Genomic DNA, 144,179 nt, shown 5'->3' on the forward strand with positions numbered 1-144,179 from the left:
ACTAAAGACTTAATGTATAACGTACCTTTATACCATCTGGATGTTGATGTCTACAATTTCTGAACCAATAAGATCTAAATAAACTTAAACTTTCTATTCCACACAGAGTTCAAGAAAGTGCCATACTGAAAATCAAAGGTTTACTGTATTTCACAGAAAAGTCACACATTCTTGCACCAAATCTGTCATGACACCAACAGTATAACTGTTTAGCTGTGATCATTGACAATATGTGCAGAATAGCTGTAGGGAGAGATAATATCTCCTATTAGACTAAAACATATAGCTAGAGAAAACAGAAACAAATAAGACATGTGAACCTTTCTGCTGAATGAAGTGTAGGCAAAATAAAAATGCATGTTGGAACATACTGAGAAACTTCTGCTGCTGGCACCCCAGAGTGTGGGGAATGGGCTGGGGCCGGTGAAAGTCTGCTGGCACAAAGTCAGAACACAGCAGAGGTGTTTGCTCTCATCTACGGACAGGAAAATGCTTCCAGTCTCTGTGTTTATGTGCAGATACTATGCAACTGTGAGACTACAACCTGATACTACTTTTTCTGTTTTCTATTTACATTAAAAGTCGATAGGAGAAAATTATTCCCTATATATTAACACTGATAATTCTATCAGTAGTAGTAGTACTGATGATACAATAATCTCTTTTCTTCTGTGGATGTAATAGATAAATCACAGTCATTCAACACGCATCTCACATGTCTCTGCTCCACTACCTTTCCTAGTTTTATAGATCCTCTGGACAGAAGGTCACTGCTATCAGCAGCCAAGCGCATGACGGTCAGTCATGGAGAATATAGAAATACCTGTATGTGAAATGCTAAAAAATAGCTGAAACACCAGGTCAAACTGGAGCTGTCTTTCAGAATCCTGTTTCTGTCATAAGGAATTAAAGTACTATCTAAAACCTTAGGTACAAAACACAGTTCACTGTCTTTATGCCATGATGATAAGGAAACCCCGTGGAGGCACTGAGCTGCCAGAGTGTCTCTCCTTTGCTATGCCGACGGACACGTTACAGAAGTGTAGCTTCTGACAGAAACCTCTGTTGATGGGAGCCCCTCCTATCACTGCTCTATCTCATCTAGCTGGTAAACTAGGCTTTCAAGTACATTTCAAAGAACGTCCATGGCTTTGGGTAGAGGCCTATTTGGCAAAGGATTTATGCAGATCTAACTTAAAGTGAAAAAATGTCAGCTCTTTGAGACCATTGCCAGCTGGCTCAACTGGTAACAGCCTCAAGGTCACACCAGGAAACAACCCGGAGCCAGGTGGATTGAGATCAGAAGGGCACAAAGGTCATCTTACACATCCCTTCCTAAGCTGCAGTTTGTGGACCTTGGCAAAATGTAGCTGACAGCTAAGAAACGCATGGATTTCTTACCAGCTTAGCCAAAGTGAGGCCACTTTTTGGGAGGGCTATGAGAATCCCATTGCAACATTTTATTAACATAATTTACAAGGTGCTTGCATGGCAAGTGCAGCCAAAGGATGATGATTCAGCTTGTGACAGATGTGAGCGTCCTGGAAACACAGAGATGTTCTAGCTAAAAGGGCACGTGGAATATTCCTAGCATATGTTTCTTGAACTGCAATGACTCTGTGCTCTGCTTCAGTGGCGGGTAAATGTGAAAAAGAAGGTGGGGAGGCTGGGAAAGAAAATTGGAACTCTGTGAAGTTGCTAAAACGATGTCTTAGGCAAAGAAGCCTGTGCACCCTGTTGCCATTCTTGCTGTTTTCCCCACATACTTACATACCACCTTTCCCCAGGAAAATTGTTTGTCCCAATTTCAACAAGTTGATGAAAATCCTGACCAAAGAGCTGGTACTGGAGAAGGAAAGCAGACTGTCAGAGTATCAGTGGGGATTCCAGGATATTACTAACCTGTTTTCTTCTTGGCTAAGCAGGTGTTAACACTGTCATTCTTCCTGAGAGATTGAATTTAAATCTCTGCTAATTGCTCTGCTAAAGCAGCCTTATTGAATTATAAATGTCCAACAACCCTAAATTCTGCCCTGGAGGAAGACTAGTTAATTTACTCAACTAATTGCTAACAACTGTTCCAGAGTCTGTCCACCTTTCAAAGGCATAGGTAAGTAAGCATAGGGATAAAGCCCAGGCAAGACCATTTGTGAGATTTATAGTAAGATTAACAGGGGTATTAGCTATTCTGGAAAAACAATAACAACAACAACAACAAAACTGGACAAAACTGTAGAGTATTTGAATCTCCATAACATATTACTGGTATGGTACTACTACCTCCCACTCTGCTTCCTGTGGTAACTGGTGAAGTTATCAATCATGTAGCTGATGTGTTAATTCTCTCCTATCTCCACTCCTTTCTTGGCAACAGTGTCCTTAAACACTTCATTTTCCTCCACACAATAATACTTCAGCAACTTTTCAGAAAACATCGACTGTGGAGGAATTATAGAGGACTGTATGAAAAGTTTATTTGTAAAAAGGTTGTGATGATTGTTAAAAATATAAGGTATGGAATGTTAAGAAAAAGAAAAAAAGAAAAGACAAAAAAAGGGGGGAATTGTAGAGGAATGAAGCTGGGTTAATTAACAATATACAGCTGTGGGCTGGCTTCAGGGGCTGTGGGTTGGCTGAGGTGGATAATGTGCAGCTGTGGCTGGTTCCTGCTAAGTAGTTAAATAGCTCTAAGGGGTATGAAAGAGGAGCAGCTAATGAAGGGAGACCTGGAAGAAACAGAAGGAGGAGAGTGAGTGCCCTGGAGGTAGGAGAGGCAGGGAGAACTGTGCAGCAGAGGGACTGGCCTGAAGAGTATGATGAAACTGCACGAACAGTAGATGAACCTTAGAAACTTCTTGGGGGATTGGTGGTTGTGCCAGGGCAAGGCGTGACAGCTACTTACTGAAGTTAACCTGGTATAGCGTGGTAAAAGCCTTGTTACAGCTTGATAGTTTTGACAGTGCTGTGACAATCAGCCATGCAAATGTGTTATCTCTTCAAAAATCCACTGTTCTATACAAACTAAAAAATTGAGGTGGAATCCAAATCAAGTGCACTTAGTATTAAAATAAATAATGCTGTGATACCATATCAGTCTGTGCAATACAATTCACCATTAAGTCCAGAAAATCATTCCAATTTTATTGTATATTAAAATTTTTTGAAAATTCTACTAAAGCCCCTTCAGACATGGAAACCTTGCCATTGCAGAATGTGGGCTGACTTATTAAGCAGTGCCAGGCTGTGTTATCCTTAAGGCTCACAGCAGTGCTGAATTTTAAGCACTGATTAGGATAAAATATTTTAATTTTTAATTTTTTATACAATAAAAAAGAAAAATAATTTCAAACTTATATGGTATGCTAAGTAAGAAGGCTTTATGCACCACTGGCAGGACACTTCATACAATTATTTTGCAGCAAAAAAAAAAAGTATCAGAAAATGTACAGCTTTAAATGTAATTTATTTATTAATTGCTAACAAGTGGAATATTTGTCAAAAGGATGATAAAGCATCTGTCAAACAGATCTTTCTGATATGCAAATGAATATGACTTAGAAATAAGTGCACATTATGGTAAGAAAAATAATACGCAGCATTTTTAGCTGATTAAAACTTGAAAGAACAATGAGCTGAATGAAATTTAACTTGGTGATTTGAACTTCAAAGAGCTTATGGTGAGTAAGAACTGTTTTATGGCCTACTAATTAACGAGAACTGAGAGTGAAAATATATCGTTGTTCTCAAACTAATCCTGCTGGACAACTTTCAGTTAACTAAGCCTTGCAGACATGCTTTTCTAATTGATAGTGGGTAAGCTGAATCTTGTATGAGACATTACTTTTAGCTGATATTGGCTAGGAGTAAAGCAAATTATGGAGCGTTCAACAGAAATGATAAAGTATGTCTTTTGCATGAGGGAACAACAGATCCAAAGACAAAGATATCTAATTTGACTGGACTTTTTAGAGCATAACCTGATAAAATATTTAAAACACTTGTAATTTAGATAGCATTGGAATTACCCAGAAATTTTTGAAGGAACAAATTTTATGAGGTCCAGTGATCCTGGAGGGGGGGGGGGGGGGGAGCAGCATTTGAGAGCTATCAGCAAGGCAAGGCAGGACGTCAACAGTATTTACAGCTGACTTGACTGAGAGCAGTAGTCTGTAAGGATAGATAAGCATCACACCAGGAAAGAGGAAGGACAGCAGATCATGTTGCTCATTGTTTACCATTGGGGATTGACCGGAATAGTCTGAATGTTACACCCCATCAGCTGTGTGGTTACACAGAACGCAGCATAAAGATTTTGTTTGTGTGTATTTATGAAATTGACAACTGTTCTTTACAGACATTCCCCAAAACCCCCACCCTGCCCCCCAAGGATAGAAACAAACATCTTGCAGACTTTCCAGCACCCTAAACCACACCATGTTTATAGTCCTCTTTTAATAAAGATATCTGGGAATTTGAGTAATAGTCAGCTGGAAAACATTCAAAGCTCTATCTACAAGTGAGAGTGAGCATCCAAGCTGGTATCCTAGATCATACGAAGGAATGTCTGCCGTTGCCAAGGTCTAGTTTCAAGTCCTTTTGAGCTGGGCTCTCTCATATTTTAGATCTTTATTGACTTGTGTGAGGTCAGTTTTCAAAAACACTTTTGACAATCAACATCAGGACACTATCCAAATGACACTCACAACACTTTAAATCTGTTGTTCTAGCTTTGAAAACTTTTTCTTTACTTTGAGTTCATTTTAGCTGCATTTGGCATATGGAATCGACAGGACATCTATCAGGTGACCAATGAGTGATTAAGGAATCATTTTTAGATACCATTATAAAAGAAGTAGTATTAAAAATAGCTCATCTGAGACTCACATAATAATGACAGTTTACTGATAACTATGGATATTACTTAAACACTTCACATCTATGCAGTACTATACAGGAACTGATAATGTTATGGATATTTGAATAAAAAGACAAAAATAATAGAAATATTTCTTTGAAGGGAAAGGGTTTCTGTCAACGAAATTGTTTTTGTATTTTTTGTGAGAGGAGTATAATATAAGAAGGAACACACTACTTAAATTTTTTAAACTAGAATCTGTTTTTCCTTAGTTCCTTAAAGTAAAACAATATCAGACTTCTTCCTAGAATATCCATTTTCCACCACATGCAAATCAGCCCTGGCATTACTTCCTTTTGCTAGGTATTTACACCGAATTATTTAAGGAATGGGCCTATGTTTCATGAATTGGAAATTTTCCCCAGACTCATTTGTCTCCTTTCCCTTCCTTTTTGATCCACGCTTACTCTAAAACTTCAAATGGCAGACAGAAACAGATCTGATGTATATTTTTTCATGTTTATATCCATGCAAATGTAACCTATATAGTGGAATTTGATTTGGAATGTGTTTTTCACAATGGTAGCTAGCACTGATTTCTGCAGAAGCAGGCCGTCAGATCAGCAGAGTTTCTATTGTCCATCTGCTTTATGAAGCCTGTTCAGAAGTGAGAGGATCTGCATGTTTGTTTCTTATCATGCCTGCTGTTGTTAAGTACTTGTCGCAAGTATAATCTGCAGTAGAAATTCTTCATTTCTTGTAAAAAAGAACATAAAAAACTTAAATTTTACTCTCAGTAACTAGCTAAGAAATCGGCAGAAGGTATTTACTGAGACGTTACCATGCACAAGGCAGCTGAGAGGGCCCTCTGCACTTCCAGAATGTTCCTCCTCTCCCTCCTTGCTCTGGCTTTTGTCTGATCTTTTACTGAAATCAGCAACTCAGCATGCCATAAAAGTAAAATGATGGGTGGATTGATTTTCTATTCAGGGAGGTGAATCAGCTCACTGAAGGTCCAACAAACAGTCGGTTCAGCACAAGGGAGGTGGTAGGTATATTTATCTGGAGGCAAGCAGGGGAATCAGCAAATAAGGATCTGGTTGGGCAAGACTTCCTTTGGCAGCAGTGAACTGCCAAAGACTGCTGCAGCTGTGGTATGTAATCTGGCCTTTACACAGAAAGACAGCTTTCTGGCTTTAAGCAGTAGAACAGCAGTTACAATTATGAATGTTGTTACTGGTTCAAAGTCTTAAGTAGGCTGGGATGTAGGAGATGGCCCAAGGTGCAAAGCATCAGTGATCCTCCACCTCTCCTCTGGTTGATTCAATGAAAGGATTTAGTGATGTCTTGCTTCCTTCCTTTTTTAGTCACCCTGCACTTGTGCATTTCCATTTACTTGAGAAACTGCCAGATGCAATGTCTTTCTTCATTTTTATAGTCCTCAGATAAACGTGATTCATGCTTGCTCTTTTCCTTTCCCATCATATATCTTTTAACAGACCCTTGCTCTATTCAAGGTCTCCTATGACCTTCTATTTCTCCTATTTTTTACCTGTTTCTCTCAGTCACTAAGATTTGCATTGTTAGAAATTTGATCACCAGAAATCTTCTTCCCTGTTTCTGAACCACTGCCTTTCACGTTCCTAAACTATAATTAATGGGAAGACAACTTCTTGATTTTGGGCCACGTTTTCTCATTCTTTGACTTTGTCCATATTTTTGCTTTCACAATGGTAGTCTTGAAAGCTTGTTTTCACCTGTTTTTCTCTTTCTAACGTAAAAGTCAAAACAGTAAATATTTTCTCAAATAGAATAAACTGTGAGAATCCATGCTTTTTCAAGTTCTTTTATTATTTAACAAAACACTAAATCTTGAACAAAGTCATTGTGCTTCTCTTAGTCCTCACCTGTCAGGGAAGGTCCATACTACAGGATGTGGTAAAATAATTTTTTTCTTTCCCATTTCTTTGGTCTATATGTACAATGTATAGATTGCACAAATATAGTAACTTGTATCTGAGATGATTAGAACTGTGACAAGCGTATGAAATATTCCTTAGCTGTCCATAAAGTCTTAACACATTATTCACAGGTTACCCAGTTCTAGACATTTGCACCATAGATTGAGGATCACACAGATTTTATTCTTCTGTTCAACAGCTACAGTAACTGACAGAGACATTAGATATGTTTGAAAACCATTTAAAAAAAAAATCCTCTTAATCTAAGTCTTTTTTTCCTAAAATTCTGTCTTTGTGGATGGGAGGATATAATACATACAGATATAAAGCATAAATAAAAATATTCTATTTAAGATGCCAGATATATAAGTTACTGCAAACAGATGTGCTAGCTAGGACTGCTATTTGTACTCTCGAAGCTGAACCTTATATACTAAAGATCATCCGATTCTTCTGGACAATATTGTCCAAAAATTATCTGTTCCAAAGGCTACACTTCAGTGAGTTTGTCTGTGCAATGAAATAGATATGCTAAATAGGGTGGCCAAATCAGTAGCAACAAAAACTGACTTAAGTGAGTTTGAATGTATCTACACAACAGCAGCCTTGATCAGCACCTCGGCGCTGGGAGAGTGGGGCTAGCTTGGTGGTTCGGTGTATTTCATAGCTTTACATAATTTGTTGTTCTGGCGTATTTATTAACTATTTCTTTGTACAACAACCTTCTGCTCTGTATGGAGTTTTTATCCAAATGAGATCCTATATAAGAATGTGTCAAACCTCCCTACTAATGCTCTCAGAAAACGCAGTGTATATGGAAATAATGTCCTCCTACACTATTCAGCCAGCCTTCTGTGACTGAAAGGGATTTCAAGTATATATTCATGCATTAGTTCCTTAGTGGTGCTAGTTGTTGGTTTAAAAACAATCTGGTTTTCTGCAGCATTTGGGATCCAGTAGGAGCAGGTACATCAAAATTCCCTCCATGAATACCAGCTGTGGGCATTCTCACTCTTTCTGGACTGGAAAGAGATGAAGAGAGGAGAGAAGGATGGGTGATAAAAAGGGAGGCATTCTAAACCTTCAGACAGATATTATTAAAAAAACCACAAAACCTGGTTAACTTTCGAGAGAGACAATCTAAATTATTTTTGGAACACAATCTGTGGCAGAATGTTTGCTGGTAAATGGTGATAATTGCAATTTAAAAGAAATTCTAGTGACCCTGAAAATTCCAAATAAATAATATTGCCAAACATTGACAAGGTGTCTGGCAAATTTGCAGGAATAGAGCAACAACTGTGATTTATAATAGAAATTTTGTTCATAAAACAATTATATCTATTGTTTGTGTATATCATATTTGTAGATATGATTTTTCCCACTTAGTCAACAGAATCTTCATCACACTAAACAGAAAAAATAGCAATGAATTAATGCTGAAAAGACATATAATTTAATTATGCACACTTCTTTCTCTATATATATTTTATTATGCACAAAAAATATTAAAGGATCACATAAATGATATTATTAAACTGTGACTCTTTGCTAGTCACTGGAATAAATCCCTGGTAAGGCCACTGTTAATTAACAATTTCTCTATATGGAAAGGGCCAATTCTGAAGAGCCTAAGGAAGAGGAGTGAACACCTCCTTTAGCACCATGTCATCAAAGTTAGATCCATCTGTGTAGCAATGATTCTGCACATTGCATTCTCTTAGGCCCAGTATGAAGATACCTCTTCTCTTTTTGTCATTTACAGAATGAATATGAAGGATGTTGGTTTCATTATGTGGGACTATGTACTATAGTATAGTTTCTTAATGTGCTGGCTTCAGCAATGGAGAAAAGTAGAGAAATTCTGGACCTTTCCCCTCATTTTGGTCACTGATTTCCACATCTGCTTTACATCCCATCAAAACTGTTTGCATAGCTGTTTAAAGTAGATTGCTGAAATGATCTGGATTAAAAGCAGTCCTAAGGGATAGTTAGTTTATAGTGGAAATACTATAACATCCAGATAGTTTGTAATTTAAGAGTTTACAATTTATACATAGTTTTCCTAAATCACTACATCAATCTCCCACTCCACTCTTTCTGATTTTTCGAAGTATTCAGTTGGCCACTTCCTAATTGTGTATTAGAATATGGTGTTCTGGCTTCAGTGGAAGAGCATCATAGTGTAGAAGTCTTTCCCCAGAAGCAGCAGTAGGTTAGCCCAAAATTAGTAGGTTAGCTCAAAAACTTCTTGCAATTAAACTTTCAAGCATTTTGTTAGTCTTTTTCCACAACTCCGAATCTTCCTTCTCTCTGCAGGAAAAAGACAATGAGATGGGTAGGTTTCATGGGGTTAAGGTGTAAGAATTTACATACTCTGTTTTTTTTCAGTTTCCACTACCATACCACCTATGAATTTTTATTACTTCACTGTCTTACACACAGATGTTCTACTGACTTGTGTGTAGCAGGAGAAAAGGAGTATGCAAACCTTTTCGTGCAGATAGTTGGGCCAACCCATTTCTCAAGTCTAGCACTGAGGATAATGCTGGTGTTCTGGCTGCTGTAGAATGTGTTCCTCAGCATTGTCAATAGTGGGGCAGCACAGTGAGGCAGTGCAGTGCATCTGTCAGTGCCCCATAGCTCACAGGCTCAGTTCTGTTGAAATTCTTGAAAACTCTGCCTTATAGCCTTGTCTACTTGGGTGGTTCATGGCTTTAACAATTTTCACAAATATTTTGTTTTGTTCATTCAGCCTACTTAAAGAAACTTATTATTACCCCCTTTTAAACTGAGAAATGTTATCTTGTTTATGCAGCTGCCAAAGCTAATTCTCTATGGACCTTATTCTCCATTCTGTTGCAATGTACTTTGTTACAGTGTAACTTCAGGATAAACCAAGTCTTAATGTTCCTGTTTAGGACTTCAGATTACATTTCTTCTTTTCTTTTAAAAACAAAGATGAAAACAGCATCTAAAAAGCATAGAAAAAAATTAACTGGTAAGAAGCTTTGGCTTTGTGTGTATTTGTGTGTGTGTATTCACCCTTTTTAAATGTTTGAAAGGATGTTCATTAATTTCTCATTATATCAACATGAACTGGAAATACAGAACAAATGGAGTTTCACATGAGAAGCACTGAAATCGAAGTAAAATTCTAGATATTTCAGATTTCAGCAAATACTGGTACTGTTCATATTATAGCTAAATGAGTTTACCTATTTAATGAAAGAATATTGATGAGATTAGTATGGAAAACATCCACTTTGATTTTTCATACTTTCTAATCTGCTGTCTGATATCAAATAAACATGACACAGATGGCTAACCTAAGTTCAACTATGTCAAAGGAAGAATTTATATTCAAAATGAATGAACGTGATAGGAATTTAAGTCCTTCATGGTGATTAACTATTTTGACTTATTTTGATTTTAGGAAGTCTACTATAATTAAACTCATTTTCTAATCTTAAATGAGTTGTGAAGCTCCATGGGAATTAAATGGATTTTGCCTTTTACTTTAAGCTATATCACTTATTTCAGCTCGTAACATCACTTTTGTCAGCATTAATTGCATCTGGCACATGAATACTGGCATATACTATTATTCTACCTGTGTGCAGAAAATACATAAAACATTCAAGCAGTAATCACATATTTTACACATTAATTGTGTTGATACTTCAATAGCTTTGAACTGATTGTACTGGGTCTGGCTGGGGTAGTTAACATTCTTCACGGTAGCCCATGTGGTGCTGTGCTTTGCATTTGTGACTAAAAGTGCCAGTGGCACACCAGCATTTTGGCTATTAGTGAGCAGTGCTTGCACTGACTCTAGGCTTTCTTTAACTCTGCATGCATGTACCCCTACCCCTGCCCAGCGAGGCAGGGGCGAGACACAGCCGGGAAAGCTGACTCAAGCTGGCCAAAAGGATACTCCATGGCATATAATGTCATGCTCAGCAACAAAACTGGGATAGAAGAGAAGGGCGAGTGTGTGTGTGTGTGTGTGCTCGTGCCTTCCAAAGTGGCTGTTGCTTGGAGACTGGCTGGGCATCAGCCTGTTTGTGGGAGGTCGTGAGTGACTGCCTTTGCATCACTTCTTCTTCCTCTTTCCTTTGCTTAGTAAGTGGTGTTCACCTCAATCAGTGCATTTTCTCACTTTTGCTCTTCCTATTCTTTCCCTCATCCCATGGGGGGTAGGGTGAGGTTGGGATGTGAGTAAGAAGCTTTGTGGATGTTTAGCTGTTGGGCCAGGTAAACCCACCACACTAATCTATATTTGATTCTGTGTTATTTTTGTCATTCTAATCATTCATATTAAAATTAAATTAATATACAAAATACTTAGGCAATGGAAGTGACACGATACAATCTTAAAGATCTATTCAAGTAAATGTTCTAATGCTCACTTTGAAATAAAGCTTTGATCATTATAATACTCAGAACCATTGTGATTTTAGCAAGAAAAAAGAAAGAGAAAAATCAGTCTCATCTCTCAAAAATAGCTCCTCTTTTAACAAGATCTTTATAACCTATAATCTCATTTGTATACATTAAGTATCTATGTCAATACAAGATGTATTCCATTGCAATACAGTGCAATGGAATAGGCATTTTCACATTACTTGAGTCCTAATGTCAGGCATCTGCTTTGCAAGTATCATGAAGTACTGGTGTCAGCCTACTGTGATCCCACTTATGTCTTAGCAGAGTACCTAATTCTAAACACCGTGTTACCTTCTCTATACACATTTGGCATCCTTGGGAATGGCATCAGTGTAATATTAAGCAATAGAAAAAAGTATTTAAAGTACATCACAAATTAGTTTCAACAATTTTAATTTCTACCATTACTCCAGTAACAGAAATCGTATCCCTTCATTTACAGACTAACCCAGAAAACACCCAGGTTCTATACTTATTCATGCTATAATAAATGTTAGAAAAACTAAGAAAAATAGAACTTTTTGCTAGATCTTTCTGTTGTCTTTTATTTAAATGGAAGCTTTAATATAAATAGCAAACCACCAATAACACTTCAGAGGTATTTCCTTCACTGAATTAAATTCAAAACCTCCTACATTAACGCTCACTAGTAACGTTGAGCTGATTAGCCCAACCCAGTTTTCACAAAGCATTTCAATAGCATGTTCACTAACATGTTAACACTTTTCTATGCTGAACAGAATTATCAGAAATAAACTACCTTTTGGAATATGTGTAGCCCGTCTTTGAAAAAACTAGGAAATATTGATTGCTTTATAATTTATTTTTAAATCCAAATAAATCATGATATTTCTAGATAAGTCTGGAAATATGAGTCATGTATTTAAAAGGGTCACTATTATATTCATAGCAGGGCAAGAAACTAGGCAGGACTAATAAGGATTTCCATTCCTCCAATCATTTGGCAGCTTACAGATTAGATTCCAGATTTTTCTTGCTGACCTCTTATTCTGTCTTGAGACCCAGTTATGATTTCTTCAAACACCTATTTAACGCAGGAAAGAAAGGGAAGGGTATTTATAGATTGGCAAGATCATGAATCTTATGTGAATCAGTTGCACAAAAGTACCTCTGAACTATCACTTTTGCCAGCCTCTCAGGCTGACAAAGGCAGGGGTGATTTGTAACCCATTTATAAGGTTTCTTCTAAAAACAATAAAGACAAGACAGGCACTCAGAGCTCCTCAGTAACTCTAGGACAGTTAAAACAGAAACTATATAGAAATTGCCTGTTGTGTCTGTGCAGGACCCAGAATGATTTCACATGCTTTTCAGAGTTATGAGAAGTATAAAGCCCGGTTGCTGTGAAGGTATGCGACCTGCATTACATGTAGATTAATTAACATACATTTAACTAGAATTACTTCAAAAACAACTAGATACTGTTGCATGTAAACCTGATGTATTGCTCAGACTAGTTGGAAAGAAGTAATACATCACCTTTCACAGTCAATATCACATCCTGAATCACTGAGGGCTCATACATCTGTAATCAATGTTGGCAAGTCCCTTAATTTTTGAGAGATCATCTCTCTGGGACTTCTTTCAGTTCTAACCCAAAAACTAAGACATTGACCTCCACGCTAATATCTCGACACATTTGTATGTCTTCCACGGTCATTCTATTCAACTCTCGGCTAATCATGAAGGCCAAGACCCATCTCACTGAAGCTTTTCAAGAAAGCCTGAAGATCTTCCTGCATTACAGTAAATCGTTTACTAAACTCATGAATTAATCCTGTTCTACTCAGTACTGGTGAAAATGTCCAACAAAATACTCTGGTTTAGGACACATATCAGAAAGCTGTGCATCAACTGTGGACATCTTTGGAGAATAATGTAGAAAATAGGATCAATTAGGGAAGACTGAAGAATGTGCATAGTCCATAGAAAATGAAAGGACATTCAACAACTGTATTCATGTATTTGTACTGACCACCTCCCAGAGAAAAGAATAACCATTCCCCTTGTTTACTGAGCAGACAGAACCTTGCTAAGCAGAAATAATGAACTAGGTAGGAGATTTACAAAGCCATTTCAAACATTAGGAATTTTTCTAAGGTTAAAAGTATCTAATTCTTAGTATAGCTTGAACAACAAATTCTGCCTCCACTGCTGTTGGTTCATAAGCATTAATTAGGCAAGTATTTGCATGCATAGGTAAACTTGATCTTGCCTTTGAAGTTAAATGACCCCTTGGCGTTTTTTTAACTTTATTTTCTAACTGTTATAGTAATGAAAACAGATTAAGGCTTTCTTTTAGGAGCTTCTTAAGGTGTAGTTTCATGATAGAAAAAAAACAATTTAAATATTACACTTTTTCCTGAAGTCTGCTACAGCCTAATGATACCAGTAACAGCTATAACTTCTATAGCTCAACAAGAACCTAGATAGGAGAAAACAGTTACTCATTTAAGTATTTGTTCAGATTTCTACTTCTTCTTTTTTGACAGAACTCTTGTTTTCTGTAGCACTTAATATGTAATCCGGCAGTGTTATCCTTTGTCACAGTGACTGAAGATACTGTTTAGGAAAACTAACAAATCAATCTCCATCATGTAATGTTTGTAAGAACAGGTCATACTCAGCAGAAAGAAAGGGAAAAAGCAGGTAAACATGACTAAAACGCTGAAAGAAGTTACTGGGATTGACAGCAATTTATTTGTCTTACTTTCAAGAAAATACTTTGAAAGTGTTTTAAAAGTAAGTAGCTTTTACCCTTAGGCTGAAGAAGAGAGAGTACACGTAGCCTAAAATAGTACTTCCATTTGGGTCAGAAGTGCACCCCCAAATGCATCCCTGTAGCATATTTTTGTTCTTATTGAATAGCCTTGAAAGATGCAAACTGGGTTCCCGTCAGGTGTAACTGAACTGTATCTGTACTTCTGTAAGTATCCTTTACTCTCTGATCTGCGCTCATGTGCCTAGAGGTGGTTCAGCCAATGGGCCTAAATTAGAGCTAATCAAAGTTAAAATTCATTACAAGTATATAACACAGATTTGGGATTCTCAGGAGCAAGTGTTTTACTCCACAAGTTGTCTTTTATTCCTCCATACTGCTTCCAAGTATGGACACACATTCAGAATCCTTCGTTAGGCACTATGGTTTGACTTGATTGGCTCCAGCATGGTTACAGCTTTATATTCTTCTGTTGATCTTTCTTCTTGCCTTTAGCTCACCTCCTGATAAATGACAGAGTCCAGCATGTCCCTGATCAAACAGCATTACGGTCTTCAGTCTTGGACAGGGCAAAAAAATGTGGAAGAAGCAGGAGAGAAATGGAGGGAAATCTTAGCTTCTCCTTTTTTTGTTTCAGCTAAATAAATATAGACCTGTTTAAAACTTCTGAAAAACTAAAACAGGGAAGCAGAACTGAGCCTGCCACTTCTTCCAGTGGTTGTGATCCTGTATCATTACATGTAATAGACTCTGGGACCTGGAAGCACCGTATTACAACAGTAGTAGTGTCAACAGTGTTTGAATGCTCATGCTTCACAGGGCTACAGTCCTCCTTTGTGTTGCTTTGGGGAAGGAAAACACTATTAGCATGGGTATCGGGACAGGGGTCTTGTAAATTCTTGATTAAAAGCAGGAATGTACCAGCTTTGATATAGATATAGAGGGAGGGAAGTAGACAGACAGATAGATAGATAGATAGATAAAAAAATAATCTAGGTTTTATCCTAGCATAGTAACTTTATTAATAATTGGCATAATTTTATTTGACATAGAATCTCAGAAATAATAATTTCAACAGAATTTCCTCCCTCCCTTCTTCCCTCATTCTTCCTTGTTTCCTGCCTTCTTTAACTCCTTGTTTCTCACAGCAGTAAGATCAAAATAAACCTTTTAATTGTTTTGATTTCTGCAATGGTCTATCAAGCAAACATTGAACTGCAACTCTCTGGATGTTCTCGTGTTCTTGTGTTCACTAGTTGGTTCAGAACTGCTGAACATTCCAGAGAAGCCTTGATCAAATATAGTTGTTGAGTACAAATCTGAATAATTTCTGCCTGTAAGCCATTAGATCTCAAATATACAAAGCCCAGATAATATTTCATACTTTTTTTCTTCTTTTTTTTTTCTCCCTCCAAAATATAGAATAGAAGCAAATAAAATAACCTGACTGCACTGTCCTGGGGAGAAGAAGTGGGGTGGAGATGGAGAAAAAAAGTCCAGGAAAGTTGTTACTACTTACAAATTTGTCTCTCATACTTGCAGACTCATATTGTATGAGACACATGGTACCATTTCCCATTAGACAGCTGAAAGCATCCTAAATGATGCTAAATATTTACTTTTATTAAACCCATCATGGATTTTTTGGCCTTTGATACTACACATTTTTTTACCAGCCTGAAACTGCCAAACGAAGCAATTTACTCCCTCTATTTTTTATTGTTCTTATTGTAATGTCTTAAAAAGAGTTGTAGCTGAATTTATATTATGAACTCTTTGTTCCTGAGAAGTTATTTGTAGCTTGAGTTGTATAGATGGTTTGAAAAGTGGTGTACATTTTATGTCAGTGTCGTGGTTTAACCCTAGATGGCAACTAAGTACCATGCAGCTGCTAACTCACACCCCTGCACCCATTTCGGTGGGATGGGGAAAAGAGGTGGGAAAAAAATGTTAAAAACTGTGTAAAATCTGAGATAAGAACAGTTTAATAATTGAAATAAAGTAGAATATAATACTAAGAGTAATAATTTTAATGAAAAGGGAAATAACAAAAAAAAAAAGAAAGAGAAATTAAACCCAAGGGGAAAAAAAAAACCAAACCAAATGATGCACAACACAATTGCTCACCACTCCCTGACCAAAGCCCAGCCAGTATCTGAGCAGCAATTGCTGACCCCTGCAGGCAACTCCCCCCAGTTTATATACTGAGCTTGATGTCCTGTGGTATGGAATATCTGTTTGGCCAGTTTGGGTCAGCTGGCTTGGCTGTGTCCCCTCCCAACTTGTTATGCCCCTCCAGCCCTCACTGGCAGGGCCTGAAAAACTGAAAAGTCCTTGACTTAGTACAAACACTACTTGGCAACAACAAAAACATCAGTGTGTTATCAACATTATCCTCATACTAAATCCAAAACATGGAACTGTACCAGCTACTAGGAAGACAATTAAATCTATGCCAGCCAAAACCAGGACACTTCAGAGGTAATTATTTTTTCTGATTTTTTATATATATATATATATAACTGCAAAAGTCAATCAAAAAAATTCATTAGGTCAACAAATTCATAATACATGCATCATTAAAACAGTTGTTGAAGGTGATAAGCACTGAGGCTTGTGAGCAATGTTCATTCTACTAATGTATTTAATAGACTGGGATTTCTAATTGTTCCTTGGAGCAAGGGCCAGGCTTCTATTTATGTAGATTTAGTGCTTAGCAGAACTAGGTCCTAACTCCCAAAAGTTTAGTCCAAAGTCTAGAATATCTGGTTAAGAAGATTTAAAATATAGATGAAAAATAGAAGATTAAGTGTAAAATGTACACCTCTGTCCATAATTTTTAACTAGTGTATTTGGTTTATGTGGCAAGGGTTTAGTAGCAGAGGTGGGCTACAGGGGTGGCTTCTGTGAGAAAACACCAGAAGCTGCCCCATGTCAGACACAGCCAGTTCCAGCCAGCTCCAGGACGAACCTGCTGCTGACCAAACCTAAGCCTAATCAGTGATATCGACAGACCATGTGTGGTAGCATACATAAAAAGTGTGAAAGATGCTGCACAACAGTGTTTGGGAAAAAGAAGTGAGAAAACAGAAGACAGTCAAACCCGAGGACACCAAGCTCAGACAAGTAGGAGAGGGAGGAGGTGCTCCAGCTGTGAGAGCAGAGATTCCCCTGCAGCTCATGGAGGAGACCATGGGGATGCACGTTGTCCCCCTGCAGCCCATGGAGGTCCACAGTAGATCAGATACCCACCTGCAGCCCTTGGAAGACCCCACACCAAAGCAAGGGATATATATGCCTTGATAGGGGGGGAGAAGGTGTTTTTGGTTTTATTTCCCATTTATATATGTTAACATTTCCTGTTAAAATTAATTGGTAATAAATTAAATTAATTTCCCCCAGTCAAATTTATTTTGCCCATGACAGTAACAGATAAGTTATCTCCTTGTCCTTATCTCAACCCACAACCTTTCCATTGGATTTTCTCCTCATGTCCTGCAGAGGAGTAGTAGCGAAAAAGCATCTGGGTGGGTACCTGGCAGCCAGCCGTGTTTAACACCCCACAACCAGAAAAGTTGTCAATTCTCTATTTGCTATATTTTTTTGTCAGTTATACAATAAACTTCTTCAGAAGCTTTATCAGAACATTCCAGAGTATGGGATAGATTGCCATTAAGGGGTCCCTAAGTCCTTTACTGAGATAAAACAAAACAAACCAAAAACTTTAACATGGTAGTAGAAAAGCAAGAAGAAAAATAAATTGTTAAATTACTATTTTCCAACTGGGAATACTTTGGAGTTCAGTCAAGGGAATAGCAGGCAGTGAGGAGGGGGAGAAAAGCTGAGAATGAAGGACATGCTAAAGAAGGAAATAAAAGCACTTGGAGATTGTGTCATTCTAGACAAAGGAAAAAATTGAAATACTTAAAGTTTGATTTGAAAAAGCATTAAGACCCTGGTTAGAGAAACGGGAATAGAACTGATGAGAAATAAGATGAACAAGTGTGAAAGGAACACACATAAACTTGCAGAAGCATAGGAAAACATCATTAAGAATTACATCTCTAAGACTGATGAGAGACTAAGCAGATGGGAGAACGGTGAATATAAATAGAGCCAGGGCAGCCAATTATTTTAGCGTCAGCATTTATTATGCTTTTACATTACATACTGTGGTCATGTTTATTAATTTAAAAATTGGCAACTATTATAGTTTTTTAAAACAGCGGTATCATAATACAATGATAAATAGCAGGAATGACTGCAGGATATTTAAAAGAAATAGTTTAAATATTATTGACATTTGATTTATTGGCACTAAATATCTGAACAGTGCATAATCTTGCAGAAAAGGAAACTGTGCTACACAACTATTGTTTAAACTTGCAGAGAAGGAAATGTGAAAACTATCCTTACTGAAAATATACCCAAATCAAGCAGTTTTCACATATATACAGGGATTTGGAATAAGAAACTGAATTCAGTGTCTTTTAGATTGCATTGCAGAGAAAAGTTGCAAGAAGGTGAATAAATAATTAATTAAATTATTTTGTTGCCAAAGATCAGCAAGCTCAAGCATGGTCACATTTTTATAAAGTGTTTCCATTTGCTCCATATTAACATGTTCCTTACAAGTGTTCTATGTTTGATGCTTTCATAAAGGACATTATGGAATCAGCTTTCTGGTTTCCAAAGTTTTGCCACTGAAGTCAAAATGAATTGCAGAACAAAGAAACTACAGGTAGAGACAAAAGATGATCCATCTCAAGATAATTTTGTAACAAAATTTACCTGGAAGAGTTAACTTTGTTACCTTTTCGGGAAATTCTTTTATCTCCACCATGGTTACAGCATCCCTCCTAGGTTGTCTGTCTGTCTCTTCATGCCTGCCTAGCTGCACAGGGACTAATTTGCTCAAGGAAGCAGCAATCACCCTTCCCTCCAGGGCCCTGTCCTTGGTGGTTAAAGCTGCCAGGACATGGCAAGCATCTGGCCATCCTTCATGCTGATCCTATCCTAAATGTGATGTATATGAAACTGATTGACAAACCAGATGCAATCTGTCCCCAAGATTTTCACATAGATTATACTGGCTACACTGGAGCAGTAGTAACAGAAAAAAAAAATGTCCCTAATAAAAATCTGAGCCGAAAATAGCACTGTTACCTGGTTAAAAGTTTGTCATTGCAAATTTGAAAGAAAGATCATGGGGTTTTGGAAGGGCGGGGGGAAACAATTTTTTTTAGAGAAAAACACTTTTCATCAATGAGCTGAAAATTGAAATATTCTAACTAAAACACAAATGCTTTCCAAATTTTTTAAAGCTGTAGGTCTTCTCCTATTTCCTTTGCTCCCATAGCTTTAGCTGTATTATTTTTCCTATGATACAGAATGGCCAAGGACTCCACTTGCATTTGCTCTTCAGAATTTTAAGTAGATCTATTACTGACAAAAATATGGTTATTTTAAAAAATTTATGAAACATGATAAGAAATTTATTTCTGAGGCAGGAAAAGGGCAAGAATTGAGAACTTGCCTCTCCTTCAATGGAGAAATAGCACTGTACATAACAAAAGTTGGGAACTTCTTTGCCTTTTTTGGATAGATGTTTGTCAGGAGTTAAAAATGTTTAGTGTTTAGTAACAATTTCAAATTTCATGGAAGGTTTTTAGTAAGTTTTAGCCATTTAAAAAAAATATTTCATAGTTTATGATTTTTATGGAAGACTACAATTACTGCAGAGCACACTGGCTTCTGATATTGCTTGTTCTGTTAACAAGAAATTATACAAACACTATAATCTTAACCATTTAGCTGCGATACTGCTCCAGCTAATGAAATCTCTGAGCTTGCTTTAGCATCTCGGCTAATGGTGAAAGATGTAGTTCCCTCCAATCCCACCTGTCAACCTATTCAGTCACAGTTAGTGAGTAGCTAAATTTGTCACTATGCAGCAGCTTCTTTGCCTCAAAACTTCATCTCAGAAGATAGGTTATATTTCTTTCAGCTATTTTCTACTTAATGGCTGTCATTAAGTGCTTTAGTAGTTTCCTTAGGCTCTGTCTGTAATCAGTGAAGAAAGGCTCCTCCAGAGGGGGAGTGGGAGCATCCAAATCAGGTGCTCTCCAGAGCTCTCTGGGTGAACCCTTTTCACTTTACAGTGGAAAACAAGTGGGATGAATACCCTGGAGAATAAAGTGTTGTTATCAGTCTATTATTAACCAATTTGCTTCCAGTTCGTTGGTGCCACTGTTTCTTCCATCATCACATCATGAAATTGAATTTGGAGATTTGGTTTGTCTCTTGTTTTCCTTTTTGTCTCCAGGCTAGCTTTTCTCTCCTTCCAATATCTTCTGCTTCCTTGCAAGATGGTTTGTCTGATTACATTTTCCTTTAGTTCAGATTCTATGCTAGTAAATCCTTTTGAGGCCATCTTTGTTGCAATAGTTCAAAAACTGATAAGGGAGGCATCCACGTGCAGCTGTGCTAGAAAGCAAGCAGCATCATGCCCCTGATCCTAGTCACAGTCTAAGTCAAAAATACTTGCTGGTAAAGCCTGAAGATCTTAGGTACCAAACACAGAAGCACTGGCAAGAAGACATAATGTTTACCTTTTTTTTTAGGCTGGGACACTGGAAAGAACTATTCCAATTTCATCTGATTCCTATAACGCTGAATATTATTATTTAGATCCTTAATAACAACTTGTCACACTTCTGATTGTCCATGCTGAGTGTAAATGATTCTTGAAAGATGTCTTGGCTGCAAAACATATCAGGTTGCCAGAATGGAAGGAAATACTGCCTGCTGAAGGACTTCAGCTTTCCTTTCTAAAAGTAGTACAAATTGAGACAAAACCCCCATCTCTCCTGCCTTATCTTACTCTATTTTCCTTGAGCTACAAACACAAAGTCCTATTGCCATGAATAATATTTCCTTGAATAAATAGTACTAGATCTCACCAAGCCCTCATATTGAACTGTACCTGTAGAAAATTATTAACACTCTTATCACTGTTATTATTTCACATACCATAACATTAGATATAAAACAAAATGTAATTAAGAGTTATTAAATATTCCATTATAAGACTGGCAAGTGTTTCTCCATCATTCCAGTATTTATGGACATTGATCACATTTTGAACTGCCTTTTATGCAGACTGCACACATTCAGCTCTTTTGATCTTCCTTTAAGTGTTACTTCCTTCGGTACTGTGATCATTTTTATTCCTCATGTCTCATCTCTTACCCTTCAATTATTCAGTCTTTCTCCAGCAATCATATACCCAAGACTGAATGCCATTTTCTGGACAACAGTATATGAAAGAAATGCAGTTCATAACTCAAAAAATATTGAAGTATGTAAGTCATCTTAGGCATATGATAAGTATCATTAATGTCACAAAAGGATCCAAAACTACATGTGTGTTGACTTCATACTATGCTTTGGAATTAATTAGAAGAAATATTTATTTTCTATTCAGTGAAATATTAACAATTCTGTACCAATGAGTTTTGTTGTTGGGTTTTTCTTTTTCTTTAAGTAACCTCTTATTTGGGTGCTATGGGATTCTGGTCATAATTGGGTTTCTTCTGCATTACTACTTTCCCTATATTCAGACCTGTTTCTTCTATATTTTCTAGAAAAAAAATAATTTACTGTTTGTTATTATGGTTCAGTTTTCCATATTTTTCCTTTATAATATTGGGGTTTATCATATTTTTACCTATTTATAATTGACAATTCATAAATATCATTAGAATCTTGATGTTGTCTCTTAAAATATCCACATCAGTCATAATGTGTCTTGACAAGTGTCGTAGCCTGAAGTGTCATAGCATATTCCCTTACAAACTAATTGCTTTACTTCTTCTTACAAATCTTTGCTGATTGTTTTCCAATGGATTTTCAGTCCAGATGATAGTCTTTGTATCATGCACAAATCAAATCTAACAGGAGAGGGAGATTTTACCAAGTATGTCATATCAAATATCAACAGTAAAACAAATTTTTCTACTATTTTCTCCTCCGCTGTCTTTCTTCTGCCTTTTTTTTTTCCTTGGTTTTTTTTTTTTTTTTTTTTTTTTTTTCCACTTCTTGTATCTTGGCATTTAAAAAGGTCTTAAATAGTTTTCAAGTAGCCACTACTATGGATTAGGTTAATCACTTGTGAATCTTCATATAAACAGGAAAGAGAGAAATATTTTTGGTTTTTATCGGTGATATCCACTCTTAGACCTTTTCTCTAGACTGTTTAAATATAGAAAAATCTGTAGAAGGTTTTATAATACAGTTGTAAATTTCTAATACAGCAAAATTTTGCCCAAGATTATCTCAGAGGTTTTAGTGCCCTCTAGTGTGCTACCATTCTCAGTTGCTGTGTGTCATCGTCGTCCCGTCCCCCCGCCCCGTTCCGTCCCGCCCCCCCCCCCCCACCCCCCGGATTCACTAGTTCCAAGTATGTACAAGATAAACAAACTGAATTAATACCCAGGGATCTGAACAATGTCCAGTGAGGACAGGGGGTACAGTAGTAATCATGTGGTGTAGTTATTCAAACCACATAAGTGCTTACAAATTTAAGAGGCACTTTCCCACGTAGGATTTTTGGATGACAGAGGCCTTGGCACATTTAATCTTACACAACAGTATGCAATGTCTAGAAAGCGGTAGTGTCTGTGGGAGGAGTCGGGAGGTATCTGAGAAACCTGAGCAAATGATTTGGCATATGTGTGCTGGCACCCCAGTATCTGACTGGGAAATATTGCACCATTCTCAGTACCACAAGCACTGCTTTGTATTGTAGCAGCTTGCTTTCATGCTGTTCACATGATGTCTGACGGATGAGAGCAATAAGTATTTTAGAATTTTTTGGGTTAGGATCAGAGACTGAGCGTAAGCAAAGAAGGACTACTGCAGATTAGAACAATATGGGAAGGAAGTGGACTCACTGCGAAACAAAAAGGAAAAACAGAAAAATAAAATGTCTTTAAAAGGAAGATTGTTAAATTATTGGGATAGACAAGGAGGAGAGGAATGCTTACTTTCTGTCATGGCCATAATCAGTCAAAATGTATGAGAGATGTTGCAGTTTCAGATCCAAATTCAAGGATGTTCACAGTTTTTTTCCCCTTCAGCCTTTTCCTTCCCCATGTCCATCCTTTCTGCAGCTCCTAATTCTATTATCTAACACCTGAGGTTTAACAGATTGTATACAGTGAAGGAAAGAGAAAAAAAGAAAAAAAAAGGCCAATTTAACTGTATATTCTGGTTTTGCACTGAGTTAGTGCAGCAAATTATTCTTGTTACATATTGACTTTGTAAATTTTGTCAAATTGTGCTCCATTGAACACTACTTATATGCCTTTCTTTGGAATTTATAACACCATCAGTTAGCAAACTGCCTTTGCATTGTGATGATTCTAACACTTATCCATTTGGGGTTAAAAAACTGTGCTTGCAAACAAAGTTTTGAAGTCTTTTTCTCCTTTTTTAATTGTCTTTCTTAGTTTTGATTTATTTGAGGATATTCTTGTTAGAATTTTCCTCCTAATTTTTTTTTCCCAAACTCTGCTATTAATTTTCCTAAAATTATTCACAGCTACTCAATTGATTCTCTCTTTTGTTTAGTTAGACTTTCTTTCTGAATAGAAACATTCTGGTGACGTGTATACAATTTAGAGCATAAAATTATATTTCTCTCAGCCTGGAGGTTAGAACTTTCCTTTGTTCACCAGCCCAAGTATAAAAGTTTTACATTCACTCTTTTAGCAATGATATTTTTGATGAATGACACAGTTCAAAGGTCTGAAACTTCTGGATGTAGATTCTCAGTTTTCAAAAATTAGTAGAGTTCCTTGGTTTAGGTAGATAGCTTGATCTTTAAATTAGAGGGTTTTTTTCATTTGAGGTTATTTCAGGCTGGGGTTTATGAAGGAATTGGTGAGGACATCTACCTAATACAAGATGTATTTTGTGTCCTGTGTATATCTGTGATACTACAAGGAAATTCTTCAGCATGACACTGAGTCAGCTATGAAAAGGTTATTACAGAACAGAAGAAAAAGTAAACAACCAACAACACCATCAACACAGCACACTAAACCCCCCTCCTTTTATGCCAGTCTACTTCACTTTATCCTGTTTTATATTTAGAGACTACAAGCGGCCAGCGGCTTATCTGGGGCAAACCGCTTCAGGTTCACTAGCGCAGATGCCAAGCAGAACCAATGCAAAGTTCATCTTCTATAGAAATTTCTAGCTGTATAACAATTACATTTTCAAACCAATGCATGTAGTTTTATACTGTCCTCTCCCTGGAAGCAACGAATATAATTGTTTTGTGTAACAACACCTAGATCTGTGTAAGCTAGTGTACATAGCATCAGCACCTATTTTTAAAGCATACAACAGCTCTCCATCCAGCTGCCAAAGTTATATTAAAGACCTTCTTTGAACTCAGAACATCTAGTAGATGGAAATCTACTAGATTGAGGAAAATCTCTCTTGCTTATCTGGGTTCTTTTTTAAGATTTATTTTCAGTTCTTCATTGTTCCTACTTATTTGTGGCATCTAACTTCACTTGCTAAAGCTTTCCTGAGAACCATCCGATGGATACCATTGTTGCTTTGCAAGACAGTGTGCCAGCAAAAACATCTGGTTTTAAATGACAGTGAATTAGGCCAACTCTCTGATCTGAATCCTGGGAGGCTAGAACGTAGAGCAGGCAAGCCCTTTTCTTTTATGTATATAGTGTAAAAGACATCTCTGTTTATTATTTGCTTTAGAAAAGCTATCAAAGTGTAAACAGAAAGTGTAATAAAATAAATTTTAAAAAAGAACAAAAAACCAACAATAAAATATCTAAATAGCACAAAAGCTCTTAATAACCCAGTGGTGACAGGAACCATTTGTGGTATTACCAAGAAATACTGTACCACGTACTAAAGCAACAACACAGTCTCCATGTGGCAACTATGGTAACAGCACACAGTAATTTGCTTAACCGATGTTGCATTTACGTGCTGCTAAAGTAGCAAAATACTTGAGCCCAGAATGTGTACAGAAACTGGAAGGTGCCTGCAATGCCAGAGGAGCTTTATCCTGTAGTTTAAAAGCATGTCTTAAATCAAGTCCTTTATTAGTCAATATATAAAAGGCTTTATGAGCATGGATCTGCGGCTCTGCACTTTTTGCCTTCCCGTATGGCTGCTTGCAGGCACTCCACAAAGGGAATCTGACACTGGTTTTGCTCTAAACGTTTCAGACCCTTCTTAGAAAGCCTTGGAGGAATCAGCACAGCAGGGTAACATTATCCTGGGACCAAATACCAGTTAAGGACCTTTTTCTTTTCTTTTTTTTTTTTCTTTCCCCTCCCTCCTCCGCAGTGGAAAACTAGAGAGAAGGAGTTGGATTTTTGATGGAAAATCAGTTTTGGAGGTTGCAACCATTACTTTGAGAACCACTGCATTAAAAGGAATATGACAAGTGAAGCAAGAGAAACCATTCTAGATAGTAATTCCTGGGAAATATAATCTGGTACTGTGGCATGTCCTGCCTCTTTCTGCAGCTTTTCACAAAGCATTACAAAGAGTGTTTCCAGCTTTGAGAATCAGCTGGAAATAAGGATATATTTTCTTATGGTACTATGACATGCTATGTCAGTCCTGGCCAGATATACCAACAAGAGATATTTTCATGTAGTGATCTAGAATAAGTGTTCTAAAATGGACAGTAAAAAAAATAAATAAATAAATAAATAAATAAATAAGATTACAAATGCAACAGCCTTTGCTTGAATTTGCCACTACCACTGGGACAAAACAGAAACAAACAGATGGACTTTTAAAAAGGTTTGCTCCCCTACAACTCTGATTTATACAGGCATTCGAGTCTATTATGTTTTGAACAACTTCACAGCCTTATGCAATTGGGTAGGTAGGGTAGGTACATTATTTTGAAAGAGATCATGAAGCTTGTAAGAAAACTTCCACAATATCCACTATCATAAAGAAAATTTTCCATTGCTAAATGTGAATTATAGGGCAGAAGAGGTTTCCCAACAGGCTGCCAAATATAAAAAATATTCTACTCATTAAGAAAAAAAAAAGAAAAGAAAAGAAAAAGAAAACAAACAAAATCCCCACTACTACAAGAACTCCACAATTTTTTAGGTAAACATGTCCCAGATATCTACCTGAAATATAAATTAACTCAGAATTTTTTAAGATTAGTCACTACATCATGCTTTTTTTCCCTCCCACTGTCTTTATGCACATGGAGAGATTGCCCATATCGCAGAACTAACTTTTTAAAGAAAATCTGTTTATTTTGAGAATATATATACAGTCCTGCTGATCAGTACAGTTGTTCAGAATTTTATTCCAGATTTCTGCCTTCCACAGAATGGTAGGTTCATGGACTTATATGATCCTTCCAGTTTTTAAATCTGTGAGTCAAAACTCTGTGGGAGACAACCACTAGCTCTGCGTTGAATGCTGTGGGTTTAGTGACGTCCAACAATGTACTTATGGATTAAATCCACTAAAGTCAGTATATAAAACCCATTTGAGATAGGTCTGGATATATTTAAGCTTCATGTTTTATTTTTCTATTAATTTTATAATTTTATGCAGACTACTTTTTTTACAAGCAAATCGATACAGCCTTTTTTAAGTACTTTGCCTCATACTTTGAAACAGAGAAAATGTTAACAAGTAGAATTAACAGACTGGCATTTATGCCCATTCAATGTGGCTAAGATACTAACATATACAATCAATACCTTGCTGACTAGGATACAGAGAAACCAATTCATCTAAAATCCTGAGTTTCCAGCTTAACTGGAATATGCTCCTTCCCTTGCACTGTGCAGATTCACTGGTACTTTGTGTTATTTTTGCATGCAACCCTGTGAAGAAAATTTTCCACCTAGTCAGACTAATGGACCACTAAATATTGCTGATGGCTGTTCTCCATTCCCCATAGTAGTGCAAAGCAACTGGAACATACTAGTTAATATGAACCATAAAGATTAAAACCATGGACCTTAAATCATTTGTCTGACCCTTTTGCCCATCCATATGTGTTTTCTCCATCCTGATTTAAAAAGAATTCTAAGGCAAAAAGCTTTTCTGGTCAGTGTGCATGTCACCCTTGTATTGTCCAATTTTTTACTTTGACTATAGAGTATTTTTCTAGGCTTAATTTCTGCAAATATTTACTAAATCATTGACTGAGGGAGTTCATGAAATGCATAATTTAGAGTCAGATGTGTGAATTTTCACAGGAATGTATGCATGTGGCCACAAAGCCACAATAAAGCATAAACAATCTCTCTGATGACTGCTATCAATACTTGAATATCAAGTTCTCGATGTAAACTCTGCAAGACCGTGTTTGCTGTGTCCCTGTTCCCTACATTCTGAGAAATGCTGAAGGCACAGTGGGGCCAGCTGGATGTACATGCAGTCTTGTAATGCACATTATGATTTGCAGGGCAATACAAGAAGGTCATTTCCCTTGGGTATAATGGTTCTGCACTCCTTCAAAGTATTTGCATCATCCCAGAGGGTATAGCAGCCCTCTGAGTGTGAAAGGAACAAAGGAGCATTGTTTCCTGATGAAATTAAATATAACAGTAATCTGAGATTCTGGAGACAAAAAATGTTTACAGCATAATTTGACTATAATGTATATCTATATGCTGTTGCCTCTGTAATCTTGTGGTGAGCAAGTCTATGTGATACTTGTGCAAAACAACAATCTGAAGAAAAAGTAGTTGTTTCCTAAATTTGTCTGGGCACAGAAACTGCCAAATCAAACAAACTTTTCTTTTCAGTTCAGCTATTTCTACCATTCTCCTGTGTTAAGCTTTCAAAAACATGATTTTTATTTCATTGTCTGTATCATTTGAACTATGTAAATAGAATGATATTTTGTCTCTGCATTTTGGTTTTGCAGTGCTACATAATAGTACTTAGTGGGGATGTAAGTCAGTCACAGTGCAAGAGGTCAGCAATGGAAGCCTCAGAGAGGCAAGAAACTTATTTTGTGCTGACTTGCTCTGCTCCCTGCTAATGTACAGGCAAAGACGAAAAAGAGGAAAAGCAAAGCCGAAAATTATATTACATAGAGGGTCTAAGTTATTCTCTTTGGCTTTGGTATGAGGGACAATACAGTTAAACTTTTCTTTTATTCTTTTTTAATTATCCTAAAAGATAAAGGACACTAGATTTTGTTCCATATTCATTGGTCTAAAATCAAAGCAGGAGTCTTTAAGTGACTTGTGACACGCGCTTGTAAAATTAAGAACTTGCAGTAGGTTGAACTTGGCTGGCTGCCAGGTACCCACCAAGCCGCTCTATTACTCTCCTTCCTCAACAGGACCTGGGGAGAACTGACCATGAAAAGCTCATGAGTTGAGGTAAGAATGAGGACATCATTTACCTGTTAACATCGTGGGCAAAACAGATTTGACCTGGGGAAGATTAATTTAATTTATTGCCAAGTAATTGTAACAGAGTACGATAATGGGAAATAAGAACAAATCTAAAAAAAAAAAAAATACCTTACCCCCACCCCTCCTTCTTCTCAGGCTCAACTTCACTACCAACTCTTCTACCTCCCCCCCCCCCCCCCCCCCCAGAGCAATGAAGAGGGATGGGGAAAGAAGGTTGCAGTCAGTTCATAATGTTTTCTCTCTGCCACTTTTTCCTTCTCATGTTCTTCCCCTGCTCCATCATGGGTTCCCTCCCTTGGGATGCATTCCTACAGCAGCTTCTCCAATGTGGGTCCTTCCCACAGGCTGTAGTTCTTCAAGCACTGCTTCAGCATGGGTCCTTTCCGTGCGGTGCAGTCCTTCAGGAAAAGACTGTTCCAGCATGGTTTCCCAAAAGGGTCACAAGTCCTGTCAGCAAACCTGCTCCCGCATGAGCTCTCCACAGGCTGCAGCTTCCTATCAAGGCATATCCCTTGCTGTGGTGTGGCGTCTTCCTTGGGCTGCAGCATGTCTATCTGCTCTGCTGTGGACCTCCATTGACTGCAGGGCAACAACCACAGTCTTGTCCACAGGCCACAGGGAAATTTCTGCTTCAGAATCTGGAGTACCTCTTCTTTCCCTTTTTACTGACCTTGGTGTCTGTGTAGGTGTACCTCTTATATTTTCACACTCCTCTTTCCCAGATGCTATTTTGCAGTGTTTTTTGTTTGAGGTACTACCAACGTAGCTGATTACCTCAGGCAATCAGCTGGAACTGGCTCTGTCTGCCACAGGGCAGCTCCCAGTGTTTTCTCACAGAGGCCACCCCTGCAGCCTACCACCCCCCAAAAAACTTTGCCATGTAAACCCAATACAGAAATACAGCAGACAGAATATTGTGCTTGCTTTACTTCTTTCTGGCTTCTGTTCCCCTCTACAACTGCTTTTTGACAAGAGTTGATGTCAGGATATGGGAAATGCATCCTAAGCTAGCACTGCATGTCCAAACAGTCCTTGCCGATTCCCACACAGCCCACTCAAGTTACATATGTTTAAAAGAACCCTGAATTTGGGATAAAAAGTTCTAAAAATAAACCAAGAATACTGATAACTGGAGAAAGTGCTATTGTTTCTTAATAGGAAGTTCCATTTTCTTCCATACTTGCACAGAAAAGTCTTGAAGTTTCTAATTAGCTACAAAAACAGTGAAAGACAACCCACATAACCTCTAATAGGACTTTTAAAAGAATGAGGTTTTAAAATATTAACTTACACTGAAATTATAAACAGATATAATATATGAAAATACCAAAAATTGAAAATCAGACTCCCCAAATGAATTATATTTTTTGCATAAACTAGCATTAAACTCAGTTTCCATCATTCACAGCTTTTCTGATGTGTTTTCTCATACTACAGTTCGGTGCAACTTTGAATTCCCAATACCTCTTCCCCCACAATACTAATCTTAAGTCAGAGTCCAGTCTAGACTCTAATATTTACAGACTAGGAGTGAAGAATCCTTCTCCGAGAAATGTCATGTAAAATAAAACCTCCAAAAGAACAGCAGGTTATTCCTGGTAAGGGAGATAAAGCATCCCTTGAATCAAAGTGTGCAAGGTTTCTTGAGCACTTCATAGACACAATTTCAAAAAATACTCTGACTGCTCATTCCTTCGGGGAACATGGGTCTAGTAGATGCCCTTGAAAACATGGAATAACAAGTGGACCAAATTACTTTGACATTTGGTAATGAGTCTGCAGAGCTGTTAATAAAAATTTCACACAAGCCTCTATAATCACATTGTGGAGGTCCAAAGAGTCACTTGTTTGTCTGATATTTCTGCCTGATGGTTCAAGGACTCATTGATATGAGGTGACTTTAAGACTATCAGAACTAAGAATCAGTCCTGACAATGTATCCATTCCTTTAATAGTCCAATTTCTATTTTTATAAATTAAGCAGTTTCATTTTCCTTGCATTTAATATTGAAATGAAGCATGTAATATATTGGTAAGAATTATTTATTGAATTACTATGATTATTGTAAAACATAGAATACATTTACTATAAATTATATTTTAAAAAAAGAGGCATCAGAGGAAAATAGTTACATACTTAGATGAAAATTTACAGGAAAATGGAAACAGATAACTGACTAGTTCAGTGGAGATAATTATGACTTAAATCAGGAAACTTATGTCAGAGATTTAAGTCACAGAGACTCAGATTAACAAATAAGCAAACAAATAATAATTTAAGAAACCCCAAACCCAACTATATGTGTGGCTTAGAAGACTGTATGACAAACAAAGGTAGATTTCCAAGTTCTCTGGGAGACTCAGTTACTATTTCAAAGTTTCATCCAATCAGAAAGCATTTATATTTTTCATATTTAAAACATGAGGAATTAAATCCCAGTATTTAAAATCTTCATTCAAAAATGCAAAATTTTATACTTTAATCTATTTAGCAAAACACAGAAAGTACCAGCTAAGTTTGTGTCTTGAGTTAATCACATTCTTAAGTGCCTTGGAGAACAGGGATAGACAGATCCTGGCCTCGGGTCACCACCTTCTTCAGATTCACATTCAGGGTCCTCTCCTGCTATCAAGTCTCAGAGTAACCCAGTTCCCAAAGGACTGCTGATTTGGCATGTGGGAAGGACGGAGATGGTTTCTCTACATGATCTGAAATCATTGCATTGTACTTATACAGGGTTCTTCCCTTTTTCTTATATGACATTCAGCTTTTTCACCTTGTTCTAAGAGTACTGGCTGGCACAGGTCAGCTGTGTACAGCACACATACAACGGTATCGTGAACCTGGAGGTGCTACCTCTGCTGAAGTATGAATAAGAATCAGAAAGCATGTCACTGCATTGGGACCTTATTTAATTTAGAAAGTCCAGGAAGGGTTCTCATTTGTGGTTTTGTTTTTACTTTATATACGTACACATATATGTATACGTACATATATTTATATATTTACACACATATACGTGTAAATATATACACATACATCCAGATGCACCAACACATACACACCTACTAAAACAAATTTTTTGTAGGGCAAGTTATATCTAGTAGATTCCTTCTGTTTGTTCAACACAGTGAAGTGGGTATTTTAAACTCAAACCCACTTTCTCAGCACAGTGAAATGGATTTTTTTAAATTGGCCAGAATTCTCTAAATAAAATTTGCTTCTTCATTTGCACTCTGTAAAGATTAAATGTTATCCAATATGTTGATATTTCAACCCAGTCAGAACTCCCAGTGCTATCCATGTAGTCTCACATTTAAAATCTACATGCTGGTAAAATCCTGTTCCTCTTTATTGCCACTAACATTTACCCTAAATTAAATATTTATTCTAAATTAAACCAGGTCAAAGAAGTTTATAGGAAATCTGTTACTTTTTAATATAAAAATGTTGAATGATTGAAAAATATATTCAATAAAAATAGCTTGTAGAAGCCTGGTAAGAGTCAATTTTGAACAGTTTACTCATATTTATTTTATTTTTGAAAGTCTTTTACCTGTATTGAAGATAACCTTCCTGATCTATCCTGACATTCTGAGTCTACAGAACTGAAAAAGCAATGATGATACAAATATGAATAGGAAGGAAAAAAAAATGGAATGGGTAAACAATTTTTTTTTTTACATAACTATTAGGCTTTCCTGAAACCCAGCCAGCTAGAAGAGGTCTTCAAAAGTCACCATTACCTAACATTTGTGGGTCTGTACCCCCACAACAGAGCATTCAGGGATTAGGAGGCAAGTCACCAGGTTGCTGAATTTGGTAATGCAGGGCAGGGGCAAGGAAGAAGGTGTCTGAAGCCCCAGGGGTGAATTTATACTCAACAGAAGTTCTGTCAGGAAGGAAGATATATGTCCCAAATCTACATCCATTTCAGGGAAAAATGAGCCCAAGGATAAAGATTGTCAAAAGAATATATTCCAGCCCCTAAGGAGGTGTGTGAAACGTCTTGAGTTAGCTTAATTTGACAATCTTCTAAACTGAGGAGAGCACAGGAAAAGTGGAAAGCCAAGAAACACATTACTAGATATATGAGCATGTAGTGGCTATTTTCCTATACTATCTTTTAATTATAGCAGCTGTTTTGTCATATTTTGTGATAAAATTAGGTTTTCTTTTTAAACATTTACTTTGGCATTTATCTAATGATGAGCAATTTAGGGGGTCATTAGTAAAGTTCAATCTTTCACATTCTTTAGGCATCAGGAATCCTAACCTGGAGCAGAGACACAAAATTAACACTTGATGCCAAAACGGCACAGAGTAACTGCTCAGAGACCAATTCTGTCTTTAAGCAGCAAAGGTATTAATTTCGTGCAACACTGGGAGCTAGCCGATTCGCACCGCACAAACTAGCTCCGAAGTTTTCAGTGAAAAGTTAGGTATTTTATACCGTTTTCATGAGAGGTTACACAACATCTTTACATACATACTCATTTGATTTTGACACCTAATCATTCCATTCACAATAGGTGGGATCTAGGTGGAGTAGACCTTTCAATTTTCTTTGTTCAACGATTTCCTGACTTGATGGTCTCTTTATCTCCTTAAAGTGCCCACCTTATCTTTTCTAATTATTCAGAGTACATTCCTTTCTCAACACAAACAGAGCATCACTCAGAGTTTGTACCAAACTCATCCTGACTAATCTTTTTATTTTAAGACCTTGTTCTGTTTCACACTCCATAGAAGTTACCAGTATTCTTTCTATAAACTCCTGGGCAAGAGTATCTGGAAGTCTGAGTGTGGTGGTATAGAGACATGAATGGGAAAATACTATTCAAAATGTCACGAGGAATTAGTGTCTCAGTTGTTGCAATATATGTATTTTTTTTTTTTTTTTAATTAAAGTACAATGTAACTCCAATAACTGAATAAGAAGCAAAAGATTGTGGAACAAATACATCCTCATTTTGTCAACACCAGTAAAATTACAGTTGTCTCAGTACTGTTGTCAGAAAGTATTTAATAAGAATGAGATTTATTCATGCAAGAACACAGACAGGCACCAGGAAACAGAAAAGATGTGGAAAAAATAGCTTCCATCCATACCCTGATTTCTTTTCCTCTAAGAATTTACTATATATAGTCTGAAAGAAAGCTCTGCTGTTTTGGTTTTTTTTTTTTTTCAGACTTCTTAATTGGTTGCAAATTCTCTTACCTGCAGATCTGTTCCTTCTTACAGTGTTTGCCTTGAGGAAACTTCACTGATGTCTAGACAGCAGATTCTGGGGAGGAAAAAAATATTATTATTGTGTTTCTGCCCTAGAATTTTACTGCTTTTGCATATTTTGTTCCAGCTCTTCTTCACAAGTGAAGCTGGTTATTCTTCTCTTGGATTGTGTTAAGAGAGCTTTTATTGAAATTTGCTTTATTTCCAGTCATTTTCACAGATTATTTCAGAAATCCCTTAAAGCAGAATCTAATATAGTTACACTTCTTTATTTGAAAGACTAATATATTAAGAAATTAAATATATTTTGGAAGGTTATTTTTCAACAAAATTATATCATTGCTTTCAAACCAGTGAACAAAAATCTTTGTGAGATTAAAATTATCAGTATTGAAACATAATAAGATCCTGAGCTGAAAAAATCACAACAAAAATTAAGCCAAGCATAAGCAAGGCTTTTAAAAATGTGCTAATTATGTTAATATTTGTCTTTATCTTTTGATGCTTGAGCTTTAGAGTTTTAAAAATGTGTCTGCCACATGTCATTTTTAAAAAGAATTCAAAAATAATTTGAAAGCAGAAATTCCCACTCTATAACATGTCTCCTGATGCTGATGCACTAATAAAAAACACTAAAAGAATCTTGTTACGAACAATGACATAACATGTTGTATACTTTTTTAGCTGTTTTAAAACTATCCTTAATCAGTAACAATACTTGGTACAAAATTGTAATGCCCTGTTTCACAGTAATATATAACACAGTGAAAATTGTGCTGGAAATTGCAGCGTGGCATCCTGCTGAGAGAGTGAAGTAGTGAAACTGTCTTGAAAGACTCATAACAGAGACAGATGATCTGAGATAGATTTTTATGCTATGAAGGGAATGTGAATAAATGCTTATTGCCTGTTGTAGCAAGGACTGAACAGTCTGATCCAAGATATCCTTGCTAGTCCCATGTCCTTTAAATCATTCCAAGTTGGGTATCCTACATAAAAAGTAATGACTGATAAGCAATGGCTAAAAGTTGCCTTTTAGATTTGCATCCCAGTTCCTGTACTGAGGTATTCAGAAAGCTCTGAGAAGCTTCTAATTATCTGGGTACTACTATACAGTGGGTCTTCAGAAATTCATCCATCACATCTGCCAGATCCTGTCGGCTGTGACAGTGTTTTCTAAGATCTGGGTAGGCCCATGGGAAGACCCACTTACCCCATGCAGGTCAGAGAACATGTCTCGGGCTAATTTTCTTCTTCTAATGACTTATCAAATTTAACTGACTTACCTAAACCCAAATTTTAATATTCTACCCAAATTGCCATGTTCCACATCTCATGTAAATTAGGAAATACTTGATGACAAAATGTTCATAACTGCACTAGCAGCCTTTCATATTATTGTATTCATAAATGTAATCACCTGAAGGATAACGTTATAAATAAAATGACAATGTAAATTTCAAGAAAGATCACTAAATTAAATTTTTATGTCAATTTCTGATTTGCCTTTTAGCTTTTGCAGGGCACTGGTGGGAGGGAAGGGAGCTGGCATCCAGGGAACTAATTTTACTTATCCTGAATGATAGCTGTATCTTAGAGCATCCTGCTAACTCATAGACACCTTATCTGCGGTATAGCAAGTATTTGGGAGGAAAAAACTTATTTCATAAGAGATTAGTCACAGCTATAATTCAGAAGTATACGGGTTATATGTTTTCAATTACTGGAGGGTTTAGGTATCAAATCATTCTCCTTGGCTTTGCTGAGAAATGTTTTATGATGATGCTTTGTTTCCAGTTGATAAGCTAGCAGCTTCTTGTGGCTGCAGGAAAGATTCCAATGACTACATCTGTATTAAACCATTTATCATGGGGAGCTAATGGATTAAATAGACTTTTTTTGTGCTTGTGTGTGAATTCAACACAGATCATACTGTTAAGAAATGCACTAAAATCAAAAGTCTCAATGCAAAATAATAACAAATCACTTTAAAAGTAAGGATTATTTTAGGAAAAAGGTAGCTGTAAGGGTATCAATTGTAGCTTGTAATTCACTAAAAATATTTTGGATATGGATGGAGGAAGTATTTTCATTTATTTGTTTCCCTTTTTGGAAAATACTACTTGCATGCCTGTTTCTTCATTTTTATTAGACATGCAGAATTCAAAAACAATTTATATGAAGAGGGCTTTTTGTTTCTTTTTTGTTTGGGTTGGGGTTTTGCCAAGGTTAATATCAATACATTTAAGAATATCAAGATACATATGCAAATCTTTGATTTCCAAATTTCTGTAGAGAGTTTTCTAAACTAAAGTTTCACAGCATGGTTCAGGTTGATCACAGGTGTATACTCCTAGAGGTTGCATCAGGGACCTGTGATGAACTGAGGCTTGACCCAATTCCTTCTGAATATAAGCTATCATAAGTATAGCCTTTCTGTTTCTAAAAGTAGGAATTTTTAAACACACTTAATATTTAAGGGTTGTGTTTACCTTATTTCTTCATATAAGAAAATAATATTTAGCTCATGAAAAAAAGGAAAGCAGTCACTTAAACATAATTAAACTACAGTTAAATGTTTAATTGATTGAAAATAGTAGACTGAAATGAATAATGTATCTACCCCATGGAGCTGATAACGCAAAAAAACCTTCTCTATTGAACAGTGGGGAATTTTTTTTTTTTCTGCATGGCAAAAATATTCCTTGTCTCCCTTCAGTTCTACAGAAAAATGGTGGATGCAGTGAATGGCCACTTTAGGTACCTATTTTATTTAAAATGTTAATTTACTTTATCTCAAAAATGCTTTACAATAGTTATGCAGTACAAAAATATAATTAATGAAGCACATGCTCATGTGAGTTCAGCAAGATCTGCAGAACTGCCTTTGAGCTATCCTAAGAACTTGACAAATATCACCAAATGAAAACATTCCAATTAACCTGAAATTTTAGTACTATTATCTCATCCTTCTCCACACTACCAGGAGAAATACAGCCACAGTTATTAAAAAAAATAATGAGAAATACATCTATCATTCAACAAGACTGCTTTTTCAATCTGTAGTTGTAGTTACCAATGGGGCTAATATACTAGTAGCCATGCTGGAGTTTCTATACATTAAAAAGGACATATATCACTATCTTTTCTTTCTAGGTCCCAAAGTTACCTAGTCAACATTCAAACGCAGCAGCCGTTACAATTTGAGTAAAGCAGTTAACAACTTTACTTCAAATACTGAAATGACACCATCATACTTGCATCCAACTATATGCACCATGTGCAATATATAGTGCATAAACTATATGTAATACATATAGTACATACAATACATAGTGTAGGCAAAAAAACCCACCTTGTTCTGCTCTACTTATCCTTGAGATTATTTCTCTATACAAAGTTACAAAATTTGCCCCTTTTGCCCCTGCCCCAAGGCAAATAGATCTATATTTAGATATAGATTACAAAACACCAGATTAAGTGCTGCTATAAACTGATTTAGGTCAACAAAGAACACCACCTGTCAGAATCTGTGTTCCCTTGCTCTGCACCAAGTAGATAATTAGATACCCTAATGAGGCAAGTACATAAGTCTTGGTGGAAACATCCTTTTAAAAACTAATGAGTGTTTAATTAGTTTTCTAGAGCCATATCAGAACCTCCTTATGGAGGCAGAAGTACCCCATTACCAAAGATACATATTGTAGTAATATTATGTGAATTTTGGTTTCATGCTACTGGTTGTTATAGAATTAGCAACAAATCTGTTTGTTGTACCTTGACATATGTCCGGGCTGCACTCTGCAGCATCACCCTGTGATTGCTGAACAGACACCCTCCCCACCAGCACTGATGGCCATCGTTTAAACCTATACAAGAGCTGCATAACAGGCCAGATGTTGAAACTGGTTTATACAGCTGAACCGATCTGGCTGTTATCCTTCCTTCTCCAACAGAGAAACCACTTTTGTCTCTCCTGTAAGGAACCAACATGGAATACATCATTAAATATTTACTTTCCTGCTTGTGGTTTGGCCATAACAGTATATGAACAGATGTATCACCTCTGTCCTGGTCTGTATCGTGAGCTATTAGTATGCTCTACAGATCACTGTTAAGGACCTGTTTAACACATGGTAGCACTCCAAATAAATATACACAACCCTTGAAGTTTTGCTTAGAGTACGTTCAATCACATTCAGATGGCAAACTTTGAGGTTCAGTTACGAAACATCAGCATAAAAAGCTCATGATTCTAAGTTACAGTATTATATAAAACATGTATAAGCGGCAAAGAAAACTTGTGCTATTTAAGCTGAGAGTGTAAATGAAAGAATTTGTGCCATGCAACCCCTGTTGGGGGAGCTCCATTAAAACATCCATCTATGAATCAATAAATAAAAAGAGCTTATTTGAAACATTTGTTTAAGCAGTATAAAAGCATTAACAAAATAAATCAGCCCAATATCAAAATGTAATAAGCAGTTTGACCCCTTTTAAGATCAATTATTTTCACAAAGAAGGTTTCTACCTTCAGTATGTTGGCAGAATGTCAGCATCTAAACAAAATCCATCACAGTGATCTCTGTTTCATATTTTGAAACATTTCATTACAATGAATACAGAAGCACTCAACTGGATCAAATTAATATTTGTATCGTTGAGAGCCAGTTAGACATTGACCAAACTCTTTCCCTAAATAAGGCAAGAAGAAGAAAAAGTTCTAGAAACTACAGTTATGTCAGAAGAACTATCTGCTGGCTACTGAATAGCTGTGTCACTAAAAGCACTGGTTCAACATTTTGGATGCATACTTTATATCACAGAGAAGGGATATAAGCCAGGTGCTACACATTCATCAAATCCTGTGCCAAGAAAAGAACACATACTATGCCATTGAATAAAATAATAATAATAATAAAAAAAAAAGATGGCAAGGCTTTTGGATAATGGTCAATTAACCTTTGCCACAGCAGTCAGAACAGGCAGAGGAAAAATATTGATCCTGTCATAATCAGTAACTTCTGTATGACAAATGCAACACATATTTCACACTCACTTTTGTTATTCTCCTATACAGTCAAAATGTTGGGTTGTTTTAACAAAAGTAAATGGTCATTTTACAATTTAGCAGAAGCAGAATGTTTTGGTATGATGTGTTTCAGTATTTTGTAAATTCTCCCTCTCTGTTAAAAGTTAAAATGTTTGCAAACCAAAAAGTGACTGACTGTAAAAAACCCGATGGTATTAACCACTGTATTAGGTTTTCTAATCAGACTGAAATTCAGAAAATAAGCCATTGGGAAGAGGATGAGGCAGAGATTGTTGGTACAATGAGCTGCATGTTAAAACCAGGGCTCTGGTCTCCTGACAATATCTGAAGAATGACAATTGTATTGGTGGCCCTTTTTTTTTTAATGGCTCTAACTTTCAGATTTTAGCTCTAAACAAAAGCACTGCTCCTAACGTGTTGCAAAATACTCATGTAGATTTACAGAGATCTTTACGAGTAACCAAATACTCTGTGCATGAGACTATGAACAGTTATACGAAGCAGAGTTTGTGATTCCCCCTACCCTATCCACAGACACAATAAAACTTCCAGCCACAGCAAGAGGCTGATGAAAAAACTTTTAGTGACTAAATTATCTAATAAGAACTGAGTTTTGTGTTCATAAATTGCTTTCAAGCCAATTCTGATTAAAAATGCTTATTGTGTTCTGTACAGATGCCTGTACAGAATTGCCTAATGTGATTTCAATTAGCTTTGATTGTTTACTTCATCCAATAAGTATTAAATATTTAAGGTTTCTGATATATCATTGAAACATCAGGTATTGTTTCCTTTCCCTCACTGGGTCCCTGCTTTTACATATAATCATTATTTATATGTGTTTAGTTTTTCTATCTGCACAGAAATAGTGCAGTTTCTGAGGATCATTTGAAGTATAAAACCAGTTACATCAAACAGCTGTTAGCAATGCAACTAATGCTCATAACACTAATTGACAGTATTTCACTTACTTCAAAAAAAACAAGTACATTTTTTTTTTTTTTAATGTATAAAGATGAATGTGTTGGTTTGGTGGTTTTTTTTTCTTTAACATGGAAGAGTCCAATCCTTTTGGTTAAAGAGAATATAAAAAAAGTAAAGCAGATCTGCCCCTAATCTTATTTTGTGTGCTCAAAATGTTCTGTCTGAAAACAGAACCCAAACCAAGAATGGCAAAAATCTGTGTGTTCTAGCTATGAGGAAAGAGTCTGAGAGACCAAAGTAAAGCTTCATGCTCTTTTGTTAGCATGCAGCCAAAATCAAGTTGTCCAGTCAGGTCCCAGAACACTGAATGTCCACACAGTCCAGCGAGGTGTCAAGCTGAAATACCAAGTTAAGTGCCCAGAAGCGAGATAGTGCTATCAGAGCAATTCTGGTACAGTTGTGCAGGGCTGGCTGCATTGCCTCCAGCCCTCCAGCTATCTCATTCCAAATTTTATCTGACCATGGTGTGACAATATGTTAAACTGTTTGCCTGGCTTCTGGTGACAGATCAAAAATAGTGTGTCTAAATGATGCAAAGTGCTAGTCCAGATCATTTGTATTCTGCCATTTCAGACATGTTTCAAACACCCTGATGGATTAAGTTTTTATCATCAGCTTCATGCCAGATCAAGTCTGTCTGTTCTACTGCATGGCACATAAAAAACATAAAAGTTGGCATAAATTTGATATCATGTGTTCTGGCTAATTGGAGAAAATAAAAGTGTTTGCCCAAGCCTATCTAGATCAAATTTGTTCTTCATTTCTTCCAATAGCACACAGGTCTGATGGGGAACACATAACCTAAGGATGTCTGAACAGATGTTTCATGTGTAAAATAAACACAGAGAATACAACAACAATAAATCAAAACCATAGAGATGCGCACTTCCTTTCTTACTTGGAATCCAGTGGGTTACCCACAACTGCCCCCTGTTGTTATTAGACATATCTGGAAAGAGAAACTGTGATCACAAGCTGATCAATGAGTAATATGAATGATAAGAGAACAATAAACATAATTGTTTGTGATGGGCTCTAAATTGCCAACATCTTTTTTTTCCCCCAGCACTTAGTATTTAATGTTTTAAATTCCCTACCTTGAAAATAAGTAAAGATGAAACAATCTCATATTTCATTACATCTTTTACCATTAAATACATACATATATTGATATAAAATAGCATATATCTCGTATCCATACATAACTAAGTTTATGTAGAAAAAAAATAACTTCTTACTCTAATCTTTATGGTTTTGGAGAAAGTTTACAAATCATTTCAATCAACCCTGAAAAGTCAAAACTAAAAGAAAAAACAGAACAAAAATGTTTTGTGCTTCCCTCTCATCACCGTCAAGCCTCATGGTTGAAAAGATCATTGAACATTTGGTCTTGGCAGCTGTCATAATCCACAGTTTTGCATTTACTCCTATAAAAAGTTTAATCAATTGTGAGTAGTGAACAAACAATTTTAAAAGGCATAGTCTTTTCATGAATGATACACAAGAGCTAAATTTGTCAGATAAATTGTTCCTAAAAATATTTGGCTTGGCTCTACAGAAAAAACAGATATAATGAAAAGTAGACTGTAGTTTTGCTTTTTTCTTTGTTTTACTGAAATATTGTTATAAATATAGTTAAAGAGTTTTAAAGCTTTTTTTAGCCAATATCCCTTGACATCTTGAGGATTTCATTTATCGTGTGTGGGGTTAGTAGGTTGGAAAGGAGAGGTAAGTATGTGTAGTCAGACCATGGCGGTTACAATCCTTAAAGGGGGGTTTTGCCCTGTTAATTGGCTGCAGTAAAACAATTCTTTTTTTTTTTTTTTTAAAAAAAAAGGATTGGGGATTTCTTGTTTATTGTCTTTCAATCGTTTCCATATCACATCTGCTCAGTTCTCAGTTTAAATGTAAAAAAGCTGTGGTATTTCCCTCTAACTGTTCAGTTCTCAAACTCATCCTAGGCTGAAAGTGAAGCTGGGTTTTCTCTGGCTCACACATCTCCTACAAAGACCCTGCAATCTGACTGTTGTTAGGAATTTGGTTGAAGATGTGCCAGCTGGAATCAAGCCTGGTTCATTCCCTGGGAGCTGCATTGGTTCTGCAGTGAAACAAAAGGCACAAGTAACAGCAATTTGCTCTAGAGAAGAGGCTGAGCACATCAACAGATAAAGTAGCACGTCTCTCAGAAGACCTTTGTTACCTTCATGACTCTGCTGTTCTGTATTGCTTAGTCACCTGGGACAAATCACTCCATTTGCCCTTGTTGTCATTCCTACATCCACAAAAAGAAACAGTCTGTCAAGTAAATGATCTAAAATAGGGCAAAGACTGTATAATACTTGATGTAAAGGTTGTCAGGAAAGGGCTAACTATATGCAGCCTAGTCTTCTTTTAATTTAAAAAACATGACTACAAACATTTAGGAACACAATAAAGCTGCATGTATTTTCTTACAAATTACACACTAATTCTCACTGGGACAAAAGAAATACCTAAATAGCTAATCATCCTGACATGAAGCTAATTAACATAAACAACAAAGCTGAGGACAAATAATGCAAAAAACCATTAACAATTACCTACCATTTTCAAAGACACTATTGTAACAGTCACTAGCGGAAACCACAATCATTGAAATGTTACATACATTGGTATCGTAAAGGATTGTAAAATATCCTAGTTAGAACAGATTTAAAATCAGACAAAAGATTAAACTGGGGAGAAAAATGAAAAAAATGAAAAAGAAAAGAGAGAGAAGATGGAACTGAAACAAAGAACAATGACAAGTGCCTCTTGATATGCATTCACACTGGGCCAGCAATGCTTATATACTTGGTGCATGCACTATGTCAACCCATAAAAAAACTTTCTTCCTACCTCATCAAGTAAAAACAGACAAAAAATTTCAGTTTCTTTGTACTTAGATGTCTTATGCCTTTCTTCATCATGTGGCTAAAAGAAATTCATTTAAACTCTGTCCTACAATCTTTAGACCAACAAATTTGTAATTCTACTTATGACTTGGAATATTTTTGTGTTTCCCATTGTGGTTTCTGCAAGACTTAAGAGCTAGAAACCAAGATAAGAAGAGGGGAAATAGAAGTAGCTCTTTGGTGCCCTTCACATTGTTGATGTTCTTGCCAAAGACATGCATCAGCACAACATACACTTCCCAGGTGACAGAAGTCATGATGAGATCAAAAACTATAATAAGCAACTGGCTATTTTCTAATGTTATTTGGTATAGAAATTAAACCAATGGCTACAATGGACATTTTACAAAATTTCAGATTTCTTGAAAAGAGAAAGTTAAAATTCCAATTGGGAACATCTGTTCATGAATGACTGTTGAAGGACAAAGCATACATTTAAGGTCTAACCTTCCAAGGGGGTTAATGCAGGACAGTATCTTTCTTGAGGCTTCACTTACAGTGCTCGGGAAGGAAGCTCATGAAGATGGTCCTTCATTAAAAAGCTGATCCTAGAACACCTAAAAGAGATAATTTTGCCTCCTACTACTCTGGCATACAATTTGGCTCACAGAGAAGAATATTCTTCCACATTTCATGTCTATGCCATTTCATCAAAGGTGACAGAGCAGGGAGCAAGTACCATGAAGTCTGGAGGAGTAAACATACACATTTCGGGACACAACAGCCTGAGTGTTTTCCTTGTTCCTTGGCTGGTCCAGCCTCATGACTGTCATTTACTCACCAGTGAATTTCATTTACAAAGGACAAAAAATTTCTGCTGCCTGAAAAAGGCTCAATAAGAATTAAAAAGATTATGAAAAACAAGAGGGCTGGTTTCTTCCAATTTTTTTTTTTTTTTTTTTTTTTTTTTTTTTTAATGAAGAAAGTCCAGACAGCTTCATGATGATTTTTTGTTTGGTTTTATTTTTACAACCCTTAATTCTTCTCCTCTTCTCCTCAGCTCCTGGTTGTTTTGAAGTACTAGTTTTCTGTTTACTTTTGTTTTCACCATTCTGCTGAGCTTCTGTAAGTTTCCAATACTTCTGTAAAGGATTACACTTAAACCCTACTTGCCAATTTGTTGTGCTGTTGAAGGCTTTATTGTGCAAAAAGGAACCTGAATGAAGATTTTACTGACTTTTAAAAGAAGAAGCTATCGAAAGTGACTTGATAGAGAATAAAATCAAATCCTGTTTCTCTGTGAGAGGAATGTACTCTCAGGTATAAAAAACTTTACAAACAGCTGCTTTTGCTAGTAATAATTTAACTCTTCCTTTCCTATCTTAATCTTACTCCTTCACTTCTAATTTTTTACCGGCTCATCAGAAGTGATTTCTTCAGAGACACTATAAAATTATAATCCATTTTAATAATCTGTTGTAAATAAATTGCAAGGAAGTTTAATCATACTCCCCATTAATGTCTGGATAAAAAAAGAGTAAAAAAAGATAGCTATGAATTCTTTATATGTTACTCGGTGACGTGTGGTTGCAGAGTCATTATGTAATAGTAAATAGCCCCTATTATTGTGAGAGCAACATAGATATTGTTACAAGGGTCACTCTATACCATTCTTGCTCTTCTGTGCTTGTCATGATCTCAGTAACTCTCATGTATGACACACAGAGGAAACAAACTGGGGTGATGAAATACGAAAGGGAGTGTCTGCTAGTGTTCAAAATTAAATCAAACATGTCTTTACTCCAAATAGGCAGATGTGTAAGTGTCTGTCATGCCAGTGCATTGAAAACATCAGCATTTCGAAAGTAACAAGTGTGTTTGACGGAAGTTTAAGCTAGGCTTGTGAGTGAGAAAAGCAGAGAATACTCATGATTCCTTGTAAAGTATATCTACGTTGAAAAAAGAATAATAAAGATCAGCAGTCCCTGAGCTAAAAGAGATGTGGCTGACAAGCCTGTATGGCACAGAGCCTGTGGGACTAAATTCAGATCTAGAAACAATACATCTTCATTTGAATAAAATACATCTGAGCTAAAACATCCTGCCTTTGCAGGGCAGCCATACTACTCATTTAGCTAACTTGTTCAGTTGCAGCTGACTCATTCCAGCCACAGAGGAGGTACACACACACACAGTTCTGCATTTTCATGAATGGTCCAGGCAGAACCATCTCAGGTCACCCTGCACCTGATGGCATAGGCACAATCTTAGAAAAAAGTGGCCAGGTCCCATGTAATCCACGGAGCTGTGTGAAATAGTTGGAAGCTTGCACTGGAAGGGTTTCACCTTCTGATTAAGCCTATTTTTCTGTTATATTGCTGTGGTGTACCATATAACAGGAATGCCTCCCCTGCAGGAGGAAGCAGGGTGTAGCAGAATGCAAATCGGTCTCTCAGGCCAAGGGCAGGAGCAGCAAGCAGGAACCGCTCCAAGGCCTTTTACTTCACTTCCAAAGGACTCAATTCTAAAAATGAAAATCAGCAGACGCAAAAGTGTTTGTAATAATGAAACATAAGGAAAATAATTTATTAAAAAGCATATCTGAAGACTTAGAATGAAGTATTTCAGTTGGCCCTCAATATAAGTTTTAAAGAGTAATTAAATTGTACTTGTTCAGTCAAGCTGAATTTACAGGACGACTAATAGCAGATACTTGCTATTAGCATACCAGTTTAAATAACTGAAGCTGTAGTACATTTTCTGTTGTCCTTTTTTAGTGTAAGCAATATGGTTTACAAAAGAGTTACACTGAGAAATTAGTACTGTTATTGCAAAACTAAACATTACAATATTAAGTATTTTAAACAAAGTAGATTCCTTATAATGACTTTCAGACTTTTAACATTATTTCCAGTATGACAGAGGCTCAGAAGCAGAAATACACTCTAGGGACAATCAGGCACAAACATGGCATTTGTTCTCTAGCTAAATACAATCTCTGTTTGGCTGCCTTCTTGTTACCTTTGAGATATAAATTGTCATGAGGTCTCAGTCAGATGCAATAATGCTCCAATAAGTCAATCTAGTGGGATGCCAGTTCTGATTATCCTGATTCATCTTCAGTGCAAGCTGCTGATATATGCATGTAATAATATACCAGTGGGGAGTATTGAAGAAAATCTGGCTTTTATATAATTAGACATTTGCTATAAAGAACTACAGAGTTATATAATCACCCTAGTAGACACAAACCAAGCTTTCCTTTCTGTGCTATGGAAGCATGAATAATTTGTTATCCATTGTGTTCAACTGATTTATTCCTTTGCTTTGCTGACTATATATGAAGATATCAGTAATCAAAGCCTATAAAACTCAAACAACTGTGACAAGATTTCAGGGTATTTGAGTATATCCTTCTAGTGTAGGTGTAATTTATACTGTGAGAAGATCAAATTTGCTGGTATTATTTATTCTAGTTCCTTAGATGATGAAAGCTATGGTAGCAGAAGTCATTTATGTGATATAAATATCCTAATTATATGCAGTTGCTTCCAGGAAAACATTTCGTAAGAGTCAGGTCCCTAACCAGTATTGCCACGCTGGCAAGTGTTTCTAGTTTAAACATGGTCACAGTCGTAGTCACTACACTTATTCCAGATAAATGCAGTTTTCAGGGGAAAATGAGCACCCACCCTGTGGGTTCCCAATAGTAAGAGTATCACAACTCCTGAATAATCAAAGGAAATGACTGAAAATAAACTTTTATGGTTAGAAGAGGACCGCTCCCCTGCTAAGTAGGTCTGAGAAACTGAAAACCTCCAAGAAATAAAGAATAAAAGATGTTTCCCTGAGTAACTGAGATTTTTTTTCAAGAGAGATGTTCATCCCTGTAGATGGTAAGCAATAGGTGCCAAACTATATTACTTTGTAAGAGAAAATCCCCATTTAGGGCCTTTGTATCTGCAGAGAGATGCATTAAAACAGCTGCCAGAATTTTGAATCACAAAAGAAATGTATCCCAACAGGAGAAATGTTATATTCCTACCTCCCATTGATTCCAATATCATGAAACGCAGTTTCCACATTCAATAAATATTTTCACTGTTATAAAGACCATCACAGCATTATTAAAATTATTCTGATTTAAGCTAATCACCAGCTGGTTTGCCTGTATGGCAACATCTAATGGAGTGCAAATATGGCCAGGATTTAATGGCACAATAAATAACCACAGCTAGGAGAATAGTCCTCTCCACAACTAACCTGCAGTGCCCAGTGTAGACACCATAGCTCATCTGTATTTACTTGGAGGATAAATTTGCTATAAGTCAATCACAGTACTGTAGACACTGAAAATAATAATAAAAAAAAACAATTACCTTTTGCTTTTCCTTTTTTTTTTTTTTTTTTTTTGGTCTATATCAGCTTCTTCAGCAGCAGTCTACCTTGATGTGTTCTTTGGTAGCACATCTCATAAGATATTCCTACTGAGCTGCTACCATCCAGCTACAGGCTGCCAAGAGGGCATTAGTGATCATTTAGGGTAATGCAAAAAACGATATATAGTCACATTTGGCCACAGAGAATGCAGTGAGCTATAAAAATAGAGTGATTTAAAAATATGGAACTTCTATTCCCTACCCCAGCCATTGCATTTTATATTTCGTAGTTAAAGTATCTATGCTGCTGTGCATCAGCTGGATTTTTCTTTGGACTTGGGTAACTGATTGTCTTTTGGCTTTTTAGGACCTACAGTCTTACTGCATTCTTTTCCTCCACTTCTATGCAAAAAGCATAACCACTTACATGTCTTGATGATAGAACACTAAAATGACTGCAGGTGATGAGAGAGCGCGTATTGGATTTCACAGGAATGACTGATCAACACTGCTTTTTAATTGGCTGTAGTAGCTATTTATCATCACTTACAGAAGATCTAAAATCGATAGAGATTTTTATGAAATGTACAGATGTGTCAAATGAACACATGCATGCAGTACAGTAACAGCTATGATAACACTAAGTCTCTTGCAAAAGGCTGTGCAGCAAACCCCCTTTAGAAATTATCAGATATATCATAAGACCTGATGGAAAATCCACAGTTTTACTAATTTAGTCAGTTTTACTAATTATTTTTTCTTTTTTTTTTCTTTGTAGATACACGTCAGACTCCAACTGCCAAATACTTTAAGTCACAAAAAGGATGCAAAGACAATACGGAAAGAAAATCTGCTTTGCAATATCCTTTAAACAAATAACGGAAAGCTATTTAAAAAAAACCCAACAACTATTTTGGTGGTTTCTGCCTGATCACATGGAACAGCCCAAAACAGAAATAGGGAAAAGATTAAAGACATGGGAATTAAGGATTTCCACTTAGGGATTTGCAGTTTAGTCACATCTGTGCCAAAAACGTATCTGTGTACCCATATAAGCAAGTCCAATGGACATGTATACCTACTTGCTTGTGTGCTGATGGAGTTTGCAAACCCGAAGCCGTAAATACTTGGTTGTGTAAAAACTCTTTGTGAAAATGAGATGTAAGCTCTTCCTGTTCAATGTAATTCCATGTTTTTGTAACACAACTCAGAATGGTAACTTTTCCAACTCTATACAAAATCAAAACTTGTCAATGACATCAGCAAGAGACTTCAGGAGGAGCAAGGACTTTTCCCATTATCAAAAAATACATGTCAAATTACTGTCATTTATGAATGTGTAAATGTGCAAACAATCAACAAAAAAATATGGCAAACATTCAGGAAATGTTGTTAATTTATTCTGACAACTGTAGTTTAGATTTCTTTCTATTGGCCCTTAGAATGTACGCCCTTACTATAAAAACAGTGCAGGATACTTTATAAAAGAATCTAAAGATGTGTCTATGCTGTAATGCTTCCCTTTAATTTACCTTTCTTTTAAGATATCTGGGGAAATCTTCACTTACAAAGGAGGAGAATACACTGTTCGTTATGCCAACTGTAGGAAAAATAATTCTTCAAAGCAATTGTGTTACATATTTTTAACGTAAGATAGCAAAATTGCACACAGTTGCAAGGCTTCATTTCAAGACACGTGAACCCCTCATTGATCTTTAGTTCATGCCATAGTATATGTAAAAGGTAGGCATTCTTGCAGACAATTTAATGCTGGCTGAATCACATAGGCGTGAAATGATATGTGACTAGCACTATTAAACAATAAAGATGTTATAAAGGTATCAGTTTTCATATGTCTATAGATCATTGTGTACACACAAGGAATGCAAAATATTTTCTCAGCTAAGCTAAGCACACAAAGTTGATGGGCTTACACATTTGCTGGTGGAAAACATCCACACTATGACCCACACACTTAGCCTCAAATCATCAGAACCTCCAAAAATCTTGCAAAGTTCAGCAATATTTGGACAGGAGAACTTGAAGATGTACCCACACCCATTAAATGTTTATGTCATCATTCATATCTGTTTTGTTCACACTCAATTTTTTTTATTTTTTATTCTGAAATTAAATTAGTAATTAAACCTTAGGGCCAAGTTCATTATACTGAAACAAAAAGATATGATGGCTTGGTTTTTTAGCAATGAAACAGAAAACAGCAAGTAGAATCGGAATATTGTTTTTCATATAGTACACTTGCTTTATGAAATAACTTTTTATGCAAATAATATCCTTTATATTTATCAAGTAAAGAGGGGGAGCCTCCAGAAGGGGAGGGGAGCTGAGAGTGAAGCAAGTCCTCCCTGACAAGGTACACAATCCCACCATACCCCAAACAAGCAGAGCAGAACAGGTCTGGTGAAGACGATGAGGGCTGGCTGCAGCCCAGCTGGCCAGGCAGGTCTGTAGCAGGGGTGCAGGTCCCAGGGCAAGCCGTGGAGCCAGTTCAGCCAGAACAGGTCAGAGCCAGGGAAGTGCAAGGCACAAGCACAGCTGTGACATAGCTTGGGCAGGGACCAGGGGTATAAATCATTGTCCAAGCAAGGGGAGGCTCATCTGATCTCTTCTCACTACTTTGTTTTCCCAGTGGTCTGATCCAAGGTTACGTGGCTGCACCACATCAGAGGAGGCTTTGAACACAGTCAGCTGAATCCCTGAGAGGGTTGTTATGAGATTGCGAACGACAAGTACAAAGAAAAAGAGTTCAGGACAGTTAGATCCTGCCGCACTCAGGGCCCTGAGAAAGAGCATGGCCTAAGGAGAAAAAGCAAGACATTTTTTTCAGGTTTCACTGAGATATCCTAGCAACAGTCCAAACTGGAGACTGTAAGAAACTTGTTCAGATGAAGGCTATTTATTAAAAACAGTGTGTGAACTCCTCTTTGAGTCCAGGACATTTTCAATCATAGCATTTGTCTTCTGGGGAAAAAATCCCAGCAGATTTCTAGCTAAATATTCTCCATGGGCAGTCTCCACGATGTGCTACTGTTGTCCTGTATGAGAAGTATACTTCTGTCATCTTCTACCACTTCCATCTATAGATTATATCTCCTGACTGAACTATAACTCACATCACACAGTTGCTGTGTTTGCTGAACTGCTGCAGACTGCCACAGATATCTCCAGCCATGATGCTTTAGCAGAAATGTTAGTTATCAGTAAAAGCCAGCATACAGAGGAGGCAATATATGAACAACCGTAGCTCTCATGAGAAATGAGAGTAAAACTTCCTAGTCAAGTTGTTGTCTGACAAGTAGGCTTTGCTTGCTGTAGTTTTCAATAAATGAGGCATTTTTGTTACACACATTTCTTTAAACAGGTCTTAATTTCCCTCATAAAACTTTTTAAATCTCCCTTAGTTACATAAACATGACATACACATGCCTCATCTAGTTAAAAGACCACTTTCCATCGGAAGACATTTTAAAAGCCAATTTATCAGGTGATTCTTAAGATAAATAATAACTTATTTGATTTCTGCCTATTATTATAGCCAAAATTTTTACCTCTGTCCAGAACATTACAGAACAGCATTAGCATCAGTACACATGAGACTGGGCAGCTCTCTGGCTATTCCTATGCCAGGGAAGAACATCACAGTAGATGGCCATAGTGCGAAGAGATACAACCTCCACAGCCAATCTGGTAAATATTTGAGGGACGTGTCAAGCTTTGCCCTTGCAACAGTACTGTCTGCTTATGAAAACTGTGAAGAATAGAAAGAATAATGGATCAAGCAGCAGTTTGGAAAGCATAGAAGAGTGAGAAAAAGATCATAGCTGTGCTGCATCCTCCAGTGTGGCTTTTGTGGGTATGTAAATGCAATCAGACCCAGATCATGCGCTGGGTGAAACCAAGCCTCTGAATTAGCAAGTATTTTCATCTCTCTACTCTACAGAATTATATTCTGATTGGGCTTGTCATTATAGAACAGCTAAATCATAGATTTAACTTTGATTTAGTCTCTCATACAGGGGTTAATTTCCTAGCAGTTCAAGTTCCTTGTGACACTGTTTCTTCTCTTTTTAGTTGTTTTAATTTTGCGTTGAACATTTTCAGAAATCAGATAATAAAGAGGAATAAATGAAGCTGTCACCTTGCTGAATGAGACTGACAAGACTCATCAAGATAATGACTGAGTACTGCAGGCAATATACAACTTAATTTTTGATTTCTTTAAGTCTGTCTGAAATTAATAATAATCACTTAGCTATTATCAAAATTTGGGGTTAAGCAAAAGAGAAAGAGAATATTACCTTGGTAGTGCACATACACTATTAGGTAAGCTGCATTCAGTTTCAAGATAACTCTAAACCATCCTTTGGAAGAGAAGGTAAACACTGAAGGAATTAAAATATTAGAATTACCTTTTTTTTTCATATTGAGTCAGAGTCGTAACTAACATCATCTATGGATAGCATTAACCAACCCTTCCCCTAAAACACTGTTTTAATTTGCTTTGCTGGACTTGAACGATGCAAGTTGATAATTCCATGCAGAATGACTGTGCCTCAGGCTGCAATGTCTTTGAAAACATCACTTAAAATAGTTCAGATGTTTCTAAGAACCAGATCAGAGGAGAAAAATGTATTGTTTTGCCCTTACTGAAAATGTCAATACAACTATTTTGTGAAGATATTGTACCATATCTGTGTTTCAGAGCATGAACTGGAACTCCATACATAATAAGCCCTCTCCTAGTGAAAATGAACTAACATTTGGATCAATTGCATATCTCTGAAAATGGTATTTTTCTCACATTTTCAAGAGAAATGGGTGGAATTTGACAGTTGAATTCCCAAAGACAGCATTTACTTTTTTCTTAGAGTCCATTCCAGGGCAGAAGGTACCAACAGAAATACATATAAAATTCTTCCTTTTAATTTCAAGAGGCCATTATGGCTTATGAAACACAACATGTGAGCTCTGAATGTAAGATTAGTACTATAATCCAAAGAAATATGACTTAAATTAAGAGATTCACGTTAGGATACCACAGGTAAGTGTAACTATGGAGTTAACTGTCTTAAGGGTTAGTGATTACTGAATGACAATGTTTATTTTAATACAGTAATATAACACCAGCATGCTATACACACACACACACATATGTGTATTAAATTTGTTATTATGGGTGGCAAAATATAAACCAACAGCGCCTTACATCTTTATGGCAGTGAGAAAACCTACAACAGCTGTCTAATCTGCACAAACAAAAGAACGAGATGAAAAGAAGCTGTGAGGAAGAAAGAAAATTTAATTTGATTCTGCAATCTTTTATCTTGGATAATTCTTTTGGAAATGAACAGCAGTTTGCAGTTTTTTTTGCACTGCAATGATATCAATCACATAGTTTTGACCACAGTTCCATTGTTTTGCCAGCTATAATACAGCAAGAGGACATAGTAATGAATTGAGTTTTAGTCTCCTGCTTCAAAAGAGACATTCAAATAGCCTGAAAATTAGTGTCACCAATAGAAAAAGCAGCTGATTCCATTTAATTTTTACTGTTTCCCCAAAACTTTGTTTAGATTTAAAAAGACTTTTTTTTTTTTCAACTGTTTACCACCCCTACTTACCTCTCTTTTCACTCTAGCCAAGGTTTCACACAAAGGCAATTTTATAAAAGTCTTGGGTTTATTTTTTCTGTTTGACTCAGTCAGCATGAGTTTATGAAAGGCAGGTCCTGCTTGGCTAACTGGATGTCCTTCTATGACAAGATGATGCACTTATGGATGAAGGAAGGGCTGTGAATTAGACTTTAGTAAAGCATTTGGCACTGTTTCCCACAGCCTTGTCCTGGAGAAACTGGCTACTCATGGCTCGGACGAGTGTATTCACTGGGTAAAAAACTGGCTGGATCGCCAAGCCCAAAGAGTGGTAGTAAATGGAGTTTACATCCAGTTGGCAGCCAGTTACAAGTGGTTTCCCAGGGCTCAGTGTTGGGGCCAGTTCTGTATATTGTCGTTATCAACGATCTGGACAAAGCGATCCAGTGCACCCTCAGTAAGTTTGCAGGTGACAACACCAATTTGGGTGGGAGTGTTTATCTGCTTGAGGGTAGGAAGGCTTTACAGAGGCAGCTGGACAGGCTGGATTGATGGGCTGAGGCTAATTGTACGAGGTTCAACAAGGAGAAGTGACAGATCCTGTGCTTGGGTCACAACAACCCCACACAGTGCTACAGGCTTGGGGAAGAGCAGCTGGAAAGCTGACTGATGGAAAAGGACCTGGGGGTGCTGGCTGACAGCTGGGTGAACGTGAGCCAGCAGTGTGCCCAGGTGGCCAAGAAGGGCAACAGCATCCTGGCTTGTATCAGAAATAGTGTGGCCAGCAGGACTTGGGAAGTGATTGCCCCCCTGCACTGGGCACTGGTGAGGCTGCACCTTGAATACTGTGTTCAGTTTTGGGCCCTCACTGCAAGAAAGACACAGGTGCTGGAGAGTGTCCAGAGAGCAAAGAAGCTAGTGAAGGGTCTGGAGCACAAGTCTTAGGAGAGGCAGCTGGGGGAGCTGGGGTTATTTAATCTGGAGAAAAGGAGGCTGAGGAAGACCTTATCACTCTCTACAACTCTCTGAAAGGAGGTTGTAGTGAGGTGGGAGTCAGACTCTTTCCCAAGCAGCAAGTGATGATGAGAGGAAATGGCCTCAAGTTGCACCTGGGGAGGTTTATATTGGATATAAGGAAAAAATCCTTCACTGAAAATGTCAAGCATTGGAAGCAGCTGCCTAGGGAAGCGACTGTGTCACCATCTGTGGAGGTATTTAAAAGACAAGCAGGTGTAGCGCTTATGGAGATGGTTTAGTATGGACTTGGCAGTGTTAGGTTTAGTGTTGGACTCTATGATCTCAAAGGTCTTTTCCAACCCAAATGATTCTGTGATTCTATGAATTTTTTTTAAGGTTTTGGTATTTTGCTAACTTGCTATTCTTTTTCACTTAGGATTGTTATACAATCAATTAATAAATTTGTTCTTTTACTCTCACTCTATAGTTATTCTACTAGATGTAATTATACTTCTTTAAAATATTTTCTTGCTCTTTTCATTTCTTAAAAGATCCACAATAGAGTCAATGCATGAGGGATATTTGAAATTCCATTAAAATAGCAATATCCCACAGTCTATTTACCAGAAAAAAAACCCCACTGATTAATGCTGTTTAATTTATTTTGTATTTTATAGTCTTTTCTTTCTTTTACTTTATTTTTGGAACATAAATCTTAAATATCTGCACAGAATGCACAATTAAAGGACTTTTGTCACAGGAGGACCTATGACTCTTCAGGATTTTTAACATATGTCTGAACAGTGAGATATTAATTCAAAAAGCTTATTTTATGTGGTCTAATTTTCCATATGTCTTCCTCAAAGCATTTCAGAGGTTTGACATTCAAGTGTGTGGTTACTGATGAAATGGTCTTCCCTTGAACTTTTATCAGAAGGTTTTATAAGAATAAGCTAAAGGGGTATTGTCCATCATTTTTTAATGTTTCTTCATTTTTTGTTGTCCAGTAAATGTGCAAGAATGCAAGGACTGTGAGCTGAATGATGGGACAATTTGAATATAAGGTTTGGTAGAAGCTACAGAAGTATCTGCTCTTTCACATTCATCTTTAGGTGACCCTCATAAGAACAAAATGGTTCTTATCACATGTGAGACATAACTTGGCCCTTGCAAGACTGACTAATGGCTAGGTAATCTTTGTGTTGTATTTGCAGACTTGTAAGGTACATAAGAAATTACTGCAGGCAAAATTATGTGGCCATGTATTTTTCTGAAAAAAAAAAAAGGTCTGCCATCACTATGCCAATGATGTTAATGATGTGCACCCATTTATGCCAACAGAATAAAAGGTTTTTTAGAATAACTTCTGTTATTGATGGTGACAATGAAGAGAAGATGAAAGGAAAATCCTTTTCCCATCTGATGCTTTGTCTGTGTTGGTGGTGAACTCCACTGCAACAGCAGTTTCTGCAATGTAGATAATCCCTAGAGATTTTCATAGGCTCATGCATAGACACATTAATTTTATTCATTAAACCATTGATTTTAAGCTTATGTACTAAGTACCACATGCCTTAATCCACAGTTCTGAATTTGAAGAATATGACCTTAAGACAGTCAGGCAGTCTCAGGTGAATATAATTTCATGGTAACTTTACTTACAAGAAAAATCGAGTTGGATGTCAGCTGACAAAACACAGAGAAGAACAGACAGCCACTATTTGTATTATCTGTACTACCTGGGGGGAGTCACCTAAGCAAGTGCAATAGGATGAAAATTGAGGGCTGTCTTGGGATTTCACCAAAATGCCACCTCGCACACCTGTTTATATATCATTCATTTAATCCATAAAATTTATATAAATTCCTTATTTAAATTACACCATTAAATTTAAACATTATTTACTATATATAAATTAATTGCTTATTATAGGTACATCAGGCATAGGAATAATTTTATCAAATATAAGGATCTAGAGTGTAAAATCTATGGCACAAGTCATCTGATGTTCTTTGGATGTCAGGTTTCAGAGATCACTAGATGACTCAAAGTGCCTTTATCACTTCATTGAATGTAGCGCAAGTCTTGAGTATTCAGCCTTGAAATATATCACACCACAGGCAAGCACTGGGATTTATCTGACTTACTGTGGGTTTCTCACATAAATATTTCTACATCTGAAGTTGTCCTAAGACATTTTTTACAGTATACGGAGATGTTGTCAGTGCACTCAACAAACTACTGTGCAATGAATCTCAAGTTAAAGTAGACGCCTACATTTAATCAAATCTGGCCTTAAACTAAAATGTAGCCATCTAAAACTAGGTGAGATAAATCCCACCAGGGTACAAATGCTTCCCCAACCATACAGAACTTTACATAGGACATGGGGCAGTCAGTCTCCTTATATTTGAAAGATCTGAAAGAAATGTTTCCTCATATCAATGACTAGCAGTTGTGCTCTGAGAGGGAACAGATGCTCAGTTAATACAAAAAGTCTTCCAAAACTTTTCAGATTACATGAGAATTTCATTTTGTCTTAAACTAACAGGCATTCCTACTCCTAACTCTGATATCACTAAAATCCTTTGCTAAGTTTGCATGTACTCCAAAGAAGAGTGAGAGCCTGGAGGATGGGGGTGGGGGGATCTTGGTTAAAAGTATTTTCTTAGGACTGTAACCAAAGTAAGATCATTTGATAAATACTTTTCTACTAAGTTACAATGATATAAATATTTATATACTATTTTAGCAACTTTTAACAATAGAAGCAAATATCATTTAAAGGAAGCTAAAGCATAAAATCAACTGAGATTTGTTGAATACACTTTAATCCAGTGAGTGTCATTACAAAGTTGAAAGCATTGGGAGAACATTTATGAGACAGGTGGTTTGGTTTTTTTTACAGCCATGACTGGGCTGACCCAAAAATAGGTGAACTATTTTAAAAATTATTCCAGTTTGAGCTGCCTGATAATTTTAATCAGTGAATATTTATTCAAAGTCTGATGTATTTTTTTTTTCCATCAGAACATCTATTTTTCAGTTAATATTAATGGAAAATAAGAGATTCACTGTTAACATATGTAGTGTAATTTGTATTCTGAATGACAGCTTTGTTTTTGTTTCGTAACCTAGGAAACCTACAGCATTTAACTCAGGCTGGCCTACCACATATATGAATAGCCAAATCATTTATCTGCTTGATTGTACCATTATTTTATATTCCTCATTGAAAAGTCATTCTTCATTATTGATTATATCAGTGAAAGTTATCTTATTACCAAATTATTAAGGCCTTCACGGTAGGCATTTCAGGATCTACTACAAATTTATTGTAGACAATTAGGATAAACCTAGAGTAATTACAGAGCTGAAACGTATAAAAGTACTCATCTTCAAACTAAAAAAATTCTCTGTATCCCTTGCAGTGTCAGTAATTGACTAGAAGTCTGTTCTCACATCTAGCTCATGCTTTTTTTTCAATTTCAGCAAGTTTTCTAAGGAAGGAAAACCACTTTCCATCTCACTGTAGTCAAAACTTCAATGTTTTAATTTGGTGGAAAGAGTACTACACAAAACCACAGGAGAGTTAACTCAAGCACATACGAGCCCTAGGCTATATTCCTCCTACTTCTGTGAATGCCTAGAAAATGAAGTATTTAATAATTTTACTGCTTTTTATTTCAGTTTCTGAGCCTCACAGTATTATCACTTGCAAATACAGTGAGGATGCTCCTATGAGAACAATCAGAAATTTCTTGTAGGAATCCACAACCCTTGGAGCAAAGATGATTTTGCATCAAAATTAACTCATGGAAAATTGCATGGTTTTGCCTGTTTTGAACAGAAAAATGAATGCCTTACAGAAAAAGAAAATCCCAATTACCTGAAGTAACTCTGGAATATGTCCATTTACACCTCACTCCATTTATATATTTCAATTGGAAAGCTAACAAACAGCAACTCTACAGAGAGAACAGGTCTGTTCTCATAGAAATACAATAAAGAAACCACTAGCATTAACAACAAAAACATTGACTGAAAATTTCATTATTTTAAGACTTGGCTATGCAACATAGCACTGCTTGCAGCTGCAACAATGGCCCAGCCCAGCCTTATGGATGGGAATGCAAAATCACATTTTTTGAGACAGAATTTTCCTGGAGGATAGAAAGTAGGGAACTAGTACATGCTACTGGCCTTTGATAACCAGCCTGAAGCAGGCAGAAGCCTAGTGCTAAAGCCAAAGATAAACATCAGTGAGAAAACTTGACAGTTTTAACTTGAGAAACACAACCTTTTTTCACATGTAGTGAGTACATAAGCTTGTCTGCTTTTTTAATTTGTCATATTGCCATCATTGAGACCTTTATAGCCCTTGACGTATCTTGTTCGTCATAACCCTGTGGAAGTTGTTACAGTGCAGTGTTTATCCTCTCATGCATTTAGTAACAGCAGCCTGCCTTGTCTTTTTGCAGCTTCTGTACGATACAGGAAAACTCATTATTTCTTCTCTTTTACACCTCTTCCCAAAGTCTATTAGCCATGAAACAGAAAAATAGATCTTAGCTTTTACCAGACAACACAAATATTTGTCAGTATAATTATGCTGAGATCATATTCAATTATATTGATTGCAATGGTGTGGCAAGCACAAGAAGCTATATTGGCCAAAGCATAAAATTATGTGATAGTTATATCTATTTCATGGCTTTCCCAGGAAAAGACCGATAAAGTTGCATGGCATTGACAGATCAGAAAAAGCTTCGAGGTTAGCTCTGCATAAGGCACAGTGAGGAAAGAGCTGCTTTTCAAAGTAAAAAGGCCATGTTTCAAAGCGGGCACTATTCCTTTCAGTGGGTTAGAATTTAGGGCCAACTGTGCAATCCAGTATGCATCTCCATAAGGCACCCACAGAACAGGTAGGATACTTGTTTAGAAAGACACTTGGGAACTGCTGAGGACTTAAAACTATTCAACCATGGAAAGAAGGAAACAAGGGAGGGAGGGAAGACTGAAGGAAGAGAAGCAGGCTTTATCACACACAGAGTATTTTTATGTTTAGTAAGACACTTTTTCATATATCTCAGAGAAAACAAGGTACCCAAAACTATTTGTTTAATTTTTTTTTCTTTTGTTTTTTTCAAGAAAAAAATCCCACAGAAGGTTCTTTTAGCATCCTACTATTCATCTTAACCTTTAGAGATGTTTACACTCCCTTAGTGACCCCATTTAACCAGTTTTTTAACTCATGTCTCCTCCTGCAACCTCCTGCAAAAACCAGCTGGCAGGTTCATTTGCACAGTAATAAATGCTGTCTCCCAGCCTGCAAGGGACTGATTGAAAGAGATTACCTCCCAACAGTGCTCATTAACTATGACTGACATATCAATATGATACACACTTATATTTGCAACCCTGTCCACCCCCAATTTCAGACACAAAGACATTCTAGAGGCACTGAAAATTGCTAATAAAAATTCTTTCTGTAAAGATTGCTATGAGCCTTTATGCATCTCAGCATTATAATTTTCCTCTCCCTTTCACTTTTTTGCTAGAAATCAGTATGTAACAGAGAAACATTCCCTTCTATTCCCAAGCTCCCGCTATCTCAAAGGGTGTTTTAACTGCTCTTTTAAAATGAGCAAAGCTAGGTTTTGTCATTGCCAGTTGTTTTAAACACACCACATTTAAAATCCAAGTATTGATCAGTCAATAAATGAAATACATGAGACAGGACGGTTACCCAATTCACTTTAGCATTGCTTGACAGGTGACATCAATAAATAAGTCAAACAGAACAAAGGTGCAGGTTAACTATTAGGTCCAAAGGCTGTCTAATAAGATGACCGTATTTTATTTGAGAAATTTACCTAACACCATCACTGACACAGCCTTCCTGGGCAGGCTGGCTTTTAGGAGCTGAGGGAGGCTGAATAGAAGGAAAAAACCATGAAGTATCTGGAGTCTCTCTAGGATTAGGTGGTAACAGAGTGAGAACTTTGGATCTTACCATTTGTATAGAAGCCTAAGAGGAGTGAAGGGGGAATTCCCCAGCTCCTCCTGCATGTGTATCCTGGCTGGTTTAAATGTTAACTCTGACTCACATGACTACACCTGTAACATTTTACAAGGCATGTGGTTTGTTTTTTTTTTTTTCCCTGCTGCTGGGAGTTAATAGCGTTTCAGGATCCCAAATTGGTAATGAGCAAAAAGGTCTCTTTGCTTGCAAAAACATGTCACAGAAGTGCAGCCTTCTCAGCTTCAGCCTTTCAGATGAAATTGCCAATAAATTTCAGCTGGAAGTGCTGGCTGTGGGGATGGTAGTTTATATAATACAGATTCATCATCAAGACCACTAATACTACTTCCCAAATGCAATGCATAGTTGCCAGTTGATAAACAAGCTGTGCTATTTTAAGAGCAATTTGAAAGATAGCCATTACATGTGCCTTGTAAAATGTTACAGGTGTAGTCATGTGAGTCAGAGTTAACATTTAAACCAGCCAGGATACACATGCAGGAGGAGCTGGGGAATTCCCCCTTCACTCCTCTTAGGCTTCTATGCAAATGGTAAGAGTCAAAGTTCTCACTCAGTTGCCACTTAATTGTAGAGAGACTCCAGGTACTTCAGTTTTTTTTTCCTTCTACTCAGCCCCTGAAAGCCAGCCTGCCCAGGATGGCTGACACTTTTGAAGCAATTACTAGTTTTCACAAGACCTCTGAAGGAGACGCTACTGGTGCCACCAGTGCTTTGTTCCACCCAGTGGCATGCTGCACAGCAAATGCTTACCCCAGCCTAAAGGAGCATGAGGTCGTACCTGTTTCCCAGGAGGTTTTTCCTCAGCTCTGTGCTAGAGGCTGTGCAGGGCTGGAAGCAGAGCAAGGTTTGAGCCCTATGCTGTAACTATTTCTTTCTACTTAGAATACCTGGATATCTGATAGGCCCTTCTTTGGGACAGTCAGCTACTTCACTACAAGCCATGGGTCCTGTTCAAAGGGGTATTTATGTGTTTTTTTCCAGTCACCACTTAATGGTGATTGGAAAGGCACAGTCCCTGAATCATGGCCTGAAATGCTCCCCTGTTGCTGGAAGGCCAACCCCCGACCACTCATTTCTGTCCCTTCTTTCTGGTCTAGTGATTTTTGACACCTAGTAGAAGATGATTCAACAAAAAGAGAAGCAGACCCCTTTTATCCACAGTCTGGTGTCCATGTGACTCTCCCAGGGGGCTGGAGTTTTGAGTCCCCTCAGGCAGAAAATGCACTGGGCCCAAGTGTGTCAAATGGTAGGAAGTATTCAATGCAGTATCCAAACAAGCTGCATTAAAGAAAACAACAGAGCTTCCTTTTCTATCTATACTTTGGGGAAGGGGGAGAGGAAACATTTTTAAAAGTAATGAAAAAAGAATGCCTTTCTTTCTACTTGCTTTGGCTCAGGTAGAATTTTCAGAACTTGAATCATGGTTACGGAATGGAAGAAGGCAGACAGATAATCTCAAGGGAGTAACAACCACCTCCATGTATTGGATCTGGCTGAGATGGAGTTAATTTCGCCTATAGCAGCACTCATAGTTCTGTGTTTTGTATCGGTAGCTAGGAAGGTGTTGATAACACACCAGCGTTTTGGCTGCTGCTGAGCAGCGCTCGCACAGCATCAGGGCTGTCTCTCCAGCATTCCCCTCTCACCACTAGGCTGGGGGTGGGCAAGGTCTTGGGCAGGGACATAGCCAGGACAGCTGACCCAAACTGACCAAAGGGATACTCCATACTGTATTACATCTGATCAGCAATAAAACCTAAGAGAAAGTGTGTGTGTGTGTGTGTGTGTGTGTGTGTGCATTCATTGTTTACAACATTTGTCTTCCAGAACAACCACTACGCATACTGAAGCCCCCTTCCTGGGAAGTGGTCAGACATCACCTGCTGATGGGAAGTAGAGAATAACATCTTTTGGTTTTCTTTGCTTCCTCATGTGGCCTTTGTTTTTGCTTTATTAAATTGCCTTTATTTTGACCCATTAATTTATTTTCATCTTATTTTCTATCCCCCTGTTCTGCTGAGGGGCGGAATGATAGAGCAGCTGGGGACAGCCCACCACAATCTCCTCAGGTAAAAAAAAGAAAAAAGAAAAAAAAGGGAAAGGAAAAAGAAAAGGAGGCAGTGTGTGACAATTTGAATTTAATCTGCTACTCTTTTTCTTTAGAGTAAAAAATCTCAGAAAGAAATAATCATTACTCAGAATGTAGGAAAACCTGAGTTAAGGAAACATTTTATTCAGTGGGAGACCATTTCATCAACAGGCCAGAGGAAATCAAGTAGATGTTGACCCAGCTGCTACTAAGGCCTGAAAGCTCCTTGAATATTTCTTGCAATTATACAAATCTCACCTAAGGAGCTACAGATTTGAAAGTAAGAGCTAAATCCTCTAAAGAATATTTTCCCAGATGTGCTTCTTTCTAATAGAAGTTATTCCTTCAGATGTTTGGGTTGGGGGTGGGAGTGTTGATTTTTTTTCCATGTGGGTTTACTCCAAAGAAGTTTGAGTTTTTGCACAGAAGAAATGCTGCAGATAAATATGTTGCTAACTAGAGGTGATAGCTAATATTATGCTATAGCTTTTCCACATTTTTCAAGACATTCACTTCCATGATGCTAAGATCTGATAAATTGTGTTCCATTTCTTAAGAAGCAGCAAAACTTTCAAGAAAACAGCCGCCCAGGGACTGAAATTGTTCAGATACAGATGAAATAAAATCTCCTTGCAAAAATAATTGAAATTGGTCTGCACACAGCTGTATGTGAGTGATTCTGTTTAGAGAGAACAGGTTTGTCTCAAGGGGAAAATAAGTCTCACAGGTTTGCTGCTTCTCATTCAGACACTCTGTTCGACATCTGTAGCTCTTCTATACTCTGTTGTATGACTTACATATATTCCCTGATAATTTTCCTTAAGTAATTTAAAACATAACCATAGAAGTATGTTTGCCAAAAAGGGCGTTACAGTATAATAAGGAAGACTGGATTACATTTTCTGAAAAATGGGTTAAGTCATATTGCTTATTGATACTTCAGTGAACCCGTAGAGTATGGTAACCAACATGAAGAGTGAACAGAGATGTCTGCATGCAGAGGCATCAGAAGGGATGGGATAGGGCTCAGGGCTCATTAGCAGGGACAAGGTTCTCAAAATGGCCTCTGTTAGCAGCTACCAGGTCAGCCATCCACATCCATGATCAGGATCCCAGCAGAAAAAGGCATACCTGTAACCTGCATGCAGTCACTTACCTAGGAGAAACCCAGGAGACATGAGGACTTGACAGTCCATGTCCTTTTCCACCATGTCATCACAATGGATCCTGGACTTCATACCTGTACCAGCCTCAAGGTGCCTGAGTCCAGGACAGGCTTCTCAGGCTGCTCACATCCTGGTGTCTGTGAGTGTCAGACTGCGAGAAAGCCAGGGTAATTAAGTGAAAGATGGTTTATTGCAGTTTTTAAATAAAATCACTTTACTCTCTTATAACAGCTGGCAGGTATATTTCCTACATTGCTGACATTGTGGCAATAGTGTTTCCTACAAACCCTGTGGTACATAACTACACTATAATGTATATCAGAATCGTGGAGAGGCTTCACAAAACTGGGCTGGGCAGAGCACTTGACATCAGTTTCTGAACTGTATAGGAGCAACCCTAGCTCTGCAGAAAGGTATGCGGGCTTCCTCCACTAAAGAGAGAAAAGTGTTCCTCCCTGATAAAAGAAAAACTAAAGGACTGTGAAATGCTTAATAAAATACATTGGGGAAATATGAATACTAAACTAAAATAATCATAATAGTAGTTACAGTATAAATAATTTTCCTGTTCAACATTCATACACTTCCAACCAGTATTTTGAACAATTTTGTAAGTAAGGATTTTTTTAAAAAATTCATCCAGCAAGTGAGAATCTCAAGATGGAGAGGTTAAATGAGAGAACACCACCTGTTAGGAAACCTGTGTCAGAGAGAATTAGATCTTATTCCTCTATTTTCAAATCTTAATGCAGCCCACAAAGACTTTGCCTGTCCCTAAACAGAAAAATAACAGTAGAAACAGAAGTAAAAACAGTAAAACAAAATACCTCAGAAGCATGAGAATTTCTTTCACCAGGCTCCTTACCTACTTTATGTGAAGTCATTTGTACCAAAGATGTGCTGTTATTTCTTTGGGTATGCGATGGCTGCAGCGTTTGGAGTTTTCCAAACCTAACTGGTCAAATAAGTAGCACATTATTGACAAATGCTGATCTTCTTTAGCGAAAATGCTTCTTTGCAGTCTTTGAAGCATTTTTTTTTAAATTGAGTAAGATAAGTTAATGTCAGATTTGACACTCTGTAACAGGGAAGGGGTTTTTTTTCAGTATAAAATAGAACCTTTTTATTGAAAAAACCTTGCAAGAACACATATTCCTTCAATGCCTGAAACAAATCAAAATATTACTCATTTACCCAATAGGATTACTGTTTTTTTTCTTGTTCGGACATCTTTTTTTAAGCTTTGATGAATATGAAATATTTAGAAATTCTGTTAGGCTGCTACTAGGGTCTGAACCTTTTTCTCAGACTTCAGCCACATTGCCAGCAAAGCATTAATCCTCAATTCAAATAATCCTTCTACTTCTAACACAGAAATCTTAATTTTTTTAAAAAATATTAAAGATATTTAACATTATAATTTTTAAAATCACTTAGCATACAGACTAGGCACTAAAAAAGAAAAATCAGAATATACTCAGGAGACATGTTTCTTCCAGGCCACCTGCAAAGCGTAATCCATACTAAATCCTTCTCTCTCACAATATAGCAAGGAGGGAAAGGAGGATCAACTGTGATTTGACAGAATCAAAATTAAATTCATGCTGCCATTTTATTTCCCAGTCAATGTCTTCTTCACTATAGTTCAGGCTATAGTATATTATAAAATATCTAACAGAGATTCGAGAAGAATCTTATTTCCTAAACATTATTAGTATCAGCACTATCCAAAGAAATGGGAGGAAGCCCTTGTGAATAGAGAAGGGAAATGATTTAATCATCTAGGAGCAGCTTCGTGGTGTTCTCAAGATTAACAACTCTGGGCACAGAACCACCCCTATCACATTAATATACACATGTCTTAACACACAGCAGTACAAGTTAATAAGTCTCTGCAAGATATCAAGAATCCTTAACCATCCTACCTACTGAAAGTAGGTGAGACTCAAAATCAAAATCAGATTCATGTCATAACCAGGCTGAAAAAATCATTGGGCTATTTGGTTGTTATGTTGGTTGGGTTTTATTGCTGTTGTTTCTTACTTTTTTTTTTCCCTTTTTTTTTTTAATTCATATTTTCTCACTTGCTATTTCAATTACACTTATGTTTGTTTTCTATAACGCAATAAGTCACCTTGGCAGAGCATGACACAGCCTTGTCCACATGTAAACTCTCTGAAACTCTGCATATATTAATGATAACTGGGTTAGAAAAACATACTCCATTAAATATGAACAACCACGGATAGTCCTACAACATTATACATTACAGATGATGACTAAATATTTCCCTTTTTATATATATATATATATATATAAAATGAAATTTCAACTATAGTCTTAATAGTCTTTCAATTCTTTCATGTTACACATTTAATAAAACACACTTGTTGACATCAGAAAACGGTAAGTCAGTATTTCTTGTCCTTTTTAGAAAGAATGCTTCAAGCATTTAAAGTATTCATTGGTAGCTTTTTAAGAGTGAGAAAACCTACAATTACCCTCTACACTCATATTCCACATAATGCAGAATTTCTCCCAGGAAGAGTTATTATTGTTTTTATAGTACTTAAATGAACTTTATGGAGCCTAATAACACACATTTTTGTTATGTTTAACTTAATAACCTTGTCTAAAGCCACCAAGGATTTTTGAGAGTATTTTGACTAGTTTGGTCACACCTGTTCCCAGAATGAGAAGAATCCTGTGCTCTCCTTTGGACTTCTGACATAGGAGGATATTTGAAAAGGCTTTTCTGGGAATGCTTTGTAACCTAATAAATAGGGCAGCAAAATGAATAGCAGAAACAAAAGTTTGCACAGTCATTGAAAAAGCCTGAAGAAGGATATGCTGCTCACATGATGCCAAATAGAAATTCTTATGGCAGAGTAAAGAACTGAAAATAACTAATTTTCATATATTTTCTTTAGCTGGAAGAAGGGCTTATTCAACTAATGGAATAAAATTGTAAATTGTAAAGAAAATCTACCAATATTTTTTTTTTTTTTTAGATCACTGAAATTTAATTTCAGGATGTGTTTCCAGTAATAGCTATATTATGGAGCCTCAGGTCTGCAATAACTCTCCAAGGCTGTCTGCAATAATTAAATCTTGCATACTGTGGAACTTCTCAAATCAGAACTTATATAAATATATAAAAATAATATACAGAAGAGGCAAAAGAGATCACAGTGAAATAGATGCCACATTTGATTTTCTTATATGAGGGAATGAAGAAAAGATATTAATTCTGTGTGATCTGAATGTTCAGAAAAGTTTTACTTTTAATTTAATTGTGATAAAATTAAGTCTTCTGTATCAGCTATTTCATTACTGGTTTCCCCCTTCATTTTCCAATACATTTCCTTCTTATTCAATGAAAAATCGGTCTACCAAGGAAGAAATTGAATGATTGTAGAAATCTATTCTTTCAAGAATAGTTTGGTATCTAAGGAAGGGGCCAAAATATTTGCATTCTGTTAATTGACCAGCTGTCTGCCTAAGTGGTTGGTTTGGTAAGCACTAGTCTAGTTTACTCAAAGTTGTTTGGTACATGTAACTTAAGAATCTCATTCCCAGTTCTTAGGTGAGGTGACATGAAGTTCTCTCCACAAACATTACTACCCTATAATGCAGGGGTCCTCAAACTACGGCCCACGGGCCAGATACAGCCCCCCAGGGTCCTCGATCGGGCCCCCAGTATTTACAGACACACACACCCCCCCCCGCCGGGGGTTGGGGGGGAAACCAAGCAGCCGCAGGTGACTGCCTGCCACTGCATCCGCGCGCTGGCCCCCTGTTTAAAAAGTTTGAGGACCCCTGGTATAATGGAACAAATTTATACTGTTTTACCTGGTGAAAGTTTGGGGTGGGAGGAGGTTTTTTGCATTTTTTTTTTAAGATTTAAGATGCTTGTTGTGAAGCATTACATTCTCTTTCCCTCTCCCTGTTTTTCTTTCTCTTTTTTTCTCTTTCAATCATGTATCAAAAAGAAAGCAGAAGAGTTTTCTTTATGGCCTCAACTTAAGATAAATTTATCTGGAAACCTTATAACATTAGTGAAAAGTAGAAAAAGACTGACTTGACTGACATTTCAGACTAGGATAGTTAAATCCATCCCAATAAGTAGAAGATAAAATTTTCTTTTTTTTTTCTCTTTTTTTCTTTTTCTTTGTCTCCCTTGTGCAAATATCTGATATACCTCATTTCAGCAAAACTTCTTGATCTTGGATGTCTGCCTTTCCCAGAACATCCAATGCAAATGAGCTGAGAAGAGGAGCTGAGACAATTCCCTGGTGTGATGTGTATTTTATGAAGGTATTCAGGTTTTTTTCTTTGCATTTAAAAACTGCTTTGCTTAGCTTGAATAGCTTCTTCTTGGGTGAGGGGAGAAAGAAGGGGAGCAGGACACACCGTATACTAGTACACTGATCCTTTTTAGATGAAGAAATTTCAGTACCAATTAGACCATTATTTTATTATTTGTGCTGTAGTAAAGCCCAGAGGTCCAGTCAAGAATCAGAGGCCCATTTTTGTAATGAATAAAAAGACAGCCAAAATTGCTTCCAAAAGCAAGTAAAGACTTTTCCAGTTGTTATTGGCAAAAGCCAACCTGTGTGTTTCCAGAATAATAAAATTCAAAGTTACTTCAGTGCATGTTCCTAGATCCAAGAGGTCAGTAAGACTTGGGTTACTGGGAAAAGCCCTCTTTTGGCTTACAACTAAATAGTTTCCTACTATCTAAATTCCCACTGATGCTGCCTTTAACTTACTACCTTTTTCTGATATTTGCTATTTGTATTTGTGACAGTAGTTAGCAAGATATCAAGTGTAATTCAACACAGCATTTAGGGATGGGTTCTTCTCTTGCTTGACTTCTTGCAGCAAGTCCAGATCATTAGGTGGTGCCTCTGTGAAAATATTCCAAACATTAAATGATCATATTGCAGTTTATATCCATTTGTCACTAGAATTACTCTGTATGTGGTGCCTTAATCCCATTGAAATTGATAACAGGCTCTTTTCTGACCGAAATAGAAAAATACTAGTTAAAATAATTAATTCTCAAAGCCAACCGTAAATTACTTCAGAGTGCATTGTAAGAAACTGGATAAATTCATCCATGATCGATTATTCTGTGTTTTCTTTGGTGTTACAACATCAGAAGGAAAAATATCTTCTTGGATGCCAACGGATTAAAACCTAGCATAACTGAGAAAAGACATCACAGGATGCCTCTAGCCGTGGTCTGGCTTTCCACTAATTCACTTTGCCTCGGGCAGTCTGCCTGGATGGATTTCTCTTCTCAGTCTTGAACTTGACACTGACAGCCCTTAATTTGAGTTAGAAGTATTTTTTGTTAAGAAAATTTGACTCCCAGATTTGTAGAAAGATTTTTTCTACACACAATTGTTTTTCAGAATTCATTGCTACCCAGGGGAAAGAAATAAGAAATCCACATTCATTATATATATCCCTCTAAGTTCACCTAATATTTCTCTAAGGCATTTGTCTATAAAATATGTTAAATAAACAGTATTCTGCTTCTGAAGTGCTGTCTTTTAGATGGTACCTCACTGCTGATTTCTGTATTGTACAGTGAGGAGTGGAAATGCTTCAATTTAATCTTAAAGACCAAATGAACTTTTAAATATATGTCAAGCGCTCTCCTATTTCTTTGCAACTTACATCACTTCTTTATACTGTACCCATGGTTTAATTGATTGGGAGTTCGTGGCACGCTAACAGAGTATCATGATACAGAACCCTTTGAAACATAATTGGTGAAGAGATTGGAATGGCCCCACATTTTTGCTTATAAAGTCAATTAAATTGCAATTATAAACTTACATTGTAATATTTTGAAAATCACCATAAAAGTGAAAAGGCCATAAAAACTTTTACTTATAATGCAGTTATATCTGCTACTTGCTAGTTTATTATCATTTCATAGAGACCGCAGAAGACATGTAACTTGCACTATTAGTTTTAGAGGTCACTGCGTCACCACTTGATTTCCATGGAGTTGAAAACAGAGCCACAAAAAAGCTCCTGTGCTCATACATTCATAAATTAATATAATACAGTAGAGTTAACAAACAAATGAAATATCAAATTGAGGAACAGAAGGCTACACTTCTGATGCAGTTCTTTATGGCATTTTCCATTATTTATGGCAGTTCAGGCAATAGGTATTTCTGAAAATGTTCATGAACTTTCAGATGTTCACCAAAACTTGTGCTACCATAAATGCATGCCATCATCTTCCAGTTTGTGCATTTTTTCAAGTTAGTGGTGATGTAACTCAGGCAGGCAGGCAGCAAAATGACTACTGCATGACTTAGGAAACCTGCCCTACCACAGAGCCAGCTAACAGCAGGTGAAGAATAACTAAAATAAGCATTCAATAATTAGTTTGCATCCATTTTGAACCCTGAAAATTATGAGTTCATACTGTTCTATGAATAACAAGTATGATGTAAGGAATTGAACTTCAGTTTTGAGCTCTTGCAAATATAAAAAAAAATGCTGTATGTAATACTTTCAGTAACTGATTCAAAGAGATTTTTCCTAACAATTTTCTATGTCTTTTCAATGTAGCAAGCCCAAAGGACTCCATTGAATATAGCATCTCCGTGGAACAAATTAATGTTGGCATGCATATGCTTGAAATGAAACGTGTCAGGAAATTAACCCATGTCATTTTCACTAGAAAATCATGCTAACTTTATGAAGCTCCCATATAAGTCTTGCAAATAAACAAAACAAAATAAAAAGTCTCTTTTGATGGTCAGTTGTGTCTGACAGTTTCCTTGTTTGTTGTTATGGCAGTGATTAATGACCTAGCAAGTTGCACAAGGATCCTGTGAATGCAACATTATAGAATCCTAACCCTTTACGGTTTAACTGAAAATCAGGCATGAGGAAGACTGCATTAGAAAATAGAGTCAGAGAAACAACAGAAATAGTGGCTTATATAGAATTATTTATTTCTGTGATTTGGAAAAGACAGATTTGATGTTTAAAAACTATCAGTCAAAGTATGTCAGGGGAAAAAATGTGCTAAATGGAAAGATGAAGAAACAGGGGAAAAGATCAAGGAAATACAGAACATAAAGAACATGCTCTAATCAGAATTATTGAAAGCAGAGAGATGGACATCATGGAAGAGAGTACACAGAACAAATAATGCAGAAACTGCTCAGATTCATATGAACCTTAGTTCCTTTTTGAATGATTTTCTGTAAATTCAGTCTGTAAATGACATTTGGTCTTGCTAAATCATCCTTGCAGCTTCATCCTAAAGGCCAAAAGGCAAGGAGGAAAGGGAAATGCTCACAATATTTTTTTTTATTTATTTATTTGTTTCAATCAGACACTGAAAACATTTCCAAAGACATAAAACCTGTAGAGGTCTGTTTCATGCACTTAGGAAATCTACTTCGGAGTACAGTGACAGTGGTGATCAGAATGATGCAAGCACTAAGAAGCAGCATTACAGAAAGTTCTATTTAGCAGCTTAGCAATATAACATCACACAGAAGGGGTCACCTTGTAGAATTGTATTTTGACAAAGTGACCAAGCAGTCAAGTTTAAGTCGATACTGTTGCGGAAAGAAGTAAATATGTAACATACATATTCTACCTACGTTCTTCAGAGCACATTTAAAGGTACTCAAAGCTTTACAGAGAGCTAGTTCTTTAAAAGTTAAACAAATCTCAAAAAGTAAACACATCACTGACACACTCCCAGTAGGTTACAAGATATAGTTTATTTGATTTCTTTTGTTTTCTGTTTATATTTAGTCCTTTATACAAGTGATTAGACTTTCCTTTCATCTCATTTCTGTTGTTAAATTGAGTTACAGTGATAATGACCTGACCAAGGCTTTTTTTTTTTTTTTTCTTCAGACTTTGAATGTGTTTTGGAGCAAGCCCTGTACCTAGGAAAATTAAGAAATAAGTTACTTTTTCACAAGACATCCTATCATTCTGAGATTTTAAAAGCTATTTTCCAGCCAAATGAATTTAAACCAGTTATTATTTAAATTAGAGGACACATTTTTTCAAGTTTTGGAACTGGAGGTCTGTGAATCACGGGGAACACAACACAGATGTGCTGTAAATTAGTTCCTCTCCTTTGCTTTGCTTCCTCACTTTCAGACACTGTATCACCAGGAGGAAGTCTGAGAATTACATTTCCCTCAGCTAAAGAGAAGAGAGTGGAGGTCTGATTATAGGCATCAACAAAACTGTGATGAGTATTATTTGAAAACTGAGAGGCCTTAGGTAAGAGCTACAAACCAAACATAAATATTGACATGCATAAGCCCAGTTTTGAAAAAATAATTTTACTGACATTTTTCAGGCTTCCAGGAAAATGGAAGAAATCAGTTTTACCAAGCACAGATCATTGGCAGTGCTAGCTGAAAGAGGACATGCAGGTCATCCCATTTATGTGATCAAGTAGACAGGGCTCAGAAATGACCTGAGGAGCATGAAGAAACCATGTTATTCATGAAGATGTTGAAAGACTGTTTTTGTTTGTATTGGCACTGGCACAGCCCATGTTCAGCTCAAACTTACCATTTGAAAGAAATACATTTAAAAAAAAGGATTGCAGAGGGACTCTAGGCCTAAACCTGCCATTAATGCTGTAAAAGGTGTCTTCTGTGCCCCGAGAATGCAGCTGGATACGATGGTTAATGGATGCCTCAGTCCAATACTTTTATATATTGTCAAAATTCCCTGCTCTTGAATCCTGATGTGTAATGTTAAATAATTCCTCATTGATTTCAAGGTTTTCAAACAGCAAGTAACTATTACAGATTTCAGCCAACTCCAAACTTCCCAAGCATCTGGAACAGGAGCTAAATGTTTGTTTGCAATATACAAACATTTGCTAAACCTTATTGAATTAGAATCCCAAAAGAAAGGAGAGGAAAAAAAAAAAAAAAAAAAAAAAAAAAAGCAGAAAGAAAGAAAAAGGGGGGTGTGTGTGGGGAATTGATTTTAAACCTGACTGTCAGCATGGCTTGTTTATATGCCGTTAACAGGAAATTGCAACATGAGGAACACAGCTGATTTGGTTAACAATTATCCTCGAACAAACTTACCAACTTTCTGTGCTCAAAACATGAATGTCTGAGCTCATTAAATGGACTCTCAATTAACAATTATTCACCCTGCCAGTTTATGGTATTAAACTGTGGCAAGCAAGACTGAATAATTAGCTCATTTTAAAGGACAAAAAGGAGAATGAATTCTTAGTCTGTACACGTGTATTATTCATAGCAAAGCAAGTGACAGAAGAGAAACAGAACCAAGTGAATTCCTGAGATATGATGGCTCAGTGTACAGGACCACAGTATCAATTGGCAAAGAACTTTCCAGGCAGGAGGAAGAAAGAGGTTAATTTACATATACTGGCCTTGAAGTTTTACAAGTGGATTCAGTTCTTAAACATACGTGCTAGCGAACCAGTTCATCAGATCCAGTGGGATTTTGCAACCAAACTGAAGAGTTCCTTGGATCAGTCCCCAGCTGCACAATTTTTTCTATATTTGCTGTATATTTGGCACCTATGTTACTGCTTACTTATCTCAATCAGCCCTTTTATCTGTCAGTTTTGAAATACTTGGTAATAGATGTTGGGTTTTTTAAACATTAAATCTTGACTTTATGAAAAATTCATTCCTCCTCTTCTTTGGCATCAGTAATAACTTGTCTGCTGAAGATTCACCTTAGCCACCTATTACTCATTCAAACTTCACCTCATTTTCGTAGTAAGGAGGGAAGATATAAAAATCATGAATCATTCAGTAAATGTCAGGCATATATAGTATGTTCAGTGCTTCATGTGTATATTATTTGAACCCTGCCTTTTGATTTTCTGACTGACAATATCACTTTCAGGGTGAATGAATTTGTTTTCTCCAGTTCTTAAGACTGATTTGTACTCAGAAGAACAAGTTCATTGATATCTTCTATTGCTTTCCTTGATGAAAGTGAGAATCAAAACATATATGGAAACTCTTCAAATTACCCTGAGGGAAAAATCCAATTATTCTTAGGTTGACAATTCAAAATAAATTTTTAAGTATCCTCTTAATGATATAACTGAGATGTTTTAGAAACTTCCATTCCTCAATATCAGGAAAATAGAGAATTTCAACAACCTGTTTTTTCCTCTTAAAAACTGTTGGGAAAATAATAATAATAATAAAATAAATAATTAGATAAATAAATAAATAAATAAATACAAGAAATAAAAAGGCAAGGGTTTCAAAATAATCTCTGGAAAAAGTATGTTTTATAACATTTATTGTGAGCTACTGAAACCAGGTTCAACAAAAAATAATTGAATCAGATTAATTTTATACTGCTGATGACAAAATTAACTGCATAATTTTATTATACAAAAAAGTTATTCCAGGGATAACTTTCAGCAGTATGAAAGATATGAAATCCATATTTTTGTATTGACACAATGAACTGCTGCAGCATCTTGCAGGATTTTAACTTACAAATGACAAAATTATTTTCTATTGTTTTCCTGAAGAAGGTATTATTATGATTCTGTGATTCTTGAATGAGGAAAACATTTGCTTAACACACTACTATTCCATTTTCCTCATATTTGAAATCTAAATATGACACTACATTTTATGGTAGAATAAAATAAGAGCATGTATGATACTTATTAAAGAGTTCTATTGTTTTCACATAAAGCTGAATTTTTTAAAGGATAAAAATAAAATTTGAGGTTTAATTTAATAATTCATAATGTGATTCAGAGTCAGACCTTTCATATTGTTGTTCTCAGTTTTTCTGTGTCCTATATTTCCACACTAGGGGATGGCTTCTGTTCTTAATGTTGTATTTTTCTCTTCTTCCTTGCTACATGTATATGTATTTCTCCATTTGCTCCTACAGGCTGTCATGATAACAGCAAACTGTTGATATTTCCAGATATGGTAGAGAAAATTGGTAAAGTTATGCCAGAAACTTTTTTTTTTTAAAGTTCTTGAGTGCACACTTCTGAGATGGGCATCTGAAGATGTCCCTGTTTGCTGCAGGGGGGTTGGGCTAGATGACCTTTAAAGATCCTTTCCAACACAAACTATCCTATGACTCTACAATCTTATGTGTACACACCTCAAAGACAAATTCTGCTGTTCTGGCTTTGCTTGTAGTTGCATCATTATCAAAACCATTAATTATCTGGTTTCTGACATCATTTAGCACTTCAAAATTCTTTTCTTCTAGGGGCTTGAAACAACAGTCGATATCAGGGATCTGTTATCTCTTTCACATATAAGAAATTCATTTAAGCAGGTTGGTAATTTCTATTCAAAGAATTCAGTGACAGAGGGCAGATAGTCTACTACAGCCATGTTCCATTAGAAAACCTGAGCAGAGAAGCCCGCTTTCTTAAACACGGTGAAAATCAAACAAAAACAAATGTCTCAGCCTCAGTTTCGAAGTTTCAGGCCTCTCACTTACTAGTAGTTGATCCCAGCCTCTGTTTCACAGTTTCTTTTTCAGGAGAAGTCTAAAGATTTCTTCTCTGGATGTTCTTGAGTTTCTGGGTTTCCTTGAGTTTCTGATTTTTCTGAATTTCTTTTCATACACATTTTCTTTCACATAGGTCTGTAAGAACACTCCAAAACAATCACTGTGCCTACATTTTGCTTGCTATGGGAACTTTTAAAAAGCCTTTGTACGATTTTACTTCTCCAGTTATGGCTATATTGGGTAGCAGTTCTTGATATTTAAGCTATTCTTTAAAGAGTTCAATCATTTTTATGCTTATCATGAGTGAAGAGCAGCTGTTGTATCCACTAGATTAATTGCAGTTAATCCAAGTCACCATGATTGCAAAAATGATTCCAGAATAAAAACATTATTTTATTTATTTGATGTTATATAGCAGAGAGGAGTCAGAGCCACAAGTGCAAGCTCATCCGCCCAGCCCAGGTGCCTGGCTGCCTGCGCCAGCTATATTATGGTGCAGTCATTTAACCTTGGATCAAACTGCCGAAAGAGCTCTGTGATGAGAAAGAACAGTGAGGAGCATCACTGGAGGCTTTCCCCTTTGTGTTCAGAGGCTGCACTTAAGCTCAAGCAGTTTGCCTTTGGCTCTTGCCTCAGCAGTGTTTTAGGAGTTTTTGTGTGTGGCTATTTATTTCGCTGACCTTGACCTACTGATGTGACTTCCTGGCTTGACCTGGGACCTCCCTTGTCATGCAGACCTGTCTGGCCAGCTGACCTGTGGTGGCTGACCATGGTTATCTTCACCAGACCTGGTCTGCTTTTTGCACATGGGTACTGTGGGACTGTTTGCTCTTCCAGGGGTCCTCAAACTACGGCCCATGGGCCAGATACGGCCCCCCAGGGTCCTCAATCTGGCCCCTGGTATTTACAGAACCCCCCTGCCCCCCTCCCCGCCCCCCGCCAGGGGTTGGGGGGGAAACCAAGCAGCCGCAGATGACTGCCTGCCACTTCATCCACGCCGGCCCCCTGTTTAAAAGGTTTGAGGACCTCTGTCTGCTCTTGTCAGTGTGGACACTGTCCTGTCTGCCTTGCTTTTACCTTTGGCTCCTGACTTGCTTTTCTTTGCAGAGCACCCCTTGCCCTGACAGCAAGGGTTAAAGCACAAGTACACGCAACATGTATATTTTGCATTTTTATAGATATCTACATTTTTTTATTCTATTTCATTGAAATGTTTCTTAATTGCACTTAATGTGCCCCCAGAAGTCCTTAAAGGACATGTAGAGTGTGCTTCCCTGGTGTAAGATGGCACCTCAGTGTGTTATGGCCTTGCACTTTGATGTAAATAGTTACAATAGAAAACTTTTTTACTGGGGCAGCAACTTCAGATACTTAAGCATAGTTATCTACTGGTGTGTTTGGAGTCTGCTGCCTCTACAATTACTCTGATTATCAAAGTTCAGGTGCCTGATTGCCTTCTAAGTGCCAGAATAAGCAATAACAGACTGGCTGACTCAGCTGAGTAAGGTTAAATAGTTGATAGTGGAGGCCAAGTCAAAATCAACAGTTTATGTCTTAATCTTATCTTTAAGCCTGTACATGTTTATATGGGACCAGGCTGAAAAAGAAATTCACTAAAATAAATCCAGTATCATCCTGTACCCACTTTCAGGAGTCAGCATCTTTCCTCTACCATGCATAAGTATTAGTGAACAAAGAAAATATTTTAAACTGTAGGCTGAATTTGATAGGTCTTCTTAAGGGAATATGGGAACTCTCACAAAACTTAGGGGAGGGGGGGGGAAAGCACCACATGGAAGACTCTTGTGCAAACTGCGGGTTGTGATAAATATGGAGAAGGGTAGCTTACATGTCAAAAACCTGCTGAGGAAAAACTTTAATTCAATCATAGGGTAATTGAAAATATAGCAATAGTGGTTATGATTTACATGGTTTCATTCAAGTCTCAATTTGCCAAGTCCTGTTTCTAAATAGATGAGAGTAATTTAGCTGTACTATGAAAAAAATACTTTTGCCAGACAGTATTCTGGCAAATCTAGGGGCTTTGTATAGGATACCTCAGTATGATACTTCTGTGATAGATCCAGGTCTACACTGAAGTCTCAAAGTTGCCGCCTTCATAATTTTCTAACAGAAGTTCTTACTCATATGAGAGTTTTTCCAGGCTTTGGTATGCACCAGGAAGAATAATTAGGCCTCTGTTATTCCTTAATGCAGATGTATTCAAAGGTACAGCTCTTCACAGGGTCTACAGGGCAAACAATGCCACTAGGATCATTCTCCTGCCATGTTTTCACACAGCCAACAACTGGCAACTTAGCTCAGACATGACACTTGTATGTTGGTATACATGGACATATAAATTTGATCTACTGTTGTAATTGAGTCTCCAGTAGTCTCACATCTACCTGTGGAATTTACCTGGCTTTAGGTACAATGTAGATGTCACATGGCTGCTTTCATAGCAGTGCTTAAGATAAAGCTGACAATTCAGGGATCAGATTGTTTGTCGTTATAAGTGAAGACATTTAACATGTCTTTTGAAAGACAAAATATGTGTGTAATGTATTGGCTTGGGTCACAGACCTGCCTGGTCTCTTTCTGTATGCTCACATCTAGTCTTTGTCTTCGTGTGGCTAAGATGGAAACAGTTATGAAGCAGAAATACTTGAACAATAAGTGTGTCTCCATCTTTCACTCTAACAGAGACCATCTCTCTCATGTTAGTGTTCAAGACTTCTAGATGACTGAAATCCCAGTCCCACACTGCTTAACAGATTTTATATGCAGCAATAAAAAAAAATAATAATGGCAAAGGTGCTAGGAAATCCATCTGTAAAGAGGTAAAAAAGATTAATATTGTAAAGGTTTGCTGAAGCAGACCACTGTTTTGGGACATCTGGGAGGTTATATCTGCATCAGGAAAACATGAGCAAGCACTTAGTATTTCACTGTCGCTATGGAGCCTAACAAAACTATTCACTGAGCTCTGCACAAGCAGTAAAGAAAGCTTTTCAAAATGTCACCCTACATCTGACAGTGATAGAAAAATGGAATCTCAATTAGTTCAGCATGTTTTCTAATAAACAAGATATCTGAGTATTCCCAGTGGAGGAGTACCATCCCATTCCCCTCTATGGCTCATCTCTTCATGAAGATCATTTCTTCTAATGAAAGCAAGTATTGTTCATAATTCACTATGTGTCTGACATCAGAGGTGAAATAATTAAAATCGGGGAATTGGCAGAGAAGTTTTAAAATCCAGAGACAACACAAAATGCAGTAAACAGTGAATAATAAAAAAATAATCTCAGCGGCCTTTCAAAGCAGTTTATTTTCAGAGAATGGCACCAATAGAATGAGAAACTGTGACCGCGACAGGCGTTGAAAATATTTGCACATATGCCTTAAATAAAAACAATGTAATTATTTAATAACTCAAATTAAACATTAATGGAAAGATGGCAGTATGGCAAGAAAGGATTCACAAAGTTTAACTCTTCAAAACCAGTGCATTACCATTTTATTTTCATTCATGGTAAAGCAATTAATTCTGCTGCCTTAGATAGTCAAAATCCTAATCTTTATTATGCAAATACAGACAGTAAGCATCCTACTAAAAGCTCTTGATAGTTTTTATAGTGCAACTTATAGACCTGCAAAGAATGAAAATGTGTCCTATAAATGGTAAAATTGTCTAGACTAGATTTCATGAGCTAATACTTCAAAGCTATTGCACTGATGACCATCTCAATAGCTTAGCAACAGCTGCTGGAAACCTAAGTTTTTAATAGTCAGTGTTAAATATTAGTGTGGAAAGTAACTTTAGAATTGAAAGTTGTATATGTTTAAACATAATTTTTCACAAACAGTGTATATAGTTTTCCTTCACTTGGTCTTCTTCACAGAACAGCTTGAAAATATCTTTATCTCGTTGCTAAGTTGTTTTCCTGTGTTTAGCTCCAGCATTTATTCAATTCTGATTTATTGAATAGTTCTCAGGTACACCAAAATTCTTTTTTGTACTTCAGACCTATATAGTAGATAGATTATTCATCTATATTCTCATCTTTCCAGATCCTAAGAGGATATGTGTTAAAAGTAGGCTGAAGATATGGGTATAATTTATCATTACCAAATTATCACAAAATCAGGCCACAATAATTTAAATTTTTAGTAGAATTTTTAAAACAATGTTTTGCTAAGTGTTTTCTTTCAGTATCTTCCTTGTTACAGATACCTCATGAATTAATTAAAGCTTATATAACAAGACACACTAGTTACCCTACACTGCCACATGTAGACAGGTCTAATAGATCTTTCATGAGGAGCGTTCAGGCATGATGTCCTAGAATATCATGACCCACCAACATCAGAGCTGTAGTTCCTCAGCCCTGTATTGTCTCCAAACATGCTCACAGCTGCTGCACTGTGCCACATCCCAGGAGTCATGGATAGACCAGAGGCTCTCTTGATACTAGTGATAATGACCTCTACTGCTCATTCCACTTTCAGTTTGCCTGAGCCATACGTGATGTGCACTCTCACAGGGTTTCAGCTCACATAGCCTTTCAGCATGTATAATAAGCACACTACGCAAGCTTACTGCAGCTGGCAGAGATTGTGACACAGGATGAGATAAAGGAAGAAACAAAAGGTGTCAGAATGATCTACATGGGCAAATTGTTGCAGCACAGTAGTTCAATGTCACTGAAGTTGTCATGTTCATCACCTTTGGAGAGGTGTGCCAGCCACATATCCACCTAGCAGCAGTGGATGCCAGTTACAGCATGCAAACAGTATTGTCACACTCTGGAAGCAAGGGGCATAACTGAATCAGAGCTGCAGATACATATAGTACATATTTCCTCCAGTGAAAATCTCCCAGACTTTATTATTGCAGTTAGTTTGTCTAACAATCACGAGGACAAGTTCAGTAGACAAACGCCAGTTCTGCTGTCCGTATGTATGATGCCCACCTCCTTTGTCACTTTGGGATATACCTGTTGGTCATATGAACATACATAATTGCATTAATTGTTCATAATTTATTTATATCATAACAGTTGGGCTTTCCGTCAGCTTTTCTGTTCAGGTCCTGCAGCTACATTGTGTGTAACTTTACTGAGAAAAACCACGGAGAATTCAACCACATTTAGTATTCCCACTCAGTTTCCACCAAAACTGTGAGGGAATCTGCACATCTACTATTAAAGGAGGTTTGTCAGGCATGTTGCAGGGGATTGTGGGATATGTCATGCCTGACATCATTCAGGATGGATGCAAGTAAGTCATAATGCAAGGTGTACGTGGGCTGGGATAACTCTTGGAAAGAACGTACACACTGACCTAGCCTGTAACCCCCACAGAAAAAGAGAGGCAACCTCCTCAGTTGCAATAAACACATTAATTTTAATCAATCCAAAACTCACAAACATAAGGTAAAATCCTTTCTAGAAAAGAACAAGATACAGGGAGTATCCATTAACTAACTCCCCCCGCAGATTTAATTAACAAGATTAGTGAACTCAGTGTGCTTTCCAGGTATGCAGTCAGATGCTTGTTCTACAGAAGGGAGAATGCTACAAAATATGTTTTCACAGAAAGCAGAGAAAGAGAGGAGAGAGGGAGAAAGGAGGAAGAAAGAAAGGCACACTGCAGGGGCAAAACTACTTTGCATCAGTTTCACTGGCACCTTAGTGAATTTTATTCATTTGCTAGGAATTTCTTTTGTTTGGTTTGCTTTCTTTTGTGTTTTATCTTTTTTAATTAATTGTGTTAGCTTGATGAATGCAAGAGTCAAATTCCACACATTTTTACTGTCACCTTCCTCACAACTCAAAAACTTATGTAAAATCCAGAATTAAAATAAGCAAGCCATAATTGGACCAAATCACAGAATCTGCAATAATCTGCACTAACCAGAAGTCTGTGCCCATGTGGACTAGTAAACTTAGGTCAAAGTAGCAGCAACAAAATTACTTATGACACAAAACACTTAAAACTACACACAGAAGTAAAGCACACAATACCGTTTATTTCAACAAAAGGAGAAAATACAGAAAAGCTACAGTAGACATGCACACTTTCAAACTCTTCCCAGCACTTATTAAGAAGCAGACATAAAGAAGTACTTTATTCACCATATAATCATACATAAAATATTCAGTGTTTTAAAAAAGAAAGATAATACAGAGAGGTAGGACTCCTCCATTATGGGAATCATATGGAAAGAAACAAAAACTATTTCCAAGCAATATTACAGTTTTCATAGAGAAGTCACTATTTTAAGGTTTGTCCATGATATCCATAATAAAGTAGATTCCCAGAAGCTGTACATCATCTGTAGTTAGCATTCATGTAATTTTCAGCTAATCATACCACTTTTCCCTCAGCCACTCAGTCCTGTAAATTCAAAGGCATTGATGTAGTCAGGGTGGAAAGAAGCAATTTGTAAAGGCTTCATTTCACTCTCTGTATGAAGGTAGAGCTGGAAAATACTAATCCCAAGAGAAAAGCTTGACAATTATGTCAAAATCTCAGGAGGCAAACATTTACAATTGATAAGACTGATTTAGACAAAGGATGATCTGTCATAGGTGAAAATAAATTAATGTCAAGTAGCATGTACCATTAGTATAATGGACTAGGAAAGAGGGAAAGTGTGCAATGCATAAGCAAAAAAAGTCTGGTCAGTCAGGGTCAAAATATTTAATACCCAGTCAGAAAAAAGCTCTGAGGACCACTTGGAATCTTTAGTTAAGTTTCTCATTAATCTTTAAACATGACTCATTCTGAAACAATAAAAATAATAAAGAAAACCTGGATCTAGGCCAAAAGCTTCTACTGCTGTAAATAGATAACCAAGGGCAAGAACTTTCTTTTATCCACAGAGAAATCCCACAACCAGAATACTAGCAATAAAACAACCACAGATTAAAAACAAGTTATCAGAAACACAGCAGTGAAAGGTACAATATACTTGATCGATGAATTGTGGAGTGTCTGTAATTCTTCAATTCATTTGCCAAGTCTGCAGACAGAATCTTATATCCAGAACAGAAAAGAAAATTGGGTTCAATTCCACAAACAACAAAGGTCTCTTTTCATGAGCAACAGGGTACTGTCCTCCAGCAGCCAGGAAACAATTCCCTTTCTCACACACATACTAGTATTAAACAAGAAGGATGGAAGAAATCCTGTGGATGTTTACAAATTAAGAGGGTGATAATCAATGTGAAGGTTTTTCTAAAAGATTGCTGCTGGGTCATCGTCATGTGTCCCTAGGGAAAAGAAACTTTTGTGAAGCACGTTCTCCCCAGTCAAACAGAAGAACTTCTAATGCATCTCTTTGCAAGACTGTCATAAGTTCAGTGAAAGCACTACAAAACTTTTACAATTTTACTTCTCTGTCAGCATACAGTCAACATGAAATAAGACCAAAAAGTTGTATACAATGAATCTCCAGGTGGTGCATAGTCTCCCATTGCAACCTGAGGGTGGGAGCCATATGGAAACGTTACTATGGTATAACGTACCTCTGATGCAAGCACAAAAAAATCCTTTCACCTTTCTTTCAAGTCAATGCCCATGAGTCAGTTTTTCACAGTTTGAAAGAGCCACCCCAGGTTTTACTACCTATAATGTCCAGTTGTGCTGCTGGCTGAACAGGTGAAATATGGAAAGCTAGCTTCCAGATGGGTCACAGATCTACCTGTGAGCCACCCAATGGTTTATTGAAGTGTAGCTCCTTCATGGTCCTGTTTAGAAACCTGGTGGGCACAGATACAGTCCTCTGTTTCTGTTCTGTGACACTGTTATCTAGTCTACTCCAGTTTGGATTCTCCCAGGTTTGTGTAACATCTAAAACTTAGGTGATGATCCCTTTCCCCCTATATCCCATCTAAAAGCCTGTCTATATGCAGAGGCCATATTCAGATGACAGGTTCCAAGGTGAGGTGATATATCTGGATTTTAGGTACCTATAGTGTAAAGAGCATCCATACCAGCTGTTCTCCACAGTTAACTGATTCCACAGTTATACAGATTCAATCTGCAAAACCTAGTTGATGGACAAAATTTGGTGTTCAGTTGTTTTAGCCAAATAAACTGTTCGCTTATACTACCTAAACTCCATCATGGTTCTCAGCAAACATAGAGATGCTTAGAGTCCATCTAACTTGGTTTTTAAACTTTTTTTCTTTATTTTATTTTATTTTTTTTATTTTTTTTTTTTTTTGTGGTGCATATTCTGTTAAGAGTGTTAGCAAGTGATCCTAATGTCTGGTTTCCAGAGCTAGCCTGTTCCCATCATTCTCCAGCTCATGCTTCACTGCACAGGAACACTTACTGACTGCTGTTTCAGGAGAACAGGTAATTAACTACTTGGGAAACCGTATATAAGGTGCCTGTCTATCCCTTATGTCACTGTTAAACAGGGCTGCTGACTGGGGCCTTAACTTTTCATCCCCACAGACTTTTTATGATGTCTTCATCTGCACAGTCTTCATTTCTGTTTTGAAAACTATCCTAAAGCTTTTTAACCAATTCATAGCCAAAATGGCAATTTTACAAAAATAAAATATAGAGCACAAACTGGAAGAACCATAATGATGTGTTAGGTCTAGGAAAATGCTAACATCCATAACCCCAAGCTATTACAAGTGCTTCCATACCTTTATGATCCATTATATCCATGCAGCATACCATACAGTGAACTCTGATGTGTACCTACTGTCCCAAGTTGGTATGGAATTATAATTCAACTTGCATTTGGACAGTTGTCAACAAGATAAGCTGTTGGATTTCTGCATATCTTTGGCTCAAAGGTGAAGCAGAATTTGCCATGTAGCAAAGTATAGCCATAATTTCAAGTCAAAGATGATAACTGCTGAGGATCAGATTCTGGCGTGCTTTGTGGTTCCCGTCTGCAAAGGCCCATCAGTGCCGGCAGCATACATCTGAGCAGATTGGGAACTAGGGAAATAAAAGACAACCATAAACTTCTGTTATACTATTAGGATTGGAAATCCAATGACACACAGTTAGATGACCTGCATGGCATGGCAGATGACAGCCTTGTTTCCCCAGGGCCCAAAAGGAAGGATGGGAAAGAGTGCGATTATGCCATAGGTTAGCAGATACACTGATACATCAGAGGTGATGCTTCCATGGCAGGGGATAATACAACCAATCACTGAAATTTAGCCACAAACTTGTGCAACATTTTCTTAAACACTATATAACCACTTACTAAACCTGCCTGTCAGAGGTGAAAAATTAAATTGCTACTAGTGCATATTTAACAGTGAGTACATCTTCCAAATTAACTAGGGCATTCCTGTTAACCAGCACTACTACTGTACAGTATCCTGATAAGTTGGTTCCATTGTAGGATTGTGAAATTACTGTGAAAACCATACTTCAGAGACTGAGTGACAGTAAGGTTACTTATATGAAGAGCAAAGTTACATATACTGATGTTTTCAGCACTTATTTGTATGATTTTTCAGGACTCTAGGTTAAAAAAATATGTAAAAAGTATATACACTTTGCATAATGAGAGAATTACATTTGTTAGATCATGGAGATTTTTAAACCTCACCTTGTGCAGTTTTAGAGAATGGTAAATTTACTTTAGTCTATGAAGAGTTAAACCAGAATTTCAGTACTTGGGAAGAACTGGAAAAGAATGTATACATACACTATATGCATATTTCATTAAGATGTAAGTTAGGGAATATAAATACAGATACACTATATATAATATACTTACATGTATAATATAGTTACATGTAGAGGAATGAAGGCAGTGTGTTGATTGGCATTGATGGTATGCAGCTGTGGCCTTGTCTCAGAAGCAGTGGGTTGATTGACATGGATGATGTGCAGCTGTAGCTTGTTCCCACAAAGAAGTTAAATAGCCCTGAGGATCATGGGAAGGAGGGGCTGTATGGAGGAGGGGCTTGGAGAAGGAAGAACCTGGACAAGGATGAGTGTGGTCTGGCTTCCAGAGGATGGAGAAACACTGGGGACAGTAGAATCTGACCAATGGTAAAGCCTTGTTGCAGTTTGCTAGCTTGCCTGTGCTGTGACAGATATATACTATATATAATGCATTTATATACACATACATTTTAGATACATTGAAGAATATAAAGTATATAACAATTTTATTTAATTTTAAGAAGGATGCAAAACCAGTGTATTATTCATTACTAAAGTAGAGTTTATATGTTTGAAAGCATACTGACAGCTATCAAACACTGAATCTGAAGCTGCTGTAGCTGTGAGGAAGAGTTATATAAGGGGAAATATTCTTTGTGGAGTCTTTCTGAAAGTGAATTTTAAAAAGGGACTAAAATCCTGTTTTGAAGAAAGACCTGAATGCAGCAGTTAAGCATATTTATCACAATGAAACAACTCCCAGTATTCAAAACTGAGAAAAACATCAGATAGTCACAGCTAAAGGGAAGTACAGGAAAGTGAAAACAAAAATGCTGAGAAAGAATCTGTAATCTACAATTTGTTCAAATACATACTTTTCCTTCTCTAAGAGTTACTTTTTCTGAAAGTGCTAGCTTTGTTTCTAAGACTGAAATGTTAGCAGATCTGGGCACTAGTTTAAAACCACTGAGGTCATGTTAGGGTTCTTTCTGACCTATTTATCAGGATATTCATGGTACTGAATGTAAATGATAGGACCGAAATGGAATTATATAGTCTATCTCAACAACATGTGGACTGCATCATGCAGAAGTATACACTCTTTGCAATAAAATGAAGAACAATCTGTTTATTTTTAATACACAGAGATCCATAAGGTAAATGTATAAGAGGCCTTGTTTATGAGGGGTTTTATTTCTTGAAATGTGTAGTAATAGGTTCAAATTGTTTTTTACTTGGTCTTCTGACCACCTTACCCCACCTTCAGTTCCAGAGAGCTCGGGTCTATAACAACTCCCTTGCATACCTCACAGTCTTGCTGTATGTCATCAATACATGGTTTCATAAGTGCTGCAACATAAGCAAAAATACCCAACAATCTGAGTGAATTGATTTCCAGCGGTAATGACACTGAGAAAATCTGTAGAGAAGATAAGAATTCAGTCTTTCAGGATTTAATATAAAATAATAACATACTTTTCATTTTTATACTGATATTAACCTCACAACTTTTCTTATTTTTCTCATTGTTTTCATAAGCTTGTGAAGAAAACACTATTGAGGCTGAATCCATATTTTTCTTGCTTTTGAAATTATGCAGTATAGAAAATGAGGTGTTAAAGACCAAGTGTGCCCTTCATCCAAACAGCAGCATTATTCCTACTGCTATGTACTCTATACTTCAAAGTGAGTGATCTGAATTTATATACAATCTATGTATTAATTTTTAATGTAATGTGAATCATAGGCAAGAGCAAGCTGATGTATTGTATTTTGCCTACAGGGCATTCTTCTTTTGCAAGCAGAAAATTAAACCTGTTCCCATTACCTGTTGTGTTTCAGTCTTAAGGCCTAGTTGTCACAGTCCAGTCTGAACTGATGGGCTTGTTTCGGTTTGTGTTTTTTTTTTTAATTACTTGTTGATTCTCAAGAGGAAAAAGGCAAAATCCTCCATGTTATTCAATACATAATCTATATTGCTGTCAAAGAAAAGCAGAAGTTTTGATCTGAATATCAAACCCTCCTATTCAGAAGCTGTTACTCCTGCAGTCTCAGTTTTGAAAGATCTAATATATACATTCGAAGCACTAATCTGGTCTGCTTTTTTGTGTAAGGGACGTTTTAACTACTGTGTTCATGTGCAAACACCAGATACAACAAAGCAGCTCCAAAGAAGACTTTTCCATGATCGCTGAGTGCCTTTGTGCCTTTGAGTCACTGAAAGAATGTTAGTTATCTAGATTATCTTTTTAGTCCTGGTCCCATAACATACAGAGATGCTGGGAGTCTCAAAACACACCATGCCATGTGTGTTGGCTGCCCACCTGGATTTCCTTTGCTTCAAAAGGATGGTGTGGGAAGAGGTGGTGCACCTTAGCTCTTCTGTCTGGACTGAAACAGGGAGAGTAGTACACTTCAATCCTTCAAGCTAGATGCTAGTCTCTAAGTCACAACAAAAATGTTGTACTGTTTACCATCAAAGGACAACTGAGACTTTCTTTAACCTTACTCATGTTCTAGGAAAATTGTACAGTGTTCCCTTTTAACAAACCCATGACTTGCTTTCTTTCATATTCACTTTTCACAGTTGCTAAAGGCATTATACAGGACATGGACTAAAAATTCAGGGGTTTTCATAGCCTAAACAGAAACTGAAAATTCCATAGAAGTTCTCCATGACTTTGAGACACTTTCAGACTTTTCAGTTACTTTTAGTTTTTTTAGAAGATTCTTGGCTACAACTAGATTGCCAAGACACTGAAGCAAACACATTAGAAGAGGAAAATTTCTAATAAAAAATACCAGAAGCTAAAGAAGCTCATGAAAAGCTGCATCTTAGAAATTGAATGCAGACTCTTAGATCGTCATTCAGCATTCTGAACCTGCATACATTTGCATTCAAAGTCACAGGAAATTTAAATACATTACTGCTTTCTTGCTGGGGGAAAAAAAAAGAAAAAAAATAATTTAGGGTGAAGAGAAATAGAAAAGAAAGAACTTCAATTTCGTTCAACAAAAAGAAATGATACAGCTTCTTCCACAGGTTTTATAGGTGGCATTATTGTTTGGGACTGTATTTTGCATATACAAGTTTTTCTTAAGTTTAATTAATGAAGAAGGAAATTTGACTCTAAATCCTGGGGTTTATTTTTACAGTATTCACACAACTTCAGGTTTTGTACAATACTTTTTTCTAAACCCAAAGTCTTGAAAAACAATCTTCCTTCAATGAAATTATCTGACCCAATAATAATTTTTGATTAGTATTCATATTGATAAAATATGTAAGTGAATGAATTTCCAATTAATGTAAATGTATATTTAAGTTCATAACTGTAACATAATAGTCCTACTGTATGCTTGAGAACCTTTTATAATTGAACAAAAAATAAAAATTAAAGACTTGCAAGATATTTTCAGGGTAACAATAGTTTAGGTGGCAATCTCTGCAGACTTCTGCAGAACACATATAAAAATGTAAAGAAATATTGATTTCCTTGCCCAGTTGCTTTAACAAATATAATGCTTTCCTGTTCTTGAAATACTAAAGAAATATATATTTTTGTTTATTTGGAACCAGACTTTAAAACTGGGCAAGCCTTATGTGGCAGAAATAGGGGGAAGGTACAAACATATCATAGTTAAAAATATCATATGCAAGTAATCTGTCATTGTTCTCAGTTTCCTCTGGAACTGTAAAGGAATTTTTAGGCTCCACCTCTTGTCATTGTTACTGTAAATGACCTCTTTCTCCACTGTTCTTTCACTTTCACAACTTCTGCTCACAGAGAAGAAAAATCTCCAATGTTTTAGGAGATGTTAACCCATAAACATCAGTAAGTCACGTTCTTTCCTTCAAACTTTTTTGTCTTGCATAGCTAAATTAACATCATTAGCTTCCCAGCACAGTAAAAATTAAATAACTCTTTTCAGATTCATCAGGGCTTGGAGGCTAAATTCAATTCAGCTTTGGGGGGGTTCAAAGTGGAACCTGATGTAGTCACAGTGCTCCGGTCTTTGCTGTGACATCTTTGGAAATAAACCCTTAGTTTTAAAGTTTTACAAGAGCAATCATGCTATACAATAGTGTAATGATAGTTCTTGTCATTGGTCATGACTTACTGTACTTTCCATAGAGATCTTCAGAATTTACTTGATTCTACTTAAAATAACTGAACAGGTACAAATTAATAGGCTGGTAGGGCCCATGTATAAGGTGCCACAAGAAAATAAGCTTGAGGATTACTTTTTTCAATAGCTGTAGCTGTCCTTGAGGATCGGTATAGGTTCATCTGCAACCAATTGAAGTAAACAGAGAAGGAAGTACCCTCCCAGTTGGACTTCCACCTTATATAGCATTCTTCTCAAGCTAGAATGAATGTCTTAACTGTTTTGCACATTATGAGCAAGCAAAAATAAAATGAGCTATTGCAGAAGTCACTGCTCTTGTTTGAGAGGACATTTCATCCCAGTCAGGAGCTGGACAGTTCTCGGTCCCTGATACTCTGTGACTCTGTGCAAGCAAGTGAGATGTTATGTTTTGACCAGAGGAAGAAGCATGTTAGGTTGAAAATTACTCACACATTGCAGAGTTTCCATTCAGAATATGTATTTCATAACCCATTAATTTTTTATATACACTATAGCATTACCAACTAGCAGCCTGATACTAGATTTTTCAAATGGCATTGCAGTATATACAGATGCTGTAAAATTGTCTCTCCTTCCATGAGAAAACTATCATTGTGATTCATTGCAGATTCAGAAGGGAAGTATAAACATGTGGGAGTACAGGAAGGGTGCAACCCACAGCCTTTCCAGTTGACATAATGAAATTCACTTCTGAAGGATGTCATACGTCAGAGAATTATTTATATACATATAGAAGTGACACTTGAAAGCAGAAATTAACTGTTAAACTATAAAATAGGTCTGAAAATATTTTTTGCCTATAGGTCATCATTTTATAAAGGAAAAGGATGTACAAAGACCTTTATACACGTATTGGGTTCCTTGCTCAGCACCAGATTCTTAAAGAAACAATGAGTTGCTTTCATCTTTCCCACTGAAGACATCTAAAAGTTGTACGTCTGGGGTGAATACCTCTTTTAACCTTCAGTAGAGAGAGAGGCTTTTAGGATTAAATTGCTCCCTTTCTTTAAGTCCCTGTGTCTGTTTACTAATAACAGAGGAATCACAACAGGAATGATTTAGGTTAATACTTTCAGGCAATTAAGTTACTGACAATGTATCCCACAGAGTGACAACTTAGTGCTCTGCTTTGCCAAGCTGCCAATCAGATGATCTGTGGCACTTATCAGGATTAGTTTTAAAATTTCTTTCCTTCTTATGCACTAGTTTTACTAACCACAGAGGAAAAGATAACCATATTTTCATTCCCATCTGAATTATCCTTAAATGAATAGTATTATCCTAAATAGAATGTAAACCTCAAAAGAGATGCTACTACTGCAAAATTTTAAACACAGAATATGTAGCTGGATTTTTAAATGTGTACAGCAAACAATTTGTAATTTCTAATCTAGAGCATTTCTCAACAAGACCGCCAACAAAATAGTGCAAGCACGTGAAACGGGAAATAGAACAGTAAACATGATCTTAAATAAACTCTCAGCAAATCAAATGAATACAAATTGGCCTTGTAAATAAAAATATGATTGTGATGTTACTTATGTTGAAAACAGAAGAATAATAATGAATACTGGAACTCAGTTCTGCTTCTAGTAGTTGAACTCGGAAGCAGTTGCCTTTGGATTCAGTGAAAGTAAGCTCCAGCACCTCCATGTCTTCCTTGTAGTGAGGCACCCAAAATGGTGCACACTACTCAAGGTGTGGCATCGCCAGTGCCAAGTACAAGGGAACAATCACTTCCCCTGTCCTGCTGGCCACAGTTTTGGATACAAGCCAGGATGCTGTTGCCCTTCTTGGCCACCTGGGCACACTGCTGGCTCACGTTCACCCAGCACCCCCAGGTCCTTTTCCACCAAGCAGCTTTCCAGCAACACTTCCCCAAGTCTGTAGATGACTGCACGTATTTGTCAGAAAAAAAAAATTATAAATTTATTAAAAATGCATTTTTCAGCTGAAATTATTGTTAATTTTAATTCCAGTGTATAAAAAATAAGAATACAGGTTGTTTATATATATATATAACAGTGTTGTGTGCAAACACTAAATTCTTCTATTGGAAATACTTTCATAATAAAAAAAACATTGAAGCATTTCTTAAAAAACAGAATTTGCTTGTCCATTATGTAGACAAAAGCCTTCAGTACTCTCTGGATCCTTCCTTCCTACACTCTTGACACTCTGCTCCTTGACCAATCACAGAATTGCAGAATGGTTGGGGTTGGAAGGGACCTCTGAAGATCATCTACTCCAACCTACTCCTAAACTAGGTTCACCTAAAGCAGGTTGCACAGTCACGTCTGGGCAGGTTTTGAATGTCTCGAGAGAAGGAGACTCCACAACCTCTCTGGGCAGTTCCAGTGCTGTCACCCTCGAGGTAAAGTTCTTCCTCATATTCAGAAGGAATTTCTTGTGTTTCAATTTGTGCCCGTTGCCCCTTGTCCTGTCGCTGGGCACTACTGAAAAGAGCCTGGCCCCATCCTCCTGACACACTCTTAAGCTGTTTAGAATACTGACAGCATAAACAGAGTGCTGATCCTCTGCTCTCCTGATGCCCTGCCCTCTGGCCAACATTGGCAGGATGCTGCCCACATTACCCATGCATGTTGTGATTCTCTCAAATCACACAGTCATTGGTGAAACCAAGGGCTGGTGTGACTCCTGCATTCAAAAGGTGTTTGTACAATAGGGTGTTGCTGCCAGATGATCCAGACAAGTGTCCCTGGCAGTCCACCGAGCTATGGCATGATTCATAATCCTATTGGTGATTAGGTGAGTCACCCAATGGGCAGGTCACTGCTCATCTTTCTTACTTCAGCAAAATATTGTTTTATAATGTGTTGTCAGACTCCATTACTGTTTGGTTCTTCACTCCCACAGTCATACGCTGGTATTACCCACAAGAATACTAGTGACTGCCTGAGCCATGCATTGTGATAAAGCCCGTGATGTAAATGTGAGCTACTTGCTTATTATACCATAGCTTGATATTTACAACAGAACCAACTGAAAAATTTGCTCAGGAACGTGAGGCTCACAGAAATTGTCTCCATAAAGGGAAATGCTGAGAGAAGCCATTCTGCATAAGCTGGAATTTATTCTCATTACCTCTACCTATACCCTAAGATGTAACAATCTTTTACAGAGCTGAAGGTTCTGTGCTCCTTTAATGGCATGGAAATCCTACTAGCAGTGAAACTACATCTTACCTTTTTTACATGTAGTAATTGAAGAATAAGAGTAGGATCAGTTTCAACAGGACTCTGCAAATAAGGACTTGTGGGAAAGCTGAACAGTTCCTGCTGCTTAAAAGTTCACACTTACATTTGCCTTAATGATATCTTGCAGTAAGATTTGAAAATCACTGCCATAGTATGTTATTGCACAAAGTCGTTTCTAGTTAAATAAAGGTTAAACATAGCTTGTGCCTGTTTTAGTTGGCATGATTATTGGTGTGTTCTGAATAATTACAAAAATCCCTGATTTTTTTATTGGGGGGGGGGCGGGGGCAGGGAAAGGAGGATTTATGACTATGCATTAACTAAAGCTGAACTTCAGCATTTTGCATTTTCAAGCAAACTTTGTGTCAAGACTCAAAAATCATTCTATGTTCATTAATAACATTGCAACCGCAGAGCAAAAAATGCAATTCATTCTTTCCCTGGATTGTATCGTACACTAGAATCTTTGAACTAATTTGGAATTGTTTACATTTTAATTTCCATTTAAGGAAATTGGCCAAATTAAACTTTAACATAATCAACAGGATGAAGCACTAATAAACTTGGAAAAAATATTAGAACAACATGGCCTGTGATATTCTGAGGCATTACATTTATCAACTGGACCCAATTCTATCACAGAAACATCCTTCCTGATCTGTGAAAATTCAGTTTGTCACATTATCCTGTTAATTTTTTAAGTTTGCTTAACACATTTGCATGACCACAGCTTCCCACCTCCTTTTTCCTGATTATATTTTTATTTGATGCCTCAACAGATATCTAGATTACCTTACTTAGAGAAAGACCATTAATTTTGAAAATTTACGTCCTGGATAGGATAGAAATTAAAGACTGCAGAGACTGAAAAGTCCTTTTCATGTTTTTGTAGTGCAGATTAAGTCAGCAATTCCCAAGACTGCACACACTGATTTTGTAATATTTACAACAGAAAACCCCTTCAATGAACATCAGTGTCTCTAAGGATGACATACTAGCTCCTTCAAATTTAGTAACATTGACATGAGTGGGAATGAAATCAGGTATTTTTGATTTGTGAAAAATTTTGAAATCGAGCTTGCAAAACATAGGAAATACTTTCCAATGACATGCATCCCTAACTTGTTGCAAACACAGTAGTTCACAATAACTGGTCCGTTTTTTAAGACAATTGACTGCTATACTAGTATTGAAAATGGTAGTATGTTTAACTCCTAAGATGGCACGAATGTAATATTTTTGCCATGATGATGCTAGAATGTGCTCTTATTCTCTACTTGCATGCATCAGAATTTTAAGTCATTCATTTTTCGAAAAAAATATTATTAAACTAGTTTGAAGATATGCCTGAGAAGTCTGATTCTTAATTATACAGACATATGCATATACCCAGTTTTATAATATAGGATGTGAAGTCTTAAGTCAGAGCCTTTCCTATATCTAAGCTATTTTGATTCTGTTTCCTTATATCAGACATTTGGTAGGAACCATGTTATTTCTCGAACTGTCCACCTTGCCTGTATGCATTTGAGAATACAGCTGAATAAAGATTCAGTAAAATATTTGATTTACTGAACACTGTGTAAAAACCCTCCCTCAGAAATTTTCTATGCAGTTTTAAGTAATCTCAGTTTATAACATAAAATAGTTATTATCTTTATACTGCAAAGGAACACTGACATGATCTTTTGCATTTTTGCATGCAGTCTTTTGATTCTCATTTGTATATCAAAATTATCTTTTGTTGTTTTATTCATTTGCCTATAGTAGGCAACTGCTTCTGATTTAAACAGAGAAGCAGAAAGGCTTACTGTACAGAAATGTCATAATATGCTTAAAGCTCTTTTCTCAGTAGAGTCCTAAACATTCACAGTAGGATCTTTGTTATACACAAGATAAAATCTGTGATCTTATAAAAGATCAAAATTATCATCGCTCAGTCTGGCTCTGCTCATCTTTTTTCATTTCCATGAAAAATATTAAAATTAAATATTGCCTTTTTCAGAATTGAAATTGGTCATGTTCGTTTTTGGATATGTTATGCAAACATATTTCTTCCTCTGAGATTGTTGTGGTTTATGTCAGCTTCTTCCCTCAAGGCTACTCTGAAATATAAATTCCATTTCAAAAGATTCTTTTTCAAAGTTCTGGACCATCCTTCTCATTTATAACCATAACCACCAGCAATCCCAATAGGACCTTTCATAGTTGTTGTGATTTAACCCCAGCTGGTAATTAAGTACTATGCAGCCACTCGCTCACTCCCCACTCACACAGAGCATGGGGAGGAGAATAGGAAAGGAATGTAAAACTCAAGGGTTGAGATAAGAACAATTTAATAATTGAGAAAATAAAAGCAAAAGAAAAATGATAATAATAGTTTTAATGAAAAGAAGTGAGAAGGGGAGAGGAATGAAATCCAAAGAGAAGGGAGGAAGGAAAACAAGTGATGCACAATACAGCTGCTCACCACCAGCTGACCAATGCCCTGCCAGTCCCTAAGTAATGATCAACCTGCCCCAGCCAACCTCCTCTAGTTTATATATCGAGCATGACATCCCATGGTATGGAATACTTGTTTGGCTAGTTCAAGTCAGCTGAACTGGCTGTCCCCCTTCTCAGTTTCATTTGCCCCTATAGCCTTCCCGCCGGCAAGGCCTGAGAAACCAAAAAGTCCCTGACCCAGTACAAACACAACCCAGCAACAACTGAAAAAATCAGCGTATTATCAACATTGTTCCCATACCAAATCCAAAACATAGCACTGCACTAGCCACCAAGAAAATTGACTCTATCCCTGCCAAAACCAGGACAATAATTTGGTAATTTTGCAAGTTTATGCTTTCCTCAACTGAAACACTAACACGTAACAGTCTTTCAGGTTTTGTTCAAACATTATAAAGGAGCAAAAGTAATAATAAAATAACTAATTTCAAACTCATGATGAAGTGAATCTGAAGGAAAAAAATACTTCAAAAACCTTACCAGTAGTATCAGGGAAAATGTGTCCTGACACTGTTGGATTGGCAGAACTTTTCAATCTACTCATTCCTGAATGAGCAGGAGCTACCTGGAAATGTAAAAATACTTAGCAGTGCAACTCATTTTCTCTGTACCACCCTGGACTCCCATCTCCTCCAAACCCATTTACTCCTTCAAACAGCTCATCTCCATACTCCTTCCTTTTCATTAACTGCTTTTCACCCCTCTTGCATTCCCGCTATATTGTAGGACTGTTTTGTTTCCTGTGAAACTTGCTGTTAATTATTGAAATGGCTTGTTCTTTGACTCTGTATTGCTTGTATATTTTAATGATGTTTAACTTAGAGCAAGCCAAATACCAGCAAGCCTTCTATGTGCTTTTTGGTCTGATGTTCTTTTTATCAGTCCTAGATGTTTGAAGACAGGTATTGAAACCACCGTGAGCATGACTACCTAATAAGACTTCAGAGGATGCTGGAGGATTTAATGACAATATTTGGGTGCCTAGTAGGGGTACCTGACTATTCATTCTCTCTGGACCATACCCGAGGGGATGCTTAGTTACCTCAACATTTTTGCATCTAATTATAGGATGTTTCCAGCGAGTTTAAGCCTTCATAGTATTTAGCTGTACTGGAAACAGAGCAGAATGCAATGCCGATGTGATCTGAAATGAGTGCACACCCTTAAAACTTAGTTTATGATATGGAGAAATGGACCCTACTCACTTCATTAAAGCTCTGATGATGAAAGTATCCTATACATGAAGTAGCCTCTTCCTGACTGTGGTGGGTTGACCTTGGCTGGATGCCAGGTGCCCACCAAGCCACTCTATCACTCCCCTCCTCAGCAGAACATGGAGGGGGAGAAAATAAGATAGAAAAAAACTTGTGGGTCAAAGCAAAGGCAGTTTAATGAAGCAACAGCAAATGTCATGCATGTGGAAGTGAAGGAAAAAAAAAGATGTTATTCTTTACTTCCCAACAGTAGGCGATGTTCAGCCTCTTCCCGGGAAGCAGGGCTTCAGTACGTATAGCATTTGCTCCAGAAGAAAAATGTCATAAATAACAAATGCCCCCACCCTCCTCCTCTGTTCTCTTAGCTTTTATATCTGAGCAGATGTCGTATGGTATGGAATATCCCAGGCCACTTTGGGTCAGCTGTCCTGGCTGTGTCCCCTCCCAAGATCTTGCCCATCCCCAGCCCACTGGGGGGTGGGGGCAGGAGGAGGCAAGGCTGGAGAGGCAGCCCTGATGCTGTGCCATAGCTGCTCAGCAGTAGCCAAAACACCGGTGTGTTATCACCACCTTTGTAGCTACCAATGCTAGCACAGCACCGTGAGGGCTGCTATGGGGCACAGCCAGACCCAATAAACTGACTAAAGATGAAAATATTAAAACATATCTATATGTCATATTCCTGATAGAAATTTGAGTGAGATTTAGGAACATCAGCCTAGTGAGCTCTGTGTTTCACTGCAATTTGCAACTGAGGCAAAATAGAAGCACACATCAAACATGCATTTCCAAGCTTCTTTGAGAAACAGCTTAAATAATCAGCAAGTATGTTTCCAGAGAGGCAGGGGGGATAGGGCTGGGGAGAAGAAAAAAATCCTGCTGATAACATGAAAAAAGAATTTACAACCATAATCCTCCTTAAGGTGAAAGGTACATTCAGAGTTTTTATCTACTTTCTGTAAATATTGATAATGAGGAAATTCTGATTCTTCCAGAATACATTTAGAAATATGAGTTAAATTTACTACAAAAAACCTTAAGTATGTAACGTTCTGAACAAGGAAACCAATCCTTTGCATAAACAAGTTCTGGTATTTGCCAACTGTTCTATAGTAAGTTCACTAAGGGAAAGCTTATAGTTACTTAAGAGAACTTAAGCCCATTGTTTTTTTCTTAACCTGACAGCCTCCCCTTTAAGACATATTCTTCTGCAATAGTTCAAATATCTCATCCAACAGAGATCAGTTTATGCCAAGTCACTATTTGCATGATGGTTAGAATAACACAAACACACAACATTTTTTCAATGATTAGTGAGGCATATACAATAATTTACTTTTTTTTTATTTTATTATTAGCTTTGGCTAACTTGAATATTTTTTCCCCAATTGTACGTCATCATTCAAGTTGTTCTCCAAACATGGACTCTTTTTCTGTCTTGTTAGTTCAATACATTTAATTATAAGTAGTTTGCTTATGGTGAACTAAAATTTTATTGCTTAAGCTTTTATATATTGCTTTGAGGTGCATTTGGTTGGGTAGGAACTTGGAAAAAAACTCAGATTCTGTTTTTGCTAAAACATACCACAGCTCCTTGGGTCAGACTGAGTCATTGAAACTTTATATTTTATTTGCACAAAACCATGGAAGCACTAACCATATATGCTCATAAGACAAAATGCTTTTTACTGCAAATATTTCACACAAAATAAGAACTACAAATTATTCTAGCTATCTTAAGTGTCATAATTCAAATATTTCCAGTAAGTCATTGTTAACAGCACTAGAGGTACATACTTTTACAATGAGGATGAGTAAGATCTCTTAAGAAAACAACTTTAATCTACTTTGGGGTAGTTGTCAGCTTTCCTTCATATTGCTGTTCATGAGAAGGAAGCATTCATTTCCATGTACAAAATCCCAAAATATTCATAGTTTTTGTAGAAGATTCAGGTGCAGAATATACATTGAGAAAGAAATCTCGACATCCTCATTCATGCAAGCCTTGGATGCAAGCCTTGCTGCAGCTCTGGGCTATCACTCTCTCCCTTTGTTCAAGATGGAACTTTGAAGAATGGGAATTTCTTCACCAAGTTCTGACCAGGAATTGATGTCCTGATCTGGTACATAAAGTGACTGTACCATGAGACTGACCGAAGTTCTAGTGTGTACTGTCCCCAACTATAATTGATGGTCAGACTCCATCTCCAGCTTTGGGCTCATTTGACTTCTCTGCACTCCCCAGATTTTCTAAAAGTCTTAGAGGAATTCTGTTTCTCTCAGTGGGGTAAAACAACCTGCCAAAGGCTTCTTAAAATTTACGATAATATTATTTTCTTTATTCTACACATTCTAGCCATGCTAAGTGACTACCATGATGTTCACAACATTTTTAGTGTTGCTACAGTGTCTCATACAGTCAACGTACACAGATTGTAAACTTAACATGCTTGGTTTAGTTTACTTTTCTTGTACACCAGATAAAACTTATAAATACTAGAGATGATAGTTTTAGAAATAAATCACTTTGTGTTCTACTTACTATATGCCAATTTGATCTTGTGCTCTGTATGCTCTAACTAACCTCTAGAAGTACTGTTTTCATATTTGACTTCTGAAATGTAGTTCTTCAATACTCTATCTTGAACTTCAAAAGTAATAAAGATTTTCCTAGATTCCTAATTCTCAACTCAAAGATGGTACTTTCAGATACTGTATTTTTAACATGCCTAGCTGAAACAAATCAGACTAAGAAACTAGTCAGTAGCTTAATCAGATTTTTAAAAAATCATCTGAGTATTAAAGCCATGTCTACCTAAGCCTTCACATCCTATTCTGATTCACTATGGAGACTACCTATTAAAAAAAAATAATACACTCCCCCCTAGTAATTCTTAAAAGATGGGAATTAAAACTCTTCCATAGCTAGAACAAGTTCTTTTTAAAGAAGCAGCACAGAATGACCATTTTTTTGTGTACAAAGACCCAGCAGTATGTTCCGTTTCCACACCAGGCCTCTCAGCTTTTCACAAAAGCAATTCTGTGCTGTGGAGTTCATAAACAGAAGTCAAATCTTCTGCTGACATTTTTTGCAAGAAAAGCTTCTAAACTGATAAAGAAATATAATGAGCAATCACTTTATTCAATGATGTGCTTCTGTCTAGTTGAATTACTTAGACATTACATGCAGTACCAAGAAGAAGCTGACAATAAGTAGACTTCAAGATACCAGTTAATTGACAAAAACTTTTAACTCTAGAAGTGGAATTTTCTTCTGACTTCTGAGTAAATGTCTAGCTTGGCAGGGCACATAACAGGAAAAAAAAAAAAAAAGAAAAGACAATTTTTCATTTTTAAAAATTAATCTTCCTATATTTGCTTACGTAAATGAATTTATAGTAGGTCTGTAAATTTATATAATAATTCTAATAAATAAAAGACTAACTAATCTTATGACAGTTTGTTTCTTGAGTGCCTGAACACACTAAAGTCTCATTTTTTAAAAGAAACTTACTTAAAACAACTTCCTATGTTAATGCAAAGGTAACAGCAGCTCATTTTCCCACCACCCAGAAGAGGTACTTGATTTCTTATGTAACTTCTATATTATTGTCAAGCTTCTGTGGTCTATCTATACACAGAAATATTATGCTGCTTAGATAATTAGAGGATACACACTCTGGTTGTCTTTCTATTTGTTTATGTGTAAATCAACAGGAATTCATGCAGTACTGAATTACACCCATGAAAAACTAGTGAAAGTAAGAGAATAAGGCAGGGTCTGCTGGAGTCAATTTAGAGTAAGGGCATGTAGCCTGCAGTCTCCAGGGGCTGGGAGGGGGAGTGGGAAGGGAATCTCAAAATATAGGTTGTCCAGGAAAAAGAAAGAGGCAGACTGGCTGATAAAGTATGTTATGATAATAGCATGCTCCATGGAGAAATGGAAGATCTTTTATGTCTTCTAGTTAAACACAGCAGAAATGATGAGGAATGAGTGAGGAGAGGCAATGCGCGTAAGTTTCTATAATAATAGTCATCAATGACTTTCTGCAACAGAAGTTAAAAACACAAGGGAAGTCTGGAAAATCTTCCCCAAAAGTGTGTATGCTTTTTGAAAATAAACTCAAAAGAGGCCACAAATTCCATTGTGTCTGGACACAGAGATGGAAAACGTCCCAAAGAACTAATTATATGAGGTTTCTTGAGACTCTCCTCCCAAGTATCATTCTTAAATAATGATGCCTTTTAAAATTAAATTCTTTACAGTTCTTGCCCTACTCTAAACATTTGGCAGCCAGAACAGGCTCTCAAAGCAGAACTGGAAAGAGAACACACATCTTAAAATTATTGTCTCTTCTCACAGACCTGCTTACTTAGGAACTTTCCCTAGCCTTTATCCTGCCTCTTTTGAGTGATTTTGCCCCTCAGAGTCTTCTGAGAACTACCAGTACTGAAGGGCAAGCTATGAACCTATCCCTGATCATCACAGCAATTTCATCTCATTAGTAACTGATTGGTGCTGAGCTGAATCACCAAAGATTCAAAAATCAAAGATCTAAGTGCCCAGGCTTCAACATGGTTGTCCTCAGGAGAAAGGACAGGGCAAGGGACAGGACTATAGACTTTTACTGGAATGCTTTCTTCTGAGGAGATGTAGTGTAGATATTCACAGTTCTAGCAAGAAGCACAAATTTTTAACATGTAGGAACCTTGGAATACACTCTTAAAGACCACCGATGAACCACCAAAGAAAGTGCATTTAAAATTCTGTTGATGTTCTTTTATACTTAGATCTCAAACACCTGAATAATCGTTGTCCTTTCTGGAACTCCTTCAGCTGGTGTAGACAGCATAAGTTGTCTTATCAATATCTTCTGGGCAGCAACATCTATGTTATGAACAAAGACTGGGATCTCTTTTGATAAAGACCAATAATACTAACATATCACTCTAATTTAATTTGAATCAAATTAATTTCATTTAATTTTATTAATTTAATTTAATATAATTAATTTAATTTAATTTTAATTTAATTTAATTCCTTCTATTATTGCAGAGTGAATATACAGGACATTGTCCTTGACTAACAAAATGATCAATCATTAAAATTTCTCTTTTGGTGACAGTGGTTAAACATGCTATAATGTTCAGCCCTTTTCATTAAGGGGTAAAGCTACCAGAAACTGCTACAGAGTCTGAGCATAAAATGTCATTGCATGTACATAGATGTCTGATTTTGTTGTAGATGATGAAGATGGGATAGGAGTGAGCACTACAGATTTTTTCTTATGCATATTAATCCTTTTGAATACCCAGTATATTAAGTAATCTGGATGTGGGTTTGAATTTATTATGTCATAAGGCTACTGTGAGCCTCTGAACTGTGTAAACGTACAAACGTAATTTGTGTAGGAATCGTGGTTAAGTGGATTATATACAGTACAACAACATGTTCAGGAAATCTCATTTACAAAGGCAGCATTTAAAAAGAAAAAACATGTGAGGAATTCCTCTCATCTAGACTAGACAGAAAAATAATGGTTTGCCTAAAGTAATATAATGACAACCATGACAGAACTGGCCCTGACCAGTACATCTTGAATATGGTAGTTTTGTAACAAAGGAAAAGTATGAAAGAGTTGTTGTCATTGTTGTTACTAAAGAAGGACAGAACCAGAAAAAGCTATAGAGTTGAACACTGATATTTCCTGGCAAAGTGCAGTAATCATGTATGGTGCTCAATGGGCAGAGCCGATCTGCTTGCCTTTAAATTGAGGGGGATTATTGTGCTTCTGTCAGTAAATCAGTCCTGAATAACAAACCATCATATGTGTAGCACTGATTTCTTTCTACGCTTAGGACAAAGGAAAACCGTAACGTCTGTTACTCCACTGAATGCAGAGACACCCATGCAAGGCAGTAAGTTTTAGAGCTTTCCGTGTGGCAGACAACAGTGGCAGGAATACTGCTTTGATTTGGGAGGAAAGGATAGGGGAAGTTGTTGGGGGGTTAGTGGAGGAAAGACAGAAAGGTTGTCCTATCTTGTCCTTCAGCTGCTTGATCTGCTAACTGAATAGGAAACAAGCATCAAAACACCCGTGTATCTCAGTACTGCCACAGCTGCTTCCATTGCTGCACTTGCTTACACACTCTAATACAGATTTACTATGGCTATTTTTTTTGTACTTTGCTACTAGACTTCTTTTTCATGTTTACCAAATTTACATCACAATTTGCTCATTGCTCTTTCTCCCTCAGCATCTTGTTCTAGTCCAGCCTTTTACCAATCAATAAATGCATCCTTGCATAATGCTGCAATTATGTTTACCTGTTTCTATTGGATTTATTTTATGTCATGCTGAAAAAAATGAACTATAATTTGTTGTCCTTTATTAAACTTGTGTCTTTGGAGCCATTACAAACAGAAGGTCTGAGGCAAGAGACAACAGTAATTACTGACGATTGAGAAAACAGAAACTGCTGAATTTAATTCAGAGCAGAAATAAATGACGTGAAGAACAGGATAAGAGCTAATAAAAATAATGAGCACACAAAGAGAATTAATCAGAGTTTTCTACTTACCTGTTTCTTCAATAAAATGTAAAGGTGAAAACTTGAAAACTGGTAAGAATTTCTCATTTTTTACAGTTAATCTAAAGCACTCAAGTGGCCACACAATGCCCACAAATATCTCAGAAACCAAAATAATGGGAGATTATCAAACTGTTAAATATATTAAGATTGTAGAATGATATAGGTCCTTCATGATTCAGTACATGAACCAACCAAAGTCTGCTGGGAATCTGAAGACATTTTCTTCTATTCAATTACATGTCTGTTTCCAGGTTTCTTGATATCAGGTTATCTGCCACTTGTAGATACATTGGACTGGATTGGATTTATCACTGATTTGATTTCAGTGGAAGTTACTACGAACTTTCTGCTTGCAATGTTTTATTTGTTTCCCCAAATATCAATCATGTTTAAAATATTAATATTTACATTAATCTGTATAGAGCTACTGGATCTTTCTGCTTATTCTCTCATGTTCTTTATCACAGAAGTTAGTTCTTTATACTTTCCTCCTTAACTCAGTTTTTGTGTCTCATTTCTACTTAAAAATATCCACATATGAATAAGATCAGTAACTCTGCCTACACTTTCCCATGTGATGATAATACATAATAAACATTCAAGAAAACTAAAACTTCCCCAAAAAGTCCAAGAGCTCTATCCTACAAACATGTACTGTAGTGCATGGTAGTGACTACTGTAAATACATTTACTTAAATGGATTTTTCACAGGGTTAGTATTTTGCCATGTGTATAAATTGGACAACCAGAAAATAAGGCTTTCAAGATTAATAACTTCATGTGAATATGTGGGGTTTATTATGAATTGTAAGAAATAGGTCTTGTTTTAAAATTCTAAGTCCTGCTTGGGTTGAAATTTCATACCTCAACTGTGGAAAATTCAACCTGACTTTTGACCTCCTGTGTTTTAACTTTAAACTCAAGTCTCAATTTATTTCCTTCTGAAAGAAAATCCTTTTAAAAGAAAATTAGATCAGACCCCCATCATTTGTGGTAAAGAATTTGAGTAGCTTTTTTATAAAAATCCTAACCTGATTTTTTTACTTTTTAATATAAGAAGTAAAATCTTTATAATTCAAACCTAAATCTGTATTCCACACTGATGACTCCTTTTTTCCCCCTCTCTTTATTCATTTGATTTTCCACTTTTAACTTCATGGAAGGGGAAACTCGTTTCACATAATGACACTGTCAACCTTTGCTGGAAGGTGACCTTGTACTATGCTATTCCCCAAATACTCATTTACAACCTTAAGTTTTCTGCCAGCTTAAATAAATGTATTCTAATTTATTTGTAATTGACAGAATGTTTCACACTGATAGACAGCTAGTTGAGGAGTGTAAAAGTGTGAAGAAAAACTTGAGAACTTTCACTTTTTTTTTCATTGTTCAGGGAGTTAAAAATCAGACATACATACATAAATAACAAATTTGCCTTTTAGTTCACTAAACTGACAGGGTTTACAACTCATTTTATTTGAAATATAAATTGCCAGATTACAACAAAGTACCTGAAAAAATCTAAAAAATATTTCTGTGATTACAGAAAGGCTGCAAGAAGACAGAGGGTATGTAAGTGTTTTTCTCTCTCTCTGGCAGATGGAGGAATGGAAAAACTTGAAACAAAACAACAAAATGTCAAACTTTCAGGCTCTGACCTCTTACATCATGTTCCAGAGTTACAAAAAACCTCAAGCCCTATTAAAGGAAACCTTAAATCTCTTCTTACATATTTCCCTATATAAAGTGCTTTGTCTGAAAGTTGTTAAAGATCTTCCATAACTGTTCACATATTTTGTCCAATTTATTTACTTGGATTCAAGACCAAGAGCAGCTACACTGTACTAAAAGTAAATAATGTAAAAAAAAATAGTGAATATAGGGCTTTATTGCAATTCAGGCTATTTATGTGATACAAAGAAATATTTTTCACATGGGTATTATGGATGTCTGTACATGTTGTGCTTGCATATTTATCATTGCTGATTTATAAAACACTTATTTACTTTAAACTTCAAACATATAAAGTAACATATTCTTTCCAATTAAAAAAAAAAAAGTGTAATTTTATCTTGCAGAAGAAATCTTTGTCATTAGAGGCATGACTTTTGATTATACTAGCAAAATTATTTTGAATTCTTCACTGTTGGTTTTATTGTGCAATCTCTATTTATCTCCGTAACTGATTTTAAAAGTAATTAGATTTTTTTCCCTCTGTGTAATAGAAAACAAAAAGGCAAGTTTGAATTACTTATTTATTCAGGGTAAAAATACAGCTAGGAAGTATATAAAACAACTTGAAATCATTTTACTTATTAACTCTCCTGGTGGAGTCTGTCATTTTAGAAGATATTTATCAGGTATTACTATTGGTTTAGGTAGGTAAATAATGACCTAGGTAAATAATTTCATACTCTGGTTGATACAGGTAAGAATTTAGATCAAGCTCTATTTCCTGCAAACAAGAAAAATAACAATTATAGTGATTTTACAACCAGTGAGTTACACTTAGTGGTGTGATGTAGCTTACAACTTTATTAAATTATCTAAAATGCAAGTTAACATAGAGAAGTACATGGGTCCTGATGAAGAACTCACTGGTGTTGAGTTATGAGGGGAGCAGAAGTGCTGTTGTTTAGTATAGCACTCAGATTAACATAGAAATAAACCCAGGAGAGACTGAAAATGTACTGTTGAGGAAAGTCAGTAGCTGCAAAAAAAGCTGTGTTCCATTTCCTTGTTCAGATAGAAGAAGCAATGTAGAATACCATAAATCAAGGACAAAAATGTAGAGTTGGTTAGGACAGATAGACAGCGATGTCACATCTCACATATCATCCTGCAATACAATCAGATTAAATGAGAGAGTCAATTCTTAGAAGTCTATGCTATGTGTAAAAATTTCCTCTAACATGCAAGAGGAGGAAGGTGTCTAAGCATAAATCTAAAATACCCACAAAATTCAAAAAGGGATCTGTTGTAAACAGCATAGACTTAAGTTTAACATGGAGAAGATGGTAAATCCAGGGTTTCAGGAAAGTTTACTTCAGAAATATCCTAGAACTTCTCCTGGAAGTTCTTAATTAGCAGGAGAAAGTGATGAATTTTAGTACCTTTCTAAGTAATAGTTTGGTCCTTAGAAGACTCTTCTGAAAAATAAGGACTGGGGCTTCTCCTCTTACAAGTGTGCTGTGGTATATCTAACTCAGTATTTTAAGTAATCCAACAGCTGGCCTGGAGCCTTGCCAGCTGGATCCCACCTCTACACCAGCTGAACCACAGAGGCAGAAACCCAAACAAGAACTTCCTTTGCCTCTCAAATAGGGGGTCAATATGAAAGCAGGAGACAGTGACACACCTTGGTGCTCAGGCCTTCTTTCCTTTTCTGCAGCAGTCTTCCCTCATCTCGTCACTCTGCAAGTTGGAACGCCATGAGACTTTGGACAAAATTGAAAGTGAAGCCAGATCAGAACAAAGGTAAACAGCTCTCTGTTCTTCTCCTGCTTGGTTAGCCAGTGTTTGTCTTGATGTCATGTCTGGCAGAGACAAGAAAAGCAAGCAGCTTGTGAATGGAGATACACTAAGTAATGTTTCAAGATGTTTTCTGATAATATCCCAGACATTACGAAGCTAGATATCCATTACCTGTTAGAGTTTGAAGCATATTTCAGCAAACGTGGAGCAAAAGGAGTGTTCCAGGAAAACATTAACTGAGATGCCATTACCTAACATGGACCCACACTATAACTATGACTGCCAACAAGCTAAACTATGATGTGAAGCTCCAAAGCCTCACACCGTACAGCTTTGGCAGCTAAATCTTGCTTTCAACAAAATTGGGCTGTTTTGTTAGACTAGAAATGTAAGAATTACTGCTTTTATTCCTGTTACCTTGGGAGTAGGTTAGCAATTTACACTGGAGCCCACCACAGGAGGGATCATTTAGCCGTCCACTAAACAGCTCCATAAAGTGCAGAGAGTTAGAGTGCTTTCTTCTCTCTTCCTAACCCATTCAGAACCTTAACACTTCTGGAGAAGTTTAGACCACCCTGATCTAAAAGTTCATAACAGATAACATGTTTTGGAAAAAATAGTATTTTTTTTTTCCCTGACATTCAAGAGGTGTGGGCAAGAAGAAGTCTTGGCTCTTGTGGCTGACAAACCTCTTTGTATTGTCAAAAATATGTAGACAATAATACAGGTTTTCCATTGATTTAAAATTATATCCCTAGGTTATAAGGCATGGATAAACTTCTCCTTTTAGTCTAACCCAGACTATGTTGGGCTACTGTATGTTTCTCACTACGGTCAGCAGAAGTTTTCAAAACAGTAATCCAGTCTCCAGAGAGGCACAGAACTTCTGAGCAGCCTTCAACTCAGCTGCAGAAGGGACATCCAGAACTGGAACAGAGACTTCCACAGAAAGTCAGTGTGACAGGATAATGGTCATGGCACACCAGCTGCCCTAAACATTACTAAGGGAGTTTATGTTTTGTTTAGTCAATATTGCACCAGGAAAAGTTTAAAAGAACACTTTGATAGAGGTGTGAACATTTGTAAAAAAATTTTTTTGTTTCCTGTTTTATGTAAGTAACTGTCACGGCAAATCTGCAAATGATCTTTCACCCTGCTTAGGAACCAAAAAATACAGCAGATGGTTGACTATTTCAGCCATCCCTTAGTAGTTTAACTCTTCTTTAATTACACCAGACAGTTAATTTACTTTAGAAAAACTGGGGTCAGGCCCAAACTAAATCATCACGTACAAAAATCAAAGGCTGAAAAGTATGACTGGAACAGATGGCACTGAAGGCATCATGGTTTGAGAACAGCCAAAGAGTTATTGGTTTAATATAAATGAACTCTGAAAAACACAGAAAATGTTACAAGGATATGAATGACCAGTTTTAAGGATATTATCGTGAGTCAGTTAAAAGCCAAAAAGTACCTGTGACATAAGAGAACTAAAGGTACAAATTACTTTTCAAAAATAAAACCATGGCTTTATTTTCATGCTTTTCTGTTTTTCAGTTTGTAGGGTACCTTATAAAAATGCTAAATTAAACTCATACTGCAGTTTCCATGATGTTTCATTTTGCCAACAACATTGTGATTCCATATGTGTTGGCAACTGTATTTCTCCTTGCCTAGTTCAGAACATTACCACATCTTTTTTTTTCTTTCCCCTGCCCAACTGTCCCCCTCCTTCTTCCTCCATCCTGAAAATAACAAATAATTCAATACTGAAGGTTTTTTTTCTATATGGAGGTATATAACACAATAGTAGTTGTATTTCAGTAAAATATAACCACCATGTTTTCTTCATCCCTGAGGAATCTTACCATCACATGCCATAATCTCAGTCCTGTAATCTTTTCCCATAAACAGTCCTGGGACTCCTGCATGTAGAAACTTGCACTATCATACATGAAAGACTTTAGGCTCAAACAACCTCCAAGTAGAGTGTGGTGTTGACATTCACAGTATTGTTCCAAGCAGAACTGCATCACTGCGATCTGCTGTTAACATTCAACAGAGGGTTTCCTGTGGGCTGAAATTTGGCATGAAGTATCAGAAGCACATTTTAGAATTGTATTGACAAAATCATTTGGGTAGACAAGAGTAAACCAGATTACCAGATCAGTTTTACAGATGATACTTGTACAAAACTCAATGAAAAAAAAAAAAAAAAGTAGCAAATTAGACATTCAGTATTATCAAAAAGAAAAAGAAAAAGTAAAAATAATGAAGGAAACAAACAAATCTTCAGTGTGCTTTTGCTTTTCAAAATCTCATCTTGGATCTGGAAATCCAGGTTCCAATTTGTTTCTGTTGCCATGGGAAATAAAATATAGGGTTAAATACCTTCTAATGTTCTTTGTGGCCTACTTTGATTTGCTTTGTTATATATGGCACCTACTAGTTCTTTACTGCATGGACAGGTAAATGTGCAAAAGGCATTGCTGAAGTACCTAACTACTGCCCATCAAAACACAGCCAGTCAGGCAGCAAAGGATACTTCAAAACTTGTTAGTTGTTTTGTCCTAAAGAAGGTGGTTTTTTACTGACAGAATTGCTGAATTCTCCTCTGCCAGACTCTCTTGTTTAAGCATGTCTTTCACTTACACTACTGTGCAAGGGCATAAAGACTTCTAATCCTTACCTCTGTCAGAGTGTTTCTGAAGTCATTATGCAAGATTGGGAGAAAGTAGATTAGATGCCTTGGAACATGGCATGTGGGGTAAATGGAGCAATATATTTGTAACCTTTTGAGCTAAACAACTTTTGTGTGCTCTGTAAATATTACTTTACCCTCAGACTGTAGAGGAATAAAGGCAGTGGGTTGATTAGCATTGATAATGTGCAGCTGTGGCCTTGCCTAGAAGGCAGTGGGTTGATTGACATGGACGATGTGCAGCTGTAGCTGTTCCTGCAAAGTGGTTAAATAGCCCTGAGGATGGTGGGAGAGGTGGTTGAATGGAGGAGGAGTAGTGTGGTTTGACCTCTGGAGGAAAGAAACAGCACAGACAGTAGAATCTGACTGATAGTAAAAGCCTTGTTGCAGCCTACTAGTTTGTTTGTGCTGCAACACCCTCCCTGAGACCAGAAAGCCCTGGGTTTAAAGTATATGCTTTAACATGGTCTGCATCAGAATAAAAAGTGAAAGTTATTGTTACGTCTTCAGTTTTTATTGTCATGTGATAAGATACCCATATTAAGGACTATGCCTGACTGGCATAATGCTGATATTTATGGTGCAAACAGGCCACAATTTTACATTTCTTTCCAAAGTTGTAATTCAGTTTTGCAGATCATACCAATGGTATTTAAGCCAAAGCAATCAATGACTGTCTGCTATGTGACAGGTTTGGTCAGTCGCACTTGGCTGTCCTGGGATCCATGGGATTCAGATGAGAGGAACTGTTGAAGGAAGGCGAAGGCACATCTGATTTCTCGCTTGCACAGCTTGATTTTACTCCCATGGAAACTCGGATATGATAAGGAATAGCAGGACCATGCACCTCAATCTTAAATTGACGTGCAGTCAGGTCACAGATAAGCCATATGCCCAGTTCAGGAACCGGGAGGCACACGTGGGGTCCCACAGCGCACAGGATTATTTAAGACTAGACAAGTTGGTTGGCACATCAGTCAGATTTATTTCTTTGCTGACATTTTTATTTCTTTATTTCAGCTTTTGTCAGAAATATATACTTCAAGTATGCAAGCATTTTGATGTCACAGTTTGCAACACAGTTAAAAGCAATTTTAAAAAAAGACATGGCAACAACTGAAATGTTATTGCTTTTCCTGCCATTTAATTTCTAAATTTATGTAGTTAAACCACAAACTCATTTTTTGCTATTAATCTTGGCCATTTGTTCATCTGAAAAATGTGACATATGGTTTGACACATACGGTTATTTCTGTTAGTGAAAGTAGATACCCTTGCGAGACACACAGCAGGGAAAAGAAATCTGTGTAGTGGTGGAGGTGGTTGAAGGAAGTCTTGTATTTCCTTTAGTAGCTCCTAGTCTATTGTATCAGTCACTCACTTCTACCTGCATCTACTCAAGGAAAGGTGCATCAATTCATTATTAAAGCCATGTATGGACGTATTTCACTACTATATTAAAAATATGTTCATGTGTGATTCAATCCAGGTGGGAAAAATACTGGGTTTGTATGCTGAATTGCAAAATAATTGGCTAAAGAGCTCTTCAGTCCTACTGACACAAGTAGGTGTTTATAATATATCATGACAGAAATGATCAGAAATATTCCAAATTTTTCTTGCACAAATTTTTTTTGTGCATTAGTTTTCATCATTTCATCTTTTATAAATGACTGATGTATTTTTTCAGTGATACAACTTTTAAAAATGAAGTTCTATAACTGTAAGCCTAAAATTGAGTTTAAAATCATAAAACTTGAATTAAAAGCTTCAGCATGATCAAGATGTGTTGATTTGATAGACCTGGACCTCTTTGGGGTTTAACTTGCTTTAAAGGACTTTTAAAATATTTCTGGTTTGATTTGGAACAAGAAAAGACATTAAAATCATGGAAATTTTTGTGAAATGGAAAATCTGGTTCTTTCCCAGTCTACTCCAATTCCTCCTCATCTAAAATCTGTTATTTTTCAAAATGCAAGTTCATTAGGTTTCTTTGTCCCATAAGTGTCTTCAATGACCTCATATATTTCTTCAGAATATTCTTGATCTGTGCCACAGCCATCCAGGCCTGGCTTTGGGTTTTATTGAGGTTGTCAGCCTCTTCAAAAGCCATACAAGTGGAGCTGTCTCTGTTTGCCAGATGGGGTTACAGTGCTAGGCAGAAGAAAAAGCAGAATAAAAGGCAATTGGACTTCCACCCTCTTTTTATACAGTCTTAAATACTTAACTTCATCTCTGAGTGATGAGGCAAAGGGGGAAATAACTACCTTGCTTCCTTTCCCTACTTGTCACAGACTTGCAGTGATATTTTGGAACAGAGTAAAGAGAAAATATTTAATGGGACAAAGATAAGAAACTTTTAAAAGGAAAGAATGAAAGGAAGGAAAATGGAAGAAGATGACACTGCAGGAAAGTAAAGGTTCATGTTAATGTGGCTACTGCTGAAGAATTCATGTTTTAAGGTCACAATAGGGCCAATTGCATCCAAGCAGACTGGAAGATGTTATTTTTGTTACCTATGAGAATGTCTGATTACTTTAACATAAACAAGAAGAAACAAGGATCTTTAAACTCTGTCTTGAAACTCTATTCATAATTTGTTATTCTTTACTCCGGTAAAATCATCTTGTTCATAAATATATTCTTCCCTAGTGAAAACACTGTGTCATGCTCATGCCTAGAGTCATTCTTTACAAATAAACTGTACACCCTTAACCACAGAGATTTACTAAACAGAAAAACCAACAGAATATTCATTAGCTAAAGGGCTGTGAAAGATCCAACAGATACTATGAGATTTCATGTTTCTGAAAAAATATCTTACATGAAATAGATCATATTTAAAGATAATTTTGAAACCTATGTAGTTGAAAAAGTTCTACGGTATCATACTACTTTTTAGTCTTTAGTCTGTCCAGTTTTGAAACAAATGTCCAAGTAATATTTACTATCATTTTCTTTTTCATAAGCAATTGAAATGTACTGACCCTAGTAAACTTACTAACAAATATGTAGGAAATATAGGGTTTGGGTTCATTGCTGGTTTCTTTGGGAGTTTTTCTTCACATGGGTTAGATGCTTTTGTAGAATAGAAAACCCCAAAGCTAGTGCTGCAGCACATGGTTTAAAGTGTGGTTTTGCTTGCCTTGTTTGTATTAGGTGGGGTTTTCCAGTCTGCTGAATGGATGAAATGATTTTCAGTGTTTGCTATGACAAAGAAGAACAGAAATTAAACCTGCTGGATTTTCTACTATGTGCCCATCAATCCAGTGGCGCCATTCCTAACCAGCTGCTATTAGCCAAGGAAAGGTTTCATAATGTTCATGTCTACAGTTGGTATCCTGAGGTTTACCACATACTGTAGTGTCATCCTTTACAGACCAAACTGTGCTTAAGTTCCAAGAAGGCTTTCATGACTGCTTATATACAAGTGGTATGTGACTTACAGCAAGTTACTTACTTAATTTTTTTTCCTGCTTTTCATTTGTCTAAGAATAAATCAATTTTTTCCTAAAACTTTATGAACATGTATGTCTTCATAACTCACTGACTTTTCATTTTCTCCAGAAGATGATGAAATGACAAAAGGTGTACTTTGAAGGTAGAGAAAATCCTGTGAACAGTCATCTTTAAAAGAAAGTCTAAATCAGAGAGGTTCTTACAAGACAATCAAACGTGAATACTAGCACTAGACATTTTAGAAGACGTAGGTAAAAAATACTTGTTTAAATAATATTGTGAGACATTCAGACCAACCTAAATGAATTTTGAATAACAGAATGAAACAAAGATTTGTCATGGTCCCTTTCACATACAAAGCAGAGTTTATCCTTGCAAACACCTACAGTGACAGGCAATACAAATTACACTTACTTTTATTTACTTATGTTTAGCTAAATTCCTCAGAAGTACCCCTGACATTTCTGAGGAACATAGTGTCCATGAAGGCATGCAGTCATCCTTGGGGTTTGCTCAAGATCAGTTATTTATTTTATTTGGATCACTATTGCATTTACAGTATATTACAGAAAGCCACATTTTCTCTTATTTCCTTTTATTAGAAGATTACCACCAATACAATTCCAGCCAAAGGTTATTCTGGCTTTCTAGTCTTCTTTAGCCCTTGCTTTTTTTTTTTTTTTTTTTCCCACATCTCCATATTATTTTTAGTCATTTATGTATTTAGAAGAACAGTCACAAAAGGGCAAAGTTCCATATATGAAATCCAAGTATTTCATGCATTCTTCATTGCCTAAATTGCACAACAGATGATAAGGCCAATTTTTTGAGGTCTCTTTGGTTAGATTAAAAAACCTTCATGATAGTATAAGTGTAACACCCTCTGTCACCCTCATCAATCTTCCTTTTGTTTAACAGATCCGCTAGACCACAGCACACCTTCTAGACCGTCTACAAGGAATTTAAATCTTACCTTTCCCACAGCTGGTCTTCAAGTGATGTAAACTGACTGAACCAAATACAGATGCTATATCACAGAAAAAGACACATACATCGCTGAGAAGGCAGTACAGGGTAACCCAGCTGTTCCAGGAACAGGAATCCATAGAGCAGAGTGAGAAAGAACTTGCAAAGAAAAAGAGACCCAAGAGTCAGAAACTAACTCCAGGAGGCTGGAAAAATGCAAGGAGCTGCCTGACAGTGTGTAAAGGTGTCAGCACGCTGTGCTCTGCAGTGTTCATGATGGCTGTAAAGATTTTAGAACACTCAGTAGATTCAGAAAAAGAAAAAAACACTAGTCAATAGTTCAACTAAGGAAGCTGGAGTGCTTTAGGTCAGTGGATATGTAATTGTTTAGGAATGTTTCTAGAACCTAATTATGAATTACCTATTACACAGAAGTTATAGTTACTTATTTCACTTTAACTTAGAGATGTGGATTTGTTTATTATTTATTATGCTAGCTGATTAGCAACATAACTTTTCTATTCCAAACAGTTCCTCAGAGGTCAATCAACATTTTTACATGACAGATCCATAAACAAATAAATACCTTATAACAACATGAATGTATTTTCAAAAAGAAAAAAAGATTAAAGATCAACTTTTTGATGTTCTGTTTATTAGTTGATTTTTTCAATGTTTCCTTCCCAGTTTGTTCACACGTCTTTACTCACTTTCATGTTATGCCCAATTCCTGATTTGCCTGTCCACCTTTAAAGTTCCCAATTCTTTCTTTGATTAGCGCTGCCTCAACTCAATTAATAGCCTTCCCATGACTGTCTTGCATGCTGTTCTCTTAAAACATAGGCATTTCACTTCCACAAAGTTTGCAGACCTTCCTTTTCCTGTATGATCTGTACTCTTCCTTCACTGCTCATGTGTCACCTTTATTGACACTATGGGACTCTTGGGGAATATTATAATCCAGTGTTACTTCATGTAATTTACAGAGTGTGAAGCAGAACAAAGGCTTATTCTTGGCTGAATTATGAAAAACATGTGATAGAAAACTATAGAACAAGAAGAAAAAAAAAAAAACCAGAAAGCTTTTCTCAGATGCTTTTGTGTTAGGTAAAACATCATACAGTTAAGCAATCATGAATAAATAAGTAGCATTAACTGCAAGTTTCAAAATATTTTAAGAAAATTTATCAAATCCAACTGCAAGTGGTAGAGTCCCAAATATTTAAAGTGTTACACTAAAATAAAAACATTGTTTTAATAAGGTTATTTTTTATTTTGTCTATGAAAATGTTATATTTTTTTCTTCAGCTATTCATAAAAATACACAAAACTGTGTGCAATAGTTCATCACAGTTATTAGTTCAAATGTAAGCAAGTTCAGTGACTTTTTGAAACATCTGGCAGAAAAATGTGTTCAGCAGCTAGATGTGCGCAGGAGCTAAATGTGCTAAATGTGTTCAGAGGTTAGACAAATATCAACTTGTCTTCATATTTAATATAGAATATTGCACATGATGAAAAAGCACCTTCTAAGGAAAAAAATTTTAACCTGTAATGTAGTTTCAGAAGTATTGCACTTCACAATGAATAAAACCCAAATGTTTTGATAAATGTTTAATGTGCTAAGCAGTAGAGAAAAGAGACAGTTAAGAAATACACTTTAAATTTTAACCTTTGACTAAGAATTTGCTTACTTTTTTGGTAAAAATACAGTGTTAATTAATGGTGGAAAATATTCAATTTTAATAAAATATTTAGCAAAAATAGTCAATGGCTAGAAAGAGCAACTTCTGCTTTTTAATTTTTAATGTTAAGAAGCTCTTGACAGATACAGACAGCACTTTTAATAATATTTAACACTTTAAAACCTTTCAGCAGCTAGAAAAGAAATTACTCAAAAAATTTTGAATATGCAGCTTCATAGTATGGAGGACTCCTTCCATGGCAATTAATGTTAAAACAGTTCAGTGACTGAGAAGTGACTTATAAAATATCTTTAGAGCCTAAACAGCAAGAACAGAATGATGGACTGTGAATAACATCCTAAACAACAGTCTTACTAAGATACAGTATGTGTAAGATGCTACACATCCCCTATCTCTTCACACCTCTGTCTTTCCCTGAAAGAACATATTCTTGATGGCAATCTCTGCAGTGTTCCTTTGTTCCTTTTCTTATGCCAGAATAATTTCTGAGTGTCCTCTTCTCATTGCTTACCCTTCATCCTCCCCTGCTCTAGCACCAGTCAGTATTTCAAGGAGACAGCAGCTTTCAGGCATTATTGCCTTAAGAAAAGTGCTCCTTTAGTAAGATTTTCTTTTAACTCAGGTAAGATATTAATGGCCAGGTCACAGGTGCTGTATATGAAAGCTTTTATGTCAGAGCTTTGTGGCCAACAGTCAATTGCACTCAGCAGGTGAGATAGGAGTGTAACTTTTCAAGTGCTATTGCATGTAGCATTCTGGAAATTCACTCTTTATTGCTTTATAAATTGATATCTTAGCCCACTTTTTCCAGACTTTAATTATCCCTTAATATCTGATTTTTAATTTTTTATACAAAACAGAAAGTGTCAACTTTTGTCTGTCAAAGGTAACCCTGAGTGCAATTGCTGGAGACAGTGTTAGTATGTCTGAACTTGTCACAACAAGCTAAACACTTTTCATATAACTTCTTATGATTATTATTTTTTTCCTGGATCCATCAAGATAAGGTCTGCTGGACAGTTAACTAAGGTTCCTGTAACTCAGTTGACTCTTTCAAGATCTAATGGGAAAGTCTTTCCCCAAAACTATGAGAGAAGCACATATAATTTGTAATGCAAAAGGCAATAAGAAAGTGCATAAAATTGCCTTACATGCAACAATTTTATATCTTACCAGAAACACTTAGACAATAATTAATTACAGAAGATCATTTGTGACTGCTCTGAATTTTGAGCAACCTAAGTTAAATGGACCCTGCTTTGAGCAAGAGGTAGGACTAGAAAACTTTGAAAGGTCCCTACCAACCTGTGTGAATTTAGGTCTATACATAATGTTAGACACCTACATGTTATGGCTATGCATAATGTACCATTCCTCAGGCAAAGAAAAGAAGTAGTTAAAACACTGATGTGGAGTAAATTTACGTAAAAATATAAATTCTTTTTTAGAATTAATTTCTCTGAGAAGTCACCACAGCAAGGGGTGCAACAGCAGCCAGAAATGAAAGACATTACAGAAAGAAACTTTATTCCTGTCACCCAGCATCTGGTTTAGACTGTGGCTAATTTCATGGCTAACTGTGAAGAGATGTAATTTAAAAATAGTTTCATAACACAATAATATTTTAATCACAGATTTATGAGAAATTAACAAAAAAAATTTCTTAGTTTTGAGATACATTTTGCTAGCATAATCAAGGATAAATCCTATCCCTTCTCACAGTCAAATCAATCTGGTTGTGCTGAAGGCTAGTAAAATGGAAGAAAGAGAGAGTATGGCAGTAAGGTATATAAAATGGATGTCCTCTGTTAGATTGTATCTAGCTTAAGGTAAATATTCTGTGAAGTATGTCACCAAGATGGTGTTGCAACAGTCAGGGGTTAGGGTTAAAGACTGCCTTTTGCATAGAGGCATCCAAGATTTATTTTTCTTTTTCTCTCCAAAGAGTGGCAGGGACATGTAGCAAAAACAGCAGTAAGTTTTTACTAGCACGTGCTTGGCTGTGCCCACTTTGTTAGTACATGTATGTTTTCAATTGTTTTCATACACACCCATTTAAACTGGAGTGCAGCTCCAGGTTTGTTTTAATATGACCTTATATTTTCTTATGAATTTTCAATGATACAGTGTTTTAACTGCACAACTCCTATAATGACAACAGTTCTTTATGTAACTCCTGGTCTGTAGCTGATGCAGGGTTAAATCACTGAAGAAAAATCAGAATTTTTGAAAACTTTAGCTGCCTGTTGGCAGCTAGAAAACTTAGCCTCCTTGGCTAAGACTGCTGGAAAATTCCAAAAGGCCACCAGCAGCAGAGAATATATCTTGCCAGGGCAAGATTTTAAATCCTGTGAAAATTATATCTAATGGGGCGGGGGGTGGTAGGGGTGTGTGTGTGTGCAGAGCTATATTACAGTGGGGTGCAGGATTGTCCTCCTTACAGGAACCCAAAATGAAGGGCTCAAAAGCAACACCTGCCTAGCAGCACTGCTTGCTTGCTTGCTTGTGTGTTTAAAGTCAGCATAGTCAGCAACTTTATTTTCAGCATTCACCAGCACCAGGCATTTGGTTTGCTTCTTGTGGGCTTAGATCTATAGTTTCCTTTGGAAGATATTGCTCTAGGTACTAATTAGAAATTCTATGAGTCCACAGTTTTTGCTGTTTATTTATAAAGAGCATTTTTCTTCTGGAAAACTGCATTGGTTTTGTTTTCCTTTCACAACACTGATGAGTGCACATTTTTTTTCTGGATAGTTACACCATTTTCCAGTTAATTTCATTGTCCATAACTTATTTTTGGATAATCATCCCCATCTCCTTGTCCAGTGTCCTACTACAGTGGGGAAAGGAATATCTTACTGGTATCTATCCAGCTCTGTCCTGCTACATACTATGGCCTCCTGGCAATGGAGCACACAAAGTAGGTGAATCTAAACATCAGTGTTGCAATTTGGCAGGCACAGTGATCTCTGTGGAAATAAATCTAGATGACAATTCCATCCTTCTTTTAAGAACCTATTCCTTTCCTGATGGCTTTTACCTGAGGTAATTTAATTTCTTATTAAAATGTATTTGAACCAATTTTATGGGAGAGTCCTCTACTCCACGCTCACCAACATCTCAGATCATGCAGCACTTTAATTTACAGAGCTCTAACTGTATGCAAATGTTTTTTCATAGTAGCACTTGATAAAGAAAAGCAACTGTTGCAGAATTTTGTATTTCTTCAGTGTTGTCATTTTCCTGCAAATCAGTCATTATAAAGATCACGGTTTTGCTGCACTGCTCTAATCATGACATCCATATAAGAACTAAACTTTATTCTGCACTTATCAAAAACTGCTTTAATCACAACATTTAAATGGCTGTGAAAATATATGATGTGGTCTTCACATAATTTGCATGTCTGACTGCTCACGGGTAAATAACATTTCTCATGTATTAACATTCTCCTACTGCTACAGCTGTGTGTTGTAATATGGAAAATTTTGTAGTATTTTAAAATATTTCTGTTACTTATGAGTCATAGAAAGTTACTTATACATTATTTTAGACCTTAATGTTAATTAACAGGAAATAATATTTCCTAAGAATCTCATAATTATTTACCTGTGGCAATATTTTTATTACTAAATTTGATTACTAAATACATACTAAATTAGCTCTATGACAATTTCTCATTATAAAATGGGTGGCAGCCTTACATACAGTCTCAGATGCAGTGGGTTTCTGTTGAAATGTTCTGGTAGAGAAGGCATGTCAGAATCTGCATAAAATGTGATTGTACAATCTCGGTCCTTGACTTTGAGGTGGAAACAGTCACACAAATGTCTCTGTGGGTGTTAGAAAAGAGCCCTCTCTGAAATTCATAAAGGGGTACTTACAGGAATTTAATATTGTCTTTAGCTTTGCTCAAACTGAATACAAAAGAATTTTCAGTCACTGCTTTGGTAAGAATAAAGCAATACAAAAAGCAAAACAGCCTGCAGATGCAATCATCATTTCAACTCTTTTCCTTCTCAGCAAACTTCTTAATGTCAAAAAAAAGGGAATACACATCAGTACCCATCAATACATATCAGAGTCAGGATCTGCATCCCATAAGCATATTTAACTTTCTACTGGTCTGAATCATTACTAGCAGTCAACATTTCCTGCCTCCAGAGTACAGCTGAACGATCCCCCATTTTGGTCTGGTTGGGTCACCCAGGACTTGATGGTTAAGTTCTTCCATTTTTCATATCATTTTTACCACTATTTAACCTACTGAACAAATTTTGTTCTAGCTGTTCCTTGGTACAGTGGGGTTTCTAATGGTAATGTGCTGAAAGATAAATACGTTATTACTGTGAATATTTCCTAATAGTAATGTATCATCTGTCTGATGCAGCCATTCACATCCCATTGGACAAAACAGCCTCTTCCTTTGTTAGGAAGGAAATTCTAATTTGAAATGTAATTTTAGGTCTATTTTGCCACTGAGTTAAGAGTTGCATAGGAAACAGATTTTCAGGGATGCTTTTCTAGAAGAGTGAGTGAAGTATGAAGATGCAGGAATTATAAAGGAAGTTAGGAAATCTTGCTACCACAGCTATAAAATGCCACTCAAAATATAAATGAATGCATCCTATCCTTGAAAAGTTATGCTTTTTATTCTAAAATTATCCTTCTCAGGTATTCTCAGGGAACCATTTCCCCTAACCATCAAACTTAGTACAGAGAGAACGAGCACTGTTTCATAAAACTCTTGAAGTAGATGATTAACTCTGCCCACAAGGGATACTGTGATTTGAAATTTCAGGAAGCCTCGAGTTTTTGCAATTTTTCTTGAGGAATAATAGTGCTGTGTAATTCATAGGAAACTTACTCAACGGGGGGGGGGGGGGGGGGGGGGAAGCCAGACACATTTATATGTTATCAATGTTACGTATTAGTTCTGAAAAGCCAATATCTGTCTGAAAACTCTGGATAGAAGTAAAAAGCTGAAGAATTTCTGCCTCAGTACCAGTCAAAGGCACATATTTTGTTCAGACAGCAAAACACTTCAGCATTCTGTGTACTTTTGGGGAGCTGTTCAGAATGCAAGTGAGAGAATGTGTTGAAAATCACCACGAAGGACTACTTATCTCCTTCAAAGGAAAAGAAATAGGAATGCGTATTTTTCACCTACTCATTCCATCTGCTTTATCTAAGAAGGAAAGGTATGAGGAATTAAGTGTTGTGCATTGGCTATTCTTTGGTTACATTCTGCAAGTCTTCTGCAAGAAACCACAAAAAAACCCGATCTAAATTTTTCCTATGGCAATGAATGCTGATGAGACAAAATTTGATGCAACCACAAGCATTCCTTTTCTGAGAAATATCCTCATGGTACAACCAATTATAATTTCTCTCACTACCTGGAGGGATGGGTTATTCCCTTGCCATCAGATATCTTGGCTCTATCAAATGGTTTCAAGCTGATCAGGTCAGTTCTAAGATTTCCTGCAAAATAAGTAAATTCCTTTCTAAAGGTTTAACTTTCTGGCATGTATATATATTTTTAACCCTTTAGCAATGATAAAAAAATCACTTTACTTTTGAGTTGTTTATCAGCTGACTTTGCAGCTGCTCCTAATAAAACACTTTTTTTCTCTTTCAAAAAAATTATTTATGCTCATTGCAGTAATTATAGAGAACATAATTAGAGAACTGTCTCCACAAGTTCAAAATGCAACTTACATTATATTCCACTCGAAACACCATTGCTTCAGTGCTGACTACAGGATTTGGTGCATGTATAAGGGAATTTGAAATCTGACCACAAGTGCTCTGAGCTGCTGCATTCTTTTCAGCAGAGTTAATGAAACTAAGCCATGTGGTAAGGCATTAATTACACAAATCTGTTTTAAAATCTTTTTTCTGCCTTAAATAGGAGAACCTAGATAATTCATAACCATTTGTTTGTTATTAGTGCATTTTGGTTTTACCATTTAGCTGTTGTGACAATCCAAGAATCTGACAGAAGTTGCAGTTACTGTGTGTTAAACATTGTTTATTTTGGATAGAGCTAGTCATAAGAATTCATTATTATTTATGTTACTGAACAGCTAGAAAACACAGATCTTGGATCAGGATCCCACTATATTAGATGCTGCCTACACTAAAAAGGGAAGGGAAGGGAAGGGAAGGGAAGGGAAGGGAAGGGAAGGGAAGGGAAGGGAAGGGAAGGGAAGGGAAGGGAAGGGAAGGGAAGGGAAGGGAAGGGAAGGGAAGGGAAGGGAAGGGAAGGGAAGGGAAGGGAAGGGAAGGGAAGGGAAGGGAAGGGAATTAGTCTAGTCTGTGGATGCCTTTCTTGTGCTGGAAAGGCCAAAACTGGACACAGTCCTCCAGTTACAGCTTCACAAGTGATGAATAGAAGGAAGAATCATGTTCCTCAGCCTGCCGGCTGCATGCTTGCTAGTAGAGTCCTGGAGGCTGTTGGCCTTTGCTGCAAGAGCACACTGCTACTGGCTCGTGTTCAACTTGTTGCCTGGCAGGACCCCCCAGGTACTTTCTGCAGACCTTCTGTGTCCCCAGCCAGATCCCAGCCTGCACTGCTGCATGGGGTTACTCCATCCCAGGTGCAGGACTTCATACATCTGTCATTGAATGTCATCAAGTGTCTGTCAGCCCGTTTCACCAAATTGCTGAGGTCCCTTTGATAACAGCAGTGCCCTCCAGGATATTGGCTGCCCCTCTCAGTTTGTTACTGTCCATGAGTATACTGAGAATACGTCTCATCACCCAGGTTGTTAACACTCACATTTAGCAACATTGCCCCAATATCAGCCTCTGAGAGATACCACTGTTAATCAGACCCCAGCTGAACTTTGTAAACTGTTCAAAACCATCTGATCCCAGGATTTCAGCCAGTTTTTACATGCTTTACCCTCTCCTTATCCAGTCCCTATCTCACCATTTTGGCTATGTGTGCTATGAAAGACCATGCTTTTCAATCTTACAAGAAACAAAAGACTCCAGGAGCTGACCCCAGGAGTGACAAGCCACCAGAAGTTGATTGCTGAACAAACTTCTATAAGCTTCACAAATTTTTCTAAAAAAAAAAAAAAAGTCAGGAAGCTTTTGCCAAAAATCACTGCATCTCCATTTGACCACTTGCCTCTTCTTTTTCCATTTGTTACCTGGCACCTCAGAACAGGACTGCAACATTCTACTTTGGATACAATACATTTCTTAATCACCTTTCCTGAGGTCATTGGTGCCTAGACCATTCTTCAGGGTCTTTCATTTCATCATTGGACAGATTTAGGACAGCTTTGTCTCTCTGATAGATAAATACATCCATTACAGCTGAGACATTTGAAAGAAGTGACGGAAAAGAACAGGTATAGATGAAAACATAAGGGTGAAAACAATAAATAATAAATAATATTATTAATATTGCAAGAGCAATCACACAATGTCACATAACTAATCATCATTAAGTGTTTTTAATAGGCGTCATGCTGACTTCATTTTTAAGAAGGGAAATGACAATCATGAAGCTCGGTTTTTCCCCACATATACCTCATGAACAGTAGGATTAGACTTAAAACTTGACTTCTCAGTTTTTAATGCCAGTAAAAGGAGTAGTTTAGGATCATTTGCAGAACGCAAAACTGTTAACTGTTTCATACTTCAAATACATATCTGTCATCTCCCTGAGATAAGATAAATGTAGAACAATAAATAAAGGTAAAACAGAAAAAGGTTGTGTGACATCTCTAATACAGTATTTCTAGTAACTAAAGATATTAACTGTAATTCTCAGCTGACTGTCAACAGTTTGGTCAAGCAGCAGTTAACCTTCTCTTAAGTTCTGGGCATTTTAGAAAATAGTAGGCTCCAAAGTGGCAACTGCAGCTCTAAAAGCTAGTTCTTACACACAAAGTTGAAGAATTATAGATATGAAGATCTGTACTGTAGATCCACACTAAAACCATGGACTTCATCATACTTAACAAAGAACTACAAACTTTATCCTGGGTGTCCATGTATAGGACCTAGTGCTTTTGTCTACATCAGTATGTACTACTATGTGTTGCTTTCAGATAGCAGCAAAACAGTAGCCAATAGGTAGGAATCACTTTGCTTCTGAGTCACCCTTGAGAGGATTCTACTACCTAGATAGTAAGAAAAGCTCAGAAATAGTTAGGACTTAAGTTTCCTGTGTTGTCTTTCAAATTAAGTCTACAGTGCTTTACTCCTATTTGAAATAGGGGAAAAAATTAATCCTCTTGTAGGAAAAGAGAAGAATAAAGTAGTAACAGTGGTATCAAAAAATCCCATTGTTTTGTTTTGGGTGTCTTTGTTGAAGTATCAACCTATTTGAATATCATTTAATATATAAATACAGCAATTTTGTGACTGTATGCACCGGTTTACATTTCCTGCTTTCTGTAAAATTAGAAGAAAATTAAAAAAAAGAAAAAGAATTAAAAGCAATCTCAGAAAGGAAGTACAATACATCTGACTGCAGATGAAAAGTTGGGAAATTCTAGCAGTTAACAACAAATGATGCATTTTGCCATAAAACTTGGTGTAATTGTGTTTGACCCAAAGAAACTTACCTTACTAGCCTGTCAAACATAATGCATATTTCTTAATCTTGGTGGCTGATTGTCACTACTGGTCACCTTTAGACTCACAGAATACATTGGTATGATTTCTGGGTGCCTTTGACAGTGCAAAAAGGGGAAGTTCTTATCAAGTAAAGTCTCAAGCTTAGTAATGCACCAGGGCTAAACACTTATTAGGTTCAACTAAAATTTGTGTGCTTTTGTAAATTTCTCAGCTGGAAATGAGCAACTGCAGGTTAACTCCTTCTAGTAATGATGGTAGTGATGGTCTTCTAGTAATGATACTCTCCCTGAAAGCAAAATATCTGAACTTACTACAGAACTGAATGACTGGATTTATTCCATTCCTATATAAATAATAGTACCTTAAACAGTAACATGAAACAAGTAGGACAGTACATGTTTCAGTAAAAGTGTCAGAAAACAGGTATTTTATAAATGTAAAAAATTTCTATAGCGTTTTCTTATATAATCTATTCATCAGAAAATAGCTCTAGGAACAAAGGCTTCTGCATCTTTACCCAATCTAGAATTAAAATAAATTAGTCAAAATATACAGAAGTACCATCATGTGCACAGAAGGCAATAATATAAAAGTTCATTATATTTAGATTTATAGTTTGAAATTACTTAAACAAGGTTTTTACATTTCATCCTTCTACATTTTGTACTAGTTGTTTGTAGCTTCCCTTTCTAGCAGATCTCTCCATGTGACACTTTTAGCATCTTTAATATTTCCTACTTCATACTACAGCCTTAAGTTCAGTAGGGGAACTACCTGAGGTCCCCTTACTCCCCCTGACTCATCCATGAGACTAAAGAAACTGGAGCATAGATAACAGGCTTTTGTGGCCTGGCAGCATTTTTCAGGCTGTCTTTCATCACCTCCTGATTCTGACATGATTTGGGACAGTATTGTGACTAATTGTACAAGCAGCTCCGAGGCCAGTCTTCTCTCATCCCTGATTAGACAGCTGCTGTCCTTTTCCAGTTACTGATCATGCTCCCAGCCAACTACCTAACTTTTCACACAGTATTTATATTCCCTGGAAGTCCATAATCGTTGTCTTATCATCCCCTCTAACATCTTTCTAATGCCATACTGCTGTTTTCTAGCTTATCACCTTCCAGCCAAACTGTCCTTGCAACCTATCCCATCTGTTGCCTTTCTGTTTACAAAATCTAGGATCTGAGAATGTACGAAGGGGCCTGCAGCTCCTGTGTTATTGGGCGAATCTCCCTCCAATTTCAGAAATACTGGCTCAGGTTTCTGGCCTAGATTCAGATCCTCTCAGAGGGTTTGGGCAGTGTTCATATGTGAGGGAGGTGTTTTGAAATGAGGCTTGTGAAAAAAATGAAGAGATTAAGAAGAGAGACCTGGTTCCAACCCCTTCTTAAAAGTCCCTGCTTAAATGTATCATTTACTGGAACAGAGGCTGGGCTTTTGGAGCAGGTTTTGCACATAATTCCAAATATGACATTGTGCTACTCTGGTGCTTGTGTGCATTCCAACAGTGACACTTATACTTCATTGAAAATTGAGCTTTGTGGGATACAGCACAGTACAGAAGGTGAGCAGATGGCACAGCCAATGTACTACACGAACAAATCTCGAGTGAGCCTCCTCGCTCTTGCACTGTAATGCAACATTCTGAAAAGAACTGCATACATCATAAGAACATGCTTCAGTGTTTCACTAGCATTTTGCTATTTCAGAATCTGCTGTCTTCCGAATATTAGGGCAAATTGCTTTGGTAAAAGATCATTTTACTAGCCTGTTGCCTACTCATATCACTCTTCTCACTGGATCCAGTCACTGTCCTCACTCTCTTTATGGCCTCCAGTATATTCTGCTGGCCTCCATAATAAAAATGAGACACAGCTTTTTACGCTTGCTACTATCTTTTTGTGGTTTTAGTAAGTCAATATCTTCCTTCAGCTGACTATTGAACTTTGTTTCCATCACTGTTGGTGGGTTTTTTAAACATATATGAGCTGCTTGTTACTTTTAGGAGTAATTTCCTGTAAACGTTAATAAAACTGTCCCTATTTCCCCTTCAAATTCCTTTTTAAAACTCTTCCTTTTTAGGAATAGAAGATATCTGAAAAAGATTAGCTTGGTATAAGTTTATGATTGCCATACTTGGTCATTCACCAGGCCAACAAACACTTCCTTACTATCACCCTGCTTGTTTTTTTATACATACTTAATGTCTCTTGTGCCCTTCTAAGACCTTTCATACACAGACACAGAGGCACACATGTACTTCAATTACAACCACTATAGCACTAGACAACCTATTTGCTCTGTTTTTGCAGAACACCTAGTCCAGTCATTGGCCATGGGCCATCACTCCTCTCCTAGGAACTGCAACAGTCAGGTCAAAAGAATGTCAGTCCTTGCACTTTTCTTGTAGACCCCATTGTAAGAGTTATGAAAGACAAGACTATACTGTCCCTTAGAGGTCCCATTAAAAATATGATTCCTTGTTAAACAGGAAAGTAATAAAACTAATTACATTATCTCGTTCTTAAGAATTACATTGATTGCTGTTGTGCATTTTCAGCAATTGCTGCCTTAAAGGCTTTTTTTGCTTAAGCCTAGAAGCAATTTTTGACTTTTAGATAGACGTGTGCCAACACTAGTTGGCCTTACAAAATTTTTGTAAACAGACAAATTTCTGAAGTAGTTGTGCAATTCTTTACAGAGCTTCTTGGCTCAAACTATACACTGACTGGAGACAAAGACATAACATTTCACAACATGGCTTTCATGCGGATGTTACCAAAAGGAGAGAAGTCCTACATGTTCTTCTGACTGAAGACAGGCTTGATTTTGTCTCTGTAAAAAAGTGTGATATGTTATATGTAGGTTCCACCCCAGGATTTTGTCTGACCTGCATAGCCTCAGACATATTATCACCTAGCAGAAAAACAAAGTGAGACAGAGATGCCGTATGTGCTGTCAGTACATATGGACAGTTACATATAAAACTATATATATGTATCTAAGGATTTTTCTTCCTGGAGTACTGAAGAATTTAAAGGGGCCCAAGCCCTGAAAAATCTAAGATATGTATATATGATACCGTATATACATATCTCATGATAAAAGGACAAGGAAGCAAGGAGTGCATAACATTTTACTAATCCCAAGATGATTCCACACTGGCAATGACATAAGTTCCCAAGAAATTGTGACATGGTCATTTAAAAAGGACGCTTCAATTTAGTCACAAAAGTGACTGTGTTCATCTCCTTTGTGACAATAGGACTTCTTGGACCAATGCTTAACAAATACATATTTTTCCTGTTGCTTATCTTAGATGACCTTTTGCCCATTATATGAATTTGATGATTTAGCACAAATGTTTTAGCAATAAAATTATCTAGAGGGAACAGACATGCCTACTAGCCTATAAGGTGGGAGGGGCTGGTTTTTTTTAAGACAGGTAGGACTGTCTAAGTATATCTCAAGTGATCACCACTCTTGATTTTTCTTTCCTAATAAAACTGAATTTCCTCATGAATGTGAGGGATTTTTGCACTTACACTAAATTGTAAAACTGGAGAATCCACACAGCATCAGTTGAATGTCTTCTTTCATCCAGATGGCACACTTTAAAACTTGAAAGGATTTTCTGTGCCACAATTAGGACACATAGGGGGAATCATTTCCCAGTATATTTAAACTATGAATTGAGTTCTAGAAGTCATATATGGTGCTGGAGCTGTTCTACTTGTATTACTAAAAAGTAATGTGGTTCTTTATAGTCATTAATCTGTTTATAAGCAGGAATATTAAAAATACATGATTGTTTCAAGTCAGTTATATAAAATATACAAATCCCAGTGATATGACCTATACTGGTGGTAAAAAGGATGACAATGGAAGAATTTTCCTTTTTTTTTTTTTTTTTTTTAATTTAGTGTCTCAGGGAAATCCCTTCTATGGCTTCAATTAAATACTCTTCAGTTTTAATTATACTCCTCTGATCACAAGATTGATAGATTTGCAACTTTTCAATAGTGTTCTGAAAACTTAAAGAGACTACCGTTATCAGTAGTATCTTCTCCTTAATACTGTGTTTGTCACTAAATATTGAGAAACTGATAAAGACTTAGCCAACTGGACATAGAATGAGTCAAATACACTTATTTCAAGTATTGGAATGCTATTCTATAATCCATCTTTTACTTAGATGGAAGCTAGGTGTCTAAAATTCTGCCTTAGAATGCCAGAATGCATATCAATGCCTCTATTTTCTGAGATTAAATAAAACATCCTGGCAAGCATTTTTATTGGGCAAGATGTGGTAGAAACATGTCTCCCTTTAATGTGACTCAGAACACACACTCCAGTTACAATTTGGCCTCCAAGCTCATCAAATTCAATGGGAGTCTTTGTGTTGATTTTCTGGTTTCGGTTCAGGAACTGGGCATATGACATCAGGGGTTGGATTTACAAGTTTGAGTAACTTTTTGGCTCAGTTGTCTTCTACTAGTAGATGTCTTACAATTCAAAAAGCTGTACTAGGATTCTTGTGCTTTGACCATGAATACCTTTGCATAACAGTGAAGGAAAAGTTCCAAAAAGAGAAATATTTTTAAGGCTTGCATTTTGGAAGTCTAATTTTGCCATAAGCTCTCATATGGAAAACTAATCAAAAGGATCTTGGAACACAGTATGCTTTCAGGTTGGTCCCAAAGAAAAGGGATCATAGAATCATTTAGGTTAGAAAAGACATTTAAGATCATCAGGTCCAACCATTAACCAGGATCTGCCAAGTCCACCACTAAAACATGTCCCTAAGCACCACATCTATGCATTTCTTAAACACCTCCAGGGATGGTGGTTCTACCACCTCCAGGGGTAGCCTGTTCCTATGCTTGACCACCTTTTCAGCGAAGAAATTGTTCCTAATATTCAATATAAACATCCCCAGGTGCAACTTGAGGGCATTTCCTGTTGTCCTATTGCTTGTTATCTGGGAGAAAAGACCAACACCCACCTGTCTACAACCTCCTTTTCAGTAGTTGTACAGAGTACTAAGCCTTCTTTTCTCCAGACTAAACAACCCCAGTTCCCTCAGCCACTCCTCATAAGACTTGTTCTCCAGACCCTTCACCAGCCTCATTGCCCTTCTCTGGACACGCTCCAGCATCTCTGCGTCCCTCTTGTAGTGCGCAGCCCAAATATGAACACAGTATTCAAGGTGCGGCCTCACCAGTGCTGAGTACAAGGGGACAATCCCTTCCCTGGTCCTGCTGGCCACACTGTGTCTGATACAAGCCAGGATGCTGTTGGCCTTCCTGGCCACCTGGGCACACTACTGGAGCATGTTCAGCTGGCTGTCAACCAGCACTCCCAGGTCCTTTTCTGCCAGGCAAAGGTGGATTAATTACATCACATTAATTAATCAGATTATTACAAAGATTTACTAGGCAATGGCAATGGTATGCCTACACAGCATAGTGAAACTCTACACACAGATAGCAAACAGCCCTAAGTGAGCCAGCTCAGATACTGGACAAACTTTTTACCTGAGCCAAGGTGGTGGGCTGTGTGGGCCAGTGGCTGCACTGCTCCTAGACACGAGCTGCCCCTAGAAGCTGAGACTTCCTAGGTGCAAGGGAAGTCACTGCTGTGCTTGGAACTGGTTGCAAACCCATTGAAACATTCTTCTGACTGAAAGGTGTTTTATCTAAATAGAACATTTCTAATCTGTGAACATCTTATTTTTGTAACAAAAAAAAACCCCCAAACTTTTATGTTGAAAAGCTAAAATAATTTTTTTGTTGGTTTAGTCCTTTCTTGCCTGTATTGGTCTGACTTTTCACTGAATGAACAAAAAATGTTTAATCATAGTAGTTTGTATTTTCTTGATACATTACAGTGTCTGGGTTTTGACTTTTTATCTCTCTGATGGGTTAGGTCTCTTGATTGAGATCAGTCTGCATAATGTAGTATAGAAGATACAGTCTGGAAAGACAACCTAGTTCACAGAAAACAGGGAATAAAACTCCAAAATTTAACTGCTGTAAGCCCATAAGTTTTAATAGTCATTAGCATATGTCTATGTTCTTTTAGATAATTTCATTAAAGGGAAATAGAATATATTGACCTTTCAAAATTTGTATTTTTCATTGTGTACTGAAATGTCTCTTGTCCCGATATAGGATAAGAACACATGCTGAAATACTTGAAATGTCCAGTGGAAAAAAACTTTCATTCTCTCTCATTTGGCATACAGGATCAGAAACAATTTAAATATTTCCAACTGCTTCTGTAATTCCAAGCTCTATTTCCTTAAAAGTTCTAAAATGTCACCAGTAATGTCACATTTGTACTATCTTTACTGAAAATTGCACATAAGCACACTGTGGCAAAGCAATTTAGCTTTCATTAAATGTTCTACTTCTGCTAGTTATGAAGGTGCATTTGTCACAGATGATGTATACAGCTCTCAGGACAATTAAATAAAGGGATTAAGAAGTATCTGGTCAATAGAGTAACTCCCTTGCTACAGTATGATGGATGTTGTTTATCCACAAAAACAAGGTTGTATGAAATCTCTGTCATAAAAAAAAAAAAAAAAAATCAACCTAGAATTCTTAAACTAATAGTGTCTTCCCTGAGTATTTCCAAAATGGTCATAATAGGTTCACAAAGCTTCTGGTATTTAAGTTTGAATGACATACCTTATTTTGTGGAAAATTACTCTGCTTCAGGACAACTTATTTCTAGATGTGAGGTGCCACCACTGAAATTACAGGAACTCTACTACTTCTTGAGGTACTAGTATTTACTGATCATTCTGTTCTATTTCTCAGATTTTTCTCTGCTTCTGCCTACACCATAACTGGCAAACAGGTTGATACATATGTGGCCATCAAGTAACTGGAATTACCTAATGTATGCAGAGAAATACTGTTCACTTCGGACTGAGCTGCTGGGCTGCACTGGTTATGCATTTTCCCTTGAGTATAATGCTCTGGATTTTGTATTTTCTCAACATATTTGTCTGTATCAAGAAAACAATAGTGTCCACTCATTAGCTGTTTAACTTCCATGAAAACTTCATGAATGAGTAAATAAACTTAGTTCAAAATAATTTCCTACTCTAAAAGTATTTGGGTTTTTTTAGGTCTTGCAGAAATAGCATTGGAATACTCACCACCAAGTAAACTCATATTATTGTACAGTAGACATTCATTATTTTAATTTATCTTCCTTTTAATCACTAGCAAACACTTAAAGCGTTACTTAAATTTTCATTTTTGAACAATGCCACAGGTTTTATACATGTAATAACTTTACAATTTTATTTTTGAAACATCATGTAGTTTTTCAAATATGTGAGACTTTTGTTTCTCATTGAAATAAAGTGACAGACAACTAGAGAAATTATTATGATCATTTCTTCAAAGTCAATTTTCTATTTTTTGTTGGCTATATGATATAGCAGATTCCAGTGAAGACTGAAATAAATGTAGATACTTACAACTACTCCTCAGTGGTCTCCACAGACGAAAACATAAAATAGCTTGTATTTCCAATCAATACTTAGTGCTTCTTCCCTCCTTGCCAATTGTTTTTAATTTTTTAATGTCTTGCAAAATTTCTGCTGTAATGATTTAAAGTTTTAGGAGATTTTTACTTCTTAAAATCATAGCTGTAGTTGTGAATCTGGAACCTTTATTTGGGAATGCTCGATAAATACTTCAACCTCATTATGAAAAATTTTAAAGCCCTTCCCCCATTTGTTAAAAAACATGAAGTATAATGAGCCATGGCTTTTAGTAGATTTAACTCTCCTATCTCCAGGGTGCAATGCCAGTCCTTGTCCCATGAACTGTGCAAAGCTGAAGGCAGCTTTTCTAAGACAAGGAAACAAGGACCAGTGGTGGATGCCATTCCTGGTCCACAAAGTTTGTAGATAAATCCCACTTAAGGCCCATGCCTAGCAGGACTGTAATCTTCAAAACTGATGCACAGGTACTATGCATATGAGGTTTTCCAGTAGTTATATTTTTTTAAGCACTTCTTTTTTGTAAGGCACTAAAAACTTCAGTTTCAGTGAATGCTGAGATGCCACTATCTTGACAAAGCCACATAGATGGTTGTTTATCTCACTCAAAATTCTGTTAAGTATTTTTTAATCTTAACTACCTAATATGGGAGGGTTTCAGAATTTAAGTATGGGATAGAAAAAAGAAAATGCAGTGGTGACGATGTCTTTTCTTCTAAGCATGACTAAGGAGAAGGAAGCAAATTATACACCATGTTCAAATATTGACTATTCAAACTATTGGTCTGACTATTAAAGGAAAATACAAAAGCAAAAGAGGATTTGGAGGTCTAGCTTTCACTTTCTTTGAATGCCTTAACCATGAGAGTACAGAGTCCTCTTTTTTTAAGAAGATGGTCTTAAACCCTTTTCTTAAATCTGTTCCACTTTAATTGGAAAAAAACAATGATTTTCCGATAAAGTGTGAGCAAAACATTGAAAGAATGATTACAACACTCCCACTGAATTCATTGGCTATTTGACATACTCTAGAAATTTTATCTTTATAGCAAGAACAGGAATTCAGTCTTCCTCTTTCTTACATGACCTAATCTTTCAAACAGAGAGCTGTGTTTTGTTTTATTTTGTTTTATTTTAATTTATGCAGAATGAGTAAGAGCACCCATTCAAAACTAATCTTCAGATTAATGAGTAGAAAACTTTTTAATGACAGAAGAGTACTTTTTTTCACTCAATCCCACCCTGAGTAATAAACCATTTTCCAGCTCTTCATCTAACCATTATAATGAGTAAAAAATGTAGCAATTTTTTTCCCATGCATTTTAGAAGAGATTGACCACTGCTTCTCTTTTCAGAGAAAAGCTCTCATTAGATAACTGTAGAAGAGGGACAATGGTAAATCTGAACATCTTTTACTTTAGCAGTACACAGCACTTTCAGACAACTGAGAGGTAAGAATTAAAACACTCTCTGTAGAGTTACCAGTGCTTGGCTTGGGGCTGCCTACAGAGTTGTGCAGACTTTTGCATTGAATTCTTAGGTTTAACCCTCTTACACATTGTCTGGGATCTGAATCTCTCACTGTTAAGCACTAAAATGTTCTGCGTAATGACACTAAATTCTCTCTATACGTCTAGTCCTGAGCTGTCAAACACAAATCTTTCCAGCACCCTTTGCCAGTAAGAGATTGACCTTTCCTTTTGCATGATGAAAAGTCACTCCAAGAGGCAGTATATGATTATAAGATATAAGCAAAGTTTAGGATAATCAGTTATGATATCCATGTGTTTCCCTTCTTTTCTCCCTCCATTATTATAAAGCAAGAAATAAATGTGATTTTACTCTTTGCACCCAAATGAAAGTTACCAAAGTATTCAATTAGAAATTTAGTGTAGAAGTGATCCTTGTGCCTTCTCATGACTCATGAGAAATATTTACTTTCTGTGAAATTTCATGGAAATAGAAGATTTAGGTGTTAAAAAGAACAGAGAACTGCTTAGCAAGAAAGAAATATTTCACACAGCTGAAGCAGCAAAGCAAGGAGACAAGTTCAAAAGGGGAAAAAAATCTATCTAAATAGTAAGTTGCAAGTAGTAACGTTGAGCATTTTTCTATGCATTTACTTTGTAGTTGTTAAGAAACTCCTGATCAGACATAATATTTGAAATAACCAAACATTACAGTCCAGTCGATCATTGAGTTAAATGTTTTCTTTACAAAAACTGATTTAGATAATGCAGATCCTTTAGCTTATATGAAGCACTAAGCTACATCTCTGTATATTGTAATATATGAAGAAATACATACTATTAATTGGAACATTAAATATAACAGTTCCAAACCATACAGACTGCAATTAAATTCCTTTCCAACCTGCTTCATTGCAACTCTAATTTTCTTATCACAGATAATTTCAAAAAGAATTTGAAAAGAGAAAAAAAAAGGCTATGTGACTTCCATTGGTTTTTGGAACTAAAGATTCTGTGTTGTTGATCTGGCTCATCAAGTATGGTATTTGACTTGAAAGGCACACCCCAGAGAGATCCAGACTGTTATAAACAGCATCTGTGTTTTATTCAATATCTTGCAATGGACAGAATGGAATACATTTTTAAAATGGAGATAGGAGTTTATTTTACAACTAGGGTTTGAAAATTCTAATAGCTTCAGTTATAATAAAAATTAATAGAGAAAATATTAATAATGCAGTTTTAACTGTCATACATCATATTTTCTGGGTTGTGTTTGTTTTTGAGGACAATCTATTGGAGCAGATTGCTGATTTAGAACTGCAGTATAGTGAGCTTCTCAATAGACTAGAAATTCTTCTTTTGTGTCTGCTCTCCCATAATGTTCTAAGAAGAGCAGTTGCAACAGAAGAATTTCTAGTGTATTCCCTTTCCATAAACCAAAGGCTGTTAGTTTTTTTTTATCTTTCTTTACTTGCATCTGCATCATTTCTTGGTATACTACATAAGTTAAAGTTCCTAATAAAGACAGTTCAGTTTCTGAATAAAAGTGCTGCATTTTTAAGTTTATATCAAAGCTTATTCCAGCAAAAAGGAAAAACAAACAAACAAAAAAAGTCATATATGTCCTGCCAGTGTCATCCAGTTCTGCAGCCAAAACTGCTCTTTTCTCTGGATGAACATGCTGTGACACTTTTTACTGTCACATTCTGCTTGATATTTTCACTTAAACCCCTCTGCCAGACCTTCTCAATCTCTGATTTACCTTACTATTTTGAATCTACATATTTCTGTAACATTTCAAGTTCATAGGCATTTTTAAGTCCTTTATATCATCCAGAATTTGGGGATGAGGCATTACTCCAGCTTCACTTCCACAGTGTGTCAGGAAATTTTCAGGAATTTACATCTCTTTCTACACTGGAACAATTAAATATGCTGTTTCTATTCCTTTGTAGAAGAGAATTCTTCTTTGTGAACATGACTTACAGGTAGCAATGCCTTCTGAAATCTCTCTTCCCAGATTCACAGATCATAACTGAATAGTGGTTACTTGTGTCTCCTATGACTTTCTTTTTTTTTGCTATGTCAGTAATCATAAAACTATAAAAACATCTGTAATGGCTCAGACCATATATCTAGCACCATTCTGCAGAGGTCAGGCCTAAAGAACAAGAAAAGAACATACTGACACTTCCCTGATAATGTCTTAGCCTCTGGTGATTTGTAGTTGATGATTTCTTTTAGCAAGATTTAGTAGTTTGGGTTTAATAACCTTTTATTGGTTTATCTTTCATAAATTTTGCCTCGTTGCTTTTTGGACCCAAATCAAGTCTTCAATTGTAGAATTGCATACAAAGTAGTTTCTTTCAAGCTGGATGATAATTTTTAAAGGATATCCCAGCTTTTTTGTTCACAGTTGTTAAATCTATATATAAATCTGTACTTACGTTTATCCAGGACATTCTCTTCCCTCCATCACAGGTTGCTTTAATTATAAGCCTGCCTATTAAAATACAGATCCCACATTTCTTTATTAGTTCCTCTCTATTGGCTCCTCTCTATGCACACAGAGAACAAAGTAACAGTACTCTGTGCCTACACAGAGTACCTTTAATGATTCCTCTATTGTATTAGTCTAATTCTTTATACCACCACCAACCTCCACAGAAAATCTGCTAATAAAGAGTTTAATTTCACCCATGCAAAATCACTGCTGAGGACCATGTTACTTTTTTCCTTAGTCCATTCTTTCACACGGAATAGTTGTTTAGTATCTACAGAATGCTAACAAGTTCCATCTCATTGTACAACCACCGAGTTTTGTTCCAGAAAATGTTGCATTAAGACATTGCTGGAAACAATTGTAAAGAAACAGGACTTGCTTCCATTCCTTAGATCAGCAGCAACAGTAAAAAGCAAGCTAACAAATATGGACTCTTATGTTGCTAAAAACACCATCTTCCAAAAATTTGGATGCTCAGAACCACAAATATTAATTGGTGTAATCTTCCCATAAAATAGTGTGAAGAATACTTCAAGAGTAATTTTCTCACATCATCTTTCAGGGACACTGCGAGATATATCTGCAGCCGAGTTGCATTACAGATGAGACAAGGTCGTCTGCATCTTATTTTTGAGAAAATTATAGGGTCCTAGTACAAATGTGATAAACAGACAGCAGAGTGCTTTGTCTTCATTCAGTCATTAGTGCACTAACAGACTAAATTTCTGCCAACAAGACTACAGATCAACAAAAAATTCAAGTCTAAAAAATACCCAAAGAGATACTGAGACTAATAAAGGAAGCTTTTCAGGCTGTTACACCCAGACAGCTATAGCACAGCAGCAGTCAATGAGATTGGATAGATATATATAACTGGCATGTCCTAAATTGGATCTGCACCTAAGTATTACATTATGGCTCACATGCTTTTTTAAATAGTTTGTTTTTCAGAAGGACTGGCTTAACTTTTCAGCATATGAGAAAAGAAATAACACCTTTTGATAAAACCCTTTTGCTTTGTAACAAGCACATAGTATTTTGGTCATCTCACAGTTGTAATCTCTTTTCAAAAAGGTTGTATCCAAGGAAATATGATTTCTCCCTGAACTAGTTCTTGTGGTTTAACTCAGCAGGCGGCTAAACACCACACAGCCATTCATTCACTCCCCTCTCCCAGTGAGATGGGAGAGAGAATTGGAAAAAACAAGAGTAAAATTTGTGGATTGAGAGAAAGACATTTTAATAGCACAGAAACAGAAGGGAAAATAATAACAACAATAAAAGAATTAGAACGCATAAAAGAAATGATGCACAATGCAATTGCTCACCACCTGCTGACTGATGTCCAGCCAGTTCCCAAGCAGCCACCCCCAGCCAGCTTTCCCCCTAGTTCATATACTGAGAGTGATGTCACATGGTATGGAATATCCCTTTGGCCAGTTGGGATCAGCTGTCCTGGCTGTGCCTCCTCCCAGATTCCTGTTCCTCCCAGCCTACTCGCTGGTAGGGTGGTGTGAGAAGCTGAAAAGTCCTTGACTTCATGTAAACACTCCTTAGCAATAACTAAAATATCAGTGTGTTATCAACATTATTCTCATCCTAAAGCAAAACGATGTGGACAAGTCACTATAACCTCCACAGTAGATACTCAGATATTTATAGACCTCAACCTTAACTGTATTACCAGCTGTAAGTGTATCCCATTTCAACTGGACTATAGTAATAATTGTTGTTGCTCTTTCAATTTGGATTCCACTGCTACTATATTATTTGGCAAGCAATAAGTTCTTGCCTCCATAAGGTGGTTTGTCTTTTGCCCGTACAAGATTTTGAGTATAGGAATGGCAATATGTAGATTCACATATGTACAGTCTTCCTTAAGATGTGAAAAATATAATCTAGATCAATAAAAAATAATAATACCTGAGTTATAACAAGATTTTTTGGTTTGTCAAAGTGGGGAAAGAAACCCCATGTATTTGGCTATAAATACATTACCAAATATGTAATACAGACACTTTTTCCAAAGTGTTTTCAGACTATGCCAATAATTAACTTTTATCTTTCATCAGGTGAGTATCAATTAATACTGTTTTTAGCCACCAACCTGGTGACACTGCTCTTGAATAAGACATTTTCCAAGAACTAGCTTTTCTTTTTTTATGTATTTACCCTAATATTGCAAATGATTACTTACATTTTTCACTATCAAGGAGACTGTATATTCAGACAGTGATTTGGTTGAATATAATTTAATTGCATTTACAACTACATGTTTTTACTCTGAGTTACTTTGATAAGCATCCTGTCCTGAGCTGATTGTATCATTTTCTTTCTTCTTTTAATATTTCAGTACACCAGCTCACTGAAAAAGGATGTGTATGTTTTATCTTTGTTCTAAAAGGATTGAAACCAAGTAAACCAGAGGTTATACTCTACTGGGAGAAAAACATTCGAGAACAGCAAAGTAAGGTTTTGTTTCATTTAATCTAGTCTGGTGAAGGATGTTGTCTGTCTTTGTGGATAAGAAAAATAAGGGGAAATAACCTTATGAAGCTGCAGATTGCCTGTTGTCACCCTCAAGGGCACTACATGTGCTTGCACAACATAACCTAGATGGATCACTGATCACCTTTGCTATCCACATCTTCCAGATCACCTTTGCTATCCACATCTTCCAGACAAGGGCTAACCAAGTCAGCCATACGCATATTCTAGACATTTGTTTTCTCGGTGAGAACCAACGGGGCCTTTGGAAAGGAAGAGACAAAAACTATCTAAAATGCCTTTAACTCCAACAAGAAATGAGGTATTTTATAAACTGCCCTTATGATAGTCATTGTGAAAAAGTGGAGAAATCATTGATTTTTTTGTTGCAATGGGCATTTAATGGTTGCTGCTAGACAAATGACTGACGTGTAGAAGAGGGCTTCTCTTAGTAATAACATGCAGTACCAAACATTAGGAAAAAACATAGACATGGTATTTGTAGAAAATGAGTAAGTCTAAAAGGGAATGATAGTGTAGATTTAGCACAGTAAATATTATTTTGTCTGTACTAATAAAAAGCCACAAATGCCTGACAGTACAGGGTCTCAGGATTTATTCAGGCTTGCCTTGGCTTGACCTGGGTTTATCTCATTTTAACTGTCCAGCTGCCAGGCCACTGTTGCCTAGCATGTTTTAAGCAATAGGATAAAGGTCTGAAAAACATTGGCAGTTCCTGTGTAACACACAGTAGCTCTTTTTTTTCAAATAATGCTGGAGAAGGCTACTGTGCACCTTTCAAACTTTATTTGTAAACCAATGAGAAAGCATCAAACTGTCTTTAAAAACATAAAGTAAAAAACAAAACAAAACAAAAAAAACCCCCAAACAACAGAACAAAAACTAAAACCCCCAAAAAAACCCAAAACCACCACATCTTGCTCCTCATAAGCAAAGATCTCAAAATGCAGACCCATCTTCATTATATTGTCCCCTCCATTTCTGTTACAATAGGAGAGAATTCCAGCTTAGGATCCAGAGGAGCATTGGACAGGTGAGCAAATCACCAGAAAAAAGGGGTAGAAACTAGAAAAGGCCTTTTTTGTGTGTGATAGTTCCAACCCTGCTGTTACTGAAAGCTGTTTTGTATTTATTTAGTCTATTTAATTAGTGAAATGTTTATAGTAACAAAAAATCCTTATTTCCAAATATCTGTTATGTTCCTTGTTCCTCATAAGATTGTTTAAGCACGACAGGGAATTGGAATATAAGTATTTAAAACTTGTAAAGAAAATAAACAAATTCAAACAAAGTCTTTAAGATGAGAGCTGATAGTTAGATTGTCCAACCTGACCTTGAACACTTCCAGGAATGGGGACATCCACAGCTTCTCTGGGCAACCTTTTCCAGCATCTCACCATTCTCATCACAACAAATTTCTGGGTTGCAAGCACACATCGCCAGCTCATGTCCAATTTTTCCATTCATCAGTATCCCCAAGTCCTTCTCTGCAGGGCTTCTCTCAATCAATTAATTCCCCAGACTCTAATAATATTGGGGATTGACTCAACCCAGGTGCAGGACTATGCACTTGGCCTTGTTGAAAATCATGAGGTTAAACAGAAAGAGAATCCTGGAGTTGTCAGTTCAGTGAGGTAGCCCAAAGTGTTTGGTTGCTGTGCCTGTTAATAATATTAAAGTCTCTGTAGTAAAGCTTTTACAGAAGAAAAGTAAAAAACAGATAGCATAACTTTGGCTAAATGCTTGTGTATTGAAATGATTTACATAAAATATTTAATATATGTTAATAGTAGCTCTAACAGGGGTTAGAGGTGTAATTAAACTCCTCATGCTTGGCAGGAAGTAGCCAGCCAGCAGTTCAAACAAAAACGAATAACCTTCTCTAAGGAAAAGTAAAAAAATACCTGCAGTTACATATACTCTACAGCTGGTTAGTATATAACCATACTTCACCAGAACTAAGTCATCAAACGAATTTGAATTTATATCCAAAACATAAAATCTAGAAGATAACCAAGAGATAAAGATGTAATTCTAAGCATGCATGCATGAGACACAAAACCAGGTTAAGGATGAAAAAGATTATGGAGAACTCAGAAGAGAATGCCCAATCATCAGTCCCACAACTGATGCAGCTCCTAGCAAGTTTTGTCTTGAGAATTGATGGGGGTCTTTAAGCAGGTGGGGTTTCCTGAAGTGTCTCAGGGAGGCTAGCTTAAAAATACTGAAGAGGCATCTGGTTGTTACATTTAAGCAAGACTTATATTTCATATTTTTTTTACCTGTAATCTTTTTGCCTCTGATGTTGTACCTGAAGATTTATTTTCCTAAATAATTTTTTCTTTGTTTACTGTTAAGTTTGTTTGACATGATGGATCGCTGTGAGTCAGCACCAGGTGATTCAGAGGCTATGCCTTGCACAGCTGCTGGGAATGGTAATCAAAGAAGCCAGCTTGATATGTTCTGGCAGGGATTTTCCTATGTATATATGAAGTTCTAAAAGGTAGGTGGCTATTACTTAAGTAGTGCAGCTCAATTAAATTTGAAGTTATTTTTGTTTTTTACTTTTTCTTTCAAGGGTTTTTTTGGCTACTTGCTGAGGTATTTGGGTTTTTTTTAATGATGAGAGGGAGTACAGCTTGGGATGAATCAGAGTAACGCAAACTTCAGTGCTCTATATGAATGGGCTTGACAGATCTATATGAAGTGATATATGTATCTTCCATTATGATTAGGTAACTAAGTAGGAAAAGGAGGTAGGTGAAGCTGAGATTAAGGAGGCTGGGGGTATAAAATGCCAAGTTTGGATATGAATCTTCCTTTTGTAAGCTCAGAGCTAGTGCCCTTCTTGCAAGAAGCAGTTAACTACAAGGTATGTTAAGGTCTAATTTTAACTTTCACGTGAGATATGGGGAATGGTGCAAACATTCAGTCTCTTTCAAAAGTAGAAAAGGGCATCTCTGTTTTGAGGTAAACTTCTAGCTGCAGGCCCAAGCAGTTACACTCAAAGCTGGGCAAACTATTGATCTTAGCAGAAAAAATGTGAGACTCTGATGTTAACTTGAATGTGGCAATTGAGATGGAGTTGCTTTGCATGAAGTCTAATTGCCATGGTTTCCTCTTGTACGCAAAGCTGTATTTGGCTGAAGAAATGGTTAATGTTTACTTACATCAGCTTGTTACAAACACTGGGAGCTGGCTAAGAAGGGGCAAGACTAAGGCAAACACAATCAAAAACAAAGGGACTATTATAGATCTGTTTGCTATGACTGGTACACATGATACTTTTTGGTTCTGTCAGCTGAACCCTTACCAGGGCTAGATTCCAGCTGTGACACTCCTGTGTTCCCTCTCCACTGAGCTTCCAGTAGATTATTGCTCATAAATAACCATCTTTTAGGCTGACTTTGGAGGGATCCCAAGGTAGTCCTACAGATAGTTCCCACAGATGTTTTCCTGGATGTGCTGTATCTAGGTCTCAGGGGGAAAGGGGTATAGGAATCCCTTAGAATTGATTGACTCAGCAGAACCAACGTTTTTCTGTTTTTATTTCTTTTTGTTGACACTACAAAAAAGTCATGGGTGGATGCGGTGTAAGTTGTTTCATCTGCTTGCGTTCAAGGGGTTCACTGTAAAAAAGCCAGTCCACAAAGCATTTATTATAGTGTGCTCTTGCACCCTTAGCAACAGCATTCGTGTCTCTCACTTTTGCAATCCATGCATGGTATTATTCCTATGTGTAAATTTGTCTTATCAAATCCAGATGTTACATAATCTCCTTTTATAAACTTGCCAAGATATCCAGTGCTAGAGCTGTGATGGCATCCATCTTTTATCCACAAACAGATTAATACATTGCTCTCCTAATCATATGGCTAACCACCTTTTCAACTCGCATCCATACTCAACCAGCTTCTATAAAGTAGTAATTATTGAGAGCCTCTTTCCTTGCTGTTGATTTTGTTGTAGCACATTGAGCATAGGTGGTTGGGGAATTACTTGCCCAGCCAGAAATTAGGCTGGTAAGGGTGACCTGTTGTGTAGTCCTGACACAAGCTTGCAACCGCTGTAAAGACTGGGCTTTCACCTGTACCCCGTGTGGGTCGTGGTCAAGTGCAGTGATTTGAAGACAGCTTTTAGACAACTATCCAAAGTGTTCTCATAGCACAGTGTTTTACCCACTTGAAATCAGTGGAGTTGGAAAACTGCTGAACTCCTTCACAGTGAATTACTTGCAGCTTGAAGTGTTTAGGGGTCTGACTCTGAATTAGGAAATTAATTTAATAAATAACACAAACAAAACAGCTATGCTTTTCTCAGAATACAGCAGATATTTATGTCCTCTTTAATAAAAGCTACATCACCAGTGAGCAACAAAAAAGAAAAGTCCCTTTGAAAAACAAAACAGTATTTTTCTTTTTTTTATACAGAACTGTAATATTGCATTTCTGGCACAATGGGATGCTGTTCAAAGAACAAAATTAACAGTACTTCCTGTTTCGCTTTGTCCCTCAGGAATCTGCCCTTGAGCAAAACCTGATTTTTTACAAATTTCCAATGCAGATGAAATCCAGAGTTACCAGCAAAAGGAACAGGCAATACTGTCCTGTAGGAATGTGTTATAGTTATTCCCCATCTCTGCTGGAGCTCCTTACTAAAGTTCAAACTCAAGTTTTCATGTTATCCAGGTTATATTTTTTCTTTAATATTTTTATTGCCTTTTTCCCTTGAGCGCTCTCTTGCTGTGATGGTAGATTACTCCCTCACTGTCTCTAGCTTGTGTTTCTGTTTATCTTTCTGTCCATCTAGTTATATAAGTGTGGGTATGTAATATATAAAAACATAAACCAAGGAGTTTTCATTTAGAGTTCTTATGTAATATATTGAATATATGCATTTTGTCACGTGGATTTTACTATGTTGAACTAGCAAGAAATAGTGATTACAGGTAGAATTTTTAATCTGACAAATTCATTTTCTAACTATTAATTTTTTCCTTAGTGTCTTTTGTGCCTTCTTGGGGACATTTTTCGGATGTTTTTGTATTTGAAAGTGTCGACAGCGAGGACAGCCATTTACGTAACTTATGATTTTTTTCTTCTGTTTAGTACACAACTAATTCTAAAAATTATATGAGTGAGAGCTCAGCAAAGTGAGCTAGTACTATTTTACACTCTAAACTTACATAGGCACCCCTAGGAGTGAAGATATAATTCCTCTGTGTTATTGATGTAATTGCATACATTCTGTCAGAAGAAATATGGAGGCAACTTGATTAACCAGTATTTTTTGTTATACTGCATGTCTTGCAAGCAATGGCTATTAAATAACTTTCTGAATGATATTACTTAGCATGAAAGCAAATATTGATTCATTTATTTAGCATCTATGTTGGCATGTGAGCTCAGACTTGTGCAAGTCCTCATTCTTGAAGCAGACTTGCCCTTCTGAAATTGCTGTAAGTCTGACAATACTAAAGGAAAGGAATTGCCCATGTGATGATTTATTTTCTTAATACAGAACCCATGTACATCAGCAGAGCAATGTACATTTTTCATAATTGTTAATAATGGTATAGGAATTCAATTTAGGCAGGTCAATAAAATTTAAATGTTTATTAACATTGATAATGTGAGTTGGTAATAAAAATGGGCATGTCTCAGGATTTCAGTTAAAACAATAGAGAAATTGAAGTTCAAATGGAAGAGTCTATAAGATATAATTTCATTACATGCAGACCTTTATAAATTCGACCTCTTGCAAAGTACTAGTTAATTGGGAAGTAAAGATGGAGAAGTTTCTCAGAAGCATATTTCTCCCTTTCCTCCACATTTTTTAATGGGAAACTATGGTTTTTTGTCAAACCTAAAAACTCAAACACTGGTGTCTTTTCTATTTTAGGAAACTGAAACCTGGACATTTTTCTCCGTAAACTTCAAAAGTTTTTGTGTGTGTTGGCTAAGGAGTCAGCATTCTCACAAAATTTGGTGTTGGTCAAGAGTGTTTGAGGAAAATATGCACTCTTCCCATTTAATTGAAAGCTAATTTTGTTATTTTAAAAATGTTGATAGAAAATATTTCTTAGCACCAATAATAAGCCAAATACTGTGTGATTTAGGTTGCCTACCCAAAGGAGCAACCACTTAGTAATTTCTTTGTCATCAAACATAGTTTTGAAAGTATTTGACAGTGGTGGCCAGGATAAGTTTTCATGTTCTGCAATTCTATTCTGATTTATTAAAGAGTCCTTGAAACCTTTCATCTTATTTCCCTGCAGATGAAGCATTTCAGAGGAAATCTGCCTTCAAAAAGAAGGAAAAAAGAAAAAGCAAGACATTATAATGAAATTTTTGATTGCACACAAACACCAATTTGATGTTTCATTTTATTTTAAAGTAAATACTATAATCTTAGGAAGCAGAGATTTCTGAGGGTTTAGGTTATGTAGCTATCTAAAGTCTGTACAAGAACTTAAGCCTGTATTTTGCTGCTATAAAAGAATAATCTAATTTCAAAAGCAACAGTTTCTCAGTTTATAGAAGGACAAATATTAAATCCTACAATACAAAAAAAAAATTATCTTTCCAGTTTTGACCTTTATAAACATTTCACTGTGTGGTCTAGATAAATCCTTCTGATGAAATTGTAATAATATAAGGCAGATTTCATCTCAGCTTTGTGGCGTGAATAGTAAGGCAATTAACATGGAATCAAGTTGGGAGTCATCTTGTATAAAGCAACTTATTGTGTATTACAGGCAGCTGCAAAAGATATGAATTAATGAGTTGTTAATGAGACATATTCACCCATTCTGCCTCATGGCATGAGGACTGGAGAAACCATGTTGCCATACTCAGCCAATATAAATTTAGTTTATGCTGTAGCTTTGGGAACACCTGTGCACCAACCTCATCATGCCAATAAACGTTAAAGATCAAAACGTTTAAATAATTTTCCCATTTTTTCACCAGAGAGAAAGATATTCTGACACTACAAAACAAGCTAAAATAAACAAAATATAGAGGACAACAGGAGTTTCCTGTTGTGAAAGTCATTGAGTATTCCACATCTCATTGTGCAATTATAATCTAATAAAAGCAGGGATTGATTTAATGTCCTGTGAAACAAATAGGAATCTCCTTTGAACATTGTCCCCTGTCCAATGCTGCATAATGTGTATTCATCATTACCTTGCCAGGTTCAGCTTTAAAAGCCATACCATCTTCAAATGGTGTGAAACTGAAATTTAAAAGGAAATATAGTATTGCAGTGTCTGTAGAAGAAAAGCTTATTAGACCTCAGAAATGGTTAATAAAATGCAGTCTTAAAATTGAAAATAGATTTAGAAAACAAAAATATGAGATAAAACTTTTGTCTCTGTCAAGAGGTCTTTTCCAAAAAGTGTGAAACGTAACAGAGAACAAGATTACCTCTTTGTCTCATTCTAACAGCTTGAAAAAAAGTACTAGAGCCAAAATGTTGCCTTTAATGTTATTTTCAATATTCCATCATGATTTTTATCAGTCTC

This window comes from Falco punctatus (genome assembly GCF_963210335.1).
Source record: "Falco punctatus genome assembly, chromosome: 6".
NCBI lineage: Eukaryota > Metazoa > Chordata > Aves > Falconiformes > Falconidae > Falco > Falco punctatus.